Genomic DNA, 142,990 nt, shown 5'->3' on the forward strand with positions numbered 1-142,990 from the left:
ATTTCTTAAGAAAATGCATGTTTTTAAGTCTCCAAAGCCTTAGAATGTTCTTAGAATGTTTTTAAATTTTTGGGCCTCGAAGCCTTATGTTCTTATATAGTTTGTTCTTATAAAAAAAAACGTGTAGCCTGTCACAGACCCAATGAGACCCCTTCCCACTGGAAAATACACACAAAATGCGCACAAAATGGTGAAAATAAGATCATTTTTTCTTTATTAGCAAGGTTGCTAAGGCTCGAGCTCGGGCTCGAACGTTTTCTCACTATCTTGTGAAGTAATAGCTTATTATATAATCTAAGCAAGGCAAACGAGCCCTTGACCCAATAAGCATAATATGGTATAATGTCAGGGGTGGTCAAAGCAGATTTTCCAGAAAATGAGCTAGAATGCTAAGCGACCCCAGCTGACTCGAAAATTAGAGCTGCTTATAAAAACAATGTGTATTCGGCCTCAGTTGATGACTAAATTCGATTTTAAGAAGAGACTAAACTTATGCATCCCTTTCGACGCCACCACGAAGGATTTTTTACTCTCCTGACAATCAAAATTTGCCAAAATTGGTTCATCAAGCAAAAATATTAAAAAATAGCTAAAATCATACATCACGCCTCAAAATTGTTGTCAAAATAAAAATGGCTGAGAACTATACATTTATACCATTCGTCAGTTTGCTTCAATGGCCAAATTATCAAGAACAAAGTAAGAACATTTTAAGGCTTTGCAGACCCTAAAACACCAAATTTCTTAGAAAAATAACCATATAGAGCCAATACAACTCGAGAAAATCACAGTTTAGTATGGGGCCGTCCACATAGTACGTACGCACTAAAATGTGGAAAATCGAGTACCCCCTCCCCCTTGTACGCAAGCGTACGCAAATGGCTCTATACCCCCCTCTAGTAAGTACGTACTTTTTCATTCAGCTCCCCCCTCCCGTGGGTTGAAGAAAATCTCGAATTCAAATCATTTTGTTCGGACCTTTATTTCATACATGAAACTCAATGTTTGTCAAGAAACCTTTTCTTTTCTTTGATGCGTATAACAAGCGTAAAAGTCGAAAAAAAAACAAGCGAAAAAGGACTATAAAAAATTTCTCTGCGTACGTACATTTTCCTTTGACCCCTTCCCTCCCCCTGTACGCAAACATACGCTTTTGAGAAGACTTAGTACGTACGTACTATGTGGACTATTGTAAAATCCTTAAAAAAACTTTGTACCGTTTCTTTTCTGGTACGGTACAGTTCCTGATGTGCAATTATTTTCATTTAAACTCTAAAGCTCTGAAGATCAAGAAACTTACATAATGTGGAAGGTTTAGATAAGGAAAATTTCATCAGACTGCATCACGGATTTTTAAATTTAAATTTAAGTGGTCAGAAAATTATTGTAATAGATTTCATTCAAGAATACCTTCAGTCTGATCTTTGGCCTTCAGTCTTTCATGTACGAAATTCACTGTAAGACGTCACTTTTAATTTTTCAAAAATGAATGTTCAAATAAAAGTGTTATTTCGGAAAAAGAAAATTGAGAAAAAATTACGTGACTTCAAAACAAAAATTTTGAATTCATTTGCAAAATGCAAGAAATGAGAAAAATGTAAACTTGACCAGTACACCCCCTGCGTCACAGACCAGCTGAGACACCAGCCTCACTGGAAAATTTGGCGAAAATTTCGTATTTGGTGGGAAAATACCTTGAAAATTCAGCCCCACTGGTAAATTGACTTTGATTTCATCCCCATTCCACAATTCAATGTTTAAAAATTGCACTCCAAACCCATCCCCACTGGATTTTTTAATCTTGGAACAATAGATTTTATATCCTCATTCGGATTTTACTAGGAGTTTTTATCCCCACTGAGGAAAAAAGCTCCACCGGGGGGGCTGCGAGACAGGGGTGTACCAGTATTCTGGGGGTATTTTTGGGTATTTTCAAAGGCTAAAGAAAATTGCTAAACTCAATACTCTCTTTTCCCTTATCTCTTATCCCTTGAAAAATGGTTTGATTCGACCAGATGATCACTATATTACACAAATGCAATTCAATTAATCGAGAAGGTAATTACTAATTAAACAAGCTCAAAAGAAAACTCACGCAAATTGATAATTACTGAATTGGAAAATTCTTCCGCTTTGTGTCAAGCACATTCAAATGACATCCAAATAACGTCCGATTGGAATGACGGCTTTAATTATGTTTACCATTTATCTGATGCCGGCCTAATCTTTAGAAACCGAATATCAATAATTATCTTCCTCTTTAGTCAAAGGAAGGAACACTTTTTTGAAAATTTCCTACGAAGGAGTGTTGAAAGAGATTGAAACAATCCAAATACGGGCATGAGTGTCCTCTGCTGGATATGAAATTACTGAATCGAGCGTGATAATGAATCAATTAATTACCTCAAATGTTCCAGTATAAATAACCATACCCTACGGATGAAACAAACAAACAAATAAACAAACATCAAAGATGAAGACACTTCAAGTATTTTTGATTCTCAGCATAGCTACGGCCTATATGGGTAAGAATGACAGCTTAATCTTCTACAAATTATAGGAAACAAAATTGAAAAATCTTCTGTATGACCATCAAACCAACAAAAAGCTCTATATCTAAAAAGAAATTCTCGACTACAATTGGAGAAAGAATTTTATGATAACAATAGGTTTGACAATCTTTCAAAATACAAAACAAAACTAAAACATTTCATTATCATTCAACCTCTCACCGTGAAAAATACGAGTAAAATAATACACAACTTAAATTCCCCTCTTTTTGACCTTTTTTGTCACTCTTATTTTTCTAGTCAGCAGTAAAGAGAATTTTCATTCCCACGATGAAGATGGAGGTGGTGATGCCGAACAACCAGTACAAGCACCAGGAGCCGATCAAGAAAGATATGACGAGCTCGTTGATAAAGTAGCATCGCGTGTTCTTGACAGTAAGTGTTTTTTATATTTGTTTTGTTTACAACATGTTTGGAAAAAAGGGTAATATGATTTTGCTGCGAAGGCGCTTTGTTGTTATACAAGTTGCACGACATCTACCTGATGAGGTACTCTCTGATTCTTTGGCAAAGAATAACATAAGGAAAGGTTTAATCATTTAATCCGATTTTTATAGTACAAGGCAAGGCTAGTAAGCATGATTTATCTGTAGTATATGTGATACTAGTAAATTAAGACACGAAGTACGGTTGACGTTCTCTAATTCGATCTTCAAGGGTAATTAGATTTTCATCGGATAAGGGCGGAGCGTTGTTTATGAGAGTTTCTTGTAAACAGTGACTTTAAATATTTTTGAGTAAGGGAGCTTTTCGAATAAAACATCAAATTAGAGAGCGTCAACTGTATGTGTTTATGAACCATGCAAGTAATCATAATATACATGTATCCTAATTCTTACTTTCTTTTGTAAAATAGAGATACGAAGTGAAAGCGATGACGAAAATGAAGATGAAGAGGAACACGATTTTAAGAACATTGAAGAAACAAAAAGCGATCCTATATGGGGAAGTGGAAGAAGAAGAAGAAGACGCATATTTTTCCGAAGGGTAGCCGGAATTTATCCCGGAAAACGCCGCGATGAGCTACCGAAGAAGAATGACGACGAAGAAGCAAATGAAGATGAAGAGGAACACGATTTGAAGAACATTGAAGAAACAAAAAACGATCCCAAAGCATGGAGAAGGAGAAGAAGACGCAGATTTTTGCGCCGATTCCGATTCCGTGGTTAATAAATGAAACTGTTATATGAATACAGTTGGTGCTCTCTAATTCCACGTTCTACTTTTCGATAGGCTCCCTTATTCGATGGAATTTAAAGTCCCCGTCAACAAGAAACTCTCATAAATGACGCTCCCTTTTTCGATAAGCTCTCTTATTCGAAGAAAGTCCAATTCCCCTTGAAGATCGAATTAGAGAGCGCCAACTGTAATTACAATTTTGCACTCTTATTAGTAATATTATATAATATTTTATAATTTTACGGACTTATTTACTTCATTTATAACACACGGGAAAATGGTTAAATTTAGTTACTTGACGCCGATTCTTTACCTGATAGACCGAATCCGATTCCGTGATTCGAAACAAATATCGCCTATATGATTTGTAACGTCCATTATGAATATAATATTAATCTTTAATTAACTAAATCGAAATATGAATCGTTTCATTTTCATTAGATAACGTTATATTTCATTTATAATGTCTACCAGCAATATTACTTTTTTTCTTAGTTTTTTCTTATGGTTGTGAAATACTTTTCACGTTCGAGAGCATTGTAGTCATTTACAGAATCTTTCAGAGCACTGGAATTTTTGGGACTTTTTATTTTATTCTTGAAACAATCCATTTGGTGCCAATTAGAAAATTATCTTGTTGCTTTTAGTTTTAACTCGAAACCAATTTTAAGATTTTGAGCTTTTACAGAGTTCAAGCTTGATTTTATGGCATTCTTGAAAAAAAGTCATAAAATCTAATCTAAGGGGTCTATGATTGTAAAATTTGGTATATGCATGTTAATTATAAGATTATATTCAAAAGTCAAAAAGTTTCGAAGTGTCAACAAAAATTTTCAGCCTTCTACCATTAGTTAAGAACTCCAGAGTGGTGGAAAACATCACCTGATAAAAAATAGAGTGAAATGCCTATTAACGGAACGATACATGATACTAATACGAACATCATTGTTTATTCTTTGGCAAATTTTGGGGCTAGATCTGTTAGAGTTATTATGTTGATAAGTAATACATTTTTCTTCTTTGACAGTAGCGGGGAGGGTAAACGAAAACACCATGGAAGATGAGGACAAATCCTCATTGACAAAGGTAAATTTTATCGAAATTCTTTTACACTCGTCCCCTTTAAAATTTACAAATACACAAAATTAATTAACTAATTAAATAAATACATAACAAGACGACTTGGAAGTCGAAAATTTCGCCTAGAATTTGAACCGCATGGGAAAAAGAAGAAGTAGAGATTAAAGCTAATCTGAAATCTACTTTACATCGAGCCTTGATGAAACAATTAAACAAGAACAAGGAGACTTAAAATCACTAAAAAAATAAGACCAATTTAAGAACAATTGCTGTTTAGTTTTTAAAAACTCTTACAAAGTATATGCTTATAAAAAATAAATATGCTCACATTGTGCGCCGTCCCTTGTTTACTTTGTAAGAACTAATTACCGAAAGGTATCTCACCGTCTATCAACAGTTATTTATTTGATTCTTATAAAGTATATGCTTACAAGAAAAGTAAAAATGCTCATACTTTACGCCATCCTTTGTTTACTTTGTAAGAACTAATTACCGAAAGATATATCACCGTCTATCATGAGTTATTGAGTTGATTCTTATAAAGTATATGCTTATAAGAAAAATAAATATGCTCATATTGTTCGCCATCCCTTGTTTACTTTGTAAGAACTAATTACCGAAAGGTATATCACCGTCTATCAAGAGTTATTGAGTTGATTCTTATAAAGTATATGCTTATAAGAAAAATAAATATGCTCATATTGTTCGCCATCCCTTGTTTACTTTATAAGAACTAATTACCGAAAGATATATCACCGTCTATCATGGGTTATTGAGTTGATTCTTATAAAGTATATGCTTGTAAGAAAAATAAATATGCCCATATTGTTCGCCATCCCTTGTTTACTTTGTAAGAACTAATTACCGAAAAATATATCACCGTCTATCATGAGTTATTGAGTTGATTCTTATAAAGTATATGCTTATAATAAGAAAAATAAATATGCTCATATTGTTTGCTGTCCCTTGTTTACTTTGTAAGAACTAATTACCGAAAGGTATATCACCGTCTATCAAGAGTTATCGAGTTGATTCTTATAAAGTATATGCTTATAAGAAAAATAAATATGCTCATATTGTTCGCCATCCTTTGTTTACTTTGTAAGAACTAATTACCGAAAGGTATATCACCTTCTATCAAGAGTTATTGATTTGATTCTTATAAAGTATATGCTTATAAGAAAATAAATAAAAAAACAAACAGTTATATGCTTAAATTTGTGGAATTAATATTCGAGCAAAAAAAACGCGACTTATGATTATCTCCATAGTATACCGAACCAACTAACCAGAGAACGCCCGGGTCAAACACCAACGCCATAATCTTCGCCCCAAAAAAATTCTCCCCCGCCGCCGCCGCAGAAAGGCTATCGTAATACTTTCGCTAAGCGAAATTAATAAAAAGTTTACTTTACTGCTACATACAATATCCAATTGGCGTTGCTTACGATTTACAGTATTATCGGCTTTCACTGATATAGAAAATTTAAACAATACAGTCGACTCTCTCTAATTCGAGCTTCAAGGGGCAAAGAGAATTCTGCTCGAATTAGGGAAAGGATCGAATTATAGAGAGTATTTTACGAGGCATTGCCCTTGACGAGAATTGAGAATTAGTTCGAATTATAGAATGATTCGAATGATAGAAGTTCGAATTGGAGAGAGTTCACTGTATACCATACTAAGTACTAGTTACAGTTACGGATAATTACACCCCCTTCTCACAGACCCACTCTTCCCACTGGAAAAATTGGCCGGAATATCATCCTTAGTAAAAAATAATATTCTAATTATTGTCCCTGCTAAAAATAATCAGATCAGCAAATACTCACTGCAAAATATTGTACTATTTTTTTCCGTCCCCACAGAAAACAATGGAATTCAAATATTCTGCCATAAAGAAACATTGGAATATCACTCTGGGTCTGTGAGAAGTAAGTGTATAGTTTTAAATTACGTGTAAACTAGTCATAGCTTTCACTAAATGCCCCCACAGAAAGGTCATGTCATGCAGTTATAAAGCTTTTAATAAAAATAATCAGGAATAATTGATTGAAAAAAAACCATATTCCATTAACAAAATACTTGAAGAATTCATGCAGCTTGACAATTTAATGAAATTCAAGGAAAAGCTGGAAAAACTTCTCAAAAACATATTTCGAAAATCATGGTATCATTATCTTACTGACTTTCACATCTCCTTGTTTGTTTGTTTTTTCTTACAACAATATATGTCATGATCATTCACTAAATAGACCTTTTTCGATAATGCTGCAGACATCTTAGATTGTAGGCAAAATATATAGCGGTGCGGTGAATAAATCAACAAGGTAACCAGAATCAGAAATAGCTTGTTTATTTTTCATTGGCTGCTATATATTTCAACAACTCTCTATTGCTACTTTGCCTAATAAACAATAGTAAGATGATGAGATGATACTGCGTATAAAATTTATCAAAAAGTTCTGCGCCATCTGAAATAGACCAATCCTAGTTAAGGCCGGGGTTCCACTTGCGTACGCTGTGATTGCAGTCAAAAGAAAAATAAAGGAATGTCATTGTGGTCCATTCAGGCGTACAGTCGAAAAGTTGAAATGTGCCTAATTTTTTTTCAAGTGCATAGTACTTTTTCATGATGCAATCTTTTCTCCAAGCTGAAAGGATTGAAGCCATTAAGATATGATTGCAGCGCAGACAATGAAGAGACGGGCCTTCAGGAAACTAGACTTTTTGAGTTTTTAGCTATATACTCTCACTTTATGGTGTTCCTGTATGACTGTCTGTGTGCCTACTCTAACCACCGTTAAATGCCTTAACTTGGAAAGCTAGAATTGGAGCCATTTCAACAAACCCCTAGAGCGTAAGTTATTTAGGCTATGGGGCCATCCATACACATACAGTACGTACGCAATGAAGGGGGAGAGGGGGGTTTAGCAAAAGCGTACATCTATTGTTTAAATGACATCATTTCTATTGTTCTCTGCGTACAAGGGGGGAGGGGGTATCAAATTTTTTGGAAAATCTTTGCGTACGTACTATTATATGAATGGACTATATGGACGGCCTCTATCACAACTGCATGAAAAAGTGGAACGTGCGCATGCAAAGTTAAACGAATGTAAACGAACTTTTTTCAGGCTTTTGAAATAGATTTACCACACAAACAGTGAAAACACTCTAAGTGAGGTAAATCTATTTTGAAGACCAAAAAAAAAATATTGATTGACATTCAACCACTTTTGGATTCAACTTTACTCACGTGCACATTCAACTTTTTTGTACTTTGTAATTCGTGTTATGGTGTAATCACTATACTTTTTCTATAATTTGCATTTATAACACTCGCTTCAGCTTTTCAATGCTAAATCGAAACTAATAAAATGCAATACGCAATAATGGTAATAGCATATAACGTAATATGAAAATATGTATAACATTTACCGCTGTATAATTTACCGCCATATTTTTGCGGAACACTTAATTGGCCGGAAAGCCGATTACGACGCAAACACAAAAACAAAAACAATTCGCAAAAAATCGAGATTCCAGTCCAATATATTGCGTGAAGCTATGAGTGCCTCCTCAGTCGCTGCGCTCCTTGCGGGGGCAATTACGGTATTTTCTGTATAAAGATTACCGAAGGTCCCACTCTTTCGAAAAATATTTGCCCCCCCCCCCTCCCCCCTTCTAATAGGCACCTCCCGTTTATATCTATTTTCGAAAATACCTTTAGCTATCAAAAGCTTAATCGCTATAAAAAGTTTGGTTTTAGTACATAATTACCTATTATTTTGGGGTTTTAGAGGTACATTTCGAACTTCCCGGGAATAAGGTCCCTTTCCCTTTTATTTGGACCTCCCCCTTTCAGAACCTTTGAGTACAATAAGAACAAACTATATAAGAACATAAGGCTTCGATGGCCAAAATATTAAGAACAAGTTAAGAACATTTTAAGGCTTTGCAGACTCTAAAACACCCAATTTTATAGGAAAATGGACAAAAATACTCAAGAAATGGAGAAAACAAGAACATAATAAGAACATTTTTAGGCTTAAAACTCAAAAAGTTAAGAATAACCGAAGGCTTCAAAATTTTTGGATGTTCTTATAAAAAAAACGTGGTCCTTTCCTTTGACTTAATTACAAGAAATTAAAGATTTTAACTTGTTTAATAAATGCTGGACTGCCATTAAGATGTGGGTGTCCTGCATATACTTTAACATTGTACAATTGTCTCGCATCGCTTAAAATCGATGACGTCACAATGACATCATCGACTTTTACAGTATAACTGTAGTTGCCGTTCGATACGTATATTTGTTCGAGCTGCACGTGCACGTATTGATTCAAAGGAACTGTATACACTATAGGTGAGTCTACACCATTAATTCTATGGTATACATGAATCTGGTGTGTGCCTGCATAGCCATTGATGATTGGTCGGATGTATTGATCATCATCCTTCAGAAACAGTGTAGATGTACCGCAACAGTTAGGGTTTGATCCAATGTATTTTATGTCCAAAGTGATTTTCCATTCGCTTGATAAGATTGGGATTGTAGTGAGGTAGTTGTTTGTTGACGGTTGTATTTCTGAAGGAAAAATTATAAATGTTTTTTTTTTATCAGGCTCGCATTGTGCTTAGCCATTGGGCCTTGTTTAGGTACCAAAAACTAAGCCTGCTTGTGCTTATAAACGTTATGCTTACAGAAAAAAACATATACGGGTTTTGAAAAGAATCTGGGACCTGTTAATGGGTCACTTTATTTTTTCACATGATATTACCTAGACTTGCAAGCGACTGGCTTTCCAGAGATACAAGAACACAGTAATAGTGTTTATTAAGAGTTCTGATAAAAAAGATGAATTCCCTTTGAATAATGGTTTGAAAAGCGTATATCCAGCACATGTAGTGAGCCAAATGCAAGGGTAAGCTGCAGTCAAAATACAACGAATAGATTTACTAGTCTAGATAACGAACAATCACAAAATCGCAATCTAATTCCGAAAGAAAGTAATTTTTTTTACCTCCGTCAATGATCAGTAAAGGTTTTACACCATGTCGATTTTCCGGTGTTTTCTTCTACAAAAGGAAGAACAATAAAGAACTTCTATCAAACAAAATGAACATACATCGGGGTACTAGATTTATCAAGGAATTATTATAGACACTAAAAAACAACTAGCTGATTTTTTCCAATTTCTAATGTACAAGAATTGTCCGCAGTAATTACATTATTGTTCACCACATATTCCACCATTAAATGATTTTTTGTAGTATTTTTTTGCAGGTTCCTCATCAAAGAGCACTCATCCATTTCCCAAAAGAGACTTTAAGCTTTCCTCCGAGATTCAAACTCAGCTAGTTAATTGCTAATGATATGTCGTTATGACGTTTTATATTGCGAGAATAATGCAAAAAACATACATGTATAAGAAATTGAATATTGACACCATATAACTTCAACCTTAAAAAAACCATCGTGCCACCAAAAGATTTTCATACCACAGTGGAGTTATTAGACTCACGTCTAACATATGTCAATCTCAGTTCTTCTCGGAGAAATATTGGAAAGATATTCCCGATTCAAAATTTCGTGTCATTATAAGCATTTTGTTTGATTTTACTCCTCTGATGATTTTGTTCTCACACCTAATTTCATAAATGTATTCGTTTGGTATTCTAGCATTTATTTTTAAACTTTTGGCCTACGAATAGAAAAAGTTAGAGAACTTTTTAGAAATAAGAGTATTAATCATTTTCCAAAATCAGAGTCCTTCGAGCCGCCATGACAGTCGTCCTTTGCGGACAAAGCCTGTACATCGATTGTACATCGATTGTTTTCTGAAACAATGGAAATACAATACTTCGCTCTCCACCGTTTCATTTGATGTTTATCCAGAGTCTCTATAATAAATCCATGTCTCCAGAGACCTTGGTAGTGGAGAGAAAATGTTGTATGTATTTTGCTTTCTTTTACGATGTCTTCTTTAAGTGGGCTGATGCTATCGTCCGTTTAAAGGTCAGTAAACGCGGGAAAGAGTTAGGGCGTCAGGGCGGTTTACGGGTGGCGGTAGAATTTTGGAACTGTAAACATCTCCGCCCAGCTTACTCCACCCGAATTGATCACGCCTCTCCTAAACTATTCCTTTTTTTAGTGATCTTGTGTAGACGATAGGATCGTCTACCCCCTATGTTGAGGAGGTGTGACGTCCAGGGTGGTCTGGAAAATTAAAATCCAGCGGAACTGTTTTTTGAGTGTAAAAATCCAGGGTGGTCACGAGAATGAGGTTGGAAATCCAGGGTGCCAGTAAAACGAAATCGGAAATCCGGCTCAAAAAAAGTGAGAAAAAATCCAAGGGAGTTCTAAAATTATTTTTTTTGAAAATCCAGGGGGTTTACCTTTCCATAAAAGACCTTCCTAACTTAAGGAGTGCGCAGGAATAGCCCATTGTCTCCATTGTATACGATTTAAAAGGAACAAAAACTTCCACTCACCTGACATTTTGAAGCTTCAATGGATATTAGCGACTTAATGTAACACAATAGTAATGCCCAAAACCAATAATCTCTCTTCATATTTCTGTTTCCCAGCCTAAAAAGGAATGCTAAAAATTTCAAATAGTTGACCAACTTGTAATGTAAAATACATCTTTTTGACCATTTTATTATTTAATTTACCACCCTAAATTCGATCCAATCCTTTTTTTACACTTTTCTCTATTGTCTTTAGGCGCGAAAAAAAGACTGGGATGGTTTTAGGGTGGTAAAACGAACAAAAAAATGCCCATGCAGCAATTGGCGACTATGGTCGAAAAGGTGCATTCAATAATATAAACTTTCCAGGTCTATTTCATTTTATACCCTTTTTTATACAAATTTAAGCAAAAAATAGGTACAAAACAAATTCACTTCACTGGAGTATTTTTAAACCGAATTTTAGACATTATTGTTGTGTGAATGCAAAAATCTTGAAATTCGTTTCTAATTTTTACTTTTTTTTCAATGTGTATTTATAATTTATAATCTCCCAAAATTTGAATTTATATTATTGATTTGACAAATCAGAACAATTATATTGGATTTGTTTTCGCCATAATGTGACATTTTTTATTAAAATTTGAATTTTCAATATTGAAATGATTAGATGAAAATAAAAAAATGTAGTGTTTCCGGAATACGGGTGAAAGAAAAAAGCTCTCATGCGGCCGGCCGGAAATTTATTTTGTTGCTATTTTTGATAATTAAAATCATTGAAGTAGAAACTTTATAAAGATAACTTTTATGTACAAACAAAGTATAAAAGTGAGCCCTAAATACTCGTATAGATGAACCCATAGTCTGCGGCCGGGTCAGAAAATTATTTTTTTCACCCGGCTGGTTTCCAGAAACACTACTTATTTTTATTTTCGCCTTTTCGGTGATTTTTTTAAAATGTTTCTTAAACACGAAAATAAAAAAATTATTTTAATCTTTCTCTTCAAACACGACGTGACGTGACGTGTATAAATTATTTAGGAAATTCATTATTAATTTGATAAACCAGTAAGTGTACAGGGGAGAAAATCTTCGAATGAATGTCAACTATGGTCCAGAACAATTATATTGGATTTATTTTCGCTATAATGTGACATTTTTTATTAAAAATCTCCCAAAATTAGAATTTATTTAGGAAATTCATTATTAATTTGATAAATCGATAAGTCTGCAGGGGAGAAATTCTCCAAATGAATGTCAACTATGCTTTGGAACAATCATAGCGGATTTGTTTTTGCCATAATGTGACATTTTTTATTAAAATTTGAATTTTCAATATTGAAATGGTTACCGGTGATTTTTTTAAATTTTTCTTAAATAAACACGGAAATAAATCTTCAAATACTAGTGACGTGTATAAACGTTCAAAATTTCCTAAAGACCATAAAAATACTTTTCTAATGTTACTCAAACCATTTTCCAACTAGCAAGCTGTTATACCAAGGATTTATTATACACTGGATAAACGACTCATAAAACGATGGAGAGCGATCATTGTATTTTCATTGTTTCAGAAAACAATTGATGTTCTAGCTTTGTCCGCAAAGGACAACTGTCATGGCGGCTCGAAGATGTCTAATTTTTTTAAATGTTTATCAGTCTTATTTTTAAAAAGTTCTCTAGCTCTTTCTTTTTGTACATTTGCAGAAAAAAAGTTTGAAAGTAAGGCTAGCATTCCGAGCTGGATACATTTGTGAAATGTAATGTAAGAAAAACATCATTAGACAAGAAATTCACGCAAAATGCTTATAGTGACACGAAATTTTCAATTGCAAATATCTTTCCAAGACTGTCCCCAGAAGAGACTAAATTAACATACATAAGACTTGAATGTCTTGGATCCACTGTGGTATGAAAATCCTTTGGAGTCACGTGGTGGCAAAGTGGTTTTTTTGAGGTTGAAGTTTAAAAATTTCCGGTGTCAACATTAAATTTCTTATACACAACACGTCTTTTGCATCTCTCTCACAGCTTGAAACGTCATAACGACTTATAATTAGCAATTAAGTGGAAGAATCTGACTCTCACAGGAAAGTTTTAAGTCTCTTTTGGGAATTGGATGAGTGATTTTCGATAAGAAATGCAATAAAAATGCTTCGAAAAATCATTTAATGAGGGAAGGAGAGTGAACAATAATATCATTACTGCGGACATAGCTAGTACACGAGAAATCGGCAAAAATCTGTTACTTGTATATCCAGTGTATAATAAATCTTTGGTTATACCAATTTTGGATTTCATAAAAATGTTGAAAATTTTCGCTGGTAAGTTTAAAAGTACTAACTTTAAATCAAATTAGATCCTCAATCGGAATTACGACAAAATATAAAACTTGCCTGTGTGATATGGAAAGAGTACAAAAGGGTAAAAAAGTGGAAATGTATCAAAATAGCTGTATAATGTAAAAAATGTATGCATAGCGGAAAATTCAAACATTCCCAATTCTTTGGGTTTTATTCATATATCATCATCTACCAATTGAAAAAATATATATCCGGAAATGCACCTTATTTTCACAATTTAGAACACTCCCTTAGGATTTTTCAGCCAGTGGGGGTAAAAATAACGGACTGAAATTCGAACGGGGTCGATATTCCCTAGTCTGAATCGCAGACCTCTACAAAACCGCAATTAGTAGTATAAGGAGCACGAATTCGTTAGTGGGTGCAAGCAGCCTAGATATTTCCATGTTTATTATGGCTTGGGATTTGAATTCCATTGCTTTCCAAATCAGAAGATCCATTGGAATAAAGAGAAAGTACAATTTTTTTACAGTGAGGATTTGGTTTTTTTTTATTATTTTCAGCGGGGATAAAAATTGAGTATGATTTTCAACTGGGACGATTTTTTGACTAATTTTTCCAGTGGGAGGGGGTAACAACGGGTCTGTGAGAAGGGCGTGTACTAGAGATTGCTCAAATTTAATCTGATAGCAGATCATCCATTCAGCGCGCACAACACTCTGCTCTAAAGGGAGACGATCTGACCTGGTTGTTTAGTCAACAATGGACATCAAGCTTGATTCCTGTACAGGCGACCAAGGTTCGATTCCCACTAACAACGGTTCACTTGGCAAGTGAATGAACCTTCACCCGGGTCAACCCATGCCATGTGAGGGGAATTTGGTAGTCAGTTCAAAGTGCTGCCCTGGTAAAAATTCTTGATAAGATCTGAAAAGATCGTTGAAGATCTTTCAAGATCTTTAACAAGTAAGAATCTTAAAAAATCTTTGTAAGATCTTACAACGATTCTAAGGCAATCTTGAAAATTTCTTCCAACAAAAAGATCTTTAAAGATCTTATAAAGAAATTGTTAGGAATTGTCAAGATTCTTCCCGCATATTTATAGTAAGAAAATTATTATTTCTTATTAAGTTCTTAAGCAGAATCTTACGAAATCTTGAGCCATAAAATATTTTAGGATTCTTTGCGTAACTTATAAAGATTTTATAAAGAGACTTTCCAAATCTTAACTAACTATTATGTGCAAAGAAACTTTAAGATTCTTAGTGGTTCTTACCAAGTTCGGGTTAAGAATATTAAAAACAAGTAAATTTCTTGTTATGATTGTTTTTCATAAGAAGGAGTCTTTAAGACTCAAGGAGAGCAATCTCTTAGGATAGTATTTAAGAATCAGTTTTTGGTTAGCTTCGAAATACGGTGAGTGGTTTTTCTTTTGTGTGTTTGTTATCATTGACTGTATTAATGAAATAGTTGATTAATGGGAAGTATTCACGAGGTCATCAGTTAAATGCTGTCACTCGATCGAAGCTTTCGGCCCTTATTCAATAAGTGAAGGGGAATAGTAGTAAGATTTCGTCAGCGACTGCAGTGTAGTGGTAGAGCATCCGCCTACGGTGCGAATGATTGTGGGTTCAACCCCCAGTCGGGTCATATCAAAAATATCCAAAATGGTACTTGATACCTCTCTGCTTGATGCTCAGCAATTAAGAGAAGGATCAAGGGTAAGTGGAGCAATCCAGGGAGAAAGAGTGAAGCCCTACCCTACCTTTGGGTAGAACTACGGTCGTAGACTTACTTTTACTTAAGATTCTGTCAAGATCTTGAATCACTTTAAGGGACAAGAATCTTATTCAAAACTTATAAAAATGTCTTATCAGATCGTTAAAGATCTTGTAAGATCTTGGCACGTTCGTAGTAAGAAACTGAAAAAGAATAAGTAAAGTTTCTTGATAAGATCTTTTCAAGAACTTTTCAAGAATTTTTACCAGGTTTCAAGAACTTTTCAAGAATTTTTACCAGGGTGACGAGATGCTTACTCGAAGCAGCTATAGTTACGAGAATTGGCTCCAGAGCCTCCTGCAACAATCAAACAATAAAAACCACGTTACGAATGTGAAAGTGGCTGGGTTTGGGCAGGTTGATGGGTTAAGATTGACGTAATGCTTTGACGTGATTGTTTTACTTCAGCCAATCAGCGCGCTCAAAAGCCCTTCAATGTTCTTCCAAGATCTTGATGAAAATCTTCAAAGTGGGCTTTTAATTGTGGAAAATCTTCCAACGGACATATTGCCTTTAGTGAATACGTGCCATTCGCGGAGTGGTCATTATCTACTTAGAAATTTGATTCAGTGACAGAGTTTTTCTTGAGGTTTGGCTGCTCTTTTTTTAGCACTTTGAGACCATAATATGGACTGAATGTGTTCTTATTTGAGCCTTTGACTCTTATGAAATATTAGTTTTTAGAAAAATGGAGTGTAAGAAACCGAAATTACTTGATTCTTTTTTATGAACAGGCAAAGAAGATCCCGTTAGGAGTTACCAGTCGTCCCTGCGTTCCCACACCCTATCCCACAGTTTGTACTGGAGGAAATTGAAGGTATATTCTAATTTATTTTCTTCGACTACCACTTTTTGATGGCCTACATTATTTTGTGAGCATCTTTGTCCATTTTTTAACCCTATTCGGACTAAATTGCTAATAGCTCCTGAAATAATAGAGATTTTGCCGTGAAATTTTCTGTAAATTCCTAACTTTTATTTAGCTTCAAAATAAAAAAAAATTTGACACATAGATATTTTCACACCTTGAGCATGATGACACTTCTGACAGTAAGGTGTCACAAAAATTGACACTTTTCCAATACAAATTTATTTTCATTGTCAAATATATCGTTTAAACCGTAATTTATTGAATATTTAGGTTAAAATAAGCATTTTAAACTCAAGCAACTTTTTTCTAAAGCCTTTCTTAGAATACAATAGCTATTTATAAGAACAAAGGAAATTTTCGGTTTTTGCTCACTTTGGGCATGATGAGTGACGTCATCAAAAAACTTTTTTGTCAAAAGTTACCTTACGTCACAAGGATCTTGTGTGCCAAATTTCATCCAAAAAGACCCACTAGATCAAAAGTTAAGGGGTGGTACAGGAAAAGCCCCCCCCCCTAGTTCTGAACCGCCCCTAAAAGCCTAGGTTGAATAGGGTTAAAGAAATTGGGAAATTGGCCATTTTAGAGTTTGTAAAGCCTTATAATGTTCTTAACTTTTTGGCCATCGAAGCCTTATGTTCTTATATAGTTTTTTTTTATGAAGATAACGTGTATGGATTTTCAGAAGAAAAATTCGTCAATAACATTTTTGACAACACTAACAAAGATTATTTTGCAGAACGGTAATCATCCGGTATTTAAAATGTGAATTTCACATGATACTTTAAGATTCTCAATCGGTAAATTAACAATTTTATTAAATTCGGTCTGAAAGTATGAATTTGTCAAGGTAAAGCTTGGACTAACCGTAATAAATTTAAACTCACCGAATGAAAATATGACTTACCTTAATAAATTTTCTTTATCAATGATGTCTCTTAAGACTCTCCATCTTGTCAACTTGATTCGCTTTTCTTCCAACGATTTCATTGAAGAGTCGGTCGAGATGGTATGATATACCTAAGAAAATATAGATTCGTGGTATCTTTCTTTTATCCGGATGAGATACAATGGAATCTCCGTAGTTCGAACCTCTACAACTCGAATGTCTTATTAACAGGAACGATTTTTCTAGTCTCCAGTGAAGAATAACTCGGGTAAGTTATGGCATGTCTCAAAAACTGAAAATTACCATAATTTTTAGATCGCATTAGTCGACAGAAAATGACCAAACAAATGACTGAAAATGAAAGGTACTATGATGTAGTTTCTAACCTGATGTGTAACCTAATTGTTTTTTCCCTGATTTTCGCGAAAAACCGCAAAAACTGATAATGACGTCATAATCGATGACGTCATAAAAACTAAACATTGAATATCTCAAGAATGGTTAATCCAATCGTCTTCAAACTTTCATCAAAGATGTATCTCACTAAAGTCGATCATTTTAAAAACTAATTTTTTCGAAATTTTGATGACGTCAGCGGAAATTCGTAAAGAACGAAAAATGCTATTTTTTGCTGACGTAATTAAAATTTTGAAAAAATTATTTTTTCAAATGATCGACTTTAGTGACATACATTTTTGGTTAAAGTTTGAAGACAATTGGATAAACCATTCTTGAGAAATTCAATTTTTAGTTTTTATGACGTCATCGAATTTTCTTTAAAAAAAATAGAAAAAAATAACCGTGTCACTTAAAGGGAAATAACAGTACTTGCAAAATTTGTAAACGAACTGTATGCAGCGGATTCAAAATCAAAACAAATGTCACATGTCAAAATAAAAAATCAAACCAAATATGGCTAATTTTGATTGTTCAATTGTTTTACAACTTTGTTTTGGACACGTGATTTTAATTGTTCTCTTTAGTGACACGTGGTTCGCGCAGTGTTTACATTTTACTACTTTTATGTCCCTTTTTAAGAGTTAATGTGTAATACAGAAGTTTTGTTGTATAATCGTAGTCGTCTAGCATACGTTAAAATTAATAGCACACCGTTATGCAAACGTCATAATTATTACTTTTAACACTTGACCGAAAATCAATCCCACAATCCTTTTCGTCTTAATTAAAAAGTCGTGAAAGTCATTACTTTTTCTTTGTAGTTGAGTGTAATTTGCATGCAGGCGTAGTTAACGCGAAGGGTGATGGGATTGAATTTCGGTCAAACAGAAAAATCAATGTCTATTTTTAGATTCACTGCGGTATGCTATTGGATTGATTTTTGCGGGGATTGAATTCCGTGGTTATGGTATGTACACCTTTTTTCCAATTTTTTGTCAAAAAATTTTTTTTCAGTCAAAGTGGAAGAAAAGTTACTGGATTTCATTTTGGTAAAATCGCGATCTTAAAATCTTTTTTTGATCCAGAGTTATAACCATTTAAATATCAAAACGAAGTTCGTCTTATGATGGATTATTTACTCAAATAATTGTCTCTTTCGGAAACAACTAAGACAAAAGAGAGAATTCAGCTGATGTTTATTCTCACCTCTATTGAATAGTAATATTTTTGACACATTTCACTGATTACTCAAATAAACAGCAATCATCTCGTTAAAAATTTGAAATTGATGTAGAAAAAAAACGAAATTTTACCACACCATACTACTTTTAACGAAGTTAAAGTCACCCATAGCATTTAGATATCGACTTCATTCTTTTTTTATGAGATTCCCAAAAGATCAAACTTAAAAAGTGTCTTAGGATTTTATTTCTAACCGAGTTGTTTTTCCTCAATTTACAGATAGCTGAAAAAATCACATTTAAATTTACTTTTTTATCGATATTTTTACAGAATTTAGGATTTAAAGAGTTAGAGTCAATCCCAAAAAAAAATCCCAAGACACTTTTTTAGTTCAATCTATTGGGAACATAGTATAGAAATTCAAAAGCTATGGGTGACTTTAACTTCTTTGAAGTAGGTAAGGTTAAAATTCTTAAGATTTTAATTATATCCTGCCCAGTTTTTTTAAATTCAGCTGAAACTTTTACCATTAGAAAGATAATATTATTGGCTTTCAAAAAATATAGACTTTTGATATATAAAAATTTGTTGTTCTAAAGATATGATCAATTAAAGAGCATGTGTCAAAAAAGGTGAAACATACCTTAAGCTCATCCCCAAAATGATAAGATTTCGTGGGGACTTAATTTCGCAGATGGCACTATTGGGTGACAATATTTTCACGATTTTGTCCCTTTTAACTGTCAAATTATACATGTTCGTTGTTAAAATACACATGGAAATATCTTATTTTCACGTTCACGCGGATATCTCAATTCACGTATTCACGCGTTGAAAAAGTCCAATTCACGTATTCACGACAGAAAAAAGGGTCATTCACGCGTCACGCCAGCCCCTGGGGGAGCCCCTGTAATTGAAGTAAGTTTCTTTTGAAAGAAATCTTTTACATGATCCCCAAATGTATAACAGTTATTACTAAGCTATTAATTATGGAAATGCCACTTTTAATTGAATCGAAGTAATAGACAGACTTTATGTTACGATTCTCTATCACTGAGTCTTTTTAAGAAGCATGGAAGACTTTTTTAGTTGTGTTTTCAACGATGGGAATAAAAATATCAACTTTGAACTTCATCCAAGATTTTGGATGGTCGTCATGGCTACTTTTATCTTCGTTGATTGCGCTCTGAATAGAATCTCGATTCGTCGGCACAGCGTCGTGTCGATATATGATTTTCACGGCACAGATCAATAATTTCCAGGTAGACAACTTTTCCGTTTTTCTTAGAACAGATCGCTAGTTTCAGCTGGAACATGCCTTTAGAGCAGATATTTTGAAGAAATCCCTCGATGGCTGCTTTCAGGGGGGGGGGCACTCGATTTCGAAACAACGGTACTACTTATCTGCAGTCAACTCAAGCAAGTGTTATCATTTAATATTGGCTGAAAACTGGTTAACAATATTGTAAAATTCGATCCTTACAGTGCAATACCACAGAACACCCTTACAGTGCATTTTGGGATGCTAAAAAAAAACTATTCTTAAGCGCGGCACATGACGTAGGCATCGCCCCCGGCACCCACTTTGCCTAAGTACTCTCCCCCTGGGCTCGCACTTGCACAGCCTCGCTCTCCTCCTCGTCCATGCTTACACTTACTACACGTTACAGTACTTTTGCGATATTGCAAAATCACGCACTAGGGGCATGTCTCCCTTAACGGAAATTTCGAATGATCAAGATCTGCCATCTTTCTTTCTCGTCACGATTTGATCACGAACTGAAATCGTGATTGACCAAAGCAGTTGGCAGTGCACTCGTCAAACCTCTCCTTGTGTCCTTGGCTTGGCTACAAGTCCTGCAAAGAGGCACCACACAACAATGGCATTTTCCTCGTTTATATAATTTGAAGAAGTGATAATTAATTTTACTTTATGTTAAGACGTGGGATGGCCTGAAAAGATTTAAAAAAGAAGGTCCTAAACAACAGCCTAACAGTTAGGAGTTTTCACTTTCAGTTTTAGTTCACAAGAAAGTCAAAACTGTGAAGGACGTTGCAAACTGTTTTATTTTATTGAGCGAGACAAAATAAATAATCTTATATCTTTCACATCATCAAAGAGACATACAATCAAACCATCAAAAAGGGGGCTAGAGAAAGATCTAAAACTTTTGGTTTTGTTTTCTTGATGATGGAAGAAGAGTAAATATGAAAAAAGTGCTGTAATTAATATTGCTGGATTTGTTTTTTTTTTCTATTTGGTTGAGTTGCAGGAGGCTTTGAGGCCTATTTTCGCAACTATAGACGCTTTCAATGAGCGCCCCGTCAGCACCTTGGACTGACTACCCAATTCCCCTCACATCGCATGGGTTGACCCGGGCGAAGGTTCATTCACTTGCCAAGTGAACCGATGCGAGTGGGAATCGAACCTCAGTCGCCTGTGCAGTAACCAAGGTCAATGATCACTATACCACAGCGCCTTTCCTGTTGTTACTGGAACATTAAATACCGAAAGCTGGTCTAATATCGACATCCCTTGTCCAATTCCGACACCCTTCTTTACGACTTTAGAGACAGAAAATATAAGAAATAATATGAAAGTTTGAATCACCGATTGAAAAAGGATTATTGCTCTCTGACCACTAAACAAAGAAAAATAGTTTTGACCTTTCTATCAATTTCAGCTGATAAAAAGGGTGTCGGAATTAGATGAGGGATGTCAATATTAGACCAACTTTTGGTATATAGGTTTTGTTCTTTTATTTTTTTTCTAAAAGAGTTGGGTATTTCACTGTTTTTCCTGAAATTCTACCTCACGTACGGTAAGTTTCTGCTTGCGAAAGTTTGTACGCCTAAACTAGAATCTCAATCGGTCGCTTGCTTGGATTAAGTTTGACTGGTTCGATTGTTATTTTTGTTCAATTGAGAATTGAGATGGTCATTGGAAACAAATCATCTGCTTTCAATTGTCATCATTTAACTGTTTAAAGACTGTACCATGAGTGGTCCTAAATCCGACAGCCCTGCCGATGGGGTCTTTCAAAGATACAAACTAAAATAAAAACAAACCTTTCACTGTGACGGAATAAAGATACCAAAGTGTATACCATCTTGATATTTTAGTCATCTTGTTAGATGTTTTGTTTCGAGAGTTCTTGCAATACATGTTTTTTTTATAAGCATTATGTTTTTTGGAAACAAGTTCAGTTATGCTTAGAGATATTTTAGACTCAGGCTCGAAGTATGTTTATCATATGCTTATTTTTCCAACAAATTTGGGTCTCCAATTTTTCCAAAATCTGTCGTTGCTATACATGAGGATAGCGAAATAAGTAAAGACACAGGGGTTTTTCAGGAAAGTTTTGAACGATTGCCGCGTTTACGCTTGTATTTTTTTAAATTAAAATGCTGTTTGAAGAAACTTTTTGTTAATTTAATGCAGGCTTTTTGCAGGTAATTTTCACTTACACATCTCAGAAGCAAGCTCAGTAATATGCTTGTAATATGCTTATTTTTTTTAAACAAATTCAGGTCTCGGTATGCTTATAAACGTTATGCTTATGAGCATGAATCTGGTAATGTGGCCCACTTTTCGATTTGTTAATTTTCCTACTTTGAGGCTTTGGTGAAGTCTCTATAGGTATATAGTCATATCAAATCTTACTGTTTCTGGTCAATCTTGATATGGGCAAGCTTAATCAGTCATTTTTTCTGATATAACAGGTACTCAAATTTTCCTAGAGGGGGCTTTCTTTCAAAATGTGAACGGAAAATAAGGTTTTAAAAAAAATGATCAACATCATTGTATGATAATTCATCAACAACATGTTTTTTCCAGCTTGGTTTTTGTTGTTCTCACAGCCAGAGGATATGAAAAATGAAAAACACAGTAAGAAACGCCAAAAAAAGTTTTTTTGGCATATAAAATCAAAAATGTTGCGGACATAAATTTTACCGTTCACAAAGTTATGTCCGCACAGATTTGACACAGAAAAATTTGAAAAGCCTTTAGCTCACTGGTTTTTACATTTTAAATCCTTCCCAGATAATGGGAGACTGGAGCAAGTTGCAAAAAAACGCCAGTTATCTTGGTCAACGCGAAAAATTATTAAATTAAAAAAAAATTATTAATTATTAAATTGAAGTACAGCGTCTTGTTTCCGTTCACATTTTTGAGTTATGTCCGCACACTATTTAATCCTTTAAATTTTTCGAGGAGTTATCCTCACTCAGCTGAATCATTTTTCTATGTCAAGGGTCACATTTGGGGTCATTTTATACAAATTTGAAGTCTCAAAAGGCTATTTCTTGGGAGACGGTGAAACAAAACAGTTTCACCAAAAATCAGTTATGTCTGCAACAAAAAGTTATGTCCGCAACAAATCATGAAGTTTTCTCAACCTCCAAACACCAATTTTAGGTTTCTTTGACAAATTATTGCATCTAACGTCATTTTAAGTTGGTTACGACTAGAAAAAAGTTTATTTACTTCTTTCATATGTATTTTGTGTTGCGGACATAACTATTTCGTCTAAAATGTTGCTGATAAAGTGTATTTGCAAGATGGCATGATGTTTTATTATATGGAATTAATGCTTAGGCTATTAGAAATAGAAAACAAATACTCTGATGCCAAGTTAAGGTCCAAAATGAAAATTTTAACAGAAAAATAAACTTTTTGTTTCTTTGAAATTGATGGTTCTGAACCTGTGAGCTTGAATAAAGGATAAATCATGCATTAATTTGCATATGAAATTCATTGTGTAGTGTTCACACAACATAATCTACTACACATTCACTTACAGACTAGTTAGAATTGCTCCAATAGTTCAAAACAGAGTCAAACTCTGTAGCAAATTGTATGTTGCGGACATAACTATTTAAAGTATTTATCAGATTTCTAACCCTCTTAAGCAGTTATGCTAACACCTTGACAATACTAAAGAGTTACAATTATACGTACCATGTATTTTTTGCTTTGTTCAATTCTTTGTGTCCTCTAGGGTCGTTCTTCTATTAGAAATATTAGAAAGTTTTAATATCATCGTTGAGTCTTCTTTTGTTCTTTTCAAAGAAAAACATGTAATAACTGAAATCAAACCAAACCAAATCTTTTGGTTTTATATTGATTTAGTCTCAAATATTCCTTACATTTTGGCAACAGAAAAAGGCACTCCAAAATTTTAAATGATGTAAAATGTTCTGTGGTTCTACCCTGGAAGAAAAAAAGTTATGTATGCAACATAGCATTATTACCCATTTAACCCTTTCTATTGAAAAGGTTGAGTGGCTTTTCAAGGAAAAATCATATTTACTGATTATGAAGATGTACAACCAGTTAATGTCAAGCTCAAAATTTAACTTTTAAAATTAGATTATGACAAAAAATTATATATGATTGGATTCTCTTTTACAGATAAATCTTCAATTTTCAGGAAATCATAGTTACAAAGACCTTTCAAGACAACAAATTTCAATGATTTTGTAAGTTTTGGTTTAAGTACAGCAAAGTATTAAAGCCAAATAATTACTCAGTTTAATGTTTATTGCTGATTTTCAAGTAAATTTGACAAATAGTTATGTCTGCAACCAACAAGGTTTCACTTTCTAATTTTTTTTGATCAACTGAAATATAGCAATAACTTTTGTTTTTTTAAAAGCTTATAATGAGTCCTTCAAATCTAGAATGAAGTTACCTGATCATAGCCAGCAGTTTTCTTTTCATGAAGTCAAACTTTATGGGAATATTTTTTAGTATTTTAGATTTTCTTCTGGAAAAAGTGTCAGAATTTGAAAAATATGTCATACTGGACGGTAAAAATTGCTTTTCAATGCAGCTTAATATATTAGCCATGGACTGAAATCTAAGACAAGTATTAGATTATGCATATTTTATCTCAATTGAAGTGTAAACTACAAAGAGTTTTTTTGCCAAATTTGTCTGATTATAACTATTCTAGGTCAAATTTCTGGACCAAGCCAGTTTGATTAAGTCCTGATATTTATGTTTTCTGAAAATTGAAGTCATTAATAAAAAGATTATCCAGGAATAAAAGTGAAATTCAAAACTTTATTTTTTCCAAATTTTTTCACCTATTTGGGTGACATTACCAGATTCATGCTCTTATAAAAAAAAAAACATGTAAAGTTTTTTGTTCAACTTGGAGAGGGAATGTTTGTAAACAAGCAGATTTAGGCAGAGCTGTCGGATTTAGGACCACTCACGGTACTCACTTAATCAATATCCAATTGCATTTGACTAAGTGCTAGCCACAGAATCCAGCTCAAATTTTTATTTGAATTCCTTGAAATTGTTCAGGCAGAAAATAGTGATATATAGTATTATAAATTAAACCCCTGATAAAACAGAGGTTTAATAGAGCGTACTAAATTTTTAGACAAACCAAGGTATGACCAAAACATACCCAAAACATATTCAGGTCATGTTGAGGTTAAAATACCAAAACTTCTTTTCAGGCCCAAACATTGATGTTTGGGCCAGGTCATGATTAGGCCAAAATAGCAAAACATCTTTGGCCTTAACTGGTGTTCAATCCTGAATCAAGTTCAGGCCACAAAAATTTTGGATTTTTGCCTTCATAAACCTGACCCGAACATGGGCAGGCCAGTTTCAGGTCATGTTTTGGACTTTATCAAGTTGAAAATCATTATGTGACCTGAAAAGATTCAGACCATACCTTGCTTGGATCATCCAAGCTCAGACCACAAAATTTTGTACTTTTGCCCCTGAAAACCTGGCTGCCTGGTCCAAACACGTGTGGGTCATCTCAGGTTCGAGACTTTTTCAAGTTCAGAATCGTCAAGTGGCTGGCAAAAGTTTGGACCATACCATGGGTTGTATATTTGGAAGGACTTGAAAAAAGTTTTATAAAAATATTTTTCTCTATATGAAACACATGAAAATTGGATTTTTCAAAAACAAACGGGGAAGAGCAACAAGCTCTATGCGCATGCAACTGCTAGCTACGTAAATAGACCTTTTGATGGCTGCTTCATTTCGGCCCAACAATAAATTAGCAATAAAAACATTACAGAAGACTAAAAAAATAACAGTATGATAACCTCATAGTAGATCAATTCCCACCTGTTTGATTTTTATCTTACTTGTACTGTGTTACTAAAAAAAGAGTGCGAGCCTCAAAAATACACATGCAATCATTAGGCTGCAAAGTCTGAGAATGCCAAATTGCCTAATGACTGTCCATAGCTCGTCCCCCTCCTTTCTTAAGAGGGGATGACAATTTCCGAAAAATTGAAGAAGGGGGGAGGGGTCAAAGCTGTTATGTTGAAGCAGTTTCAAGTGCCCTAAATGAAAAAGTTTTGGTGAATTTGGCAGATTTTTTATTGAAAAACTATTTCAGCCATCTCAGTGAGGTACAAAAAGTTATTTTTCAGTATTAAAATTCAATAGAATTCTAAGACCAGACTTTTTCTCTTCATCTGCTTCAATCTGTCTAACAAGGGTCAGTATGCAGTGTTGATGAGTCCCAAGGAAAAGATGCATATACGTGCTCTGCCACCAAATCTCCTAAAAGAAGAACGTTGAACAGAAATTCTTTGGATTTTTTCACATTTATAAGACGTCTTTTTCAATTAGAATCAATTTGTTTCCAATATCAGCAAACTTGAATTTATTTCACATCAATTCTATAATTGTGAAGTTAAAAATAACAAAGCTGCATGTCATTTCTATTGTAGATATTTGTAAGTAATAATTTGCATATTATGATATTATACAAGTATGAATTAAGTCATTTAGATTTGCTTACATGGTCTGCTGTTTGTGCATCAATAATATGTTACTGTGCCAGCAGGTAAATATTTTTAAAATCTTTCTTCAATGTGATAATTCTAAGAAGTTTTTTGTTTATTGATCAATTATTAATGTAATATAGATTTTGATTTTTTAAATCATGATAAATCCTCACAGTTCTTCATTCTTTCTAGCCGCACATGCCTAAATATCATAAGAAACAAATCAACTGGTGATGTGCCACTGTTCCCATTCATTGCATCACTTTATTCGTAAGAAATGTTTCACTTAGGTTATCTTTTAAAGTACAAAAATTGTTTATATTATTATACTTTTTTTAAAAAATTGAGGAATTAACCTTGATTTGGAGACATAATTATTCGATAAGAACTCAATTTTTTAAGTGCAATCATTAAAGACATCCAACAACGCAATCCTCCCATCTTGAAATGTGAAAGAATGGACAGTGACCAAAGGAGAGTCTATAAAAAATACATTTTTTACCAAAAATTATAGAAATATTGATTGAAATTTTGAAATATTTTCTTAGATATTTTTCATTAAATTTCTAGGCAGCCATTTTTTATACATTAAATTTTTCCTTAAACTAAATGTTTTTAGGGGTGTCATCTGGCTGAAGTATAGTTTAATGGTAAATTCTGTACAGTATGCAGTTGCCAATTTTATCAACACTGTATTGCAAGCATCGTATATAGTCATTTATCATGGTTATTGCAAAGATAAGGTAAGCCTTTTTTTGTTTGGTTTTTACCTTCCAAAAAACTTGAAAGATTAACTTTCATATTCTTTAATTTAAAGGACATTCAACCTACGCTTTTTTAAAAATAAGAACCAGTAGAATATTGCTGAGCCTTGGCTGTTTTTATTTTTCAGCACTTTAAGCCTCAAATTGTTCTTACCCTGTTCTTATTTACTTATTTATAGGTTGTAGTTGAGGTTTTTAAGGGTTATACCCAATTTTTACTACTTTGACCCGTTCAGGCTCAGCATTTGTTTTTAAAATGTTCTTATTTTTGGCGATTTTGAGCCTCATTGTTCTTATAAGATTGTTCTTATAAATAAAAAAGTGTATCTCCTAATACCATCCACTTACAAAGCATTTCTTAGACAGACTCCATTATTTTTCTTTCCTTAGCGAAAGTGCCACAAACAGTTACTGGTATTCATAACAGTTCTTTATGCATTATTATTCTATGCTAAATATTACCCTTTCAATGAAGTTGTTAAAACTCTTGGTTTCTTTGGCTGCTTTGTTACCATTTTGATGACAGGAGCACCTTTAGTTTCACTGGTAAGACAAAGTCAAATTTTTATGAAAGATGTTTTTTTCTACCGGGTGCACCAAAAAAAAGTATACAGGTTTGTCGAGATATTGTGAGCTTCAGGATTTATATTTTTTGTTCATTCTTTTTTTATTGTATAGAGGACGCTCTAACTTGAGCTATTATACATTAAATTTGAAAAGGTAGTTCGAAAGTTATTTCCAAAAAACTGACTTTTTTTCCATGTCGAAATTTCAAAAAATCATTAAAAACAGCAATCACGCTATAAATAAGACAAAATGACAAAAACACAATTTCATGTCTTTTTGATTCTTTTTTCTCCTGTCTTATATTTTGCCAACGGTTTGTCCATCTTATTTACACGTCTTGAATATTTCCAAAATCAGCTCGATGTAGACCCAAGTTCTTTGAGCAACTAGTTGAGGAATGGTGATTTATTTTTTCAAAAATTTTCTCACATAGCACACCACACCTCTCTTGGAGATTTCCAAAAAAATTTTTTCAGCTTTACCAAAAATATTTTTCCACATGGGAATAGCTTGTTTTACCATATTCTTAAATTCCGTAAGGAGTTTTGATGAACACAGTTGCATTTTTTGGTATTTTTATGTGTAAAGAAGGTCAGTGCCAAGAGAAAAGTTTGCTCGCTGTTTTTGATGATTTTTTGAAATTTCGACATTAAAAAAAATTCAGTTTTTTTGACATAATTTTCGAATTACTTTTTCAAACCTAATGTATGATAGCTCAAAATTCAAGCTAGAGCATCCTCTATGCTGCGATAAAAAAAGAATGAACAAAAAATTTAAATCCTGACGCTCACAATATCTCGACAAAGTTGTATACTTTTTTTTGGTGCACCCGGTATAAGCATAAATGTTACAGGCTCAGTATTTGGTACCTTAACAATGGCTCTATTGTTTAAGAACAATAGAATGCTACCAGTACAATGTGAGCCTATATAGGGGTAGACACTTGCTTATTAAAAAAACATTTAACAATTCAACAATCAATGTTTTGTGTACATATTATATAATGCTAAGTGTGATTCTTATCTTGAGAAAGACATGTAAAGTGGTCGAAATATCGTTAAAGAAAAGAAAAATGTGTTATGTTTTATTTTCATCTTGAGATTGTATGTCTGAAGAAATTTCATTTGGCAACGTACTGAATTCTATGAAAAATGATGAAACAGGGTTCAGTCTAGGCTTTAAAAGTTGAGGTGTCTTTTCAACCAATTTTTAATGAGTCCTTTGTGAAGATCATTGTTACTTAAACTGTGTTCAAAACATTTTTAATCTCTATTGTCTTTTGACACTAATAAGATATAAATTGATAAAATAGTAAATGTTATCATTTTGTATTTTATAGAAAGTGATAATTGAAACAAGAAGCACACGAATTCTAGACTTTGGTTTTATCATTGCAAGCTTTTTTTCTAATCTGCTTTGGACATTGGCTGGTTATTATATGTCTGATATAAATATCTCTGTGAGCATAACTTACTTTCTATCCTCGTTTTATTTTTATACGGACCTTTTATTCAAAGGCTTAGTGAATAAGGAAATGATTTCGATATTGAAGTCTGTTTGCTTAATGACAGGGTTTGCATCATACAAAAATATGCTCAAATTTAAGTATTGGTCAAATAATGGGAAGCTAATTTTAAAAAAATTAACACTTAGAGTGATAGTTGACTTTTAATTTTTGCAATGCCTGTTTCAGGAGATATTTCCAAAACATTTTTTGTTTGGTTTTGTTTTTATACACAGTCTTTTGCTCAAAGTCGCAACCTCTTAAATTGAGTAAAATACCATAATCAAATTCTTTTTCCATACAATGCTAAACCTCATTTTTTGCAGATTCTGAAACAGCTTGCTCTGTCATTAAAAATATTATTTTGATCCTATTCTAATTGCCAGATAATAGATTGCTTAAATTACTTATCAAAACACTAAACCTCTGCGTAGACCTTTCAATTATAATTAGATCACAATAATTAACACAAAGACTCACGTCCAACATGACATTTCATTTAATCAAGAAAATTCTCTTTTCTGTTTTAGTTACCAAATGGTGTTGCCTTCTTTTTGGCAGTATTTCAGCTTTCTTTATTTGTTGTATATCCTTCGAACAATAGTAGGATAAATACAAGTGAACCAATGGTATAGTGTGGTGTAAGGCCTTTCAGAGAAATTATATTCACAAAAATTATATTTATGACTTTTTTAATAGATTTCTTTTCAAAGCTTTTTAATTAGATTTTTAATACAACTATTTATATCAAAAATATTGAATTTAAAGTTGTGTCTACATAATTGTGCTAGTTTTGTACCTCTTGCACCAAGAAGAAGCTGGCAAGATAATCTGCATAAACTTGTAGGTTATTTGTTTTTTATTTGGGTGGGGTTTGATTTTAAATACCAAATTTATTTATTATGTATTATTATGAATGAACATTAAAAAATTTTATGTTGATTAAAAAAATAAATTTTTGTGAAAAGCCGATATATAATGTTGTTGAAGAGGCAGCGGTAAAGATTATTTTTGATTTTCCTCATCCCTCTTGGCTGTAAAAGTGCATTGCTTTATTATAGAGTTTACCATAAGATATCGATGTGCTACATATATTGTAGCTTTTAGCTCTGGTAAATGAACCATTCATTATGCAGTTTTATTAGGGTCAGTTGTGAATATGTTATAGATTTTTCAAAGACCTTCCAAGGTGGGTTATGCCCTTAAAAACTTCATCACACATTTGTTGTATGTCATAAATTTTTCAATAATTTGATTTTTCTTTAAATTTGCTAACGTATTTTTTTATTTTTGTAGATTTAAGAATCAAAATGAAATGCAAAAATTAGAATAACACATTATTAATGACAAATAGAAGATCGACCTTGTAATTTTTTTGTTGAAATGGATTGGTGGCAGAGCTTATTTTCCCGTGCTAGATGCGCTAAAGCACCTTTATATGATGTAAGTTTGGACTGGACTGAGATGCATGGAAAATCCTTAATCTTTTATATTTATTTTTAAAGAGATAATCAGATAATTCGAGATATTTTATTGTTTGACCAAAACCTTCAACTAATTTTGCCTAAATATTTTCCAAAGTCAAGATATTTAAATTTTTCAGATTTTTAGTAAAAGAAAACAATAGAATTTCAATGTAAAAACGGTGTAAGAACCCATTTTTAGAAATTTCAAACTGTTTTTTTTTTCGACTTTGGAAAATAGTTAAGACAAAAATACTTCGAGTTTTTACCCAGGACCACAGAAGGTTTTTGCAGACCAAACATCTCAAACCATTTGGTTATACCTTCAGTAACAGCAACAAGGAAGATAAGCTCTTCAGTATATTCAATGAAAATTAAACTAAAATTTTCAAAGAAGAAAACACTAATAGTGGATTCTCAAAATTTCTTTTGGTGTTCTTCAGTAATGCATTGAAAGATTTATGTATTTCTTTGTATTCTCCTTTTTTTACCATCTTAAAAAAAAATCTTTTCCATTATAGTATGCTGTTAAAAGGGCCAATCCTCAGGACTTGCGAGTCATTTTTTACAAGGTTAGTGTGTTTTTGAATTTTCAAATTTTTGTGTACCCTTATGGAATTCCACCAACTCTATTCTACCAACATCTAAATTCTACCCCTTAAAACAGAATTAGGTCTCTTCAACATGGGTTTTCCATTTTTTATCTACTTGAAAAAGTAAAATCTGAACAAATAATAATAATAATAATGAATTCTAAATAGAATTTGACCATACTCATATTTTGGCTATTCTTCAGTATGCTAGTGTTGAAAAGAACGGAGAGAGATACCTGCGACCAACAGATCTCATTCGAGACTTGCTGAATATGGATGCTGCTACACACAATGCAGATACTCTTTCATTGTTATCTGGTGTCGTTGACCAGACTAAGGATGGGTAAGTATTCCTGGATTAATTTTTTTTGTTTAAAACTTTGGATTCTATAGGAACCATTTGAATAATTAGTTTTGATATCGGAATATAATTTTTACTATTATTCAAAGTCCCCTTATTTTCAAAGTTTATTGTACCGTGTGTGCCACAAATAAGTTACCCTCTTTGATTTGATATTGTAGGCAGTAGAAAAGAGATTTTTCAAAGATTGTTTCAGAATCATTCAGAGGAAAGCCTCATTTAAAATTTGATGTATTACTTTTTAATTTTACTTTATTGGTTCAAAAGTTATGTTCAAAAACCTAAAATATCATTTTTTTTTAATGACAGAAAAAGGCAAAAAACGAGAGTATTAAATTGATTGTAATAAATAGAGGCACAAAACGATTTTATGCATCAGGAAATGTATTTCCATTATGTAAAAAGCATTTATTTACAAGATTAGGCATCCCTGTAAATACATTCCATCATCTGTGATTGGAGATGAGCTGCAACAGTTCAAACGAAGCATTTTTCTCAAAACTTTCACCTTCTACACCTTTCTCAACGATGATACACACAGAAAAACTTTTGGAAACTCTTGGGAAGATGTTGAAAATTTTGTAGGGTTTGAAGCATTCCCCAAGGGGAAAACAAAAGTAAAAAAACAATAGAGATAAAGAAAACATGAAGTGTTACATAAAGCAAGACTTTGCACTTTAATGTTTTGGTAAAAGAGAAGTCGTTGCTCTCATAAATTGATACCCTTGTTTTTAGCCTTTTTTGACATTTTTTAAAATTGACATTTTAGGTTTTTGAACATAACTTTTGAACCAATGAAGTAAAATTAAAAAGTAATACACAAAATTTCAAGTTAAGCTTTCCTCTGAATGATTCCGAAACAATCTTTCAAAAATCTTTCTGCTACTGTCTGCAATATGATGTCAAAGAGGGTAACTTATTTGTGGCACACCCGGCATGTATAGAAATAAGGAACTAAGAGTTGCTATACCAGCAGTATAAAAGGAATATACTAAAATTTAAATAACATAATGTTAGGATTTCTCGTACACCCGTCTCACAGCCCCGCCTAAGGAAGTTTTTTCCTCAGTGGGGAACAGAATTCTTTTTGAAAGCCCGATTGGGATAAGAATTCTATTGTTCCAAGGTTAAAAAATCCAGGAGGGGTGGTTTTAGAGTGTAATTTTTAATCGTTGAAGTTTGAATGGGGATAAAATCAAAGTCAATTTCCCAGTGGGCTGAAATTCCAGGGTATTTTCCCACCGGAGGCGAAATTTATGCCAAATTTTCCAGTGGAGCTGGGGTCCCAGTTGGTCTGTGGGGTGTTCTCATTGTACTTTCATTATTCGTATCGTTTTGAATTTTTTCTAGGTTAATCTCCTTCGAAGAATTTCAAGCATTTGAAGCTTTACTTTGCAATGTCGATGCGAAATATCGCCTTTGCTTTCAAATGTTTGATCTGGACGGGAAAGGAACTATAACTTTTGGTATGAAATTTGTTGTCTTTGTTTTCTATAAATAATTTTACTCGTTTTATTAAATTTGCCCATATCTATATCCAATTTAATGTTATAAACCCTACATTTGTATTCTTGAAACTTTTCTGTTGTTGCAGTCACAACAATTATTTTTGATTGAGTCAAAATGATATGCTAAGATTCTGCAAAGGGAAATGGACCTAATAAGGTTCTTCACATTGAAAGTGTAACTAAATATTTCATCACTTTTTAACTTCAGATGAATTCAAGAAAATGTTGTCGTGTCAAACGACGTACGCAAAATATCCGTTCAATTTCGATTGTGATTTTGTACGCTTTTACTTTGGAAAGGATTTGAAGTATAAAGTCAATTATCAGGAGTTCACACATCTGTTACAGGTACTATGTTCAGCCGGCATTTCTTTTGCCATGAAGATGCTAGTTTTTATTCTGTTCTGTAACCACAATCAGTGCCATAACATATTGGTAATTTTGGCTATTTTATCATTTTTCGAAAATTGAAGTTCGAGCGAGAATGTCAATTTCGGCCTTCTACTTGGTTTCATCGAATATTTCGATCTGGGAGGGATTTATTGGTTTCTAGGCTATATTTCAAGCCCTACCGGACCATTTTTGAACTTTTGAATCCTCGGATCCTAAGTTAAAACTCTGCCCTTCCAGCCTAATTTAGAGCGCTTCCAAATTGTTTGTGGTTATAAAATTTCCCTTTTGTGCCAAGTATTTTGGCCCTGATTGCATATATAAGTGCTGATTAGCAATCGAGAAGACCGTTTTAGTCGACTCTATCTTTCACACACTACCTGCCAACTACGAATTTACTCGTATAGTAGAGGTGCCAAAATACAGGTAGTACGTCGAAGGTCCATTACTTATGATACAGAGGAAACGTTCGCTTGCTTTTCATGCATTTTTGGAATCGATTGGTATACCATTTTTATGAATTTCAAAAGTAAAATGGAGGCAACAGGAGCCTCTGTATGGTTGGTTTTTGGTGTCAATATTCATCAACAAAATTTTATTCATCAAATCAAATTTTTCATTGATCAATTCTAAAAGTTTATTCATCAAATGAAAAATTATATTCGTCAAGTAAAAAATTTTATTCATCAGAAAAAAAACTTATTCATCAGAATTTTTTTCATTTATCAAAGAAAACAATTCATTAACATGTATGAAAGTTAGGTTCATGCTATTAGGTAGCCTGGTCTTCATGTAATATAACAAATTGATGACATTATTTTGCATATTACATAAAAAGTATAACATGATGTTATAGCAGTATTACATAATAAGAATATCAATAATAGCATCTTGCCTGTTATCTTCACCCCCCCATCATAGAGGCTCCCCAAGCGGTAACTCTGATCACGATATCAAGCAATTTTTGGTCTTCAATTTGGACTTGGATGATCAGGCATCCCTTTGAAAAAAGTCCAAATCACGTCACGTATCACGTTTAAAGATCTTTCAAATCACGTAAATCACGCTAGAAAAAAGTACCAAGAAACCATTCAAAAGCAAAGCAATTGAGTCCAGGGTCATAAATTCTTGAAATCTGGAATAAAATTTGTAATTTTTGGCTAAAATTTTGGGGGTGGAAAAAACAATTTCGAAATTCAAATTCTCTAAGGGTCGATTTTCGAACTTTCGTCCGGACATACCCTTCACCTCGCAAACCTAGTACCCCCGGGGAGGGGGGGGGGCACTGACCTTGACGGCCGACGGGGACGTGCCGTTGGAGTTTGAAAAGGGAAACCCTGTCAGATATGATTGTTTGGTAAATTTGGGACCCTGCCGGTAGGAAAATGGAAAAAATTTCCCATTTTCACCCTGAAAAGTGGCAAAAATGACAAATGTAGACAAAAGATTGAAAGTTTTTCTAATGTCAAAAAATAACCAAAAGACGACCCTATCATCAGGTACTAATGTTGACATTAGTAAATTTGGTACCCTGTCAGATATCTTCAGAGCCTAAAAAGGGACCCTGACCAGCGGCATGTCCCCGTTCCCAATTTCGCCTGAGTGCCTCCATCGGGCTAGTACCCCCCTCGGGTCATGGTGTGGGAACTTTGTAATATCGTTGTATAATAATACTTGTATATAACATTTTATGTAATAACCACGTAACACTAGATTATAAGATAAATGTCGTTTATATGTGAATTTACATACAGAATAGGCTGCTTAAAACATAGGCGATTTCTCTGATCAATGAAAAATATTTAATGAATAAAAAACTCTGATTAATGAAAAATTTTGCTTGATGAATGAAAAATAATTTTTGAATAAAATTTTCTTTTTGATGAATGAAAAATAATTTTTGATGAATAAAAATTCTTTTTGATGAATGAAAAATAATTTTTGATGAATGAAAAATAATTTTTGATGAATAAAAATACTTTTTGATGAATGAAAAATAATTTTTGACGAATGAAAAATAATTTTTGATGAATGAAAAATAATTTTTAATGAATGAAAATTCTTTTTGAGGAATGAAAGTTTTGTTGATGAATATTGACACCAAAAACCAACCATACCTCTGAAAGACAAACTTTCGATGAAATTCCAAGAGGTCAAATTTTCCATTTCAAAAAAAGGGCTCGGCAGTGAACGTGTTAAGTGTATCAATACAGATTGAGATTAATAATGTTTTAAAATGAGATAAAGTTTAGTTGATCTCATCTTTATAAATCCATTGCCATCACTCTGTAACTTCAAATTTTCGAACATTTTAATTTCAAATGCGTGTACACGCCTGAACTAAGAAAATGCCAATTCCGAACTTTATTCGGACGGGGTTAAAAAATACAGCAGAATTAGGGCAAAAGAGGGAGCTTTCAAAAACATTTTCTGAAAATCAATAACCTGGGGGGATGGAAAAAGAATGTTCTGGGTGGAAAATTCGAAAGGTTAATTAGCACTCCCTCGCTTATTAGGTACCCAAGAGTAATTAACCTATGATTTCTTTCCACAATGTATAGATATTAAGATTTCAACACTCTTTCTATTGAGTGAGTGAGTTTCATATCCACCTTTGATTGGTACTAACTATATTTTCTCTATTTACATCATAGCATCTTAACAAGGAGTACATCAAACAGCTGTTCCGTCAGAAGGCTGGCAAGAACCAATTGATCAGTACCCTGCAATTTGCTGAAATAATGAAAGTGGGATGCCCGCATAAATTGACTCCATACATTGTTGATAATATGATGGCTGCTGTAAGTACTACATTGATTATCCCCAGTTGTCTTGAATTCAAGCGAAAAAAACATAGCACTATTCTTGAGAAGCAAAAAATTATAACTTGGCTTTTTTCAATGTCACGAAACTTCCATCACTATACTAGACAAAGCGTCAGCCCCCACCCTGGAAAGTGGGTTAGGTTACACCCCGATATAAGCCAAAAAAGGTGGAGGCTGGAGCGGTTTCAAAATTTTTTAGGGAGATCTCCAATTTTAGGGGCGAAGGGAATATTGTAGGGAAGACTGGGCCAGAGATACCTAGATATTATATTTCCTATAGTTTATACAAGCGTGTGAGTAGCCAGAGTAGTTACTTTGTTTAGATGAAATTAATTTCTTGAGTTATTGGGACTGGGGGCTGCCCTTCAATCCCTCAGATATTTGCGGCCTTAAATCTCAAAGGGTTTGCTACTTTTGACCTGGGACAAACCTTTGCTGACGCTACGCATAACCAGCGTTTTTAACCTTAGAAAAAATGAGATTGGTCTTTTGGAAATATTTAAAATTGATAGATATCGGCTGAAGTCGTTATTCTTTCTGAAAATGTACACGATGAAAGTTATATCATTATTCATTTCGATATAATGTATTTCTATTTACATCTTGTTATTTTGTAATGTTGTGGCTTAACCTTGTTTTAAATCGCTTTATGTATTTTAAGAAATATTGTAAAATTGGTGGTGTCGAATTTTAACTACCTTTATACACAATCCAAATTTGGATTTATTACTTAATACCTTGAAACCCTAATGTGCATTTTGGTTCCATACATACTTAGGTGACAGCTCAATCGGGAAGTCGAACGGTCAGTTACATATACTGTATGGCTTTTTACGACATGTTACAAAACTTGAGTGTCATTCAATTGTTGTTTAAAGACGCGGCCGACAATAATAAATTCACTGGCTTGACTAGAGGTAAGTTTCAAGATATTTCATTTTACACGCTTTAATACACCTCTCAACGAGCAAATTTACGTCTCAGTTCTACCAGGCAAAAAGAACATACCTTATCGGCCAACTTAGTCGGTCCTAAGTGACTAAATTTTGGCTTTGTGACTAAAATTTGGGCCGACTAAAAATTTGGGCCAAATTAAAAGTTTATATAATTAAGCTTTCCTTAACCCACTTCTCATACACGTTTTTTTTTTATATAAGGAACACGTTTATAAGGAACTCGAGGCTCGAAAATGGTAAAAAAAATTGTTAATGAACTGCTCAGGCTGAGAATAGGAAAACAAGTTTTAAAGAACAGTAAGAGATAGTTATCCAAACTTAGCAGCTACGTAAATAAGGAAGTCGATAAGGAACTTTGAGGCTGAAATTCTCTGTAAAAATAAGGAACTCCAGGCTCAGAGCAAAGTTAAGGTTCCTTATAAAAAAAAACGTATATCGGTATTACTTTAACAAAGAATTTACGAATGTATAATTTTTAGTCGATCTTAATTATTAGTTGTCCCTTAGTGACTTTCTGACGAGGTGACTAAAATTAGGGCCGACCAATGATTAAGGCCGACTAAGTTTTGGTCGATAAGGTACGATGTTAATTTTTTTAGCACGCCAATACAAGGCTTGAAACATTTGCTCTATACTTTATTTTACTTCTTTTTTGCCTTTTTATGGTGCATCTTTTTGCAAACGTCCCGCCATCTCCTTTGAAAATTTTACTACAAAAAAAACCCCTGCTATCCTTATATGCTGATAACTATCGGTGCAGCTTATAAATCCTATTTCGGAGCATTCAATTCTGCCTTTTGTTCTAAGCTATGCGATTAATTTTTCTTTAATTGCAAAAGGTTCTAAGAAATATCTCTCTTGGGAACCCGACACTATGACCTCATTGTTAGTGGAAACGTAAAGCTAAAAATACATATTCGTGCAGCAAGACATCCTTTTATTTCATTACGTTAATGACTAATTGTATCTCGTGGATTGGAATGATGATTATAACGAAATTGTTTGATAAACAACCACCTCTCCATTCGTGACATACTGCAGCTATTTATTGAAATCTTTTTGGGACCAGCACGTAATTAAAATACACGTTTTTTTTTATAAGAACGTCAAAGATTTTTGAAACCTTCGGATGTTCTTAGTTTTTTGGATTTGAAGCCTAAAAATATTCTTAAAATGTTCTTATTTTCAGCATTTTTTGAGCATTTTGATGCAATTTCTTTTAAGAAAATACATGTTTTTAAGTCTCCAAAGCCTTAGAATATTCTTAGAATGTTCTTAAATTTTTGGGCCTCGAAGCCTTATGCTCTTATATAGTTTGTTCTTATAAAAAAAAAACGTGTATTCCAATGTATTTAAAACAAACTATTAAATCTAGTTGCAGAGTTCATTCGTTCATACTACAACACTCCTTTGTATCACAAACAGACGAAAGCAGCTAAAGGATTAAATTTACTGTTTTGTTTTAATTAAATGGAATTTCTTATTGTCGTTCGTTATTTCTTTAGAGGAACTTCTACAAGCATCCGTTCGATATCCAGCGGTAAGCAAATTTTTAGAATTTTAAATACAGTCGACGCTCTCCAATTCAATTAATATATAATCTTTTTGTTAAGCTGCAAGTATATCAAAGATTCCTTTTATCAGGAAATTTGTTAGCGAATTCCCGAAAAGATTAGTCTGTTAACATTGGTCAAATTTTGCATAATAACCAAAAAATCCTCAACCTTGATATTCATTCACTTATGGAATAAAAACTTGATTAACATTGGCCAATTCTGTTTGGAAGCTTGCGTCACTCTCAACCAATAAGAAGGCTTAATAATTTTATTATAGGGTGCTAACTTGGTCTTAATGGAGACACTCTCTCTTTTCCCATAGGTGTCACCGTTACAACTGGAGATCCTTTTTGATATTTGCACTGTGGCTAACACTGGAAAAGGGTAAGATTATTGGACCTACCTTTAAATTGAGCGACCATAGCATGAAGGTAGAGCATCCAGCTACGGTCAGTAGCGTGGTGGGCGATCAAAATTCGGGCAAACTGGGGAGGCAATTTTAGAAGATTTAGATTTTGGCGCCCCCTATTAAAAGTAAACATGTTTGAAAAAATGACGCGAGTGAAGCGAGCACGAAATTATTTGGGTAATTTCTCTCTTTTTTGTCGAAAACTGCCCATTCTAAGCTGTAAAAAAACAAAGGGGCGCCAAAATCAGAGGCGTATATGTATGTTTTTTTCTTCTTTAGGAAAATTTCGACGATTGATCTACAACCTTTGCAACCGCAACGTGATCCGATGACTGTTTTCTCCAAAATTCATGAGTTCAAAGTAACTTCATGTTTTGCAATTTCTTTTCTCATTTTCCCGTTCCGCTTGTTAATGACCGATTATTAACCAGTTCTTTGAAAAATATTGGATCAACATCAGGCAGCTATGAAATACGACCCGTGTAAATGAATGATAAATAAGGGCTCTTATTTAGACTCTTCTCTCTAATTGCTATTGCTTTTTTAGCATTACGAAAGAATGCCAGGAGAAACAGGGACAGAAAAAGTCGAACAGCAATGGTATATGAAAGTTGCCCAGTCAGGATATAAATTCTTCCTTGGGTCCCTCGCTGGAGGTAAATCTTCGTTTACCAATTTTCATTTAAATCTGGCTGGTCCCCTCTCATTCCATGTTTTTATAGGGACCCAATAATTTTCTTCAAATTTGAATTAGACTTACCGTATTAGTTCGATCTTAAGTCTGAGAATGATTTTTCGTTTGTTGATTTGTTTTAGCCTTGGTTGATGGTCCTCGTGCTTTCATAAAAGCTCTAAATGGGACCTCATCATCATATAGCTTAGCCTGTACCACTCCGTCGAAAAAATATTGCCGTCGTGAAGAAGAGTTTGGTTCAGGCTACATATAAATAAACTTTTACCTCGTTTAATTTGTTAGCAACTGGCGCTGCTTTTGTTTATCCCATTGATTTGGTCAAAACGCGTATGCAGAACCAGCGAAGCGTTCTACCTGGTGAACGTCTGTATCAGAACAGTTTTGATTGTTTTCGAAAAGTTATCAAGAATGAAGGCCCGACGGGATTGTATCGGGGTTTAGTCCCCCAACTGATCGGCGTGTCACCAGAGAAAGCCATTAAATTGACAGTATGTACTTATCTGTATTTTGTGAAGGGAAGCTTTAAAATCTCAGACATTGGTATGAAGAGGGAAAGTTAGGAAATTTTTAAGTGAATTTGGTGTCAAAATTATTGATTGTTTTTATTTTTATCTTTTGAAGATTTTTCTCGAAAAAATTTAGAGATTTTCCCTTTTGAAGAAAATGTTCTTTTTTTTCAACGTTGAATTTAACATTATAAACATTAGATGGACGTTGTTATGACGTTTTATCACTATCTACTTGAATAATTTGATTTTTCTCCGTTTTTCTTCAGTTTGCCAGCGATGTGTTTTATACAATATTTTTATTTTCGGATTGTGCATATTACTTTGTACATATAAAAAAATCAATGTTACTTATACATAATTTTCTTTTTTTGCAAATTCATTATTTTAATCGTAAAAGATTTTTTTTTCAGACGAATGATTTGGTGAGATACAAGTTTACAGATAAAGATGGAGAAATTCGTTTGATCGGTGAAATTATTGCCGGTGGTTGTGTGAGTCTCATTGAGCTTTTCCAGAAATATTCCGTGCCCCCCCCCATGTTGAGGATATCGGATATCCAGGGGGTTAACAATTTTTTCTTTCAAAAATCCAGGGGGTTAAATATTTACACGGGAGCGGATATCCAGGGGGTAAAGTGTCTATTCAAGTTAAAAATACGATATCCAGGGGTAAACATCTTTATAAAAGAAGATATCCAGGGGTTGAGCATATTTCTAAGAGTGGATATCCAGGGGTTTCGATACTTCGAAAAATATCCTCAACAGTGGGGGGTAAAAAGATTTTCTGGAAAAGCCCATTGTTTTGTTATGATATTTTTTGTGTGTGTGACTCTGGCTATCATATTATACCTTTTTCTTTTACATATTCTTTAGAAATGAGTAAAAAAAATCAAAGTTAGCCTTATAGAGTTAAGGGTCTAGATTTCTGGAATAGCTGGTGTAATTAAAAATTGGGCTGGTTACTATATTGGAATGAGAGATGGATGTGACATTCTTTAAACATTGACAAGTAACGAGTAGTAACATGGGATGCTTTTTGGACTCTCGGTATCTGTTGATAAGATTAGCCAATATGCTAAGAAATTTATATTGGCAAATTCACGTATTATGCAAAATGTTCTTTTATCGACAGGGAGGTGGAGCGCAAGTCATGTTCACCAACCCGATTGAGATTGTAAAGATTCGTATGCAAGTCGCTGGTGAATCTGGCACTCAAACCTCTGCACTCAAATTAGTCAAAGAACTCGGATTTTCTGGTCTTTATAAGGTGTTTTTTCTTTTCTTTTATTGAAAAGTATTTAAACAATATGGAAGAGGATTGGTAGAGGAAAAGACTTTCGGAGGCTTCGACAACTAAACATTACGAATTTTTCGCATCCTGATTACGTATACATAACCTAACTTATAAATGTAGACGAACGTAACACTGTCCCTTAATAGCGGCCAAGTAAAAAATCGGCTTAACTGGACACAAACCAAAAGACTGAACGATGCGAAAAACTCGAAAACTGAACTTTTTAAACATTTTATAAAGATTTTTAACATTCGGTTATTATCGTTAACTTTTAGGGTGCAAGAGCGTGTTTTTTGCGTGACATCCCCTTCTCGTCCATCTACTTTCCTTGTTACGCCCATTTCAAATCTGGATTAGCTGACAAGAATGGATACAACAGTCCAATTTCACTTTTGCTTGCTGCAGCCGCTGCAGGTAGGCTTGCTTCATATTAGGTTTTTTAAACTTAATATTTATTCTAAGTACTCTTAGGTGCCAAATAAACGCCCCCCCCGCTTGTTAATTTTTCGAAAATTTCCAACCCCCAGGTCCTTATTAGGACCCCCCGTTTCTTAATTTTTACAAGAATATTTTCAGTTGGCAAAAAGAAGTCCCCTTAATTTGCTCCAAAAAGCCTGATTTTAGCCTATATTTACCTTATTATCTGGAAAGGCGTATACGAATTGATCGAAAGTAAAAAATGCCGTAGTAGCACAACAATATCTCTAAATATTGACGGACAAGTAACATCTGATCCTAAAGTAACAAGCGAGGAATTGAATAAATATTTTACTTCAATAGCCGATAAAATACGTCAAATTATAAATGTTAATAATGAAGAAGCGAACTTTCATCAAACTCTTGTAAATTCACCAATAAATTCTCTGTTTTTCGAGGAGATACAAGCTGAGGAAATCGTAAAAATTATCAATGCTCTTAAACCTAAGGCAAATGGACCATTCAGCATTCCACCAAAAATCTTAAAATCGGTTCTTGGTGAGGTAGCTCAACTCCTTGCTAAAATTTTCAATTTATCAATACAGACAGGCAAGTTCATAACAACTCTTAAAGTAGCAAAAGTAATACCCGTGTATAAAAATAAAGGTTCCCCATGCGATCCTAACAACTTTAGACCAATTTCGCTCCTCTCTAATATTGATAAAATTTTTGAAAAATTAATTAAATTCAGAGTTGTAAATTTTCTTAACATTAACAACAGCATCTTCAAAAACCAATTTGGATTCCGTAATAAACACTCTACTTCTCACGCATTAATAAATCTAACAGAAAAAATTCGGTCAAACATTGACAAAGGGTTGTATTCTTGCGGGGTATTTATTGATCTTCAAAAAGCTTTCGATACAGTAGATCATGAAATTCTTCTATCAAAACTTCATCACTATGGCATACGTGGCGTTGCGAACCTCTGGTTTCGATCTTACCTGACTGAGAGGAAACAATATGTTTCAATTTCTGGGCATGATTCCTCAAAACGATCTATCAGACACGGAGTCCCACAGGGCTCTGTCCTAGGGCCTCTACTTTTTCTAATATATATAAATGACATTCCTGAAGCCATTCTGAATAGCGAAACAAACCTCTTTGCTGACGACACCTGTCTTCTCTCTTCCGATTCGAATCTAAATTCACTTGAGACGAAAGTGAATTCTGACTTAATTAGACTCTCCTCTTGGCTTCGTGCCAACAAAATCTCTCTTAATACTCGAAGCTTCTCATTCCTCTCAATTCGGCTTTACGAGCCAATCATCTACAATCCATGCCGAGCTTTTAATGCAAGACACCATCAGATTCTACAACAGAAACAATTCACCATTATACATTTGCAGCTTGGATGTGTCTAAAGCATTTGACAGTTGTAACTGGAGTCTTCTGTTTGAGAAACTAATATCCAAAGAATCAGTACCCACACCGATTGTGAGATACCTCATTGCTACGTATTTAAGCAGTGAATCCAGTGTGGTTTACGGTGGTATCCAATCTGACAGTTTTAAACTTTCTCAGGGGGTCAAACAAGGATCTATCATCTCTCCCTACTTATTCAATCTTTATACCGAAGATTTATTGTCGAAACTTACCAATCAGAAATGTGGAGCCTCTCTCCCGAACGGCACCGACACGTCAGTCATCGCTTTCGCAGACGATTTGATCTTGATAAGCTCAACTCTCTCTGGTTTGCAATCCTTAATGGACATTTGTATTCGTTATGGTCACAAACACAACCTCAAATTTAACCACGCCAAAACTCAGTATCTTATATCAGGAAAAAGTCTCCTCGCAGATCTTACAATCCAACTCGATGGCAAAATTATTCATCCTCAGAACAAACTGAAACACCTTGGTTTTCTATGGGGAAAGTCATCAAGCATCCTTCAGCTGAACCACCATATCGACTACCGAGTTTCAGAGATGTGGTCCGTCGTCTCATCGTTGATTACAGGTGGAGTTCGCTACCTGCATCCTAATCAAGTTGTAAACGTTTTTAAGACTCTTGTGATACCTAAACTCCTTTATGGTCTAGAGCTGGTAAAACTTAGTAACCACCACCGTGACTTAATCGACAGACAAGCAAGATGTGCATTGAAATCTCTACTTGGCGTATCGAAGTTTTCCAAGAATCACATTCACACCATCTACAAAATCCCAAACGCTAGTTCTCACCTATGTAATCGGAAGTTAAATCTCATTAATCAGACTCTTATGAATCATAATACTCGAGACTACATATTGTCTATGTTATCGCTTGAGAAGCATGATCGCTCGTTTTCGATCGTTGACGAAATCTATGAAATTTGTTTGGTTAACAATGTGAACATCTACGACTGCATATTTAATAAAAAGTCAAAACGGACTAGTGTAAGCTTCCCTCCACTTTCGGAGGAGCAATTGGAGTTGAGAGATTGTACTCTGAAATGGTATGATGTTTTGTGTAGACGACGATTTGTGGAGATTTTAGAATCTGCCATACAAAGATAGTGTTTTACGCGGTATATTTTATTTGAACTTTACTTAATATTTTTATTTTTTCTGTTTTCTTTTTTTTCTTTTCTCTCTTGAAACTTCTGAGATACTATATTACTTATTCCATGCACATAGGGGTATAGCCATCCTTGTAGTTTTTTTCGATTCACAGTTTATATCCATTATGGGCATCTGATCCATTCTTAGTCTATAGAGTTTCATATCTTTATGGGGTTCACTTTAGGTCGTTTGGAGGCAAGGCCGCTTCTTTATCTCTGGTAGGCCCTGATGATATCGCGGTCTCTCCTCCATAACGAAGTGACCCAGGGTATTTTTAACATCGGGTGTCGTTATTTATGCATCTCTTTTCAAATAAAAACGAGAACATGTACATTTTATTTTAAACATAGTTTTTATTTAGTTGTAAATTTTTTTTTGGATGTAAGTATTATACCAAATCTAATGGTGATAAAAGAGATTTAAATAAAAAAAACTACAAAAACTGAGGTTATCCTGTTTAGAAGTAAAAATAAACCTGTACCATATACAATGAATCTCAATCTTCATGGGCATGTCTTGAAATTTTCGAAATGTGTCAAATATCTTGGTCTTTTTCTCGATGAATGTCTAGCGTGGAATTTCCATTTTGATCATTTATCCGCAAAACTTAGAATGTCAAATGGCATTTTATCCAAACTGCGTCACTTTGTTCCACAGACCATTCTTAAAACTTTATACTATGCTATTTTTCACTCTCATTTGTCATACGCAATAATCGTATGGGGGCAAAGTCTCACTCAAAACTCTAGAATAGGCAAACTTCAAAAAAGATGCGTGCGCATCTTGACTTTTTCAGATTTTAATGCAGAATCTGCTCCTCTTTTCATTAACCTGGATATTCCAACTTTGCCACATTCTGTAACAAAGTTCAATATCCCACTCGTACATCAAACTCTCACTCATCTTTCTCCTGAAGCTGTTACGAACATTTTAAACTTCGAAACTCTGTTTCATAATTATCTTACTAGAAATAACGAACTGAAACTTTTGGAGCGCCCAAAAGCCAAAACATTAAACTATGGATTGAAATCGATTAAGTACCAATCTCTTTTAAATTGGAACTAGCTAATATTACATACTAAAATCGATCTACAACCATTATCTGGATATATGATCAAAAAAAAGATAAGCGAGTTCCTTCAAAATTGACCTCTTGCATACCAGAAAAATGAAAGTCCATATAGATATAAAAATACTCTAATTTGATTTATTAAAACAAAAGATTACTTATATAACTATATTTTTTTTTGTCGATAGTTACGTTGAGTTTTTTTTTTACTTTGTTATTTGGAATATTGAAATATTGTTACTCTAATAGTTATATCAACCCCACAGAAAAAAAATCTGCGTCCAGGTAGCCATTCCATATGATTAGACGGAAACGTCTATTGGATGGACTCCTGGCCTGCATCCCCTCCCCTAATTTAAACAAACTTAAATATGTAAATTTTTAATGATATGCAGGCGAATAAATAAGTTTTGAATTGAATTGAATTGAATTGAATTGAATTGAATTGAATTGAATTGAATTGAATTGAATTGAATTGAATTGAATTGAATTGAATTGAATTGAATTGAATTGAATTATTCTTGGGTTTTCAGAGGTACAATTTCTAACCTCCCAATTCCAAATAGGTCCCCCCCCCCGTTTATTAAAATTTCGAAAATTTTCCAACCCCCCGTTTATTTGGCACCTAAGAGTACAAACTCGATTATCTAAATCAGACATTTCAAAGAAAAACAATGTTCAACTGTTGTTCAAAGTCTCGCCGGCTAATTTTAAAAGGACCAACAATTTTTCATAAGTTTTCATAATCAATAATTTTTCATAGTTTTCATATTCATTCACTTGTTTTAGGTGTACCTGCCGCGTACCTTGTCACTCCTGCTGACGTCATCAAAACTAGATTGCAAGTAGGTGTTGCGTGGCGAAATGTTTTTCTATTTGGTATTTTTGATTTTGCTTTCTGCTCAACTAACCGCTCAATAATCGAAAAGGTTGATGGGAAAAAAACTTGAATACCTGAAATATAAGTACAAGCAACAATCAAGGTCATAATATTTGAGAAAAAAGGGAAATTCACCGGGAAATTTTGAAACCACAATCGATTTGTAAGTGCTCTAAAGTAGGTTTGAAGAGTAGAGTTTTAACTCTGAGTTTTAACTCTGAGTTTTAACTCTGAGTTTTAACTCTGAGTTTTAACTCTGAGTTTTAACTCTGAGTTTTAACTCTGAGTTTTAACTCTGAGTTTTAACTCTGAGTTTAACTCTGAGTTTTAACTCTGAGTTTTAACTCTGAGTTTTAACTCTGAGTTTTAACTCTGAGTTTTAACTCTGAGTTTTAACTCTGAGTTTTAAAAATAGTTCAATAAGGCTCAGAATGTAGCCTGGAAGTCTGCCAACCCCTTCCAAATTGAAATAGTTGATTAAATTAAGGAGATAGCCCAAAATCGCGCCGGAACTTTAAATCTTGAAAAACGTTAAGATAACCGGAATTCTCAATCTGTAATTCAACTATAATTGTAGTCCAATTAACTATTACAGTGGAGTTTTTTTTTAGCTCGAACCTCTTAAACTCGAATGTCTCTTTAATTCGAACAAGTTTTGTGGTCCCTTCAGTTAACAATGCCTTATAGACTTTACTCTTTCCACTGTATATCAATGTTTTCAAGTAGTTTCTTGATATTACAACCTATCCCACATAACTGTACTTTTCTTTGCCGTGTAATTTTTCTATCGCTATTACGTATCATTATTTTCCAAGGTCAAAGCACGACGTGGACAACAAACTTATCGGGGTGTGATTGATTGTGCTCGTAAAATCCTTCAAGAGGAAGGAGCGACCGCCTTCTTTAAAGGAGGACCAGGTATGGTTTATGGTTTTATGTTCTGTTGCATTAAGCATTAACATGGTTTCAGCCCACTTTTCAGGTGCCCCCATTGAGCATGGTGCCCCCAGCAATTTAGGTCCCCTTGAGAAATCGCTTTGAGTTAGGTACCCCCATTCAGCCAAAAAAAAAAAATTTAAATTTACACTTTTTGTTCTTTTGTCATTCGTAAAATCTTAATGATTTTTGGGGTGGTTTAGTAAAAAAAATCAATAATTTGAAATATTTTGAAATAATCGATTTGGAAAATATAACCAGCCCCCAAAGCCTCCATCAAGACAGCTAGGTACCCTTAATGAATAGGTAACCCCAAAGAATTGCAAGGCATTAGCCCCCTCTACTACCCTGGCCTAGGTGCCCTTCAGATTTCTGGGGGGGGGGGGGCTGACACCATGATTAACATTATGAAAGATCGTAGTTTAATTCTAAATCATTAAGTTTCCATTTCCACTCTATGAAAGATGAGTTACATGTTACTGAAAAAGACTTATAGAGTATTATAGATTATAAATTTTGCTATTATATACCTCAAAGTTGGGATTAGCCCATATCGACATCCCTCATCTAATTCCGAAACCCTTCTTTAAGGATAAGAATAACAGAAAGGTCGGAATGACTGGTTGAGCTCTCTGACCGTAATGCAAAGAAATATAGTTTCAATCAGCGATTCCAACTTTCCTATTTTTCCAAACTCGAAAGTTAAGGGTGTCAGATTTCGATGAACAATGTCGATATTAGATCAACTTACGGTAGTATAGAGTCACGCATCCTAGAATATGTTTAAGAAATTTTTTAAAAGTTTAAGCACGCCCATGCGTACTATTAAAATCATTCATCATTTGTTTTACCATTTAGCTCGTGTCTTCCGTTCGTCACCACAATTCGGTGTGACGTTGATGACTTACGAACTTTTACAACGTGTTCTTTACGTTGATTTCGGTGGAGGGTAAGAAGTCAATTTAAACTTTTCGTTACTCTTTCTTATTCTCTGGTCACAACCCCCCCCCCAGCTTGTAAATTTTCGATTTGTTCCAACCACACAGACCTTATTAGGAATCCCCCCCTGTTTATTAATTTTTGAAAATATTTTGAGCTGCTAAAAGAAAAGTCCCTTCTTTTACTCTAAATAGGCAGACTTTCGTCTGTAATTGGTTTGAGACCCCGGTAATTAAGTCCCCCTACCCCGTTTATTAAAATTTGAAGATTTTTCCAACGCATATAAAAACGATTTTGTTTTTGATGGTCAATTTTATTCTCTCAGTTACACAAGGACCGAGTTGACACCACGAAATCCTGAAGTTTCTTTACATCCTGACCATATCGGAGGTCTGCGGTTGGCCGTTGCTTCATTCTCTGGCATTGAAACCAAGTTTGGACTGATGTTACCCAAATTCAGTCCTCCACCGCCGTCCAGTGAAAACCCTGTAATCACTTCTGGAAAATAATGTTGGAAGGTTCGTTTGATAAGGTCTTATGTCCAATACTATAATGGAAATTGCGGAGTGATCGGAATGAAATTTTCCACGCAAGACATGCAATTTTAGAGACTTGTACAGTGTTAGAATTAGGAGGAGATGGTTATTGCATGGAGCTTGACTTTATCAAGTGCTTACACCATACTCCCCATGGTTGCCAAAAAGAATGTAATTGTTATATACCGTTTTCTGGTTATTTGAAGGGATAATAAGATCGGTTTAGATTTATCTTGCAAGAATTCTTCAATGGTCTAGACTAAGACGAAACCTTAATATCAAATAATTAAACTAGGAACAGGTTCCTAAACCATTCTTAAAATATCAAAGATTCCAGCTTGGGGTTCGTCCACATAGAACGTAAACAAAAAAACTGCAAATATTTGACACCCTGTCTCCCTGTACGCCTATAATAATTGACATGAAGTCGTTCAAACAATAGACGTATGCTACAACCTCTCCCCCCCCTTAACTGCGTACGTACTATATGGATTGTCCCTTGGAAATCTGGGCTTTCTGAAATAGTCGTAAACAAACAGATTTTAGAGCTTATGCTCAAAGATTTGCAGACCATAGCTTGTGAAGATCTCAAACCCTCTGATTATCCCTTTACCAATGGATGAACTGGATTGATTGCTTGTATTTTTTGCTACGTGAGAACAGAGGACATAAATGAAGACCCATACAAACTTTTAAATTAACAGAAGAAGAATGAAATATGTAGTTGAAACAAAAGCATGTCACTTTTTTCTGTTCAAAAAAAGCAAACGTATTATTGCAAGATACTCAGATGTCATTGATTTTTACTGATTGACAATTTTTTTTTATTTATTCACCACGTTTTGTTTTATTAGAGTCTTAAAGCTGTATTATAATATACCTACATTGATATTTATACGCGGTCTTTGTATTTTTTCATAGCTTAGATACAAACCTCGTTCCCAGCGTATTGTCGGCTTTTCAATTCTTACTGATAGCGCTAGATAATAGATTTATGTTCTTTGGCGCCCATATCAGAATTGTAAATAAAGTCTGGGATACACGGGGACTGGGAGGACTAGGAAGTATTCCAAAAATTAACTTTTGCATCCCGTACTAACTCGTTAAGATTTTTTAAGTATAAAATGTGATCCATATTTTCTGGATAAATTGTATATATAGCGTCTATGTGGTCTTTTGAGCCATGCCTTTCACTTTGACGGACCCAAAATATTTTAAGCGCTCTCGGGCTTTCAAATTTTCTTTTGAACAAACAGGCTATACCAATTATTCGAGGCCTAAATACTTTTTTAGAGTACAGTATATATAGATATCACATAAAGATTTATTTCTTGTCGTTTTTTATTTATCTCTGTCACAAATTTGAAATTCCAACTCTTATAATAATTTTTCTCTAATTTTGTAAGTAGTAGGTATTTTAATAAAACAAATATTGGATTAATCCAATCAAGAAATTTATATTACTACATTGAAACAAAGAATAGATTTTACACAAAGAATAACTTACTTGAAAATTTATTTTTAAGGTCACTTTTGATGTCTTTGAAATACTTTACGGGTCATCCACATAAGTATGTACACAAAAAATTCCCAGATATTTGCCACCTCTTCAACTTGTACGTGTACCCAATTAGATGACGGCATTCAAAAATTAGACGTACACTTTTTCCAACCCCTCTCTCCCCCACAGACTCTAAGACCCGGTAGGATTTTTTCAGCAGTGGCAATAAACGGACTGCAACTCGATGGGTTGATATTCCCATATTTGATGGCTGGGGATTTAAATTCTTTTGTTTTCAAGTCAGAAAATCCAGAGGGGATGGGGAAAAATAGCACAATATTTTGCAGTGAGGATTGGTTTATTTGATTGTGACCAAAATTGGAGTATAATTTTCCACCGGGGACGATATTTTGGTCAATTTTTCCAGTGGGACTGCGAGAAGGAATGATACGTATGTACTATATGGATGGCCCCTTAGCTCTCGACAATCAATAAGATATAGTAATGATAGGCGCTTTTTACCTGCAAGTTGACTCGCTGCCATTCTAAGGTTCCAAGTGCAAGTATTCTTGGTATTCCTGGTATGCCCAGTTACCCCAAAATTTTCAGATGAGAATTTTATATCATTCCTATTTTATTTATATTATACACGATTAGCATCCCCTATTTCAAAACATATCAGAGAAGGGATGAGTACAGCCTACATTTTATGATTTTTGGTACTACTCACTATTTAAATTGCAAAATATGGTGCACACGACTCTAGGTTCTAAATATCAAATTGGATGTACGTTTGTATGACTTGAGACCTTGAGTCATGATTTCGTTATTTTTCCTCCCGGAACACCAAGAATTTGCCAAAATTATATTTTGCGATTTTTGCCAAATTGGTTCCCCTAAGGCATGGCAAGCAGGGCAAACAGAGCAGTAATTCAAAAGTTCCAGAAACTTGATTCTCTTTTTTCTTTCGGTCCTGCCGGCCATCCATTTTTCGTTTCCTTCTTATCTTACCTAGACAAAAATTTTCATGATCACTCTAGGCTCTTGTCGCGCGGGCAGTTTTTTGAAAGAAATCCGTTCTAGGCGGCAAAACTCACATGTATCAAAAGTAGCAGGTAAAACCACGTCGCCACAAAGATTCTTAGACAGTCGGCCTCGACCTAAATATATTTCGATTTTCTGTAAAGTCTGTTACTTTATGTAAGGTTGAAAAGAAGCTAACAACAAGTTGAGCTCGACTGTTGGGTAGGCAAAGTTGGGAATTTTTTGGAGGGAGATCTGGTTGATTTATATGTGCTTCTTCTGACAGGTCTAAAATTTAATAATGGCTGAAGGTAAAGAAGAAAAGGAACAGGTTGACTCCAGAAATGCCAAATTTTCCTCCTCAAGTATTTATGGTGCCCAATATTTGCTGACATTTTTCATTCTTGGTGGTGCTTGGGTTGTTGCATTTTTCAGCAGATTATTTGCTGTTGTACGATTTGAAAGCATAATCCATGAGTTTGATCCTTGGTTAGTATTTATAATTTTAATAGTTTACATGATACTTTGCTTCCCTTTGCTTTAAACCAAATCAGTGTGGTTTGAATCCTTCAGATTCTTGGTAAGAAAAAGCCAGACGATCTCAATCGAACGGAATCAACGATCGAACCAATCGAACCAATGGAACCACATTAAACGCAATCGACCGATTGAAATTCGATTGTCGAACGAAATCGAAACTCAATCAAATATTACCGCAATTTTCAGATTCGATTGGTTCGATTGAAGACATCGAATGTAATGGGCCATTCCAGATTCCAGTTTTTATTCGTTACCCCCCAATGGTAGGGTGGTCAGGCCAAAATTTTCCCCTCAAATTTTGAAAACCAAACTAATTTTATTTGAAAGTCCTTACCTTTGTGAGAAAAATGAGGGGTCATTTGTTAAAATTGGTTAAGTAGTTCCAAAGTTATTCCATTTTCAAACCACAAAAAAACCACCTTTTCAAGGAATCGTCTCCCTACCACGCGCAACTAAGAAATGAACTTTGGACAGCACCGAAAAACATTAAAGATGGCGGGTGAATTCTAGCCTTCCGCGTGGCGGGGCGTGAGGAGTTTTGCTGGCGCGGTCTGAAAATCAGCCCGATGACTGTTAAACTTTAGCTTATCGCTAATGAGCTGGAAATGATAGCTAAAAACAAATTTCACCACTAGAAAGCTGAAATCCTCAGCTTTCAGATGGTGTATGGTGCTTAAATGAAAAAATCCGCAATCTTGTTAAAAAATCGCAATTTCTTCTTGTTTTTCAAAATTCCAGACGGCCTGTATATTTTCAAATAAAGCACTTTGTGATAGATTGTAGCCTAATCTTACCCTGGGTTTACTAAAAAAACCGCGATTGAAAAGATGAACCAGCTCAATAGCGACAGCCATTTGTTTCAATCTGGGTCGAGAATTTTCCGGTGCCGTGGTCAGCGCTAAATCGCGTTTTCACCTTGACGTCGAAAAACATGAATATCTTTGGAAAGAAAATAGATACCTGGATGCAGTTTTTTTTACTTGTTTCCCTGATAATTCCTGATTGATTTAAAAAAAGAATGAACAGATTTGGATGATTTAAAGGTAAGTACTAATGCATTGAAGTTCATTTTTGTAAATTCTTCCTCGTTCCGCGCAAAAAATCCCGACGAGTGCGCACCCTACCAATGGACGACATGGAATTTCCGTAGCAAATTGCTTTCAAGAAAGTCCGGAATTTCCGTAACAAATTTACAAAATACCTATCAAAACAGTGGAATTCCGTTACCGTAACCTAAAAAAATCACGGAATTCCAATACTTTAAATGCAAAATTAAGTAAAATTCATGGAATTCCGATACTTTCTCTTTAAAGTTTGCCTGGAATTCCGTGCCAAAATTTATTTCAAAAATTGATGTCATCCATTAGGGGGTAATTTTTTTTTTCTGGAATGGCCCAATCGAACAAGATCGAACGTAATCGAAGGACATCGAACAGTCAGGAACAATCGCCCTATTAGGAGACGTCTCTTGATTAGGAGACCCGTCTCCTAATCAGGAGGTTCACGTCTCCTAATTAGGAGACGGGTGTAGTTATCTTGTGATAGGGTGGACAGGCCAAAATTTTCCCCTCAATTTTTAGAAACCAAACTAATTTTATTTGAAAGTCCTTACCTTTGTGAGAAAAATGAGGGGTCATTTATTAAAATTGGTTAAGTAGTTCCAAAGTTATTCCATTTTCAAACCACAAAAAAACCACCTTTTCAAAGAATCGCCTCCTTACACCACGCCAGCAAGAAATAATTTTCGGAAGCACCAAAATCGCGCCAAAAATGGCGGATGAAATCTAGTCTTCCGCGTGGCGGGGCGTGAGAAGTTTTGCTGGCGCGGTCTGAAAATCGGCCCGATGACTGTTAAACTTTAGCTTATCGCTAATGAGCTGGAAATGATAGCTAAAACAAATTTCATTTTCACCACTAGAAAGCTGAAATCCTCAGCTTTCAGATGGTGTAAGCTGCTTAAATGAAAAAATCCGCAATCTTGTTAAAAAATCGCAATTTCTTCTTATTTTTCGAAATTCCAGACGGCCTGTAGATTTTCAAATAAAGCAGGTTGTGATAGATTGTAGCCTAATCTTACCCTGGGTTTACTAAAAAAACCGCGATTGAAAAGATGCACCAGCTCAATATCGACAGCCATTTGTTTCAATGTGGGTCGAGAATTTTCCGGTGCCGTGGTCAGCGCTAAATCGCGTTTTCAACTTGACGTCGAAAAACATGAATATCTTTGGAAAGAAAATAGATACCTTGATGCAGTTTTTTTTACTTGTTTCCCTGATAATTCCTGATTGATTTGAAAAAAAGAATGAACACATTTGGATGATTTAAAGGTAAGTACTAATGCCTTGAAGTTCATTTTTGTAAATTCTTCCTCGTTCCGCGCAAAAAATCCCGACGAGTGCGCACCCTACTTGTGAACAAAGAAACTGCGCATAATTTGGTTGCTCCCATTGTGGAAAGAGCACAAAAAATTGATTCCATATGGTGATTTTCAGAAAAATCCACCGGTGGAATCAATCACAATTCTAATAATCCATAAGACAGTGTAGACCTAACTTTTCACACAGAAATTACGGGAAACGCATGTTTGGACTTTGTACCCTATGCTGCACTCAAGCACTTAAGCCAAAGTCCCGCAAAGGCGGGACAAAAATCAGTTTTTTGAAGTTTGCAAAAAAATGCAACATAGAAGATCTTTCAAATTTAGTATGTGAATAGAGCAGTAGAAAATACAACTTTTCTATTTTTCCTTTATTTTGCAAAAGTTCTAGGAATGAAAATAAAGGGATAATGATAATTGAATACTATCCATTGATGACCCGGGGCACTATCGTAAAGCTAAAATTGCTTCGCGTACTCTTCGCTTGAGAAAATGATTGACAGATTGAAGTTTTTCACCCGCACAGGAGTTCGCCGAACGTTCTCGGCTCAATCCTCGGACCCCGCTAAAAATGGTAGACTGAGCTGTGATAGATCATTTCGATGGAAGTTGTTGGAATGTTTACAAGGCTCTTGACAGAAAATCGTTTGTTTTATTGTCAATGATGACAGTGCGGAAGGTTATTAATTTTGTTAGATCTGACAAATTGATGTTTGTAAGTGCACTTTATAGTTTTGATTTCCATTGAAGAATCATATTCTGGTTTTCATGTTATTAGATGCTGGTTTAGAGCTTTAGGTCTACACTGTAAGAACCAATCAGAAGTAAGAATCTGTCTTCTGAACAAAAGCGTCTCAAAAAGAAAAATGGCGGACATGAAAAAAATCAAGAGCCGGGCCTTCCTTGTAGTGCTTTATATTAGGATTGTGATCGATTGCACCGAGAAATTTTGATAATTTTTTTAAAACTTTACCAATTCGAGGCTGCTCTTTCCATTAAAACTAGTTTCAAAATGCGCGGAAAAGCCTAAAGCCCTTAAAATTTAGATCAAAGTTTTATGTCTCCTTATTAGGAGACAGGTCTCCTAATCAAGCGACCCCAAGCGACCTACATGTCTCCTAATCAGGAGGCGTCTCCTAATAAGGCGATTGTTCCTGACTGTCGAACAACATAGAACGCTAGAATGGCAATCGAACCAATCAAATATTACCTAGAATCTCGCCTTGCGATTGAGATTCAATTGCGTTCGACAATCGAATTTCAATTGGTCGATTGCGTTAGGTAGGGGCCGTCGACAAACGGCTTTCCTTTTTTTTACGGCCTGAGGCCGTTAAGGTTCAGACCCCCTCCCCCCCTACGTCTTAGCAGCCAAAAAAATTCTTCAAAAGTAAATACTTTCACTGGTCCATGGCCGCCATGTTCTTACGATTCGTAATCCTCAAAGTTCTTCTTTTCGCACAGAATAAACATGTGGTTTTGAGCCGTGAACTTTCAATTTTGAAACTCCAAGCCCCGCAGCAAGTCAGGGCAGGATGGGTGGAGCAAGGAGTCAACTGAGGCGGAGGGAAAAATTGCTGACTTTTGTCACGTGACCAGTCATTTTTCTTGTCGAAGCATTAATTGGTGACCGGGAATAAGGTGAATGTCGTGTGGTTGCTTTGGTCTTAGCCTTTCTTCACATGTTTCTACTTTTTGGACTGATGAAATTTGTAAGTGAGACTTTCCCTTTTTTTTAACTTTTTTAACGGCATTGCAGTGACCCCCTCCCACCCCTTACGGCCAGAAGCCGTTACAAAAAAAGGAAAATCGTTTGTCGACGGCCCCTTATATACATTTTTTGTCAGTTTCAACATTAAACAAGCCATCAACCAACAAAATAACACTGACATCAAAAAATTTCATACAAATCTTTCCGCAGCGAACACTTTTACTAAATTATTTGCCATAATGAAGATGTTGAGAAACCAGGAGAAACTACCTTATTGGAACTAATTTTCGCGGGAACTAATTTTTGCGATAAAAAAAAAATATCCAAAAAATGGCATTTCGCTGGTTTTAATTTTTGCGGTTTTGCCCTTTTTTGATCAAATCTCTTTCATTTTCCTAGGGATTTTCCAATTTTTTTGATAAAATTGGAAAAAATTGTGTTTCGCGGGAATTTATTTTTGCGGTTTTTAACTCTCAAAATTTTTTGCAGGTTTAAATTAATTCCCGCAAAAATTAGTTCCAATAAGGTAACCAATCTGCAATCAGGTTTACAATCAAAATAGGACCCTCTCGATGCTCCGCAGCTAAAATAACACTATTTTTCTCTCCGGAAAGTTCCGGAACTCTTCCGTGCTTCCAGAGCAAGTGATTTTTAACACGGTAAAACCGTTTTGAACATCCCATCCATGTGATGGACTTTGATCAAAAACAAGAAATTATCATGCGGGTCACTTGAGTTGAAAACATTGTTGATTAGTTGATTACACTACATTGATCACATTATATTCGAAAGCATCACTGGTCAAAATATGGAAAAAAACTAAAAAACGCGAGTCGGCTGATTTTAAAAAAATACGCGCATGTGCAGTTAGTTTTCACATGGTTATCACAGCGAGCGCTGTCGTAATTATATCGCGGCTATCTTGCTCTGGAAGTGCTCCTGAATCTTCCGGTGTTCCGGAGCACGAAAAAAAAGCACTTTTTACTCCGGACTTTTCCGGAGCGCCTGGAGGGTCCTATCGAAAAGCCTCTGCTATGAGAATTAGCAAGTCGGGAAATGTAAAGTTGTTAAGTAGTAATACTTTTCCTCCCATGGGCAGGCTGAACATATAAAAGAAAACTGAAGCAATTTGTTTGTTTTTTTCAAATATATATTTAAGTTTTTGCTGTTATCCCAGTGTGGAAACGATGCAAAGCACACACTGAATTGTTAAATTTATTTATCTGAGGTCTGCGCCTAAAAAGTTCCATTTGCCAAACAGTGTAGAGTGTAGAGAAATTCCAGGGGAGGAGTTTGTGGGACGCGGTAAGCCCACTCCCAAACGGGTCCATATATATTATTTGATCTTCTCACGCCTAAAAGTTGCTCAAAATAAGCTTTATTTTCTATTTACACTCTACATTGTTATATGGAGGTCAAGGGAGAGGGCCAGACTGGCTGTTATCAAAATGTCATAAATGTAAATGAAAATTTTCTTTATTTTGCAAAATGAACACTTACAAAAATATATTATTTACTGTTTTTACCTCCTGCTTTAAGATTGTGTCTTCTCACTTCTGTGAGCCTGATACCAGGGTGAGACTCAGCGCCCTCATTGTAAGATTCTCGCTCGGTTGTCCTATTGTTTGTTTTTTGTCAAGTCTGTCGGTCCTATAGTTGTTTTGGAGAGCGTGATGGCCTATCGAATAACAAATTACTCCACAAACATTACTTTCCCTCAGCCAATAAAAACGTGATAAATTATCTCCAAATCAACTATTTTTCGCATGATAAATCCTATACACGATGGAATTTGGTGGCATACATGAAAATAAAAACAAAAAGATTATTATAACAAAAAGATTATTATCATTTTTGCATAAATTACGCTACCTTATAAAATCTATACAAACTAAAAGGGAGTCTAGGCTGCTACCCTAGAGAGCGTGAGCCTTGATATTTTTCTTTCAAAGACTTTAGAGGAAAATGAAAGGCATAGATATTCTTAGAAGGAAGAATTAGTCAAAAAAAAAACCATCGACAAAAAGATGTCTTTTGAGGTTGGGAATGGGTCATGCGAAGATGAAAAAATTTTGATGCTTGTTGTTTTTTGGCAAACCCATAAACTCTAATTTGTTCTTCCCTTAAACTAAAAAGGATACATGTTTGGGCAATCCAGGCAAAAGCAGCAAAAAGCTTGTGTTTTTTGTAAATCTGAGAATCGCAATAAGATCTTCATTGCAGATAGTTGTTTGGGAGAATGCAAGGTCTATTGAATAACAAATTACTCCAGCCAGTAAAACCGGATAAATTATCTTGTACCTAGATAACAGCTGTGTTGTAAAAGACAAATTAATTATAATATGATGTTTTATCATTTAAAAAAATTCTGCTGGAGTAATTAGGCCACTTGGATGATGCAATGAATATGATACATTTTTCAAAAACTTTTCTGACAAATTTATAATCAAACAAAGCAACCAAAAGTGCCAAATCGTCTGATTTTACTAATGGACAGGGGGGGCAGTGCTGCAAATAACGGCCGGTGATCGGTAATTACCGGACACTTTCAGGTTTCCACCGGTTATTTTGAAGTACGAATTTTACTTTTGTCTGGTGAAAACTTGACATTCTAGCCAAAAAAAATGTAACAAAACACTATTTGTCCCTGTTCTGTTTTATCTATTATTTGTTTTATCTTCTTATAACCATTAGGAGCGCCCCCAGACCCCAAGTTATTTTTCTTTCGCTACGGTCGAAAAATCACCGACCATCTCGCAATTCCTTATTTGCAGCACTGGGGGGTCAAGCAGTTAATCCAGAACATCATCCCTAGTAACTGATTTTGGATGATATTTAGGACCACCCACCCATTCTGACACTTAATCCACACTGGATTTACTGTTTTCAGTCACAATCTTTGTATACCACCCCCTAAAACAGTCCACCGGGGCATTTTGGCATGCATTAAGTTATTTTAATTGATGTTGGTCGAATTTGTTTGGTTGATTCCAACATGGTTGAAAGTTTTTTTACAGTTGCTGCATTTGAAACTTTCCATTCTCCTGCATTCTCTGATATTTAATGTATTTAATTAATGTATTGTTTTACAATCTAGATGAGAAAAATTTATTTATGTCATAATACCGTTTTCAACTGCTTTCAAAATTAAGTGAAAAAAAGTGAAAGAGAAGCAGTAAAAAAATGTATGCGTGTGTGTTTGCACAAGTACATAGAAAGAATAGATAAATAGGATGTATAGAATTCTGTGAGAAATATTTCTATTGACAGGTAGTAAAACATATGTTCTATTAATAGTCCAGTAGAAATTCGTCCATAATAGGGTCAACCTAGAAAAAATTATTATAAAAGGTTTCTATATACCGTTGGAAAGATAATTTTATCAGCTTTCAAATGAGGGGTAGAGTCAATTTTTTTGTCATGGGGAAAAAAAGTTATGGACCAAAGAGTGAAAGGGGGTTTTCTAAGCAAAAATCAGTGACCCATTAAAAATGTCAATTTTAAAAGTTTTTAAACAGCTAATTTTGATGGTTCCATCTGATAGAGCTTGAAGAGTAGATGTCCAAAATGGGGTCATTTGTAAAATTTGGTCAACCAGACCCTGAGAAAATAGCCATAATGGCTGAAAAATCGTCATTTTTAATGCTGACGTCAACACTTTAAAAATTAATTTCAGCACTCAAAACCACTTTCAACAGATGCGTCTCGAAGAGTACTATCGAATACAGGTATAGTTTGTTGAGGTACCATTGCTAGATCTTGAGATATTTGCATTTCAAATTTTGCTGATTCAGCATATTCGAGCGATTTTGATGTTTTTTTGCTGAGTCATCAAAATTTGAAATGCAAATATCTCAAGATCTAGCCATGGTACCTAAACAAACTATACCTGTATTCGATAGTACTCTTCGAGACGCATCCGTTGAAAGTGGTTTTGAGTGCTGAAATTAATTTTTAAAGTGTTGACGTCAGCATTAAAAATGACGATTTTTCAGCCATTATGGCTATTTTCTCAGGGTCTTGTTGACCAAATTTTACAAATGACCCCATTTTGGACATCTACTCTTCCAGCTCTATTATCAGATGGAACCATCAAAATTAGCTGTTTGAAAAATTTTAAAATTGACATTTTTAATGGGTCACTGCTTTTTGCTTAGAAAACCCCCTTTCACTCTTTGGTCCATAACTTTTTTTCCCCATGACAAAAAAATTGACTCTACCCCTCATTTGAAAGCTGATAAAATTATCTTTCCAACGGTATATAGAAACCTTTTATAATAATTTTTTCTAGGTTGACCCTAAATTCTACTGGACTATAAGTATATATTAAGTAAAAGCTGGTTTAAAACAAACCATTTTGATAAAAAGGTTATACAAGTTCGCAAGCAGGCTGTTCCACCTGAAATATATTTCGCAAATTGTCTACCATTTTTAATCTGTTTTAATCAGATTTTTGTTTACAAAAAAGGGGGCGAATCACCCGATTTTATAACAGCTTGAAAATTAGTGAAAACGGAACTTGTAAACAAAGCAGGAGAAAGTTAAAGCAAGACTTTGACACTTAGGCACAGATAGTCCAATATTTCCCGCAGAGCCCTGCGGATTGACTTAAAATATGCTATAGCAACTTTTCGAATCTTTAGTTATCGAAACCTTGAATCCCGCCGCTGCCTGCGGGTTTCCAAATCTCACTGCGGGTTCCCTGCGGGTAATTTATAAATCTTTATATCGAAACCTCAAATCCTGCCGCCGCCTGCGGGTTTCCAAATTTCACTGTTCAAATTTGACTATTCAAAGTCTCTAATGCATAATCAAACTTCCAGAACAAAAATATAATACTTCCGAAAATATAAATGAAATTAAAGTACTGTAACAGTTGTTTAATTTTTTCATGAAATTCCTTAAAATATAAATAAAATAACATTCTGTGATAATATCTACAATCACGTATTAACAATAACCGGCTTTCAGTAAACTATCTTCATATTTATATAACTTCTATATGTAATTATAATGAACTTTATAACCTGAAATACCTCTAATTATTACGAAATTCAATATGATTAATGTTGGCAAACGAGGGAACCCGCAGGAAAACCTAATAAACCCGCAGGCGGCGGCGGGAGATCTCTGACAAGAGAAACTTAAATCCGAGGGGAAACGAGGGAACCTGCAGGAAAACCTAATAAACCCACAGGCGGCGACGGGAGATCTCTGACAAGAGAAACTTAAATCCGAGGGGAATCGAGGGAACCCGCAGGAAAACCTAATAAACCCGCAGGCGGCGGTTGGAGATCTCTGACAAGAGAAACTTAAATTCGAGGGGAAACGAGGGAACCCGCAGGAAAACCTAATAAACCCGCAGGCAGCAGGAGATCTCTGACAAGAGAAACATAAATCCGAGGGGAATCAAGGGAACCCGCAGGAAACAGCGGGGAATAAGCGAAAATCTGTGGTATACTCGACTTTGATGCAGTTTGACGTTTTAAAGACAGAAGAAGAGACAAAAATGAGCATGAATCAGAATAAATGAATTTTACAGAATGACAGAAAATGCAGCTAGTCCACTTTTTTTTCCCAGAATTCTTTCAGAGACCACCCCTTTGGCAGTTAATCCACTCTTGGATTTTTCAAAATTTGAAAATGGACCACCACGGTCAAAACAGGCATAGTGTTTTGGATTAACTGCTTGAACCCCCCTGTAATGGATTGATTCCCCCAAGACCATTTCTACCTAAGAAATGGTAGAAAAAAAATGTACAGGATAATTTAGTAACACCTTTTGGTAACTCAAAATCTTCAAATATTTCATGTTTGGTCCTTTGTTTTTTTTTTTTTTTTTTTGTTTTTTTTTTGAGGTTGAAGTTTATGTCAGTTGAAAACAGGCAGCTTGCTCTAGGTTTGCTTGAAGATAGTGCTTTCACTGGATTTTGCTGAACAGGTCTATAGACCTTTTCTCATGTCGGTGACTAAATTTTCATGTTGCTGCACCAGCAGCGCAAGTAGCCAGCACAGGCAAAATCTTGTGTCAAAATGTCTCAGCTACAAAATTAAATTCTGCAAAATTAGTTTTTTTTCTCCATGTCTATTTTTGTGATACTATGATGAATCTTGAAGTGTCATAGAAACTTTTTTAGTGTTGATATTTTGTTGCAGTAAAATTTTTCTTTTTGTGAATTTTAGGTTGTTCAGTTAAGTTTTCTAAAAACAAAATAAATGAGCTGTAAATTTTTTTTCTTGAAACCAGTCAACTGGGAAATTAATAATTTCTGCAAAACTTTCAATTTTAGCCAAACTGCAAAATTAGATCCCTCAATATTTGCTGCTTTTTGAGGTCTGAACCGCGAAATTAAATTCTGTAAAATCTTTTCCCTTTAAAGTATTTAAATCTGAATACAAAGACATCTGGAGACCTAGATGTTAAAGAATCTAACCTTTTATATCATTTTTCTTTCCTTAGGTTTAATTATCGTGCCACACATCATTTAGTCAATAATGGATTTTACAATTTCTTGAATTGGTTTGACGAAAGAGCATGGTTTCCACTTGGAAGAATTGTTGGTGGTACAGTAAGTCAACTAGACTTTTTATCTTTTTGAATCAACTAAATGTGTATATTAGTTTGCTGCTTCTAAAACATTAAAATTTGTGAAATTTAGGCTTGTCAAGTGTTGTTCAGTTAGTGAGAATTGAAATCTAATTTTGATTGGTTTTCTTTACCATCCAACCCTTCAGAGTTTTTAAATTCAATTTTAGGTTTACCCAGGATTGATGGTTACAGCTGGTGCATTGCATTGGATTCTAAACACCTTACATTTTACCGTTCATATCCGCGATGTTTGTGTTTTCTTAGCGCCAATATTCAGGTAGAGATTGACCTGATTTTTAACTTGAAAGGGAAATTATTTTTGCTATATAACTGATTTTGTGATTGACACCCAGAACCGCAAAAATCAGTTTCAGCAGGAATGAGTTGACAGAAATTGATTACTAATTATGTCTCTATAAAATAGTGTGAACTTTTACAAAATTTAGCTCCATTCTTAACTGTTAGAGATATTTAGGTAAACTAAAAATTTATAACTTTTAGAATTTGATTTAGTACTTTATTATAAAGTAATATATGGTCAGACAAGAAACAATTTAGGTTTGACAATGTCTAATGTCTGACCGTATTTTACAAGCTCTGTACATTATATTTGAAACCTTATAAAGTTTAAATTTCTTTTCTGGAAATAAGGAAATAAGCATCTGCTAGGTGGAGTACTGGTGTTATTAATCCACAGGCTGTTTGCTATGAATAAGGTTACCAAGCCGAGTTTCGTCTGAAATCTGAACTTTATTACTTTACAGCGGTTTGACATCAATCTCAACGTACTTCCTAACAAAAGAAATGTGGAATGACCGAGCTGGTCTCTTTGCAGCTTGTTTCATCGCTATTGGTAAGAAAACACCTAACGTCCCTTTAATGAAACATAAAATTGAAATTATATTTAGTCAATGGTAAACAAAAAACTGTGATACATCTTCATGTGGAACTTTATGTCTTTGTAGAATCAACTTTGGAATGACATGACTTTAACACAATGGGCTCTTCCAGAAAGATTTTTGTACATGGGGGGGGGTGGAGGATATATTTGATATTTTGTCCGGGGTTGTGAAAAACCGCAAAATTTGCCTTGTTTTCCAGCCGGGACAAATTCACAATAATATCCGGGGGGGGGGGGTGAATTTCCAAAAGTGTTATATCCTCCACCCCCCCCCCATATTCAAATATTTTTCTGGAAGATTCCAATCTTGCGTTATTATTGTATTTTAATCTTCTGAATAATCAATCAATCTCAACTCTTTATAATCTTAATTTTGATCTCGATCCATCCATTTTTTTATAGCACCAGGATACATTTCTCGTTCAGTAGCTGGTTCCTTTGATAACGAAGGAATTGCCATCTTTGCTTTGCAATTCACATATTTCCTCTGGGTATGATATCATTTTTTTAAACCATCTCATTGCCCTGTTTAGTATTAAAATTGTCTTTGACTAGAAATCTGAAACACATTCTTGTATACACTAGCTATCAATAGGGAGGTTAAGTATCAAAGATAAATCTATGCGACGAACGGACCTTTTCTCTGCAAGATGGTAAGGGTAGCAAAGTAGATGTTATATCTTCTTTGTTCAACAATGAAGATTTTCACGGCTTTTCGTTCTTGAGCTGTTTTAGCCTGGATTCTAGAAAATGCAGGTCCACATGTTTACTGCATGTTGCGGGTCAAAACCCGTCCGTTCGTCGCGTTGATTTATCTTTGATACTTAACCTCCTTAATACGCTGTATACGAAGACTTGACTTTACGAGGTTTGACTTTACGAGGTTTTACTTTACGAGGTTTGACTTTATGAGGTTTGACTTTTTAAATAAGGGTTTAAATGAGGTAAAATGTCTGAAACTTTACATTGACACATTCGGAGACGTTAGCGAGTTTATGTATTTGCACTTTTGAGGACGGTAAAAGTGCTGATTTACCGTCATCCTCAGTTGGTCATGATCTAGCCAAATTAGAACCTTACCGTCTCCGTCGCTGAAAAACACACATACAAAAACTCGCTATTATGAGGTCGCTCGACTCTAGTAAACTCGAGAAGCACAACTCTTAATAAGGCTATTATGTTTACTGTATTCAATTCTATTTGTATGCTGGGGAGGTGATGATATTTTACTCCATGATGTTTTCATAAGTGAAGTGCATACTATTAAATAATGCTATCGTTAGTATCATTTGCAGGATTGTTTGAAAAGGCAGATTTACCCCCTAATGATAACAAAATGAGTAAAATGTTGTTACAAACGAATTTTGTCTTTTACTTTTTTAGATCAGGTCTGTGAAGAATGGTTCAGTCTTTTGGTCGTTGTGTGCTGCCTTATCGTACTTTTACATGGTTTCTGCATGGGGAGGTTACGTCTTCATCATTAACTTGATCCCTCTTCACGTTTTCGCTTTGTTGTTGATGGGACGGTTCAACAGTAAAGTCTACACATGTGAGTAATAAATCCTTTTACTTTTGTATGTTTTTAAAATGTTATTATTTAAAACGTTTTTTCTGCCACCAGAGTTTTTAGAAAATTTATGCCGGTTCGAGATACCGGTTTAGAAAACTCTAATCAAGATTGTTATCGTTAACTGTCGGTATTATTGGCATAGCATCAGGCCTTTTCATTAGCATGTCGCTGTCCGTGGTTCTGTATGTCCGTTTTTGAAGAACGTTCACCTTGGAAGAAATGGCACCTTGTAACATTCGACTATTGCTATGTCGCTGGACCTTCACGCTGCTTTGGCTTTTTGTAAACTTTATGTTTCTTTTGTTTTTTAAGCTTACTCTGTGTTCTACATCACTGGTCTTGTGCTGTCCATGCAGATCCCATTTGTTGGTTTCCAACCCATCCGAACTAGTGAACACATGGCTGCTGCAGGTATTGACTGATATTCTCTCCTTGTCCTTCTTACTGCCAGAGCTTCTTACTATTTTAAGGCTTTGAAGATATCCGACAGGATCCCACATTTACTAATCTTCCAGGAGTGTATCTGACAGGGTGGACTTTTGGCTATCATAACTAATTTTCAGGTTGAAAATTTGAAAATATTAGAAAATTTTTCAATTTTTCAATTTTTCGTCTACTTTTAGTCCTTTTTGCCATTTTTCAGGGTGAAAATGGGAAGAATTTTCCCAAATTTACCAAACATTTATATCTGACGACAGTTTCCACTTTTCGATCTCCTGTGGCATGTCTCCGTCGGGCCGGGATCATTTCCTTTTTTGACAGTGAAACACCGATTTTGACTCGCTTAATATAAAATATCATATTTTTTATTGACAACTAAAGGCCCTTTGACAAATGCTTGAAGTAACATTAAACTTTTCAATTCGCATACATTCTCTTTGACTGGTTTGTTTTTCTTTTCTTGTAGGAGTATTTGCTCTACTTCAAGGGTATGGTTTCTTGAAATACCTTCGTGACAGAATGTCTCGTTCAGAATTCATGCATCTCTTTAACGTGGCGATCATCGGCATTGCTGGCCTCGTTTTCTTAGCCGTTGTGGGATTGACATATGCAGGTAATTTCAATTTCCGATTCTCAATTTGATGTTAAACCTAATCCTGTAAAGTGTGTCCGAAAAAGGGCAAATTTCTTTATTTAAGTTCTTTTCATATTTCATATTTTACTTAGTAAACATTAATTTGACATGTATCTTGATAGCAAACTCGACTTGGATTTCATCTTTTAGCTGAGGTTTAGAGTCAAGTCAATAGGACATCTTAGATAAGTTGTGAGGTTCAAACTACTGTAAACGACTTGTTGAATTTTCTTTTTCTTCTCTTTGTTTAGGATATGTTGCTCCTTGGAGTGGGCGTTTTTATTCCCTTTATGATACTGGGTAAGTAATTTGGTTAATTTTTCTATACGTTAAACTTCACTTGAGAGTGGTAGATTTTTCCTTTACAAAGCTAAGAGAAGTGAGTGAAGTAAATAGCTTTAGTAGGCTTGCTCAGACAAGGGTTCGAAACAAATTCATGAAGACTCTTTACGACGAGATGTATGGGTTGGAATTGGAAGTAGTACAAACTTTAATGACATTCCAAAATAGTTTTAACACAAGAGCTCTACACACCAACATCCTAACGAAAAAATGGCAAACCCCAAATTTTGAAAAATAACTCGAGGAAATTAACTTCAAAGACAACAAAGAATGTCTTTTTTTTTCACTCTTTGGTGATGTGAGAAATCATAGCAAAGCTCTTTTGATGACGTCTTTGATGTTTATTGTCTTGAAGGAGTTTATAGACATCACGTCAGATACTGAGCCTATTATACCTCAAGGAAAGAAATTTTCGCGGAATTTAATTTCGCGGTTCACAGCTCAAAATTCGGAAGTTTCACGGAATTTAATTTCGCGGATTTGTCGAAAAACCACGAAATTAAATTCCGCGAAAATTTCTTCCCTTAAGGTACAAGCATGTGCAAAAAAATCGTTATGATTATCGTGGCATTTCTTTCTTCTCTTTGTACAGGTACGCAAAGATCCACATTCCAATCATCGCATCAGTATCTGAACATCAGCCGACCACGTGGGTCTCTTTCTTCTTCGACCTCCACATTCTGGTCTGTGTTTTTCCATTCGGCTTGTGGACTGTCATCAAGAACATTAACAATGAGCGTGTTTTCAGTAAGTTGGATGATTTTGTTTTTCCTATCTATATTTTCTCATAGGAAAGGCCAGGCCTAATAAGGTTTTTTTTTTATCAGCCGTTCATTTTGAATTTTTTTCAAATGTTCCACAACCCTAAATCCGGCAACTTCTTTTGATAGGTGATTTCTTTGTTTTAACCCTCTAACATTAAAAAACAGGGATTTGAAACTAACAAGAATTCTTTTCGACACGTTCAAATACTTATCCCGTTCTCCAGTACATTTTTCGATGTACGATACTCTAACGTTTTATTCTACCTAAAATTATCAGACGGTCATGGCTTACACTACTCTAACTAAATTTATTTTCTTAAGATATTCATAAAAGATATTTTCGAAACTTTTTTCCCTTAAAAGACTACCATTGAAAATCACTTGTCCTGAATATTTATATCTGTGACCAATTATATTTTTCCCTTTTCTTCTCCAGTCATATTATATGCTGTGTCAGCAGTTTACTTTGCTGGTGTCATGGTACGTTTGATGTTGACCTTGACACCAGTGGTGTGTATGTTGGCTGCTATCGGTTTCTCGACAACATTGGATAACTATTTGAACGACAACGAGACTTTCCCTGAAGAAACTTCAACGACAACGACGGGTGAACCGAAAAAGAAGAAGAAAGAACACCCTGCCAACAAGAAAGAGGTAATTTTATAATTTTTGAATGTTTTTATTTCCTCAGGTTTCCTAATCATATAATTGGTTACATGGTTTCTGCCCCTTCCCCCTTAAAATTAGGGGGGGGGTAAAAAAATGCCTTTAAAAATTAGGGGGATTTTTTGAAAATTTTCAAAATAAAGGGGGAGTTTCATAAAGGGTACTTTGATCTTTCTAAACCCTCAAGAGGATTTGTTTATAATTTTTTCAACATGGATTACAAATAGCAAAACAGTGCAAATAGATCGCCTCAAATACTTTTAAAACTCCTTGATAGCAAGTTTCACATGTTGGAAAGAATTATTTATTAGTTATCTCGGCGACAATTCAGTCTAAGGGGGCACAAATTTTAATTTACAATTTTAAGGGGTGATAAACTGATAAGGGGAAAATTGCATTTTAAGGGGAGACTAAAATGGTAGGCAGAAACAATGCCGGTTAGTCAAATTTGAGATTTATGCTGACTAGGACTAGTTATTTTTGTGGTTTACTAGAACTTTAAATAGGCGCTCCAGGGAACTATCCGAATTTCACCAGCTACGGACAGTAACGCTATTTTGAGCAAGAGTTGATTTTATAATATCTGATGGTTTTTTATTAACAGTTGTTATGCGCAGATATGTAATTTTTGCGCAGATATGTAATTTCTGCGCATATATGTAATTATTTTGCGCAGATATGTAATTTCTGCGCAAATATGTAATTATTTTGCGCAACTATGTAATTTTGAGCTGCGCAGATATGTAATTAAATTTCTGCGCAGATATGTAAAACACGACCTTTTGGACTTAGTTTTTTTTGAAAAACTGACTCGATTTTAACATTAATTTTTCAAAGTATTTAATCGCATTGTTCTTGGACTATGACAGACATTTGGCGATTGTTGTTTTTCTTATAAGCATCATCTTTATAAGAAACAAGTCAATATCTTTTTATCAAAGTGATATTGGCTTTCGGCGATTGGTTCTATCAAAGCAACTAGGGGACAGTGCTAAATGACTTATAAGCATCAACTTTATAAGAACACAATTCATAACTCTTAAACCAATAGATATTAGCTTTTGGCGTTTGGTTCTTTCAAAGCAAATATAGGATTGTGCTTAAGCTAGAAAAATGTATTTTTCTTATAAGCATCAAATTTATAAGAACACAATTCATAACTCTTAAACCAACAGATATTAGCCTTTGGCGTTTGGTTCTTTCAAAGCAAATATAGGATTGTGCTTAAGCTAGAAAAATGTATTTTCTTATAAGCATCAAATTTATAAGAACACAATTCATAACTCTTAAACCAACAGATATTAGCCTTTGGCGATTGGTTCTTTCAAAGCAAATATAGGATTGTGCTTAAGCTAGAAAAATGTATTTTTCTTATAAGCATCAAATTTATAAGAACACAATTCATAACTCTTAAACCAACAGATATTAGCCTTTGGCGATTGGTTCTTTCAAAGCAATATAGGATTGTGCTTAAGCTAGAAAAAATGTATTTTTCTTATAAGCATCAAATTTATAAGAACACAATTCATAACCTCTTAAACCAATAGATATTAGCCTTTGGCGATTGGTTCTTTCAAAGCAAATATAGGATTGTGCTTAAGCTAGAAAAAATGTATTTTTCTTATAAGCATCAAATTTATAAGAACACAATTCATAACTCTTAAACCAATAGATATTAGCCTTTGGCGATTGGTTCTTTCAAAGCAAATATAGGTTTGTGCTTAAGCTAGAAAAATGTATTTTTCTTATAAGCATCAACTTTATAAGAACACAATTCATAACTCTTAAACCAATAGATATTAGCCTTTGGCGATTGGTTCTTTCAAAGCAAATATAGGATTGTGCTTAAGCTAGAAAAATGTATTTTCTTATAAGCATCAAATTTATAAGAACACAATTCATAACTCTTAAACCAACAGATATTAGCCTTTGGCGATTGGTTTTTCAAAGCAAATATAGGATTGTGCTTAAGCTAGAAAAATGTATTTTTCTATAAGCATCAACTTTATAAGAACACAATTCATAACTCTTAAACCAATAGATATTAGCCTTTGGCGATTGGTTCTTTCAAAGCAAATATAGGATTGTGCTTAAGCTAGAAAAATGTATTTTTCTTATAAGCATCAACTTTATAAGAACACAATTCATAACTCTTAAACCAATAGATATTAGCCTTTGGCGATTGGTTCTTTCAAAGCAAATATAGGATTGTGCTTAAGCTAGAAAAATGTATTTTTCTTATAAGCATCAACTTTATAAGAACACAATTCATAACTCTTAAACCAATATATTAGCCTTTGGCGATTGGTTCTTTCAAAGCAAATATAGGATTGTGCTTAAGCTAGAAAAATGTATTTTTCTTATAAGCATCAACTTTATAAGAACACAATTCATAACTCTTAAACCAATAGATATTAGCCTTTGGCGATTGGTTCTTTCAAAGCAAATATATAGGATTGTGCTTAAGCTAGAAAAATGTATTTTTCTTATAAGCATCAACTTTATAAGAACACAATTCATAACTCTTAAACCAATAGATATTAGCTTTTGGCGTTTGGTTCTTTCAAAGCAAATATAGGATTGTGCTTAAGCTAGAAAAATGTATTTTTCTTATAAGCATCAACTTTATAAGAACACAATTCATAACTCTTAAACCAATAGATATTAGCTTTCGGCGATTGGTTGTATAAGCAACGAGGGGACTGTGCTAAATCAGGAAATTTTTGTTTTTCTTATAAGCATCAACTTGATAAGAACACAATTCATAATTCTCCAAACAATAGATATTAGCTTTCGGCGATTGGTTCTCTCAAAGCAAACATATGATTGTGCCTAAAAAAGAAACATTAATTTTTCTTATAAGCATCAACTTGATAAGAACACAATTCATAACAAACCAATGATTATTAGCTTTCCTTGATCGGTCTTTCAAAGCAAATATAGGATTATGCCTAAAAGAGAAACATTTATTTTTCTTATAAGCAACATTTTATAAGAACACAATTCATAACTTTTAAACAATATTTGTTAGCTATTGTTTGATAAATCAAATCTCTGAAACTTAGAAAATTCTTATAAACTAATGTTAGATTTAGGAAAATTCTCTATTTCTTTCGATAGAGCCGTTGCAGAATGCTGATTCCACATAGAAAAAAAAATAATTTCTCTCCTTTTAGATGGCTTAAAGTTGAATATTTTGCCTTGGTTTAATTTATAGGGGGAAAATAAAAAAGGCATGTAATTTTTTTAGATATCTTTAACAATCAGTGTCAAAATATTCCTGAAATGTATAACATTCTTCAGAATTTAAGTTCGAGCGAGAATCACACCTTCAATAACCCCACTCTATTTCATTGGATAATTCAATCAAATATAATGACTTTGCTCGTAGAACCATGAAAAGGAAAAGGAAGTTTTTTTATCATAAATTAGTCCATGTTTTGGTAGAGACAACCAATAGAATTTTACTTTATCTCACTGTAATGTAAAGAAATGCAATCCATATCTACAAAATCAATAAAGTTTATATAGATGCGAGATCTCGAGTCGAGGTTTTATCGAAGATCTCATTATGTTGTACTTTTTTATTAGGTTGTACTGAATCTTTTGCTTACCTTGCTAGATGGGTTCGCATCTTTTAAAAGAATTTGGATACTCTTGTTTTTTTTAGGTTTCAGCCTAAAGATATTCTTAACATGTTCTCCCTTGTTAACTTTGTAATAACTACCGTATTTTTTCAAATAAACGCCCTGGACGTCTTTTTAATTTTAAGACTTTCAGGAGGGATGTTTATTCGAGGGTATATACCATTCTACCAAGAGTTATTGCTTTGATTCTTATAAAGTAGTTGCTTATAAGAAAAATAAATATGCTTATCTTATGCGCCGTTCCTTGTTTACTTTGTAAGAACTAATTACCGAAGGGGATATCACCGTCTATCAAGAATTATTGATTTGATTCTCATAAAGTATACGCTTATAAGAAAAATGATAATGCTCATATTATGCGCCATCCCTTATTTACTTTGTAAGAACTAATTACCGAAGGGTAAATGACCGTCTATCAAGAGTTATTGCTTTGATTCTTATAAAGTAGTTGCTTATAAGAAAAATAAATATGCACATATTATGCGCCGTTCCTTATTTGCTTTGTAAAACCTAATAACCGAAGGGTAAATGACCGTCTATCAAGAGTTATTGCTTTGATTCTTATAAAGTAGTTGCTTATAAGAAAAATAAATATACACATATTATGCGCCATCCCTTATTTACTCTGTACAAACGAAGGGTATATCACAGTCTATCAGGAATTATTAATTTGATTCTTATAAAGTATATGCTTATAAGAAAAATAAACATGGTCATATTATGTGCCGTCCCTTGTTTACTTTGTAAGAACTAATTACCGAAAGGTATATGGCCGTCTATCAAGAGTTATTGCTTTGATTCTTATAAAGTAGTTTCTTATAAGAAAAATAAATATGCACATATTATGCGCCATCCCTTATTTACTTTGTAAAAACTAACAACCGAAGGGTATATCACAGTCTATCAAGAGTTATTGATTTGATTCTTATAAAGTACATGCTTAAAAGAAAAATTAATATGCTTATATTATGTGCCGTTCCTTGTTTACTTTGTAAAAACTAATTTCCGAAAGGTATATGGCCGTCTATCAAGAGTTATTGCTTTGATTCTTATAAAGATGATGCTTACAAGAAAAATAGTCATATCCATTTTAGGCGCTATTCCATGTTTGCTTTGAAAGAACCAATCACCGAAAGTTAAAACTTACTGGTTGAATAGTTATAGATCATGAGGGTATTTGATAACATATTTGCGCAGAAATTACATATCTGCGCAAAATAATTACATATATGCGCAGAAATTACATATCTGCGCCAAAATTATATATCTGCGCACAACAACAGTTTAACCTCAGGTTTCCTAATAATAGATCAAAGATCATCGGTTAGTCAAATTTGAAATTGCTTTTTGACTAGGGGACTAAGATAGGTGTTTCAGGGAATTTTTAAGTGTTTTCTTGTCAGTTACAGAAAGGCCACCTCTAAGCTGTTTGAATTTCACCAGCCATTGACAATAACACTAATTTGAATTTAATCTTAATCTTTACTTAACCAGGCACCAACAGAAACGGCTGCGCCCAGCACAGGCAGTAGCCAATCAAACCAGCCGGCCGGTATGGATGCTCTTGCTTCACATTTGAAAATGTTGGTAGTGATGCTCATGTTGATGATGTTGATGTTGTTCGCTGTCCATTGTACATGGGTCACCAGTAATGCGTATTCAAGTCCTTCCATTGTATTGGCTACTACTAATTATGACGGGTAAGACTTTGTCAAAGTTAATCGATTTTTTTCATTCTTTTAGAGGAGTATACAAGTCATTATTTTTTAGTTACATCTTTACTTGAAAGGTCTTTATCTTCTCATAGAGTGCTAGATAATTTAATATTATTATAATGAAAGTTGACTAAATTCTGATTTCAGACTCTCGTTACGTCCTTCTTTTCCTTTATATAGGAGCCGTAACATTTTGGATGATTTCCGTGAAGCATATTACTGGTTACGACAAAATACACCCGACGATGCAAGGTATGAAAATAAGCTATGGACTGGTGGGTTTAAAGGGATAATGATCTGCTTTGTTTGTCTGGCTTTCCGCTCAGCACTCCTATCTGGAAGAAAAGGGCGGAAAAGTTTGTAACTATCCGGTTTTAGACTTACTTATCGGTCCTTTTTTCGGTCGGCCTTATTGGCGTTATTTATTTCAACGCTGGCGGAATAGAGACCGGTGTAAGGGATCGATTTTAAATTAGGGCCGAGCTAAAAATGGAAAATGAAGAGCCGTCGTAAAAGTAAGCTTCTGCTCATCCTCTAGCGAAAAGAGTTTTTTATATATAGGAAGTTTATCTATAGAGGTGTGCAATTCAGACTAGCGTGAAAGGGCCTGGCGTAAAAGGGCTGATGTCAAAAGGACCGATAGGGTATACTAGGAACTTGTTATTTATCATGAATATTGCCCTTATGTATTACAATGAAGTGAATACAGTCGCTCTCGTGTTGTCTTCTGACCAGCCACCAGAACCGTTGGAGTACCAACGGATCCGGCGAGACTCGAACTCACAACCATGCCAGGCATTTGCTCTAACAATGGGCTACGGGTCCATGTGGAACTTGTTTTTTACTTTCCAGAGTGATGTCATGGTGGGATTATGGTTATCAAATCGCTGGTATGGCCAATCGGACGACTCTGGTGGACAACAATACGTGGAATAATTCACATATCGCTCTCGTTGGTAAAGCAATGTCCTCAAACGAGACAGCTGCTTACGACATCATGCGTAGTTTGAATGTGGATTACGTTCTCGTCATCTTTGGTGGAGTCATTGGTTACTCTGGCGACGATATCAATAAGTTTTTGTGGATGGTGAGAATCGCTGAAGGCGAACATCCTAAAGACATCAAAGAGTCAGATTACTTTACACCACAAGGAGAATTCCGTGTTGATAGGAGTGGATCACCGATCTTACTGAATTGTCTGATGTATAAATTATGCTATTACCGTTTCGGCGAATTAAAGGTTTGGCCTTTACTTTTTTCTAAGCAATAAATATGTAAAAGTGACATAACCTTTTATGTTAGTGATTCCAAACGATTTTGGTGAATAGGCAAGTAGGTTTTTAAAATGAAGTGATCAGCTTGTATTCTTTTTATATTGTTCTAATTAAATCTGCATGCATCATTTGAATTTATATGAGCCGTGGAATCTTTCCGAGATAAACTAGAAATGGCTTAGAATTAATGTGCATGATATGCATGACGTAATGTTTTCTACGGAAATACCCCCGGTTTTATCCAGTAGTGGCAAATTTAAACTAGACAAAAGTTATATAAAATTTGCCACTGCTGGCAAAAACCGGGGTCCTTTCGTAGAAATTATTACGTTATGAATATAATGAATACTATCTTTCAATATAATGCTAGCAATGAAAGCTGGTAGAAGATCTCAAAAACTTCAATGAAAATTCTATTTTTTGTTTTTATCTATTTAGCTGGATCACCGCGCGCCATCTGGATACGATCGTACTAGAAATGCAGAGATTGGCAACAAAGATATTAAGTTGACGCATTTAGAAGAAGCTTACACGACTGAACACTGGCTTGTTCGTATTTATAGGTAAGTTTGTTGCTTTCTGTCTTAATTCATCTCTTAGTCTACACAGGAAACAGAAGCGTATTATTTCTTGGCCTCTCCCCTACCATCAACAGTGTTGCAACCATTGAGTTTCAAGCCCGAAGGGCTAGAGGTCAATCTCTTTTTGGTAGGATTTGAAGCCAACAAATCCTACCAAAGTTGCGCGGTCTTGAGCGACCCGCCTGGTTTTTACACAAATGACAGATTGAAACTAAAATTTACCGCTTAATTTCGAAAAAAATATCACTCGAAAACGAAGGAATTGCTAGATTCAATCCGTCATCAAAAATACGGCACATATTTTAAGGCTTCAATTTTTCTTGCCTGAGAAAGGTTAGAGATTGACCTCTAGCCCTTCGGGCTTGAAACTCAATGGTTGCAACTTCTCCGTCTATACTAGACGCAATTCTGTCCAATAGCGCTCCGCAACGCTAACGTCATAATTATTACTTTTCACTTTTTTTGATATTTGTACGAGTTGCAATCCCACAATTCAATGCGGCTCAATTAAAGATACGTGCAAGTTGTTATATATCTTTTGTCAAATGATGCAATTAACGTGCAAAAGAGATTAACTCGTACAAACACATCGAGAGTAATGATTATGTCAAAAATAAAATCTATTTTTAGATTCAGCGTGGTGCGCTATTGAATTTCCTAACATGTATTTTCGTCCAAATAACAAGTAGTTTTGAAATGAGAAATTTCGTAAAATCATGTCTATTATCAGACATTCCGTCTAGATTAACCAGAGCTGGTTGATACATTGCGTCAAGCGTCTGACATTATTCCATGTGTGCGATAAGAAATTGGAATACCGAATAATCGTTACTTGAATTGCAGGATATCAAGGCAGCCTGTGATTTTAACCAAATATTCTCATTATGAAGTTCCTACTTTTTGCTTCTCGTTTTTGCGAATCCCGAAATGATTGGCTATAAACCAAGCTTTAAATTTTACAGGGTTAAACCATTGAAAAGTCGTGAATCAAGCTCAATGAAACAAAGACTGACTAGCATCAAGAAGACTTCAAAATATACTTCTAAAAAGGTATTTTTTATTTATATTTAAGCAGGGGTTTTCCTTTGTGTTTAGTAGGCTGGCCGTTCGCCGGGCCTAAATAAGACCCCTGTTAAGTGCAAACGAGGATCGGCAATGGAATTTTTGTTCTGTTCTATAAAACTTAATACACAAAAGTTTTCATCAGCATGTTGTTCCCACTGAGCTTCATATATATAGACCCTGGAGACCTGTTTCTTAATCCCGGTCAAGCAAAATATTTTGATCGGATTTTTCTTAAAGTGGTACCCGCACCGAGAGCGCTAGATCTACTTTCCTTTGTACACTAGTGATGTTGCGCCGTTTGTTGTTAGGCAAATTTCTATCACCATACAATGACTTCTTTGAGGGTACCACTTTAAAAAAAAACTCTGTTCAAAGATGGCGGATATAGATTGGTCCAGGGTTTATAAAGGTTATTGGTTGTTCCAAATTGTTCCCTCTATTTTTCCTAGAATCGTATTTCCTTAGATCAAGCGCCTCTTTTCACTATCACAGCATCTAAAGGTAAAAAATTTTTAAAGATAGTCGCACTCGTAGAAACTACTATGTTATTATTTAGTTTTCGCCCATATAATAATACCTGTTAATTTTTTAGACTCGCTCCAATAAATCTGGACACGTTAAAAACAAGATGAACATCAAGAAAGGTGCAAAACCAAAAACTAACTCAACCAAGAAAACAAAGAAATCGAAAAAAAGCAAGAAAAATTAATTGATGCAATCAACAAACAATGAGACGTTTAGAACCTTTTTTTAAATTACGAACTTCTATGATAACTTTCGTCGTTCATCATTTTAACCGTCAAACAAGCCGGCTTTGGAGACATATTATATCGGCTGACCGTTATTTAGAGACATGATACATGCAGACAAAGAAAGAAAGAGATAGCTCTCTCTCTACGCTCGATAGGTTTTTTTCTCATTTTAAGAAAATTTTATGTTTCATAATTTGTTTTGAATTTAGTAGATTTTTTAGGGTTTCAAGCGATCTTTCGATCACAATATTTTATAGATTTTGGTCTTTCAAGACATCTTCTATTCTTTCTTGGTCATAAATATTATAATATGAGAATTTTTGAAGGTTGTTATATTCAACGATTCAACAGTGTTTTTCCATGGAGGTATAAAGAAACAGGAGAAGTATGCTCGCCCTACGATTAAAAAAATTACGAGGTATGCATACTCATAATATCATATATCGTGCATTTTTAATGAGCTCTTTTGTTGATAGGTGAAATTTTATTGGCTAACTTAAGTGTTGGAAATAAGATGAGACGAGATTCATTGTTTCTGACATTGGTGTAAGAAAATATTTGGATTAAAAAAAGGCCTGTAAACTTTGCAATCCTTCATCAAATGACAAGATTTTTCGATCAACATTTTCTTCAAGGTGAACTCTATTGCTTAATACTTTCTTCCAAAATTCTCCAGCGACTTTTTGTCTACAAATTGGGTCTGAAATTGTGTGTGCTTATACATAACTTTTTATTTTCTGGCTGGAGAAAATATCTTTTCAAAACAAAATTTAATGGATGACAAAATTGAACGCAAACTTATTTCGTGGAGCTAAATTTTATTTTATTTTCGTATATTAGAAGGCTAGAAATCTTCGATGCTGATAGTAAGAATGTTCAGAGCAAACTTGAGTTCTACTAAAAAGTCGTATTTCTTCGGGCGAGCCTAGAATTTCTTTTGATTTATTACATAAAAGAAATCAAAAGACTTTAACGGCCAATTACCGACAAATTCATCTCCTGTCTTTCTTTATACCTCTATGGTTTTTCAGGGTTTTCCAATCCTTTCGAAATGAACTGTGGGATTGGAACTCGTACAAAGTTACTAGTTGAAATAATTATGACGTGTGCGACGTGGAGCAGCGCTATTAGGGGAGATCACTTAGTGTCTGAAGTACATTAGAAATTGTACTAAAGGGGTTTTTATATGGATTTTTGCTGGCTCCACAGCGTTGGTTTAATCACCTCGTGAGGACGTTACATCGGTTTTATTGACCAATCAAATAGCTGAACATAGATCACGTGCGCCATTCAAAAACGCATTCCTTCTCAACACAGAGTCAGCTTGCCTCCATATGATAACATCTTAAGATGACATATGTGTAATAATAAATTATGATGAAGAACTTGAAAAGATAAAACCTTTCTAAAAAATACAAAAGTCTGTTTAATTTTCTGTATTGTGATTCTTTTGTGTAAACTTTGCTTCAGGATTTGAAAAGGCAATTTAGATTGAATCTGATCGAAGTTTTTGGATACTTTACTAGGGAGCGGTCATTAAATATGGCATATACCAGGGTGGAAGGAATTGGACAGGGCCCGGGGTGGGATGCGCTCAAGGTAAATGATCTACCATACGTGTGGCCATTAAGGGTATATTTTTCAAGCTTCCCAAAGTGTACCGTAGTTGTCGAAATCAGCAAAGATGAGAAAAATTGCACATAAGTGTAAACTTTTGAAAATCTGACCAAATTTTGCCTGAAAATGATTTAAAACTTTCAAGAAAATTCATCGTAAGGGTCGATTTTTCGCTCAGATTTGCTCAAATTTCGCAAAATTTCCTCTACACTGGGTTAAAAGCCTACTCTCGGGTACCTAATAGCCGTCCCCTCCCCCGCTAATTAATTTTTGGGAAAATGTTTTTGAAAGTTCCCTTTTTTGTCTTAATTCTGCTGTATTACCTCCTTTTCAAACATTTTCCACCCAGGACATTTTTATTCCACCCCCCCCCCCCCCTTCCCCCCCCCCCCCCCCCCGCCCCCCCCCGCTTATTAAATTTGAAATTTTTTCCAACCCCCCCCCCCCCCCCAGAGTAATAATCTATTTAAATAAAACCTAGTTTTGGGTCGCACGTTACCTTGAGTAACACAGCTCGAATAAATGCAGCGCCTTCCGATTGAAAAACCCCATCTCGTCCTCAGAGGATAATATTTTCTCTTTGAAAACTTGGCCGCTGATACTCAGGGTAGCGCTGCACGTATGGTCGTTTTGGAATCGAGTGCCCCCCGGGCATTAAGTATGGTATATACCAGGGTGGAAGGAATTGGACAGGGATATTTAATTTATAGTGGATCCGGTGTGTGACAATGTTTGCTTTGCAAAACAAAACCTGTAAAATCCACAGATATCTAAGCCCGAAGGGCTAGATAGGCAACTTTAAGCTTTCTCCAGCAAAAAAAAGTGAAGCAAAAATTTGACTTTTTAAATTTCGTGCCGATGGATAGGATCTAGCATTTTAATTGTTTTCGGAGCGCGAGATCAAAAAACGTAGGCGGCAAACGCTATTTCACATCTCTCAAACCGGTGAAATTGCATATTTTAGTCACGTGACTTTGGTAGGAAATCCTTCCAAACCTAGGCTTCACTTTTCGATAAAAGCCGCAAATCTAGCCCTTCGGGCTTTACAGATATCTGTGGTAAAACCCCGTCCTCTATGATTCGCTCGCTATTAGTTGAGTGTAGATAGGTCCATAGCGCTGGATATCGAATTTTAATACCCGTGATACACGGTGTAATTTTCCCGCGAAACGTTCGACCAGCGTGGTCAGTCAAAACAAACATAAACCTCGCAAGCCATCACAGCACTGCCAGTCAAACACCTCTGAAATAAATCCAAATCATAGAGTTTCAAGCTAAGTAGCTGAAAGAAGATTGGAAGATAGCTGCCCCCAATAGTAAGTTAAATTTTTTAATCTGCGAACCTAGATGGGGGTTCAGTGTTCGTTTTTTTGAGGTTGCTCGATTGTCTTGGTCAAAACAATTTTGGAAAGCTAACTATCTCGAGTTAGGTACTGAAATCACCTATACTCGCACAGTTATAGACCTAACTCTTCGTACAAAAATTACAGGAAACGCATATTTGGACTTTTTACCCTATGCTGCACGCAAGCAGTTAAGCTAAAGTCTCGCAAAAGCGGGACAAAAATCAGTTTTTTGCAGTTTGCAAAAAAGAAGTTTTAACATGATGATGACATCCTAACTAATGTGACGACCTACCGTGAGATCAGGTAACTTGCATCAGTGAGGGCAAACATGCATAGCCCTCAAATGAATGACCTGTCTGGTCATTAAAATCAACTACGCAGCTTCGTTCGTAGCTCTACTCTACCATTTTTGTTTTGATTTAACTTTTGACTTGAAACTAGCGAAAAAAGTGACCCTGAATGGGACTAAAATTCCAAAATGTTCTCAAATTTTCTACTTTTTCCCCAAATTTTCCAAAAATAAGCACCCTACGAGGGACTGATTTTTCTATTTTGGTGTTTTTTGCGATCCTACCTGGGACTCGTGGAGGTTAAAAAAGGTACCCTGACCAGCGGAGCATCCCCGTAACCCACGGTTAGTGTAAAATGCAGGTCACAGGTCACAGGTCAGTAATGACATTGCAGAGGAAAATGTTTGGAAAACACAAAGAATTATCAAAAACATAATTCTCAAGCAATTTCATCCATATAAAACCATTTCAAACATCAAAATTTAACAAACCATGTGCTTTTATCGATCTTTCGCAGTTTGCGCCGTGTATAACGCAGACCAGAAAATATTTGAAACCATATTATACGTATAACAGGTATATTACATATTGTAATGTTTGTAATGTTATATGATGGTTACATATAATAAAACACATCGCTCTAAAACTACTCTCAGAGAACTCACGAGCTTCTGATTGGTGGTTTTTTTATATCCAGCCATATTGTTATCATCAAATTCGGTATGCTAAATATTTTTGGTGTTTTTCTCTTGTAAGACATGATATTTTGTGATTCTGTCAATATTTTTGTCAAAAATTGTCATTAAGTCATTAAAATAACAATTGAATGATGGAATCATCCTCCTAAAACCACTCTCTTAGGACCTCACAAGCTTCTGATTGGTGCCGTTTTATATCCATTCACACTATCAACATCACATTCTGTATTATAAATATTTTTCGTGTTTTTTGAAAGAATTGATACGGATCGAGTGATTGATAGTGTAAAACCCACCAAAGTGTAAATGTACTACTCTATAAAATATAAACGTGAGATAATGTAGAAACAACAGGAATGTTGACATTCCCACTCTTTCTTTTGTCCTAGAGAAATATATCAAAAGAATATACTAATATTAACTAAAGAATGCAGCTCCAGAGCTGTCCTTATAAGCAAACCAATGACAACAAAAACAAAGCCAGACAAACCAACTTCTATCAAAAACATATGGCGACATGCCTACTTTTACATGCCCCTATGGCAGCATTTTTATAAATGCTCCGAAAACACTTTAGTCTAGTGTTTGTAGCGTCCAGTTCTTACTAGCCACGATGGAAAGAATTAAGCGATTGCTTTCTTTGCTACCAGTTGGCGAGTCAGCAGGGATTGAAGATTCCTCTTGAAAACCTTTCACAACAAACCTTGCTTTAGGGAATGTTTCACCATTAACAGTTTTACGAGTGCAAACCCATCTGCCTGACAATGTTTCTTGGCCGACATCATCAACTTCAGTGTATGCTCCATACTTTTTCCACTTTTCAAGTTCTTGTAATTTAGCGTCTCTGAATTCATCAGGAACGGAAAAGGCTACGGAAACACAAATCTCATCTTTGGAAGGATCGATATTGCTAGATAGTTTCCACTCGTCCACCAAACTCCAATCGATCGAATAAGTTGATTCGTCACTTCTGACATTCAACCAGTTTTGATGGACTCCTCCTTTCTTTCCAGCCGGTCCTAGAACTTTAACGGTTTTCCATTGACTGGTTTCTGGACATTTGTATGACACGGTCTGGTTTCGTTTTGGCAACATAATTTGGTCAATGATAACTGGAGCAGTTTTGTGTCCGTCAGCATCTTGAACCACGTCCTCAGTTGGCTTTTCGGCAGTATTTTCAATACTTTCATCAGGGATTGGAGCTTCGGGATCAGTTTGGGTCTCAATGTTTTTTATTTCAGTTTTTTCATGTTTCTCAGAAGTCTTTGGTTCTGTTGTATACTGCAGTCTACATGGATGTACTCGACGAACAACACTTCCATGTCTTAGCATAACAACCTTTCCGTCTACTCCAATTACTGTGGCGGGTCCTTGCCATCTACGGTCATCGGGCAATTTATAAAAAACATGATCACCATATTGATACACACGATCACAATATTCACGAATGGGATGTTGTAATGCTTTCCTGAGTTTCAAGCTTGTCTGGGCATGAATGAAAGCTTTCCGAGCAGAAGCAATAGCATTTAGATGGGTAGCAATGGTTGGACTAGTTGTGACTCCTTCCAGAGCAGGCAAATCGTCATGGAGTGCTGATGGTAATCTTGGGTTTTGTCCAATGGCGAGCTGTGCTGGGGTAAAACCATGTACAAACATGCACGTGTTACGGATGGATGTGGCATATTGCAGGGCAAGAGATTCCGAGAGCTTTGGATTGTCCTCTAGCATTTTCTCCATCATAATGTCTATGGTGCAATGATTTCTCTCGTTAAGACCGTTAGCCCACGGGCTGTATGCTGCGGTATGTTTGATCGATATGCCAAATTGATTTCCAAGTTCTCTCATTTCATCATTTGCAAATTCTCCCCCGTTATCCATATGAAATGTATTTGCAGCTCCAAAAATTGGTAACCATAGTTCAATAATTTTTGAAATAACAACATGCTTTTCCTTTGATTTGACGAAATCTGCTCGAGTGTAACGCGTTACCATATCAATGAGGTATAGTATATGTTTACCGTTTCTTTCTTTGAGATCAATGCTGACAACTTCATTAAATTTCATTTTATCGGGAGTAAACAAATTACCGACAGCTGGTTTTGGAATCGATGGTTTGTAGCGTTTACACACTTCACAGTTCTTGGTGTAATTTTCAAGGATGTTCAAAAATTCCTTGTCAGGATCATTCAAGCCACTCAAGACTTTTTTCATAAATTCGAAAGTTGGATGGCAAAACTGTCGATGAATTTGTTTGGCTGCATGCGTTTTTTGCTCTCTGGACATTTCTTTGACGGAAAACATAACATCAACTACTTCAACGGGAAATCCAGGTTGAATATTAATACACCAGTGACCAGACGGAGCATTAAACAGCTCTACATTGTTCTTAACCGAATTTATTGTAATTTCTGCAGTGTCATCACCTGTATTTATCAAAACGTAACCCCTAAGAGCTCTTCAAACTGAGCAAAAAAATGTTTTATCAAATTCTCAACTTTTCTAGATCAAAAGTTATAGACGATTTTGTGGTAAAAGAGTGCTATAATTTTGCATAAATTATGCAGATTGTGGGGAAATTCAAGAAGTTTATTTCGCGTTGGTGCAATGCAACATGCTCCATCCCACCAACACAAGAATCTTGAATTTGAAATGTATGCAAAAATACAGGAACCAAAAAGCCGTGGTTGGATTTTGTTGAAAAATATGCAAAACATATGCAAGTTTACACAAAGATTAAAAAGACAACAAAGCATCTTATAAAGAAATTTTATAATCATTAGAACAATAAAAGATGGAATTTTTTAATCCAAAAAGAAATATTTACAGAACAAAAAAAGCCTTTTAGAAATTTGTTCTTAAAGACAGAGCATATTCTGTTTTCGTGCAATTATAAAATTCCACAAAGACGGAGTACACACATCAAACTTTCAAAACACGCAAACTGAAAGCAGTAATTATGACGTCACACATTCTTTCCTGTGTAAGAAAATATTAAATCCCCTATTTTGATGTATACAAGGTCAAGCCGGTTCAGATCAATATTTTGATTTGATCATTTGACGGTTCTACTCCCAGGAGAATAATTTACCGTCAGCCGATTAAGGATTATATTTGTATCTTCCCTGGTGATTTTTCAGCTTGAATTTATTTCTAATGTTATGGTTTTTGAACTGCTTGTTCTAAGAAATGAGAGAATATGATTATTTTTAATTTTCAAGAGAAGCAAATTTAATCTTTCTTCTACAAGATTACACTTTAATATAATGCCAAATTGTGCATGTAAGTTTTAAATTAATACTTTCTCTTTGCATAGGTTTTGCATATTTTCAATGCAATCTCACCACGGCAATTCGGCCACCATAATTTTTGCATACGATTCAATATTGGGGATGGAAAGGCGAAAAGGTCTATTGAATCTACACAAAAAAATTTGAAATAAATTTTTGGCAGAATGATCCTAACCCCTTCAGAACCCTTTAAAAAAATTTCCCAGCTTTGTCAGCCTGGCAAAATCTGGTTTTGAAGTCCCAAGGAACCACATAATGAGAGAATAATGGTTGAATTGTAAAAGCAAGCTCATTTTAGCTCCCAAAATTTTACAGGCAAAACTCTGAACCGATAAATAGGTAAAAATTCACCATTAAGATGAAATCAATGGAAAGGAGGTGTAAAATTCTGAGCATAAAAGTGTGCTACAAAAAGCCTTATACTCACTCAAACACACCAAGATATAAAGATCTATATGCTTTAGTGTTTAGTCAAAATTTGAAATGAATCATATACTCTATTTGAACTCCAAGTGGGTGCAATGCGATCTTGATTTTGAATATATCTGAGTTAGTGCAGAAATTGTATTTATTATGTTAGAGGTAAGTATATGGCGCATTTTTTCTTATAGATGACATATTGGAAGAGATATTACAGACAGATAGCTGAAATTAATATTTTCCCCAATCATCAAAACAAGAGATTCCATTCTTCTACCTCATCTGAAGACGAAAGCATATTAGCAATTTGTACTGAAAGAAAACTAAGGTATATTTTTTATCTGCGCTAATTATTGAATTTGAATTATTTTATTGTTTTCACCCTGTTTTCACCAGGCAAAACTTCCTTTTAAACCTACTTTACATCAATTCTATGTTCTAAAACTATTTTAACGACAAGGGGACATTCAAAAAGTATGTTCGTCCATTTTCATTTATTTTTAGACCCCCTCTCCACATCTGTTCGTTGTCTACGTGTCAATGCTACTTGTCCTATATTATATCAAAAACTGTCCTATTGTCATTTTTGGACCTACCTCCGGGTGCCCCGGTGGAGGTCCTATAAATTAACCCATGTCCGTTCGTTCGTTCGTTCGTTCGTTCGTTCGTCCGTCCGTCTGTTACCAGCTTTTCTCAGGATTGGCTCATTAGTTTTTTCTGATTTTTTGCACAATGATGCAAAATGGCAATGCCCAGAACGTGACGGAGCCCGATTTTTGAGAAAAAAATTATTTGGGCAAATTTGGGCCAAAAACTACCTAAAAATAGGGTTTTTTGGACTTTGTGCAAAATCCTGTCATTACTTTTTCCTGATTTTTTGTACAAAGATGGAGGGCAAGATTCTCTAAAGAATGGCTGTAGTGGTTTTTCCCGGAAAATTCTTATTCGCCTTAAAAAAAGGATTTTCGTATTTTGGGGGAAATTCCCTTTAACCAAATAAGAAAATATAGCTTTTAACAATGTTGACTCATTATTTTTTTCTAATATTTTGCACAATGATGCAAAATGGCAATGCCTAAAATGTGTCGGAGCCCGATTTTCGAAAAAATATATATTTGGGCGAATTTGGGCCAAAAACTGCTTAAAAATAGGGTTTTTTGGACTTTGTGCAAAATCCTGTTATTCCTTTTTTCTGATTTTTTGTACAAAGATGGAGGGCAAGATTCTCTAAAGAATGACTGAAGTGGTTTTTCCCGGGAAATTCTTATTCGCCTTAAAAGATGGATTTTCGTATTTTGGGGAAATTCCCTTTAACCAAGTAAGAAAATATAGCTTTTCTCAATGTTGACTCATAATTTTTTTCTGATTTTTTGCACAATGATGCAAAATGGCAATGCCCAAAATGTGACGAAGCCAGATTTTTAAGGAAAATTATTTTGGGCAAATTTGGGCAAAAAACAGCTTAAAAGGTTTTTTGGGCCTGAATGGTTCAAGTGATTTTCGTATTTGGGGAAATTCCTTTTTACCATTTTACATTATTCAACACACAAGCTTTATTTTTCCATTCTGAATTTTTGTACAATTATTGTCACTTTTTTCTTATTTTCATCTGATGTTAATCATTAGGTAGGTCCATTCAGCATGTTGCTTGTTTTTATAGAAGTGTGAAAGTTGTATGTATAACTTAGGTAAGAAAGTATTGTTTTGGTCATGTCTACTGAGGACTTAGTATTACTTTGTTTTCTTAGAGATAAGAACATAGCTGCAGATCCAAACTTATTTTTTGACATCGAAAGCTACGACGAAGAATTCTATATTGTCAAAACTGTTGACTCAAGCCATCACGAGGTAAGATAGATATTCAAGATCATCAGTTATTCAGTTTATTTCTTAAATTTTACAGCCTAATAATGAATTCAAAACTATTGCTGAAACAATGATTGTGAAGAAGATTTATAAATTTAGTTTAAAAAGCAACATATGTATTTCAATCCTATTGGCGGGACTCCTCAGTAGGTATACTACCTATTCTCAGGTGTATCTTTCACACTGTTTTACAAATGTATTTCATTCTTTGGTGTTAACTGGTCTAACTAAAAAAACAACCTGAGAGATTTTATGAGCGTGTTCGAAATGTCAATGATCTGTTGACTACATTTTTAGATCATTCCACCTGACCAGTGTATCTGTAAAGAAAAGAAGTCATTTGAATCAAAACCAAAACCCACTCCGACTAACGAAGAAGAGGGCGAAGAAATTCGAGAAGAAGGAGAAGTTGCAATGAACAAAACAATGAAGAAGATAAACGCATTCCAATCACACTTACACGAAAGTTGTATAGAAGAGTTGGAAGAGATGAAAAAGTTTGGGTTACCAACTTACTTTTTGAATTCACCTTGGGACAATGAACCACAAGAGGAGGAAAGAAAAACCCCTAAGGTAAAAAACTCTCATGGAAAGAATATATGTGTCATCACAAGCGACCTTAAGTACAAATATAATGGAATGTTCCAGTAAAATGAACGATACGGAACGCTAGAGAACGTTCTAAAAACGCTCTCCTGGACATTCTTGTCTTGTTGAATATTAACATTTGACACAAATGATCTTTTGCGAGCTTTCATGAACGAGCGTTCTTGGACGTTAATTTGTATCTCAAATCGCTTGTGATGACACATATTTTGTTGATTTGGTTGATGGTATTTTGTGCAGGCTCTTTGATGCAAAATACATATATTTTCATAGTTGTTTTATTTACTTATTCTCAAATTCTTACCTTTCTTAGTATCAAGAGCAGCAGACTCGAAACCCGAAGAAGAAGCGAAAAAAGAAGAAGAAATCCAACAATTCTAATGAACCTGAGAATACAAATCATCTTCATTTCAACGAAGATGAATTTAAAAATCCCCTCATTCACGAAACAGAAAATGATAATCAAGACCATACTCAACATGTTGGATTTGTTGTTGAAAATCAAGACCAGATTGTTGAAGATGAATGTCAATTTGTTGAACAGCAAGAAAGAGAAGTGGTTACAACAACTTCTGAACAGTACACAGACGAATGGTCGGATTATTTGTCAAACACACCAACGGGCTGGGATGAATATTGGACTCAATACTCTAATCAACTGGTTTGGCATGATTGGTGTCAGAAATTTAATGAAATGAAAATACAGTTTATTCAAAAGAAACAGATCGGAGGTTTTAAAGATTTTTTATTAAAAAGACGGTCACTGTTTCTGTTTTTATGCGATCGTCCAAAATACCGCTCCAGAGATAATTTTTCTTCTCCAAAAGTCGATCTTTCTCTCCCGCAAGACCGAGAGTGTAGCATATTTTGCGGTTCTTTGCAATGCGCAAGCACATGAATATTTTTCGAAAGTTGAGGGTGTTTAAATTCATTCTGCGAGGGGGGTCCGACAAAAAGCTTTGATAGGTCAAAAGTTTGACGTCACAAGAAACTGCTTGGGCAAAAATAAAAAATAAATTAAAAACCCAGGATTAAAACTTATCATTTCAGGCGACTCTTTGAAGAATTTAACGGTTGACGATGTTGATTGGAACGATGAAGCTTGGAATGAAATTTATCAATCCCATTACTGGCAATCTTTCTGCTTCTACCTGGAGGAATATAAAAAAGACAACTTGAAAGAAGGTAACAAATACATAACGAGGACCTTGATTTCGTGTTTAACTTTTAAGCTAAGAAAAGAGAAACCCCTTCAGTATTCAGCTCAAACTTCTCCTATGTTGGATCGTAGTTGGGTTAATATTATTTTAAATCGGAGCCTATTTTTCTATCCTAAATCTTTCAAGAACTTATTGGAAATTTTTCGCTTACGTCTGCTTACACACCTTTTTTATAAGAACAACTTTTTAAAAACATGAGACTCGATTCGACCAAATCCTAAGAACATAAAAAGAACAATCCCAGCCTCAGATTTAAACAGTAACAAAAAAAGCTGATTAGAGAACCCTTTAAGATCATTTAATTTTATTCAACATAATAAGCGTATTAATAACATTAAAGTCTAATAAAATCACTTAAATTAGGAGAGCTGAGCCTTAAAAATTTATTGGATCTTATAAAAAAAGCCCGTATTTTACGTTGCAGAAAAACCCCTTGTGGAAACTGGGCCAAACATCGATAATTGCGAACAATCTCCGAAATCAAACAAAGGAATGGAAGAACCAAATACTTTGATATTGACGACTGAGAATCAAGAGATCAGTGGTGACAAAACCTGCATGACAATGACTGATCATACTGAATATCAAGACGAAGCCAGGTCCGAAGACAATGTAGAATTGATCGTATCAAATTTGTTAGAAGAAATGGTGACGAAAGTGGTCAAAATCACAAAGAAATCTTCATCCTCAAAAAGTAAGAAGAAAACTCGGAAATATGAAGGCGTCGGTGCATTCTTGGAGAGGCTAAATACTTCATCAACTGTTGATGATAATGATGGTGATGAAACTAAAGATGTTGTTGGCGATTCAACGCCGCTGGATCAGTTGATGGAACAAGAAGGAGGAAACTGCTCGCCTGTTTCTGAGCAAAGTGAACATCAACCAAAAGTAACCGATGCTGAGGTAAACCCAGGGGACATTGAGGTAAACCCAGGGGACATCGAGGTAGGTTGTTTATTTTCTTCGTATACTAATCAAGATTTTTAAGATTGCCAAGGCTTACAACAGAATATTGACCCCTGCAGCGAGAAATGCATGGAGGGGGATAGTATGCGTCATATTAAAGTCCTCCTTTTCTTCCAATGTTGTTCTTACAATACATAGTTTATCGACATTTCACTTAACTAAACTCGAACACAGTCCCCTTTTTCGATATGGTTGACAAAATGTGTGTTTAAAAACAAAACTTAAACATAGTGTCCTCCCCCCCCCCCCTTTATAAAGGCGGGGGAAAACCAATTTTCCAATTTTGGATGGGTGAGGGGGGGATGAAAATTTGAATAGTAAAGGGGGGGAAGAGGGGGGAAAACATTTGGTGGGGGGGAGCGTGAAATCACTTCAACTTTATCTCAGCAACCAAGGTCAGTCCACATGATATCATGTGATTAGATCATGATTGAAAAATTCACTAGGCATAAAAACTGTACAAAAACTGAGCAGAAAAGTGAAAGTTCAGTGTTTTAAAAATCGAAGTTCAATTCTCATTCCCAAAGTGATTACTTTTTTAGCCAGAGAGAAGTACATTTTTTTGGACCTACCCCGGTGGGGTAGAGGTCCTATAAATTAACCGATGTCCGTTCGTTCGTTCGTCCGTTCGTCCGTCTGTTACCAGCTTTTCTCAGGATTGGCTCATTAGTTTTTTCTGATTTTTGGCACAATGATGTAAAATGGCAATGCCCAAAATGTGACGGAGCCCGATTTTGGAAAAAAAATTTTCTCCGGTCGAAAATGCCGGAAATATGCCGGAAAAACTGGTTTTTTGGCATTTTCTCGAGATTTTATCATTAGGTTTTTCTGATTTTTTGCTCAAAGATGCGTATTAACAATGCCCAAAACATGGCCGAGTCCGATTTTTGAGAAAAAATTTTTTCCGGCTTAAAATGCCGGAAATATGCCGGAAATCGCCGTTTTTGCAGATTTTCATTGGCTTTTTTCCTTATAATTGATTGTTTTTTCATTCAAAAACATTATTAATAGCAATGCCCACCATCAAGCATGTTTTAATTTTCAATAAAATTGATTTTTGAAGCCGGCGGAACTATTTAAAAAAATTGCCGGAACAGCCTATTTTCGCCGGAAATACAGTATTTTTTGAATTTCTCGAGCTGTACTTTATATTTTTTAATGAAATTTTGCACATTGATGCAAAATGACAATACCTAAAATGTGACGGAGCCCGATTTTCGAAAAACATTTTTTTCCGGCCGAAAATGCCGGAAATATGCCGGAAAAACCGTTTTTTTGGCAATTTCTCGAGATTTCATCATTAGTTTTTTCTGATTTTTTGCACATAGATGCGTAATAGCAATGCCCAAAACATGGCTGAGTTCGATTTTTGAGAAAAATTCTATTCTTGCCGAAAATGCCAGAAATATACCGGAAATCGCCGTTTTTGCAGATTTTCATTGGACTTTTTCCTATTATTTCTTTGTTTTTGCACGCAAAATTATTATTGATAACAATGCCAACCATCAAGCATGGTTCAATTGTCAATAAAACTGATTTTTGATGCCGGACTTTCTAAAAATCGCCGGAACAGCCGAATATCGCCGGAAAAACGATTTTTCTTGAATTTCTCGAGCTGTATTTTTTCATGAAATTTTACAGACTGATAAAAAATGGCAATACCTAAAATGTGACGGAGCCTGATTTTTGAAGGAAAAAAATTTCGGCCAAAAATGCCGATAATATGCCGTCAAAACCGGTTTGTTGCCATTTTCTCGAGATTTCATTAATCGTTTTTCCTGATTTTTGCATGAAGATGTGTCCTAAGTGTGGCCGATTCGGATTTTTGAGAATCATGTTTTTCCGGCTGAAAATGCCGGAAGTGTGCCGGAAATCGCCGTTTTTGCAGATTTGAATTGGGCTTTTTCCATATATTTCTTTGTTTTTTCACTTAAAAAAATTATTGATAACAATGACACCATCAAGCATGATTCAATTGTCAACAAAACTTTTGCAAATTTGCAACCGGAACTTTCTATTTCTTTTTTCCCTAAACCCCTCCCCCCCATCAAATATCAATGATGAAATTTAATGCATTTTCGCTAACTGCTATATTTTCTTAATGATTGTTTTTCTCCTTATTGCTATCTAAGTTTCATCATCAGGTAGGTCCATTCAGCATATTGCTTGTTTCATTTGTATTTCAGAAAGAGGAAAGAAGAGAAAGTTTGATTGAGTTTTGTTTTGAGTGATATTTGAAAATGACTGATTTTTTTAAAAAAAGAAAGAAGAGAAAAAAGTAGTTTTGATTTTATTTAGGATTTTAATTTTTCATTTCATTGTTGTTTTAAGTCTGCTTTTCTAAGCATGTTTGTTTACAATAACCCATTTTTGTTCTATTTTGTCTAGTATTCCTTTTGCAGCAAGATTTTACGTTTGTGTCAGGTTGAAATTTGAGAAATTTATATGGTATATGGGGGGAACTGATATTTTCAGAATTTTCTGGGCGGAAAGCAAAAGAGAGGGGGAAAACTAAAAAACTGAAAAGTCATAGGGGGGAAAAAGAGGGAGAAGATTTAAGAAAATCAAGAATTTGGTGGGGGGAACAAACCCTGGAGGACACAATGTTAAAAATGGTTCTTCAATTTTTGAGACAGAACATTTGTTTTAGTACAAAAACTTAATATTTTCAATTCAAAAACTTCTTTCAGATGGCGGATAGTATAGAAACAACGGACCATCACGCTTCGGATTTAACAGAACAAATACCTTTCGATTATTCATTATTTGGACTTTCAAGTAACCGTAACAAAAGAAAACATTCACCGTTATTCAAAAGAGCTGAAACCTGGTATTTACCGCCTTATTCGGGGAAACGAAAACGGGTTACTTTTACGGACGAAAACACCGACACGGAAAGTTTATCTATGAACTTGGATTCGACAAAAGATATAGGATCTTCTTTGGAATCAGACAAGAGTCGTTCCTTAGAATCGAAACCGTTCTTCAAAAACGTTTCGAAATTTTTGAGGACTATTAAAGATAAAATTACGAAAACTTTCAAGATAAGTAATAACAACCAGGCCAAGTCTGATTCTCTATCGAACCATACCGAGACTAACGAACTCAAAGAAGAAACACCTGAAACAGACCTCCCTCCTCCTAAGCGTAAATCTAGGCGGACCTTCTATCACGAACACATTCCTGATGAAATAGTGGACCAGTTCGGTAAGGAAATCGGGAAATACTGGGCTCAACGTTACCGATATTTTTCCCGATATGACGAAGGTATACAGCTTGACCGCGAGGGTTGGTTTTCAGTGACACCGGAAAAGATAGCGGAACACATTGCGGAAAGATGTCAATCTGATGTCGTTGTGGATGCATTCTGCGGCGTCGGTGGCAACGCTATACAGTTTGCGTTTACGTGTCATCACGTTATTGCGATTGATATTGATCCCGTACGTCTAGAATGCGCCCGTCACAATGCACGCGTTTACGGCGTCGAGGATCGTATATCGTTTATATTAGGCGATTTCTTTCAATTAGCACCTTACCTAAAAGCAGATGTTGTTTTCCTATCACCTCCATGGGGCGGTCCAGATTATATCTCAGCGGACGTTTTCGATATTGAAACAATGATGTTACCGGTGGGAGGTACGGAACTATTCCGGTATGCATCAATGATAACCGGGAATGTGGCAATGTTCTTACCAAGGAATGTTGATGTAGAGCAAGTCATCGCATTAACTGAACCGGGTCGTAAAGTTGAAATCGAGAAAAACTTGTTGAACAACAAAGTGAAAACTATCATGGTTTACTATGGTGATTTAGTATCTAATATGACTTGACTCGATAGTGTGTCTTTCTAGTTATTGCTCGACTCGATAAATCTCATTCAAATTCTTTCTTGTTACTCTCGTGTACCCAATAGTAATAATCGGAAGTTAAAAAATATCTTGTTGTAAATAATCTTAACCTTTCCAGCACGCTGTTTTTTATATTTTCACGCTGTCTACGCGCAACTTTTTTTGAGAAAACGCGGGGTTTGGGAAATTTGCCATAATTCAAGAACTAGAAATCTTTTGGCAAAAAGTAAACTATCCCTGAAAAGCTAATTAAGTTTTGCAGCTTTTAGGTTGGGTACAAGTTCAATTAAAGTATTCTAACTTAAATGGTAGCTTTACATACACCAATGCTTTTTTCCTCATTTTTCGACAATGTCACTTTTTTGGCATTTTTCACTTTCTATGCAAAAAATAGTGGGGGAAAGTTAATTATTAAATCTATTTTATCAATATATACTTACTCATGAAGCCATATACCAAAAATTAGCATCCAAAAACAATTCTACTGGTCACAAGGGCTTTTCAAACATTGTTCACTTTTCTCCAAAATCAGTGTTTTTCCGTCTGCCATCTTGAATCAGTGTTTTTATTTGAAAAGTGCTGACTCACACCGTGATCATAACATTACATCATTATATATCAACGGAAAGCTTAGACTCTCTACTTTCTTTTTCTTTATTTTTCAACGATCAGAAAGCAAGCCAATTAAAGATATTGCGCGAGAAAGACATGCCTATCAAATTGCGTATATGTACGGCATTCGGAACGTCTCAAGGACGTATATGTACGGCATTCGGGTTCAAAAGGTTAAGTTAACAAAATGAATCGGTAGGTAAAGATTAAATTAAAAAGTCTTGTTATCCCGTGAAATGTTTAAGGGACTTAATGCTTGAGGTTTTTTTTATTTTCTCTAAAAATTTGCTTAGTCTCATAATCCTAAATTCAGGCAGATTCAGGCTAAAATCAGGAGAAAATTGTTTTTGAAGGATACTATTTTTGAAAGTCCATATACGTGAGAGACGTTCCTAAAGAGGTCCCAGTGGTTAACAAGAAATTTGGCAAGCTCAGGGGTGTTTATGAGGTATCGCTGATGTAGTAGAGGGCATTTTGTAAAATCGCTCGACTGTTTTGTTAGAAGCACTTGTTATACATTTTTGGAAAGCTAAGGGGTAGCGGAATCGAAATTACTATGTTTCCAATTTTTTTTCGGACACTTTGGTGTGATTTTCGGACAAATATGACGGTCTCAGGCAAAAATCATAGTGTTAAAAATTAATGAAAATTTTAGCTCGAGAAAACGGAGACCTGTTGTATATTTTTGGAAAGCTCTCAAAAAATAAGATTAGAGATATATTGCAAGTGTAGGTGATTTCTGTACCTAACTCGAGATATTAACCCTTGAAAACCGTGTTTTTCAGCCAGAAACAGCTATTTTGTCCATTTTTGCGCTTTTTGAAGCTCAATATTTCGAGTTAGGTACTGAAATCACCTATACTTGCAATATATCTCTAATCCTAATTTTTTGAGAGCTTTCCAAAAATATACAACAGGTCTCCGTTTTCTCGAGCTAAAATTTTCATTAATTTTTAACCCTATGATTTTTGCCTGAGACCGTCATATTTGTTCGAAAATCACACCAAAGTGTCCGAAAAAAAATTGGAAACATATTAATTTCGATTCCCCTACCCCTTAGCTTTCCAAAAATGTATAACAAGTGCTTCTAACAAAACAGTCAAGCGATTCCAAAAAATCGAACAAAATTCCCCCTACTAATGGTATAAAGACCTCTTTGTACCCCTGTGTCACAGACCCGGTGGACCCCCGCCCCGGTGGAAAAATAGGCCAAAAAATCGTCCCCGGTGAAAAATTCCCTACATTTTCAACCCCACTGGGAAATTGCCCTTTGATTCTATCCCCATTGAAAATTGAATGGAAAAAAATTGGACTCCAAAACCATCCCCACTGAAATTTTTGAGCTGGAAACAATATGTAGATTTTCTATCCCCATTGGAATTTCGATAGAAATTTTCATCCCCACTGAGAAAAAAGATTCCACTGGGGCACTGAAACAGGGGTGTCTCTTTGTATCTCAATTATTCTTAATAATGAACTTCCGTACAATTAACTTCACGGTTTATACTTTCCACTTTTTAGACAATTTTTAAAACATGCTAACGCAACATTTAATTCTATTTTTGAGCCATTTGTTTGTATTATTTTAGGTATCGGATATATAATATTTATTTTTATGATGTGTGCTTTTTTTTGTAGAATTTTTTATTGGTATAGAGCTTTTTATTATACATTTTGACCTTGCTTCTTATTACATATTATAGATTTTATCATATTTACTGAAGACTTAAAAGAGACAGAATAGATACTCCAGGGGATTAAGGCGGGGTCAAAATGCTTGCAACGTTACAAATCATTTTCATAAGCTTATTTTGGGCTCAAACGAAGCGTATGACTAAGTAGAATAAGATTCAGTCTAGGCAGATGTTTTTTTATGTAGAAATTTTGAAATTCCAATAACTTTTGATAGAATCGTCAAAATAATTTCAAATTTTGACCAAAGATACATTTTAATAATGTTTCAAGATTAAAAAAAAATTTTATTGAAATTTGATGACGTCATCACTTTACGGCCAAAAAACTGAAATCCTTAAAATATGCTGACGTCATCAAGGTTTTAAAAATCTTTTGAAATATTTTGAAAATTTGCATTGAAATGCATGAAATTATTTTGATGATTCTATCAAAAGTTATTACAATTTCAATTTTTATGACGTCATCAAATTATCGCAAAATTGAGGATTTTTGTGAATTACGCAAAATTTCAAAATAAAAAAATATCTGCCTAGACTGAATCTTATTCTACTTAGTTATACGCTTCGTTTGAGCCCAAAATGAGCTTATGAAAATGATTTGTAACATTGCAAGAATTTTTACCTCCACGAACCCGCCTTATTCCCCTGGAGTACTAATTAATGGACCAGTTACTCGAGAAAAACACACAATTTTATTAAAGGTTTTATTTTTACATAAGTGTTCCCATTTCATATCAGACACATATTTCATATCAGGACAGTGTCTGGCTATTGTTATATTATGCTAATATAAGCAAAAATATGATGAGTAAGCAAACTATATTACTGTTATTTAAAAACAAAACGTTTAAGGCAGGGTTTTTCACAAATGTTCATAGGCACCTCTCGACTTTTCAGGCTGTTTTGAGGGTGGTCCTGACGAGGATGGATAGGGGTAAAGATTTTTAGCCTAATTCCTCATCTCAAAAACATCCTGCCAATTTTTCTCACGAATTCTACGCAGTGTCAATTTCCGCAAATATCGTCAAATATAAACTTGTATAAAACAACCTTGGGATGAAATATTTTTTGATATGATTTTCATTCTTTTTACAGAAATACTTTAAGAAAAATAATAAATAGTTTTGAAATATCATCTATCGATTATTAACAAAGATGCATTTGTTGGCTTTCAAACACAATCCATTGGTTTTGTGAACTTGGAATCAAACTAATCCAGTCAAAATCTGAGGTATATATTTTTTCTTTTGTCAACTGATTTTCATTTTTGCCTTAAATAATTTTCGCGGAAAGAGTTTTCGTGGTTTTTAGTTGTGTTCCGTGAAATGCGATTCTCATTAAAATCTATAAAATTCCTTTATCTCGCACTATGGAAATTAATCTCTTACATCAGAAGATCTAGATCAAGTGATTTAGATTTTCTTAGAGGCGACCAATCTTGTAAAATAAGAGTTGAATAGAGTGTACTATGCAAGCATGTGCTAAATTTCTTCTACAATCTCTTCTTTCGATTTACAAATGATAAATGAAATGACTAATTGCTTATAAAATGTGAAATTGCAAAACATTACATATAGTGTTTTATCATAGTGCTTTTTTTCTATATTTGTGGCGGTCAATTTTCACTCGGCGGTACACTGACTTGTGCTTGGTTTTGCTAATCCGCTTTCATCATTGCCACCAAATTTTCCGTAAGCAAATTCCGCTTTGTACGGCACTTCGCTTTGTTTTAGCATCTCGAATGTAGGTGAGCAAGTTGAATCACAACCAGAAAGATCTTTGAAGGTATCTTTCTCAATACAAGCTTCAAACGAGTTTACACGGTTTTCAGCTTTCGACACATCTTTGCCATTGACGCATGTCTTGAAAGAGGTTTCACATTCTGAGGAACATTTCTCGGTCATTCCCCAACATCCCATTTGCCAGTAAACTGTATTTCGTGGATTCTTGTGACCACCAGCGATGGTGCCATCATCTGATGGTTTGAATCTCAACATTCGAGCATCGTGTCCTTCATCTTTGGCAACGTTGTACATATTCAATGTGGTCGATTCTGTTTCAGAGTTGGATCTCGATGATGCAATGTAATCGTTGTTATAGTCAGCAATGCAGTCAATCATTGGCTTCTTTGGTTGATAGCATGGATAGATAGGCCAGTATTTGCAGTCGGTGCATTCGATACAGTTTCTGCCATCCTCAGCATACGAGATAGCAGAGCATTTGGCTTGCTTTCCAGGGAGATTGATTCCGTCGTCCGATTTAAACGCAAGTCCACTGCCACCTTGCCAGATACCAGTGACCCTGTCAGAATGGCAGAATCCAATATAAGCTGAGAACATGGAGTTTTGAGAGAATCCTTCAGTGTAGATTCGGTTGACATCAAATTTATCAGGATGACTGTCGATATATTCGAAAACCTTATTGACATAAGCAATGTCTTTGCTGTCATCTTCGGAGCAAGGCATTCGTACAGTATCATTGACAATCCCATTATTACCAAAGGTCCAACCACCATCTGGAGTTGATAATCCGATCCGAGCAAATCCATACCGAGCAGCTGCAACGTTATCACCAGTCCCTGTATTCGTCATTCCAATACTCATCAATCTATCTTTGCCATAACACTGACTTGTAATAACAACTGGTACTGGTTTACCTTCAAAACCCTCTGGCCGATACACAGTAAAACATCTTGTTTGAGTATCAATTTTGAAGACGTATGTTTCGAATGGTGCCTCACCACATTCGCAATGTTCTTTGTTATCACTTGTACATTCTTCAATCAAGCTATCAATACCACTACCAGATCCAGCAGGTTCTTCCGTCTTTTCGGTAGGGATTTCGGTAGTTTTGACAGGGGCTTCGGTAGTTTTGACAGGGGCTTCGGTTGTTTTGACAGGGGCTACGGTTGTTTTGACAGGGGCTTCGGTGGGTTTAACAGGGGCTTCGGTGGTTTTAACAGGTGCTTCAGAAGTTTGGCCAGACCCACCTGAGCCTCCATCACCTAAAATATTCATTATAGAAGATTATAGATTACAACATTTATTATAAAACCAGCAAAAGTCATCTACTCTTTTATTATCATGTAAAATAAACGGTTAATTTTTATTCAGAACTTCACTCGTTATAAAAAAACAAGACTAACTCGAACAAATCAGATATGGAATATAGTGAAGTTGTATGCACTGAAGAAAATACAAACTATGACAATCTATAACAAAAACCCAATATACATTAAGGTAGAAAGAAGCAAGAATAACTCTGACGACAAAACCAGAAATGGAAAGAAATGGAGTATTTCACATACAGTGTCCGCATGTCTTCTTGCAATTGTCCAATAGAAATTTTCCTTTATTACATCTTCTTTCCCATTTGACAGGATTTGTTTCTTTCTCTTTGGCTTCTGCGCATGCTTGCGGCTTGACATCGGCACATTCGGGTGTTTCTGTGGGTGGCGGTGCTTCGGTCTTTGGTGGTGCTACGGTGACTGGCGGCTCTTCAGTTACTCCACCGGATCCGCTGTCACCTTAAAATTGTGTAATTATTAAGTGATTTTCAATACATAAGTTAACCTAAAACTACAGGTCGAAAAAGCGAAAGAATAAGCACTTCTTCATGACTTCAGATTGTCTGATGATCAGTTTTTTAGCCTGATCGGTTCTTGTTTTTCTATAATACCTTATCGGAGAAAACTTCGTCGGGGAAAAAATATTCGTCACTTGGCCAAAATTTTGTCACTTTTCCCCGTCGAAGGTATTTCCTTTTTCCTGTAATTGAAGGAAAGCTATGAATAATAATATTATTTCTTTTCAAACGTAAGTTCCTTAATCGAAAGATAACTTTTTCCAACAAAATTCTCCTTCACTTAACTTTAACTCCAAGGAAAAGGAAGAATTTCGAAAAAGTTGGTTTGTTCTGAAATTATTAACTGTTCGTGGAAAGAAAAATAAATGTCTTCGACCCAACTTCCAATACTATTTTATATAAGAGCCAGTAAATTCGGCTGTTCTTAATTTTTCTAATAAGCGGGGGATGGAATAAGAGGGGGGGGTAATTTTAAGACAGAATTTTTTTTAACTGATATCGATTTCAACAACAAAAAAGAAAGTTTAACAAAAAAAGAGCACGTAAAATATGAACCGGCAATACTAACAAAAAGGAAAATTTTAACAAGTTTAAGGTCTATCTACACTATAATAAAATATTGAATTATTCGAATTTTATTTGCCGGAGGGGGTCTTAATAAGAGCGGGGGGATGGATTTTTTTCTCTTAACAATTAGCGGGGGGACGTCTATTCGGGAGACAAGAGTAGCAACGCATCATGTTATTTGTGTATTTGATTAAAATCCACATTTTAAACAGGGGGGCACGCAGCTACTACAAGACATGATGTGTAGTGAGTGCTTTTTCAACACTTTTTTTCAGGACCACCACCCTTTGCAGTTACTACACCTTGGTAGTAACTGTTTTCAGAAAAGATTTCCAGGTACCACCCCTGTTTTTGAGTGATATCATCAAAAACATGCTCGAAATTACCCTAAATTGCGATTATTTTTAGACCTAAAGCCATTTTTGTGCTAGATTTTCTTTTAATTTACTTGGTTAACAGCTGTTGAGAACATTTTAATGATAATTAGGGAAAGCATTATTTCAAAGTTGGGTCTGAGAAAAAAAAATTTTTGTCCATTTATAACAAAAATATTTTTTTAACAAAGAATTTTTTCACAAAAAAATTCATTTTTTGTGAAAAATTTTGGAAGTTCTTTAAAAAGAATTAAAATATAAGCACTTACTACACCAAAAGTGCTAGTTTTAGTGTTTGGCACCACCCCCAAACAGCAGTTACTACACTATGTAGTAACTGTTTTCAAAACTTCTGAATACAGTACCACCACGGTAGTAAGTGTCATACTGTCTTGTAGTAACTGCGTCCCCCCTGTTTTAAAGAAGTATTTCTAGGACTTATTTTGTTGTTATTTGGCCTGACTTCATCAAGAAGGTTTTGAATGAATCGACAGAAGAAACAGACCAGTCAGATCATCACATTCGTTGCAACCCTTTAGAATAGAGTGTAGTGCTGGTAGAATAGTTGTTCTATTACTCATATCTAAGGACTCTTCTGAGTTCTACTCATAGAGGTCACAAGGCGATAAAACTTGAATTACCCATTGAAAGAGAGTTTCTCTACCCACATTAGCTTTCATTTTCTACATTACATTTTTACTTGAGACAGGATTTTAACTTACAGAAGTTACAAGACTTTTTGCAATGTGACTGAAGGTATGGCTTGGTTGCACAATTCTCTTCCCACTCATCTCCATCTCTCTCTTTCCAGTCTCCACATTTCGACTGTTTATCCTCACAAGATTCTTCGTCACTGCTAATGACAACTAAAAAGTTAAAAATGCATAAGTGATTTTAAAGGTGAAAAGCATGGAACTTTTGAGCACTAAACCATAGAGATTTAATTAATTTTATAGTTGGACATGGATCATTCAGGCTCATTACTGCAACTCAATCACCGGTGTACTACAGTCTGTGATCTGAAGCATTGCACTTTGGTTGGGAAGTGAAAACAACTTAAAAACATGAAACACCCATACCTTCTCTGTTCAAATCGTCAAGAATACGATTCGTTCTTTTCAAAACATTTTCAATTCGTTCCAACTTCGTGATTCTTCTGTTTTCAACGACTACAGCAATGACCAAACAGAACGTCAAACAGACCTTCAACAAACCCATGCTTATGCAACCGGGGCTGTTAAGAAGTCTACAATTCTCAGCTAAACTGAACAAGAGCTAGATTCCTTTTGCAAGTTCTAGCAGTCAACCAGAGTCGAATGTTTAGCTGTTTCACCAGCTTATATCAAGATCGTTTGTGTGAGCTGTTGTTATTTTTCTAAACTTTTATACAAGATCTCCATATGATTATCTTGGTATTACTTCACCCTGCTTCACCACAATTGTATAGGATCTATTTTAATTCCCGGAGGAGGTGTCTTGTACTCCTACACTACTAAAGTCTCTACGAGGAAGAATGTGTAGATTCATTTTTGTATTTGATTGAATTTGTTATTCTCTCTCCCACAGAGCTTTATTTTTTCCTAATCTGTAATCTTACGATACCACCTATCCTGTTCAGTAAAAAGAGTTTAATATCGTCTTTTATACTCTCTCATAGGATTAAGACGTTAATGTTCTTATGTGGGTTGTATTAAAATGATGAAATAAATAGACATTAATGACCATCAATAACTATGCAAAAATAATCAATAATACTAGAATTAATATAAGTTAAATATCTTGCCTTCATAAATGCAGCTGTGTCAAACCATGGAGGTATAAAGAAAGACAGGAGAAGTATGCTATTGTAACCAAGCTCGCCCTACGATTAAAAAAGTTACGATGTATGCATGCTCATAATCTCATATATCGTGCATTTTTAATGAGCTCTTTTATCCATAGGTTAAATCTTATTGGCTCATTTAAGCTTTAGAAATTAGATGAGACGAGATTCATTGTTTCTGACATCAGTGTAAGAAAATATTTGGACTAAAAAAAGGCCTGTAAACTTGGCAATCCTTCATCAAATGATAAGATTTTTCGATCAATGTTTTCTTTCAGGTGAACTCTATTGCTTGATACTTTCCTCCAAAATTCTCCAGCGACTTTATGTCTACAAATTGAGTCTGAAATCGTGTGTGCTTATAAAGAACTTTTCATTTTCTGGCTTGAGAAAATATCTTTTCAAAACAAAATTGAACGGATAGCGAAATGGAACATAAATTTGTTTCGTGGACGAAGTTTTATCTAATTTTCGTATATTAAAAGGCTAGAATCTTCAATACTGATTATTAGAATGTTCAGAGCAAACTTGAGTTCTACTAAAAAGTCTTATTTCATCGGGCGAGCTTAGAATTTCTTTTGATACATTTTATAAAAGAAATCAAAAGACTTTAACGACCAATTACCGACACATTCAACTCCTGTTTTCTTTATACCTCTATGGTCAAACCTTTACTTTCCCTAAGCACTTAAAAGAGGCCCCCCCAGCGGTTGGCGTGATGGCGTGATGGAGGGTTTTTCGTGGCGTGATGGCGTGAAATTTTGAAAAAAACGGCGTGATGGCGTGAAAATGAAGTGCTGGCGTGATCGTGAAATCGAGTTTTTTTAGGCGTGATGGCGTGAAATTCGCAGTTCAGCGTGATCGTGAAAATCATATTTATTATTTAAATCGTAATTCTATGTCCATTTTAGCCAATTTAGAGGGTTTAAATTTCAAAATTTTCTTGGTCGGCCCCAACTGTTAGTTGCGGCCTCCTATAGATCTCATTTTAAAATATAAAAGAAACGGTGCAAACAGTTTTATTCAATTGCCATTTTCCAATTGTCTTTAGCAGTTGCTAGCTAGTCTTCAAAATAAAGTTGAATGCTATGAGAGGGTTGAAAATTGAAAATCTCTCTCGTCGGCGCAAACCATGGTTGCGCCTCCTCGTTCCCCTTTTGAAAACTATTCATGCTCATTCACAATTGATGCTCATGGGGCCCGTCAACGGGGGACCAGAGGGGGCATGGCCCCTCATGTTTTTACCAAAACAGCTGCTTGTACTTTTAAAAGATTTCCATTATTTTTACATGAATTATTTTTCAAATTGAATTGAAATGGGTCCTAAAATAGCACTTTGAACCCTTCAAAATTCAAAAATTTTCTCCGTTGCCGATCCATGGTGGGCTTTGTCAATTTACTCCAATATACCTCAGCCCTCAAGCCGGGGCCCTTTGATGTGACCCACCAGTTGTCAAACAATTTTTGATATCCATAAGTCAAGATTACGTCATGCATTTTTCCTATCCGAAACACCTGGAAAAACTGGAATTTGACCCCTGTGTATTACTAAAAATAGAAAAACAGAGGTCAAATTCCTTCCAGATTTTTCGGGTGCTTCCGATAGGAAAAATGATATAATCTTGACTTCGTACGAGAATGCCAAAAAACTGATTGACGACCAAACACACACCTATTTGTGGGCAAAAGTTAAGTTTATATAAAGGCATTTTATCCATACCAATGGGTCTAAACGTGGTCAAAAACTGAATTTATCCAGAGAATATGAGTGTGAAAACTAAATTTTCTAGGCGTAATGGCGTGAAATCGAGAAAAATTGGCGTGATCGTGAAAATCAAATTTTTCAGGCGTGATGGCGTGAAATTGGAAAAAAATTGGCGTGATGGCGTGAATTTTGGGTCCGCTGGGGGGGCCTCTTAAAACTATCTTAATATTTGACATAAGTTGGCGATTTTTTCATTGTTCCTCTAGGTTCTGATGTTGTGTTGTAGAAGTTTACCGCTTTTTTCCACATTATTTTGTCATCAAAAGGGTTACACATCAATGGTAGTTACAAAATAGGAAGAGGTGTTTTATTTTGTTCTTATTAAGATTTAAAACAGTGTATAGAAAGGCAGGACATGTTTTTTGATCTCATAATACCTCTAGGCTATAAAAATCTCATTATCAGGTGTATTATAGATGAATTCTCATACCTATGTAAAAGGAGAAGCATCTTATTTTGATTTCTTGTCAGCATTTTTTACAAGAACAAACTATAGAAGAACATAAGACTTCGATGGCCGAAATGTTAAGAGCAAGTTAAGAACATGCAGAAGCAGCCACCGACGAAAAATTTGTAAATACCTGTTCTTATTTGCCAGCTGGAAGGATTTTTTTATTTTTAGAACAGATACCCCAATTTCCAGAGTACCAATTTTCTACTCAGAACAGATCGTGTTTATCCGGCCAAGCAAAGCTAAAGCCAATAGAACATATACTATTTTCTGAGAAAGGAATAGAACAGATCATAAAATCGGATTTCCTGTAAAATATCTGTTCTTATTTGCCAGCTGGAAATATTTTCAATGTTAGAACAGATCCCTAATTTCCAGCTGGAAACCTTTAGAACAGATCAGAAAGGAGCGAGTGCTTACGATGCGGAACTTATTAGAACAGATAACAAATTTCCAGCTGGAAAACTTATAGAACAGATCAAATCGATGACCAAAGCCGGCAGCGGTCAAGGTTTAGAACAGATAATATTTTCCCTACTGGACCAAAATTGGGAAGCATATATTTTAGGGAAAAGATTGGCCATAATTTTTGCTTAGAACTGATCGAAAATTTCCAGGTGGCAGATTTTTATGTAAGAACAGATCAATAATTTCTAGGTAGACAAATTTCCTGTTTTTCTTAGAACAGATCGCTATTTTCAGCTGGAACATGCCTTTAGAAAAGATATTTTGAAGAAACCCCTTAGAAAAATGGACAAAAATGATCAAAGAATGGTGAAAATAAGAAAATGTTAAGAACATTTTTAGGCTTAAAAATGAAAAAGTTAAGAACATCCGAAGTATTGAAAAATTTTGGATGTTCTTATAAAAAGAACGTGTAGGAAATTCAACAATTTAAAAGAGACTTATTTTGTAGTCACACTTTTTGTTCTTATTAAACCTTGGTTGTCTCGCATTTCTTTGTCAAAGTAACAATTAGCGGACATAATTAGGATAAGCCAAGATTGCCCACTAATTAAACGGGTTTTTCGTTGTTTTAAAATGTATTTATTGGGGGACAATATTGGTATCCAATTTTAAAGATATTAGATAGCCCTGCTGCTTTGGTGTTCAGGCTAGACTGGCACGCCAGTCGGGCTGGAACGGTATCACGCGGGAAAAGTGAGCGTAGGAGTTAGGTAAGCGTAGGAAGAAATTTTGTCGGCGGCGAGGGCTGAAAGCCCGACTGGAGCGAAACCCCAGGAAGGAAAAAACGGCTAAGCTGAAGCCCCAATCTTACAACGCCAGATTTCGGCGTTGTAGAAATGAATGAACTTTGATAAATTCGTGAAATGAGAAATGAAAACTTCCGTCAAAGTCGCAGATCGTGTTGTTTTGATTTTTGAGGAGGGAGTGATTGGAAAAAATAATGGCTGACTTCTAGTGGAAATTTTTATTTGAAAAGATTTTGTTTTGTTTCTTGTTTCTTATTGATGAGTCTCTTCTTTGTGTATATGTGGCTTTTCTTCATGGTTCTCTGCATGCAAAATTCTTTGGCTCATTTTTGATTGTTTTTTGTTTCGATTTGAGAGGCAAGAGAAGATGGAAAACCTTGTAACATCAGTTATCAGAACTTGTTGACTTGTTATCTTTTCCTATTCATAACTCATTCAATTTTAGGAATGGAGTATTCAGATTGCAAACACTATGGACTGTGAGTTTTGTTTTCGTTTCAGCTTTCTTTTTCCTAGGTTTGCAGGTGGTAATCAAAGGGATAACCCAGGTACAGTAGCTAACAATTATTTACTGACATTCAAACACATAAGACGTTTTAATTTTCCAGGACTTACAAGTCAAAGGTTCTTTATCAAAAATATATGGTTGTTGGACTACCAGAGACTACTACACGACACTGACACAATGTCGTGTGTATTGGAAGTGCTACAAACTTGTGAATATCTACCTGGTTATCCCTTTGTTTTGAGTTTAATACGTACTGTACTGTATCTATCCCTATGATAAAATTACACAGTTTTGAGTAGAAATAAAGTTATGGTAAAGCGGCACTGACAAATTTCTCCAAAAAATATTTTCTTTCAAATTATGAAATATTAAAAGTCTTCTTACATCTAAAAATGATTAAATTTTTTCGCCATGCTTATGTTTTACTCAATTCTAGTATTTTTTCCAAAACTTATATATACTTACGTAGAGGGAAATTTAGCAGAATTTATGGAGAAAATTAAGAATTCTCAGTTTGGCAACAAAAATTTCTCAAACGTACTGTACACATACCTACTATAACTTTAAACATTTAGGTACATATTTTTAAATTGCCAGATTAGTGTGGCAAGAAAACTCATTTTTTTCATTCAGCCATAAATCTTTAAGTGTGAAGTTAATTTTATAGTACACATACTTACAATTTACAGAAAAATGGGTGATAAGTATATGTCACATGTTCAACAACCCATTTTTTCCACAGCTTACTTGTTCAACAAATTCTTGTCAAATTGAATGTCGAACAAGTGGGTTGTGGAACAAATGGGTGCCAAAATGATCGACAACCCAGTTGATTGACAATCCACTTGTTCGACAATCTATATAGTTGTTCAACAGACCAGTTGTTTGAGAGAAGAGTGTCGAACAAGTGGTCGTCGAACAACCATGCAGTCGAGCAAATGGGTGTCGAACTAATAACTGTCAAACAACCGGTCGAACAAATGTACCGTCGGACAAGTATACTGTCGAACAAGTGGGATTTCCCCAAAATTATAGTTGTACGTAGATGAAAATTTGTCAGAATTTATATTACGTTGAAAATTCAGAATTCTCAGTTTGACAACAAAAATTTCTCAAATAGGTAACTTTAATTTAAATAATTATATTAAATTGTAAAATTAGTGTGGCAAGAAAACTCCAAAAAAAATTTAGCCATAAATCTTAAAGTGTAAGGTTAATTTTTCAGCATTTTTGGTGTGACAAGAAAATTCTTCAGCACATAGCCACAGTCTATAGAAAAAGGTCAGAATTTACAATAATTCTCTTCTCATGACAAAAATACTGCATTTTTCTAAAATCATGAATACGTGTACCCAAAAACTTTTCTGTCACCATATAAACTCTGGATTTTCTATCAGAGCTATCTTATCACAGCACTAAATTCTGCAAATTTCAATTTTTCACAAATTAAATTTGTACATGACAGATGTTACATTTTTCATTCGACAGACTGAAATACTTAATTATAATAATACACTTATAATAATAATTATGCACCAATGTGTCATTGTTTTGAGGTTGGAGTTTTAGTTATTCAACATATGACATCTTAACTATTAAAAGTAAGTACTTTTCTGTAAGTTTTCCATTTAATTTTCTATGTGTACGTGTAATTTTCCTGTGCTTGGCTGGTACGTTACATGCTGACAGTCAGGACAGGTTGTTTTTTGTAGCAGTGAGTCTGTTGAAGAGGGTCGGACTGTCAGACAGCAGCCTGGCAGTAATGACATTGAGAGTGATGAGAGGGATAATCTTTGGAGTTTCTTTAAACTAACCAGGAAACGCTGTTTATTCTCACGATAACCTAAAAATAGTTTTCAAACCGTACCAAAAAAATTTTTGGTACGGCTTGAAAACCTGTGTTAGGTTATCGTGAGATATTAAAAGTGTCAGAATTATTGATTATTATGATATGTTATTATTCTTAAAATAGTGTCAAATTTTTTTCAAAAAGGTTATTTTGTTGGGTACTTTTGAGCAGAGTTCCTGCCTGGTTGGTTAGTGTTACTGTTGTATTCATAGAAAAGAGTGCTGGAGGGGTTCACTTAGCCACAATGAGACTAGAGTAATCAAGTTCCTTAACAAGTAGTCTGTAAGTACTAAAATAAAAAGCAAAAAGTATTTAGGTGGAACCAAATTAGACTGTTAGAAAAAATATTTCTTACCTTGAATGAAAGAGGCTAGCAAAAAGCCCCAAAAGCACGTAACATATACCACCAACCTGCATAAGGAAAACTGAATAATCCTTGTACACTTTTGATGATTGTAGAAAACTGAAGCTAAATTGCAAATACTTACCTTTCTAAGAATGTATGAATAACAAAAACAACTAAAGATGTTAAAGTTTCAAAACTTGAAAGGTGGCTCCTCCACCACCCGAAATTCAAAACAAAGTGGTCTGTCGGCTTTTCTCCCTCCAAAATTTAGGAAAGCACTCCTCCGTTCTCACAACCTCCAAAATGAAGCCGTGGCAGAATGTTCTAGTCTGTATATCAGCAGCCTCTCACCAACTTTTGCTCGCTCTCCTACGCAGCTCCTATTCTAGCAAACGCCCGCCGCCATTATGTTCCCGCCCTCTGACATGATTAATTTACAGACTAGTTTGCTAGTCTATGTTCAGGCTTAACCAACGATATTAAAAAGAATGTTTGCCAAACGAATTTTTTATAGAATGTCTTAAATGATCTCATCAGTACTACACATCATTGTCTGTGTACACAGGCCCAGTATCTATGGCTAATTTTAAAATTCATTGCCGTAGAGATACGAAGAGATAAACGTGAAATACTCTGGTACAGAGTATACACATCGTGGAGGCCGCAAAATTCTATGCTATTAACAATATATTTTTGTGACAATTTTACTCGTAAATTAAATCTGTTAAGATTTTGTCAGGGCCAGCTTCTTGATGATTCTAATATAATAACACGTTTTTTATAAGAATGTCCAAAGTTTTTGAAGTCTTCGGATTTACTTAACTTTTTGAGCTCTAAGCCTAAAAATGTTCCTAACATTTTTCTTATTGGGTATTTTAAGGTCCATAAGCCTCCAATATTCTTAATATTGTTCTTGATATTTATGCCATTTTAAGCCCTATGTTCTTATATCAAAAACATGTTTTTTGGACCTACCCCGCCGGAGGTCCTATAAATTAACCTTTGTCCGTTCGTCCGTTCGTTAGTTACCAGCTTTTCTCGAGATTGGCTCATTAGCCGATTTTTTGCACAAAGATGTGTAACTATATACCCTCGAATGTGACGGAGCCCGATTTTCGAAAAAATTAGGGGCAAATTTGGACCAAAAAACGGCTAAAAAACGGGTTTTTGGACTTAATTTTTTGGGATTAATCTTTTCTGATTTTTTGCATGAAAGTAGGGTACCATCACATAGGTAAAAGATTGCTCAAGCAGATTTTCGCAAAAACATTTTGTTGGCTCAAAAAACGCATGTTTATCTATAAGAATCACTATTAATAAGCATACATCAATGTTCTTAGTCAAATTACTCTTTTTTTTATGAGATAAATGTTTTTTTTTTGCTCATGAGGGTTTACTTTTGAAGAAATGTGTATTTAGAAATTAAATTTTGGTTGCTTGGCGTGTTTTTATAGAAAAACTGGCCAAATTCGATATTTTTTTATAAGCACATTATCAATTACTTAGGTATTAGCTTTTCTTGAGATTGGCTCTTTCATTTTTTATGATTTTTTGCACAAAGATGCATAACTATAAATCCTCGAATGTGACAGAGCTCGATTTTTGGAGAAAAAAAATTTTGGGGTAAATTTCAGTTAAAAGAACGGCCAAAAAAGGGTTTTTTGCATGAAAGTAGGTAAAAGATGGCTCAAGCAGATTTTTGTAAAAAATAAATTTTTAGCTCAAAAAACGCATCTTTATCTATAAGAATCACTATTAATAAATATACATAAATGTTCTTAGCCAAATTACTCAATTTTTTGATGAGATAGATGTTTTTTTTTGCTCCGAAGTCTTGAATATGAAAGAATATTTCAAGAGAATGAAATTTTGGTTTCTAAACGTTTTTTTTTATAAGAAACAAACGACTAATTTTAATAGTTCGTCACTATTTGTGTTCTGAATGATTGTTTAATGGTCACGTCACGTAGATATCAATTATAAATGTGTTAAATGCATAACCAGGTAGGTCCATAAAAGTATCACTTGTTAGTTCAGTTATGACTTTGGAATAGATTAACAACCCTTCTCTTGTGACATTCTTGGAAAGTTGATTTAATATTCTTGTATTCTTATGTGGTTTCAACAACAACAACAAATTTGACAAGTTCATAACCAGAAAGCCCAAAGCTGCGAATATAGCACTGTTGTGAAGGAAGAATATATGACATGAGCGTTTCCTTGAAATGTGATGGAAGGTGACGAGCATGCACTGCTTGTATACCATTGGCTAAGACGAGAATCAAAACAAGACATCTGGATGAGAATATGGTTATTATTAGTGCAAGTTATCTCTTGAATGAGTTCTAAGTCACTACGATTAGTTTTAGGGATAATTTCACTGTTTTGGAAATCTAAGAGTCATACAACAACATCGACGAGTAATGTTACTCCAACGATGAGCCATTCTAAAATACCAATGGCTTGCTTTTGTGCTTTCCCTAGACGTGTGTTTTTCCGAAATATCATATGCAAATTCTGTGTTTCTGCTAAATTGACTGCAACGGCTGTTGTAAAACACAAACCAACAAGGGCATGTTTGGTTGTGCATTTCATTGATGTAGGCTCCTGTGGAAATACTATTGGTAGTACTGCTGCTAGCCAGAAATGAACGAAAAGTTGAAGAGTTGTCAGTTGTCATGGACCGGTTGGCTGCTTCGATTATTCATTGAATATGGTTAAGAGAGCAATAATGGCGGATATAACTGTGATTGAAATCATAACCGGATCATCAATATGTAGATACTCTTTTTTATAAGGCTCGTAACAATCTGCTCTTAATTAGTTCTGAGAGGACTTTTGCCATATTTGAGCCTAGATATGCTTATAATTGCAATGCTTATAAAGAAAAAAACATGTATTGAATTTGTTATGGTTTTCGATCCGATAATTCTCGTGGCTGTAAATATTGAGCAACTAGTTTGAAAATTGTTTTTGCATTCTGATTTCGGCAAGATTCGCTTAACTTTCGATAGTTAGGACCCTACAAGTCCCTTGAATTGGCGACATCAACGATATATGTTTTATAATTGTTTAATTTTTCATCTTGAGATAAACTGTCATAGTTCGGACCCCCCCCCCTTTCTTAAGGGGGGATGACACCTTCCGATAAAATGAAGAAGGGAATCAGGAATTTTCATGAAAAAGAGGAGGGGGCTTACATATTTATTGTAGATTTTTTTGAAGCACTGTTATGAAATTTGGTCTTCATCAAAGGAAGTTTTCTGTTAGAGTAGTCTGAGTCAAGTTTAGTATTTCACTTTCTCTCCCTAAAGATATTTCCATATATTTGTTAGCTATTTTTGTCCGAAATCCGTGGGGGGGGGGTAGGCCTTTTTAAAGGTTAGGGGATGCTAAGAAGGGGGGATCAGACCGCTTTCCGCACTTAGACTGTCACCATTCCGTCTTGCATCATCGCAAAGATATTGTTCTCATTCTGCACAATTACTCTCAGTAAATAAACAAAGAAATGTATCCATTGAGTTTCAAAGCCCCGAAAGGGCTAGAGTTGAATCTTTAACTTTAAGTGGAGCCTTGAGATTTGCACCGTATTTAGAATGATGGATTGAATCTGGCTCTCTTTGTTTTTAAGCGGCATATTTTCCGAAATCTGGCGATAGGTTTTAATTTCAATCTGGCATTTGTGTGAAAAACACGTGGGTCACGCATTTTGGATGGGAAATAAGTGGCTTCATTTCCCATCCAGGAGTTTCGTGCCTTGCCCATTCGGGGCTTTGAAGTCAATAATGTATCGTATCTAGCCTCGATACAACTCAGCAAGAAAAAAGTGATATTATATTTAATGAAATCTTCATTTTAGTTTCAAGTATAAGAACCTCTAAAGAGTGATTTGTTGGACTAACGTTAGTTTTGCATAAAGACTTAATATCTTAGGAGGTGCATACTATGCCTTCGAAAGGATATGTTAACTTTTTGTTTCTCTTATACAAGGACAGCAACGTTAGAAAATTAAAACTCCAGATTTTTGAAAATAATGTGAATTTTTCGTAATCTCCATACCAGTTCCTCAAACGATTTGCATCGGAATATAACATGGAACATTGAATACACAGGTTGCAAATTCAAAGTTTGAAAAACACGCTTTTACTCGCAATTTTTATGTGCTCATTACATGACATTTATTTCTGATTGGTTCGAATTTATTGACACTAATAAAGTTATAAGCTGCCTTAAGTTGTAAAGCTAGTAACATGGGAATAAAATCACAACTTTTTCGAGTAATCAAATGCAATCACATGTTTTGATATAATTTTGCAACAAGAGTATTTTTGGAGAAGCTAAAGCATTAACAATGCTTTAGAAATGGCATTGGCCAAGGGATTTTGGTTAGGAATGCCAAACGGGGTCATGTTCCGACTTTTTCAGGTGTTTCTGATAAAAAAAATGGCTTGACTTATGCATCAAGAACTTTTCAGTTGATAATAGTGTTTTTAAAAGACCTTTAAGACGTTGGAATTGCAATCAAGTAGACCTGATTTGATCGAAAGAGTATCACTACTTACAAGTTCATTGCAAAACTGATACTGACTGGGAAAACTTTAATTTTCTTGTTTTAATACTTTTTTCTCCCCTACAAAAATCTACCCAAAGAATAATATTTCTGTTTCCACAACAATATTGAATTAATAAATGTGATCGTCTATTCTACAAAATTTCAAGAAATAAGGTATAAATTTCTCGTAAAATACAAAATCAGGCATATGAGAAAAACTTTTAAACCACAGTATAAAGGTGTAATATAACTGTGTTGTTAATGTTCTTTATATCTGATTTATTTGGTGGTGCAAACGTCGTTTGGCCAGCTGTCACTGCATCCTTTGGAGCTTTTGCGCACTCCAAGATTTCCATTCTTGTCACTGCAGACAGGGTCTGGGATTCCATCTCCATCACAATCCTTGAAGACAAATGTTGATCCTGCGTGACTGCACCATCCTTTTGGTCGAGCACAGACTTTGCCTTTCTTGGTTGTACAGGAAGCTTTAGGCCAGACTGAAGGGCATCCTTTGGAACTTTGGATGACACCGAGATTTCCATTGGTATCTGAGCAAACTGGATCAGGAGTACCGTCACCGTCACAATCCATCAACGTGTAAACAGATTTAGCATGACTGCACCAACCTTTGTGTCTTCTGCAAGAAAGGCATGTTGCTCCTTTAGCTCTGCATACTGCATGTGGCCATTCAGATTTACATTTTTGAGAGCTTTTGATGATTCCCAAGTTACCATTGGTGTCAGAACAAATTGGATCCAAGATACCGTCGCCATCACAATCTTGGTAGAAATAAGTTGCTCCTGCATGACCACACCATCCTTTTGATCGAGAACAAATGTTTCCTTTGGGGTTTTTGCATGTTTCTTTGGGCCATTTTCCTCTGCATCCATTTGTCAATCCGATGACACCAAAGTTTCCATTTTTGTCTGAACATACAGGATCAAGTTTTCCGTCATTGTCGCAATCCATGAATGTAAAGGTAGCACCAGCGTGGCCACACCAATTAGGCTGTCTGGCACATGAATTTTTACATGTTGATACACCAGTTGCTGTATAGAACAAAAGCAAACTGAAGCAGACTTTGATCCACATCTTGTTGTTTGTAGTGTTTCTGATGACTTGCTATTCACTCGCTTTCTTGCAAACTGAATGATTTTTTTTGCAAGTTCCAACACCTATAAATAGGGCACCATTGAAGTCACAATGAACTTGATTTGCATGATAAACGTTGAGTCCAAATAAGGTCATTGAAATACACAGAACAATAGAATTAGACGCCCTAATTTCAGATATTTCGTAACAGACGTTAAGCGTTGAAAAAGAGGAAGTTAAAGATGCTGGTTATTTACCGAGTGAATATCACCCATTTATTTGCCAGTTTTTCTTGCTATGAACAAACATTTGTAGTTCCCAAGGCGCATACTTGCGTCAGAACTCTAGCCCGTAAGTCCAATTACTGTAAATTTTCCTAAATTCCATGTCAGTATGATGGTCGTACGAGGAAGAGATAGCATGTTCCTTGCATGCAGCCGCCCTGGAATCATTGAGTGAACCAGCAGGAAAGGCCCTATTCTAGTGATGTATGGTGGTCCAACCAAGATGAAGATGTATGGAGAGATTCCTCTCTACGATTTGAATGGGCCAGAAATGCTAAGTAGCTGGACGATACGGATTAGGGCTACTTTCACAGGCGGACTTAGGACAATAGAGCAAGTACGTCGGGAACATGCGAAGGAGTGCTACGCGCGTTAAAGGACAATAAAAATCACATAAAAATACAGTTAGAAATCTCTTCCTCTGATAAGTTTGACGTGGTCTAAAACCGCTTACGACTTTGTTATTAACAATCTCAGGATTTGTGTCTATGGAACATGCTACTCACCTGTACCTTTCGTACAGTTATCCTACATTTTTTACATTATGGTGAAATTTCCGTTTTTAGTGTACCAAGGTTCATGATGTACATATAAACATATTCAATTTTTTCTATAATCTAGGACACCCCTGTCTCAGTGACCCAGCTTTCCTTCTGGGGGGAATTAAATCGTCTTTAAACGTCTCATAGCCCTGGTGGAACTTCTTTTCACAGTTGGGATGAAAATTTTTATCGAAATCCCAATGGGTATAGAAATTCTATCATATTACATTACATGATATTTTTTATTTATCTTAGAGGAGGTGACGTTGAAAAAATTGATTTTCTGTCATCATTGATAGACTTGTTGGAATTCAGGAACTCTTTTCTTTTGCGTTATGCGGGGGGGGTTTCATGGTTGGCGGAGGAGTGGAATCGGCCCTTTTTTCGGACGGAGTGGCGGAATTTGGCGAAAATTTAGACGGAATTACGGAAATTGGGTTCTCTGACGGAGACGGAAAATTAGATAATTTTAGTGCGGAAAAACGGAATTTAGCAAAAAAATTTGCGGAATTTCGGAATTGGTAAAATATATTCAAAATTTGCGGAATTTTCGACAAAAATATTGAATTTCAAAGGAATTTTCGGTGACGGAATTTTGGTTCAATTTAAGACGGTTTGACGGAAATTGGCGAAAAAATTGACGGAATTGCGGAATCGGGTACCCCCTGAAACCCCCCCCCCTTATGCTTTTGTACGACTTAGAATCCCACTTTGCAAAAGAGTCCTTAACCGTTAAAAATTGATTATACTGCAATTACGTAGATATATATGTATTAATGTAATATCATGTACTAAAACCCCGAATCCTATGAAATAGGCTAATTGTTTCGAGGTCGGAAAATCCAGTTTGGATGGTTTTGGATTGTAATTTATCCATTGAATTTCAAATAGGGATGAATTTCAATTTTCCAAAGGGGTTGAAATTGTAGGGTGTTATTTCCGCTGGGACGAAATTTTCGCCAAATTGTCCCGTGAGTAGGGGGTCCCATATGAGGTTGTTTTCTAAAAGACAGTGAAAGTTTTTGAACCCCGACTAGATTTCTGAGCTATAAAAACAATAGATTTCAAAATCATTATTGAAGAAATTTTCTACCCCCCCCCCTTCCACATTTCCACATATTGTTATATTATGACTCCTTAATTTCATCCTGACTCGATAAAGAATTCTTGCACCAGGTCATTGAGATTGGGGTGTATTTTAACAAGAACTTTTTGAAAATTCTGAGTTTCATAGAATCGTCAAAGCTGGTCACTGAAGGGAAACATTTACAAAATCGTACCCAGACTCTTAGTTCGCTTTTAAATTTTTCTCGTAATGTATGAGTTTTGAAAAAGATATTTTTTGAAACGAGATTTAATTATTTAACCGATTATCTACATAACCTTACCAACAAGCCAGCTCACTCATGAATTTAAGTTGAGGACTTCCAGCCCCATTGGCACACCCCTGTCTCAGTTACACAAAGAGAAAGTCTAAATGCAGTATAGTTTTCTTAAAGATAGCATTGCAGGTCATTTTCCTCACTGAAAAACATTTTTGACCTATCTTTCCAGTGAGTTCTCCCACTGGGCCCGTGTGTTTCCTTCGTCCAGAGATGTTTCCTTTAGAGCTTCTACAGCTATCTGTAAAAACCTCATCTCCATACAAATTTGCAAAAGCTCCTCCTTTCATTAATATCTTCCTGCTTGAACCAGGTAAAGTTTCTGTTAGCAGAAAAATATTGACATTGCTGCGAAATTATTGCACAAGCCTCAGAAAAAAACACGTCAGATTTTATCAAGTAGAAGAAAAAGAATGCGGAAGAAAATTTTTATTTTGCGGAAGAAAATTTTTACTTCTTTTATTATTTCTTGCTATTATCTGTACATTCATTCAGACCCGGTGGAACAACCGTAAAAGTAGGGAGGCTGAAGGCTCAAAATGAGATAAAATTCGGTAGAAATTTGAGAAAAATTTCATTTGCTAAAAAGCAGAGAGCCTGAAGTCTCCCCAGTCTCCCCGCTCGTACCCGGCAAACCTAATATCCCTCCAGAATTAACCCCACTAGCTAGAAAAATCCCCCCTTCCCCAAGGGAGTGACCTACCATAGATGCGGCACTGTAAGGGTGTTGGCAAAATTTAAGAAAGCTTGGCCATTTTTTGCTTTTGACAAAGACTACAAAGATTTTTAAGAAAATGCTTTACTCCAATTTAGCTAATTTGACTCTGCACTTTATAGGTCCAATTTCGAGATGCTAATTTTTTTCCACAAATTCGGTAGTTTCCAGATCGAATGCCTTGGGGGATTTTCACCAGGTTACTGACACAGGGGTGTCCTTAAAACCTAAAAATGCAAAAAAAGATTATTGGAATCAGTACGATTTTTAGAAATATCCATATGTGACTGACTACTTCCACAAGTTTAACAATTTCTAGGAATGTTATATTTCCTAGAAATTGTTAACATGTCAAATTCAAGTTTGTATATTTCTAAAGACGTGGAAAATATCTGATGTCTTCTATATTTCCAATTTTGAATTCTATGAATTTTACTTTCAAGAATTGTTATGAAGGAAAATATTTTTACTGGCAAAAACTTGGAGAGTAGGTTGTCATCAAAGCAGACAAAACCTAGAACTTTGAATTATTAAAAACGGCAATTTCACCATGATTCATCAAAAGTTGTTAAGGTATCACCAAAATGATATTTGAAATTCAATGGAAAAAAATTGCACTCTAAAACCATCCCCATTCGATTTTTTGACCTTGGAACAATAAAATTTCTATCTCCACTCTCCATCAAAAGCATCCGATGAAGTAACCCAGTGAATACCAAATCTTCAATCACTGTTGCCCAATTCCCTCATTTTTTCGCGAAAAATGGAGTATAAAATACAATGGTTCAGACTTTCAGCGCCTTTTTCCTGTACAAAGTAAGTCTTGAGCTGGCCAATTTTGTTGCCTACCAGAGGTATAATTTGCCTTCCTACTTACTACACTTGTCCATTAACCTTTGGAAACGAAAGTCCGGTCCTACAGTAGGATCCCTGTCTCACAGCTCCGGATTGAACTTTTTCCACAGTGGAGATGAAACTTTCTATGCAGCCGAATAGAGATAGAAATTATATTGTGCCAAGGTCAAAAAATCGAATGGGGATGGTTTTGGTGTTTAATTTTTTTCCATTGATTTTCAAATGGGGATTATAACAAAGTCAATTTTCCACTTGGGCTGAAATTAAGAGTATATTTTCTAGCGGGGACGAAATTTCTCCCGGATCTGTTATACAGGTGTGTTTCTATTATTTCCTTTCACACCTAATGGTTCATAGGGCGTTCACCTAATGGTTCATAGGGCGTTCACCTAATGGTTCATAGGGTGTTCACTTAATGGTTCTGGTGTGACTGCAAGTGTCCTTACCATCATCTAGTCTAAAGTCCTAATCGGGCAACCACATTATTCATAATTGGCAAAGGGGGTGCACAGGAGGAAGAAGATGTTTTACACCAGTCGTTCAAGCCTCTATTTTGCCGTAAGTATGCGCCTTGGGAACTACAAATGTTTGTTCATAGCAAGAAAAACTGGCAAATAAATGGGTGATATTCACTCGGTAAATAACCAGCATCTTTAACTTCCTCTTTTTCAACGCTTAACGTCTATTACGAAATATCTAAAATTAATGATTCTAATTCTATTGTTCTGTGTATTTCAATGACTTTATTTGGACTCAACGTTTATCATGCAAATCAAGTTCATTGTGACTTCATTGGTGCCCTATTTATAGGTGTCAGAATTTGCAAAAAAATCATTCAGTTTTCAAGAAAGCGAGTGAATAGCAAGTCATCAGAAACACTACAAACAACAAGATGTGGATCAAAGTCTGCTTCAGTTTGCTTTTGTTCTATACAGCAACTGGTGTATCGACATGTAAAAATTCATGTGCCAGACAGCCTAATTGGTGTGGCCACGCTGGTGCTACCTTTACATTCATGGATTGCGACAATGACGGAAAACTTGATCCTGTATGTTCAGACAAAAATGGAAACTTTGGTGTCATCGGATTGACAAATGGATGCAGAGGAAAATGGCCCAAAGAAACATGCAAAAACCCCAAAGGAAACATTTGTTCTCGATCAAAAGGATGGTGTGGTCATGCAGGAGCAACTTATTTCTACCAAGATTGTGATGGCGACGGTATCTTGGATCCAATTTGTTCTGACACCAATGGTAACTTGGGAATCATCAAAAGCTCTCAAAAATGTAAATCCGAATGGCCACATGCAGTATGCAGAGCTAAAGGAGCAACATGCCTTTCTTGCAGAAGACACAAAGGTTGGTGCAGTCATGCTAAATCTGTTTACACCTTGATGGATTGTGACGGTGACGGTACTCCTGATCCAGTTTGCTCAGATACCAATGGAAATCTCGGTGTCATCCAAAGTTCCAAAGGATGCCCTTCAGTTTGGCCCAAAGCTTCCTGTACAACCAAGAAAGGCAAAGTGTGTGCTCGACCAAAAGGATGGTGCGGTCATGATGGATCAACATTTGTCTTCAAGGATTGTGATGGAGATGGAATCCCAGACCCTGTCTGCAGTGACAAGAATGGAAATCTTGGAGTACGCAAAAGCTCCAAAGGATGCAGCGACAGCTGGCCAAACGACGTTTGCACCACTAAATAAATTAGATAAAAAAACATTAACAACACAGTTATATTACACCTTTATACTGTGGTTTAAAAGTTTTTCTCATATGCCTGATTTTGTATTTTACGAGAAAGTTATACCTTATTTCTTGAAATTTTGTAGAATAGACGATTATAAGACAAAGTTAACATTCAACATTGTTGTGGAAACAGAAAAATATTTTTTTTGGTAGATTATTACAGGGGAGAAAAAATAAAAAAACGTAAATATAAAATTTCTTTTTTCCCACCGAACCTTGTTCTACCGTGAATTGGTAAAATAAATAAGAGACTATTTGAATTATATGACAACAGCCCTTTGCGATTGTGAAACTTATTCACTAAAACAGGTTAAAAAGGGAAAAAGTTCGGCATAAATCACAAAAGTTTAAAAAATTTGTACTATTTTGTTGAGTAAAATTCATTTTCCGTCTCGGAAGAAAAACCTTCCTTTGACAACTGTTTAAAAGTCAATGGAATTGGCCCCTGGAATTGGCTGCGAGGTCTTTTTTAGAATTCCCTTTTTTCATGCTTTTGCAAGCAAATTAGGCTAGGTTGAAATTTAAAGCTATTGACGATGTTGTTAATCTCGGTTTAGCCTTGCAATTGTGTTATTTAGAAATATTTCTTTGGGCTATTACACGCTTTTTTTATGAGAATGGGCTCTTCCAGAAAAAATCCGTTCATGGGGGGTGGAGGATGAATTGTCCAGGGGTATTGAAAAAATACCAAAAAATTGCAATGTCCAGGGGGTAAATTCCAATGTCCAGGGGTAATTTTTTGTGCCCATGGGGTTGATTTGATGTTTGTCCAGGGGTATAACCCGTGTCCAGGGGGTTAAAACTCAAAATGTCCAGGGGTAATTCATGAAAAAAATAATATATCCTCCACCCCCATGAACGGATTTTTTCTGGAAGAGCCCAATAGTGTACTTTGGATGAGGGTCAAGTATTCTTAGGAAAGTGCCAAAATTGAGGGCAAAATATTCTTAACGTATTCCTACTTTTATAGACTGGACTTTTTTACAAACATGAGAAATAATCAATTTGAGAGTTTTTGATTTTTGAATGAACATTTGGAGCTAAAATTACATTTCTGCCTCAAAGTTTAAATTCAAGTCTAACAAAGGAAGCAGTTCTCTTCTGTTAACCAAATACAAAATGACTGTATTCTTATCAAATTCTGTGAAACACACCCTAGAGGGTATTCTAAGGGTATTCTTACGATTTGGCCAATTTTCACCCTGATATTCTTCCTTAGAATACCCTCTAGGGTGTGTTTCACAGAATTTGATAATAATACAGTCATTTTGTATTTGGTTAACAGAAGAGAACTTATATAGAAGATATTCTTATAAAAAAAAAGCGTGTATGGTCAATTAATGCAGTGTCTGAAAACCAAACCGCTACATCAATAACGGTATGATTTTTTTTGTGAACATTTTGTAAAGTACAGGATAAAATGCAGTCCTTAAAAACGATATGTATTTTTAGAATTCAAAAGCAAGAATAACAGAGACAATTCTATTTCAGGAAAATTTTGATTTGTTTATTTTACCATCTTCATCATCAAATGATAGCTTACACATTGCATTTAGTCATAGAAAATATGAATTAAAACCATTTAACTCTAGTTTAGACGGCCCCTTTTCTTCCTGTCTATTCTAATTGTGAATTAAAGTGGGCAGAAGGTTGACTGTCTAAAGTCAATGCATTGCCCTTTTTTGACGTCACTGGAATGTCTTCTTTCAATCTTTTTCAAGCAAAGATTTTAGCTGTCAACTTAATCCCTACTTCTTTGCCTACTCTAACAATTAGAATAGGTAGGGCAGAAAGTCGGCCGTCTAAACTGCCTTAAGAGAAGAAATTTTGGCGAATTGCCTCAAAATTGCCTTTTTTCATCCTTTTTAAGCTTAAATATTCAACAAAAATTGGCTCATTCGCCAATATTACTTCTCGCCAAATTTATAAATTTTATTAAATCGCCAAAATTATGCACCAAAATTGGTGAATGGGCTCATTCGCCAAAATGTCTTTCCGTCAAAATTTCTTCTCTTAAGGTAGCGTTTACTGAAAGTCTGGTGCAGAACATCTACTTCCTGTAGGACGTGGTTGATTACCAATCATTTTTGAGTCAAAATCACCGTAAGCAAATGCTGTCTTATACGGCATTTCGCTTTGTTGCAACATTTTGAATGTAGGTGAGCAAGTTGAATCACAACCTGGGAGCTTCGCGAAATCTTCTCCTTTGATGCAACCAGCGAAGGCCTTGGTACGATCCATAGCTGTTGGAGGTTCCTTCTTGTCAATACAATCGATGAACGATTTCTCACATTGTAATGAGCATTTAGGGGTCATTCCCCAGCATCCAACTTGCCAATAAATCAGATTCCTTGGTGCTTTATGTTTTCCAGGGATGCTTTTATCATCAGATGCCTTAAATCTAATAAAGTTGGAAATATTCAATATTTACTTTAATTTACTAAATTTTAAATGCATAAAACTTTTTAATTAACCAGCTTTCTGGTTAACTAATCTGAAAAAGAGGCTTAAAATCAGCCTCGGTTTTCGTTCGGAAGTTTGTGATTTTACCCGAAATTTTAAATTTCATTGCCGTAGAGGGTCTGTTGTCATTGTCTTTTCTCGTTTGAGATTTTTCCAACCGACCGCTACGATGGAGTGTTTGTTAGAGAGGGGAGACGATGAGAGAAGTGTTGCGGCTTTTTATAAATTATACTTCATCGCAGAGGTCTCCGTACGGGAATATTTTTATCAAACAGACAACTCGCACAAAATGTACTACGAAGCAGAGCATAGACCACACGGCCAACAAACACTAAAAGTTATATTAAATATCGAACCTCAACATTCTGACGTTATGACCTTCTCTCTTAGCAGCATAATACATGTTCAATACATTGGCTTCAGTTTCTGGATCACCTGGTGGATCTGCACTTGCCAGGCGGTCATTATTGTAATCGGCGACGCAATGGATCATTGGCTTCTTTGGTTGATAGCAGGGATAAATGGGCCAGAATTCGCAATCGGTGCATGGATCTTCAGTGACACAATCTCTACCATGCAGTTTATAAGCAGATTTGGAACATTTACTTTGCATTGCTGGCAATCGGATATGTTTATCCTCCTTCATTGCCATTCCACTACCACCTTGCCAGATACCAGTAACTCTATCTGAATGACAATGACCAATGTAAGCTGAAAAAGCTGCATTCTGAGAGAATCCCTCTGTATAAACTCGATCGGTTCTGAAAATATGATCATTTGCATCAATGAATTCAAAGACTCTGTCAATGTAGACGATATCTGGTGTATCTTTAGCGGAGCAAGGCATTGGATTGTTTTTGTTAACAATATGGTTGTTACCGAATCTCCAGTTACCAAGAGGTGATGAGATTCCCATTCTGGCAAAACCATATCGTGCAGCAGCTTGGTTAACATCTACATTTGCAGTTTTCATTGCTAAGGTGCTCAGCTTATCTTTCCCATAGCAGTGACTACGAATAACAATTGGTAACTTCTGTGTTAATCTAACAGGGTGGTACACACTGAGACATCGCTTTTCATTTTCCACTGTGAAGACATATGTTTTGAATCCACAAGCTGTGGCACATTCACAATGTCCTTTTGTTTTTTGGTTGCACTCTTGAAATCCCTTTGGAAGGTTTACTTTCGCTCCTTCTTTGCAGCCGTTGTTATTGCCAGAATTACCCTCTCCAGTCCCATCACCTAAAAATATTCAGATTTGTTGAACTTCATTTTGTTAGAAAATTGTTGGAAATTCCTATATAGGAAATACCCGAAAAAAACAAGCGTTAAAATTGTAGAAAACCTAATGTTTTAGTTTAAAACACTATGTCATAATCTAAGTTTGAGTTTATCGACCCAGTGCTATTCATATCGGAAGTTTATCGTGGCTTGGAGCACGAGATTTACCTTGAGTGCCCCCGGATTGGTGAAAGCTCTACAAAAGTACAATGGAAGTTTTTATTTATACATTAAACTCTCCCCAAGTCTAACCTCTATAACTCGAATATCTATCAATTCGATCTAGTCCCCTCTACTTTAGAGTCTCTTTGTTACACGCTTTTGGACCTACCCCGGTGGGGTGGAGGTCCTATAAATTCACCTCTGTCCGTTACCAGCTTTTCTCGAGATTGAATCATAGGAATCATTTGATTTTTGGTACAAAGGTGCAAAACGATGGTGGCCAAAATGTGACGGAGCCTGATTTTCGAAAACAAATTTTTTTGGGCAAATTTGGGCCAAAAAACGGCTAAAAAACGGGTTTTTTAGACTTTGTGAAAAATTGGATCATTAATTTTTTCTGATTTTTTGCATGAAAGTAGGGTACTATCATAGGTAAAAGATGGGTCGAGCAGATTTTTGCAAACAAATTTATTTGGCTTAAAAAACGCATGTTTATCTATAAGAATCACTATTAATAAGCATACATCAATGTTCTTAGTCAAATTACTCAATTTCAACTTTCAAAAAAAAAAAATGTTTTTGGGCAAATTTGGGCCAAATAACGGCTAAAAAGCGGGCTTTTTGGACATTGTGAAATATTGGATCGTTGTTTTTTTCTGATTTTTTGCATGAAAGTAGGTAAAAGATGGGTCAAGCAGATTTTTGTAAAAAAACTTTTCAGCTCAAAAAACGCATCTTTATCTATAAGAATTAATAAGCATACATCAATGCTCTTAGCCAAATTACTCAATTTTTTGATGAGATAGATGCCTTTTTATGCTCACGAAGTCTTGAATATAAAAGAATATTTCAAGAGCATGAAATTTTGGTTTCTAAACGTTTTTTTTATAAGAAACAAACGACTAATTTTAATAAATCGTCACTATTTGTGTTCTGAATGATTGTTTAACGTTCATGCTCACGTAGATATCAATTATATATGTGTTAAATGCATAACCAGGTAGGTCCATAAAAGTATCACTTGTTTCTTTTATAAGAATAGTGTACTTTGGCTGAGGGTGAGCATTATTATTATTTTTCTATTGTTCTAAACAATAGGCCTATTGTTTTAAACCCGAAATCTCACCCTGATATTCCTATAGAAGTTATTCTTATAAAAGAAAAAGTGTGTATTTGAAGCATTCTCTAGTTCGAAGAAAATTCTTGCTCCCTTGACGATGGACTTAAAGAGATTCAAATGGATATATTTGTTTTACTTACATGAGTCACAGGTCTTTTTACAGTTCTTTTTTACAAAAGCATTACTTTGACATTTTATCGTAAATCTGTCCTCTCCAACCCTCTTTTTGATGGATTGACAGCGTGTTTCCGATCTGTCCTTGCATGTGTCTCGAAGAATGGTTTCTGTTGTAAAAGTGGTGAAAAGAGTTTGTCAATATTCGTAGACTAGCAAACTAGTCTATCACTTAATCATGTCAGAGGGTGGCAACATAAAGGTGGCGGGCGTTTGGAGCTGTGCAGGAGAACGAGTTAAAGTTGATGAGAAGCTGCTGATTAACTTTCAGCATTTGCCGCCGACAAAATATTTTCCTACGCTTACCTAACTTTTACGCTTACTTTTCCCGCGTAATACCGTTCCAGCCCGACTGACGTGCCAATCTATATTCGGAGTCAATTTCCTCTCAAGCAAAAAATAGCTGATAAAAAACTATGACCATGCCATGATAAAAGGTCGAGGTCCCTTCGCTCCAAACGATTATGCAAAAGAGAGTAGAGAGTACCATACATACTCAGGGGACCAAAAGAAAAAATGTGTATATTTAGGATTCACTTGTTTCACTTAACCATAATTACTTACCCTCATTCTCCAAATCTTTCAATGTAGAAATCTTTTTGCTTTCTACAATAATTATCCCCACCAGTATAAAAACTGTGAAAACCTTCAAAAGCTTCATCATTTAGAGCAATCGATACCACCACAATTTTTAGAGTATCACTAGCTGGTGTTTGGTAGGAAATGTGAGCAAATCATTTTTATAGCTTCTAATGACTTTATGTGTTAGTTAGATAACAATTTTGGTTCTTCGATGTGATTTTTCCCAGCTGACAAGCTGATTCAATTTTATAAACACATTCTATCAGTCTAAATTTCAGTGTTTTTGAAATGCAGGTCTATCAAACAATTTCTCATCTAGGCCTAAATTGGAAACTACTGTTTTTAAACGCCCTAGGTCATAGATTCGTCTGCTCACCGCCCGTCCGTTATTTTTGCCTGGCAGCAACCATGGTCTGATTTTCTATTCTATTCATATAAAGACTTAAAAAGACATGTAAAGACCTCTTTTTTAATCTACCTTCCTATGTACTGTGCGACGAAATGATAAATTATCTTCTTACAGGCAATCTAATTGGATAATGGAGGAACTTATATCAAACAACTTGTCAGAAATTGCACTAGAAAGATTATGGGACGATATAATACCTAGTTGCGACTGAATTGCCAGAAAGGTGTTTAAATGGAGCGACAACTTATCCCAGGCAAAAAATATAAGGTTAGTGGAAGATTTTACATACTTTTCTTTTCTCTTCTCTAGAAAGTTCATTTTAGTAGATATTTTTCTGGTCCCAATCAATTAGCAGAATCATTGAGTATAAAGGTATGGTCTTCAAGATGTTGATTTTAATATTCTTTTTAATAAGTAATATGAGTGAAGATAAATCTCTTTTAAAGCCCTCCCTATACACGTTTTTTTATAAGATTATCCAAAATTTTTGAAGCCTTCGGCTGTCTTAACTTTTTGAGTTTTAAGCCTAAAAATGTTCTTAATTGTACGATTTTGTGAGTACTTATGAACAATTTCGTATGAAAGAGGGTGTTTTAGAGTCCACAAGGCCACAAAATGTTGTTAACTTGTTCTTAATATTTTTTCCATGGAAGCTTTATGTTCTTTTATACTTTGCTCTTATAAAAAATAATGTGTAGGTAATGTCTCTCTATGATTTCCAGTGCCGTAGAGACAAAATTAGCTTTTTAGGAGGGGGCACATGTATAGTACAAAAGGAGGGTCCACCATTGAAAATGTTTTGGATTTTGTACCCTCTAGATTGGCTAAAACAACTTCTCTAAACGTCAATTTTAAACAATAGAAAATCTGAAATGATGTGGAATATAACGAATATTTTCAAGTTATGGACTTTTTTGACACTCTAAATAGTGTACTATGAGTACTAGCAAAACGTTCTTCAGTTAAAAGGGGGCCTTAAAAGTGTCCAAAAATGTTTTTTGTAGTGTCGCAACACCATAATCTGGAAAAACTCCGACCCCAAGTGGCTATGGCCATTTCAGTGTTTTTCGGTTGAGTGCTAGTGAAAGAGCCGTTTCCTTTTACAATGACATGGTCATTTCAAAATCTATTTTGCAAAGCGTCGTTTTTCGTTTTTTTACTAGATGGAGATCATGTCCAATCATGCTATGTTATCATGCCAAACGTTTTGTGTTTCCATTATCATTTCCCTGTCCAACACTGATGAAAATTTCTTTGCTAGTGTAAATAAAATCTTCTGGAACTACATTTCCATTTGGACAAAATATGGATGAAAACCAGGTGCAGCATGGATGTATTTATTAGATAAACGCCCTTCTGCAAGGGTATGTGGTCGATATCACTGTGTGAAAATTTTCGAAAATCTGTGAAAAATGTTTTTAATAACTAATTGTAACTGTTTATTACTTTTACCGCGTGAATATTGATACAGATTTTCCATCTGAAAAAATATTTTCTTGTAAACAAATGAGAAAACAAACAATCGGCAAAAATGAATAAATTTGATTCTTAATTATGTCAGTGTATTCAGTCAGATCACTAGGTTACTGAAGAATCTGGTATCTGAAGTGAACTGCAAAGCGATTTTCAAATATGGCTTTTTTGAAACTTTCTTTCGTACTGATTTTGATGTTTGCTGCAATCGAGTGTTGCAAGGACTGGAATCGAAATTGCGCTACTTGGAAACAAAGAGAAGGTAGTAATTGGTCCAATGTTTGTAAGAATGTCAAATTTGTGAAAGACAATTGCCCGAAGACATGCGGTGATTGTAAGTAAAAGTTATTTTTAATTTTTTAATTTTTGCTCAATAAATAAATAAAGTCGATATTTTAGGTAGTTAATCCGGTCATATAGGTCTTTTAAACATCCTTTGACTGTTTCCACTGGATCCACATCCAGCCGACTCAGCCATCTTTGCACCAAAAAGAACAATGAAAATATTAGAATTTTTACTGGGAAGCTCTTTTAGTGCAGCTAACACCTTAGACTAATTGGCGATTATGGCATCACTTAATAATATCGTGTACAGTATAGATTTTGGACGAGCACTGCCCTTTATTGTCTTTCAAAATTGATCAAAAAGGCTCTCGAATGAGATCAATAGAATTTACAAATCGATATTACGACACTGAATTTCACATAAAGGCTGACCGTTTTTTGTGATTTTGATCTTAGGTGATGGAGGCACAGGAGGATCTGGTGGCACAGGGGGATCTGGCAACTGTAAAGATGAAAATGCAAGATGTGGAGATTTCAAGAAAAACGAAGGTGATCAAAAGTGGGCTAAATCATGTAAAGAAAGAAAATTCCTACAAAAGATTTGCAAGAAAACCTGCGGGATGTGTAAGTGAATTGGTTTCTGTAATTTTCTATATATTGATAATTGGCAGACGATTCCCACAATACCAACCTTTGGGGTCGTCCACATAGTGCGTATGCACTAAAATGTCGAAAATTGAGTACTCCCTTCCCCCTGTACGCAAGCGTAAATGGCTATATCCCCTGGTAAGTACGTAAGTACGTCACCCCCTCCCCCTCGGTTGAAGAGAATTTCGAATTCAAATCGTCTGGTTCAGACCTTTATTTCATACATGAAACTCAATGTTTATTAAGAAACTTTTTCTTAGGTTTCTGCTCATCCTCTAGCGAAAAAGTTTCGTATAGAGAGTATATCTATAGAGGTCTGCGATTCAGACTACTTTTTCTTTTCCTTGATGCGTATAAGAAGCATAAAAGTCGACAAAAAACAAACAAAAAAAGGCTATGTAAAAAATTTTCTCTGCGTACGTACATTTTCTTTTAACCCCTCCCTTCCCCCTGTACGCAAGCATGCGCTTTTGAGAAGAGACGTGTCAACGTTGCGTGTCAGCTGGAAAGGGGTTGTTGTAATCGATTTATTTCAGGTTTTTCTATCTACTGGTGGAAAAAGGTTTATCTTGGGATTAACCATTACATTTCATTTCGCCTTTAATGTCTATTGCAAACCAAAAATTATTTCTTTCTTCATATTCATTAATTAGGTGGATCCGGTGGCTCAGGTGGCACTGGTGGCTCTGGTGGCTCTGGTGGCTCTGGAAACTGCAAACCTGGTGCCGAACCAAAGCTTCCTTCAGGGATCCAAGCATGTACTGATGGAAATAAAGGACATTGTGAATGTGCCAAAGCTTGTGGATTCAAAACGTATGTCTTCACTGTTCAGAATCAAAAACGATGTTTCAGTATCTATCGACCATCTGAATTGACCAAGAAATTGCCAGTTGTCATGACCAGTCAATGTTATGGTAAGGACAGATTGGGAAGTCTTCAAATGAATAATGCTAATTCACCATCGAATGTAGCAGCAGCTCGCTATGGGTTTGCCAGATTTGGATTATCCACTCCAGATGGTGGTTGGACCTTTGGTAATAATGGAATCATCAATGACAAAACTCCAATGCCTTGCTCAAATAAAGATAGCAAGGATATGGAGTATGTTGGAAAGATTTTTGAATTTATTGACAAAAATCCAGAAATCTTCAACACTGACAAAGTCTACACTGAAGGATTCTCTCAAAACTCCATGTTCTCTGCTTATATCGGATTCTGCCATTCTGACAGAGTCACTGGTATCTGGCAAGGTGGTAGTGGTCTTGCATTTAAAACTGACAAGGATATCACTCTCCCTGGAATGCAAACCAAATGCTCGAGAAGTGCTTTCGACAAGTATCAACGACGCTGTCAACAATACCAGCCATGCACCGATTGCAAATACTGGCCTATCTATCCATGCTATCAACCTAAGAAGCCTATGATTGCATGTGTGTCAGACTATAACAACGATTTCATTGCGTCCTCGAGATCCAAACCTGAAACAGAATCGACCACACTGAATATGTACAATGTTGCCAAAGCTGAAGGACACGATGCTCGATTGTTGAGATTCAAACCATCCGGCAATATCCGTGGTGGACACTCCAATCCACAGAATGCAGCATACTGGCAAGCTGGTTGTTGGGGAATTACACCACAATGCTCCAAGCAGTGCGAAACATCTTTCATCCAATGTGTCCAAAATAGGAAATCATCTTCTGGATCAAGCAGAGCTTTCTTAGATTGCATCAAAGGAGATGGTTTCGCTAAGCTGTCTGGCTGTGATTCAACCTGTTCACCTACATTCAAAATGCTTGAACAAAGTGAACAACCGTACAAGTCAGAATTTGTTTACGGCAAATTTGGTGCGAATAACCAAAGTTTAGGACAAAAACCTAGCACAAGCAAATGTACTGCTGCATAAGATGGACTTGATTTATCATTGAAAATAATTCATTTTATTTTGTAATCTTTAGGTTATGATATAGTGAACTATTTTTGTATGGGTTAATCAAAAGTATTTTTTTTCTCAGCTGGCCCCTATTCCCGAGCCCAACCACCAATACCGCATCAAGTATGATAGCAGTGAAACTTAAGAGATTTTTTTGTGAAAAATACCCTGAAATTCCACCCGCTCTCAATACACAATGGATTTCTGCGCTTAAAGGATATGATTTAAAGTGACTCATTAAAATGTGGGGGTTTTATACTCCATAGGTATTATTTTGAGGTGGGGGGGGGGGTTGCAATGCTTCTTGGATCTTTAATTTTGACGCCATTTTTCGTTTTTTAACACACAAAAGCTATCTTTAGGTACAGGAAATGTTTGAAAAATACATACAATCAGGTATTTTTAGCCAAATTTTAAATTACTCCGTTTCTAAGTAAACACAAATTTTTGGTTTTAAGTGCTTTATTGACATATGAAAAATATGTGTACTCATTAGAAAAACATTAAACATAAATATTGCTTTGATTTTCGCTTGTTGTTTTGATGGATTGGTTGTGAGGAAGTTGCAAAAAGTCTGTTAGTGCAGATTTCTATGCTTTATAATGATTGGCTCAGAAATGTCGAAAAAACAGTTACTTATTAAGGTAAGAGAAATTTAATTTATTGTTCTACGGGAAGACCTTTAGAAAAATATAGGTTGGTCTGTTGGTATGAGAAAAATAAGTTAAAGTTAACCCTTTAAGTGCCACGGTCATTTTTTTCTAAGTTTTTAAAAGAAAATCGCCCGCTGTGCGGACCTGCCTGAATGATAGAAAGGTGCCTAATTGTAAAACTTCAAACTTATTATTATTAACTTATTATTTGCTGGAAGACAGAATAGAGTAAAGCAGGGCCAAATTGGGAGGTTCTTGGATCACTCGTTGACCAAAAATGGTCAAAAACGGTCAAAATCGTATAAAAGTGAATTTTTGTCAATTTTTTTTTGCATTTTTTTGCTTGACCATGAAACCCAATCCAATTCCCACGAGTTAGACCAAGTATGAGGATTTCTAACTCAAACTGGGCATTACAGGAGGGCTTCGCCCTCCTACATAGCCCATATCTGATATATACGACATTGGCACTTAAAGGGTTGGAACCACTTAATCTAGGTTAGGAAAGTCAAAATCTAAAAGAATTGTTTGGAAGCAGTAGACTTTTTCCTCTTTTTATCAATGAGCGACTTTCTTGCCATTTCCATCATGCTATTTTAAAATCACAATGGATGAACTTGCACATTTTAGACTTGTGAAAATGTCTATAATATAACGTCTTGTTTTGCAAGATGTTTATATATTGATTATTATTTTATAGATTATCTTTTCGATTTCGCGAAAAACCCGTAGAACAATAAAATAATTTGGTCTTGCCTTACTCGCAAAATTACCGAATTGCCCGTGAATCATCCGGGTATTAAGAAAAAGGATATTTAATCTCCTCGCGTAGTCTCTAATACAGTCAGTTATTTTCAGCCGCAAGAATCAATTTCAAATGTTATTGGTTTTAAGTGGTTTGTTGACATAATTTCCAAAGCTATTTTCAAGGTATTTTGAGAGGTATTTGTTTTGACGATAGATTTAGGGAAATGTATTGAACCAGATCTAAGGTAGCGAAGATTTCTGGCGCTCATAAAATGATAGACCTTTTCATAAATTACGTCATGAACATCACTCGCATCGTTTTGAAATTATTGTCAAGGCGATTAACTCCCAGCGGATTTTATTAAAACTGCTTTCTATTCATAAAAGAATCATTCAGTGTCTCAAGGGACATGATCAACATGGAAATTGTTTGAATACGAGGCAAGTGATATTCATAACGTAATTTATGAAAAGGTCTATTGGCTCAGAAATCTCGAGAAAGTAATTTTTCATTACGCCAAAAGACAAAAGATTTTGCTAGTAGAGTTTATAATCGACATTTTAATATGAATTACATGATTAAAAAAGGGCGTGTAGGCATGTCCTCACTTTATCGGATTAGATAAAAAGGAGTCACAGCTAGATTGGGCTCTCTTCTATATTGGATATTTTGTTCGGGTGGGGGTGGGGGGTTGGGTAGTGAGAAATCTGCAAAATTTGCCTTGTTTAAGGGGCAAACTTGCTCTGATTAGGGGTGATTTTGAATGTACGGGGGGGGGGTCAAGGGGTCAACTGATGCTTGTCCGGGGGGTGAGATAAGATTACCCTATTTTGAGAAGTTTCATACTTTGGTATTTTTTTAGTAAATGCTTCGTTAAATAAAGAAAGTGTAATGGAAAGTACCAAGGTGAAAGAACGTGACAACTTCATAAAAACATTGGACAAATTAAAAGAGCTGAAATTGCCGTTAGCAAAATATTTGGTTGATTTAGATGAGAAAAATGCGATTTTGAGTGATGTCGACAAGAACAAAACTTTTGCCACTACAGCTGAAAATTATTGCAAGGATCTTTTAAGACATGTTGCTGAAAATGATCCAAGGTTTAAAAACACCTTTTTGTTGTCAGGTAGTTTTTACGACGATTGCAAAGTTGGGAAGCTAGATGAATTTGATTACATGGTGAGAATTGATAACTTGTCGAAACCAGGGCTATTTGAAGCCGTGCCCAGTGATTATTTCGGATTTATGAAATTAAAAGTTCTTGATGAGTCAATATGTCAAAAGTGGGATGAATTTATACAGGAAGAAGACTGGGATGAAGAAGACGAAGAAGAGTCTGGAGACGAGGAAGACGAAGAACACTCTGGGGACGAGGCTACGAAAAATGATGATGATGGAAACTCAGAAGCAAAGAAAATCAAAATATTTTCTGTAGAAGCTTTCAAAAATAAATTTTTCGATTTATTGTATAAAGCAACAGAAGCAATCATAATGCCATCAAACTGGTTACGTCATCCCTTCCCCGTTAGCCACGGCCCGTGTACAATGCTGGAATTTCTGGTTAATGATATTGAAAAAGAACCACACTATGTTTCGATAGATATTGCTCCTTCGATTGCATTTCCAAACTCTGACAGTTTTGAATTTCCATATGAACAGTATATCAATAATGAAGACCATTCAGTCAAATTTCTATCAAAGTTTGCAATAGGTGATATGGCACAGAGAGAACTACTCTTAGTTCCGTTCTACTTTGACGAGCACTCTAAAACGGATTACGGGACATGGGCGTGGCATTATAGTGATAAATTCAGAGTCTCATTTTCATTGGTAGAGAAACATATTTTTTCTACTTTTTCCGCAAAAAGCGTTGAGAAACGTTTGTATAGGACATTGAAGATACTGAAAGATGAATACATGCAAGATTCGCCAGGAAGATTTCCAGAATTGTTTGGAATCGATAATGATAAACCGCCTTCAACAAAACTCACTGTAAGTAGCCTTTATTTCGGACGCAACTTTTGAGCAAAATAGACTTTTTTCTCTGACGAATTCTATCTCATTTTGAGCCTTTAGCCCCTCCACTTTTACGGTTGTTCCGCCGGGCCTTAGACGTACTATTGTTTTTCGTTTGAGAAACAACTTAACTGGGTGCCCTTTAATAGCAATCAAAAATAAGACATTGGGATCGGAGAAAGAGCTCGCATTCCTCAATGGATGTAGCATGTTGCATTGCACAAACGCGAAAAAAACTTCTCGTGTCCCCAAGCCTTAACTTGCACACTTTAAATCGCTTTGTATTGGTGTATGGTTAGCTTTCTGATTTGATACCAAAAGGCATTACAAAGATACCCTGTTTGTGGCACATCCTTTTTCTCCTTAAGCAAACACCATACCACGCCCTTCTCAGTATTTATTATGATGCTTATTCGTTTCCTTCTTATCTTTGTTATTAAAAAAAATAGAAAAAACATCCTTGAAGAAATATGCTGTATAATTTGATTTGGAAATTTTCTTTTAAAGATGCCATCATCGTTGGATGTGAGAACCGGTCAAATTGCCAACGCGAATTCTGATGGTGATATAAGCGATATTGCACTGCCAAAGAATACATCGTTTCATGTCAAACCCGAAGTTTCGGAAGATATAAACTTTCTATCGGTATGTACTATTTTGAAAGATTTCTTCTACTATGGTACGTTATTTTTGTGAAATGTCACCATTGACTGACCCTTGACTCTGTTTTCGCCAGATTTATATAATTTTTTCACCAGAAGCACAAAGAAATTTGGATATTTATTCATGAAATTCATAGACCAATATTTCAGGTCCTAGGTTTCTTGAAATATACTTCGGCAGAAATGGGTGATGAGTATGTGCGGAAGGTAAGGGAAGGTTTTTTCACCTTCCAAAGTCTCTCTAAGGGTTGCAAATTCAAAAAGTCTTAATAGTATCTTCAAGGGTCGGTTTTTTTCGCTACCTCGAGTCGAAGAAGAGTAAAAAGTCAAGAAATTGAGATGTTCTGGAGTTTTTATAAGATACTTCACTAATTGGTCATTTAAAGTAATAGAGATGACGCGTTCTTTAGAAAAAGTAACAAAATTGTTTTATTACAGGCTAACGACCAACCATATCAAGAAAGAGCTTGTAAAAACTCCAGCTTGTCCCAAGAAATTAAGCAAACTTTTCGAAAATAGAGAATTCTTTTAAAAATCGAGAAATTTTTGTCCAATTTTGTCTAATAAGAATATGGGTCACTTTTTTAGCAATTTTGGCCTTTTAAGGGTCACCATTTCAGCAAAAATCAGTTTCTCTAACGGTTAGTTTTCCGAGGTCCTGTCCGCTAAGTTTGAACACAAATCTTTTGTGATTTGGCAACCGCAACCCTATAAACCATTCCATTTTCAGTTAGTACCTTCAAACTCCTGTTTGCAGGGATTTGTTCTGAAAATTGACTTCATCATCATGAAATGTTCCAAAAAGGGTTCCGCTTTTCAATTTGCTGCAAGTTTTTATTCTAGTGGCTCTAGGATCCATAAGGAACATATGTGCCAAGTTTCAGTCACATGTCTAATTTGTCTGTCATCTGAACTCTTGGTAGAAAACCAACTAAAAGCGGGAAAAAAGGGAAAAAATTCTTTCAAGACACTGGATCCTGGGTATTTTTTTTGGGTAGTCCCTAGAAATATTTGTCCACTCCCAGCATAAAATATTAAACATAGGTTTTTTCATACGACGTCAGATTCTTCATTACTTAATGAAATCTTCAGAAGTTGAATTTTACAGATTCAAGATTTGGAGAGCTGTTTGAGTGGGAACATATTTTAAACTATATAACGAATATGATAATACTAGCCGGTACCCGGCGTCGAACGCCGGTTAAGCTGTAGCTGAACGCACTAAAAGTCCTTTGGATGTTGAAGCTGGCTTAAAAAAGCGATCAAATAAAAAAAAGAAATTTCTACAACGTTTAACTCTAACCTGCCACGGGTGTCTTATCTTTTAACCATATTTGGATCGTGTACTGCCCCCCCCCCCCCCCGTGACATAATTTTTTGTTTAAGTCAAAAGTTATCAGCATCGTTTACTGTGTACCAGTGTCGTTTGAAACGACTCTGCAGGTAGTTATTTTTATAACTATTTTTTTTATGTTTTTATTTTTTTAAATGACAATTTTTCAGAAAAAAGTGGGAAGGTCACAAAGAATAGTGCAACTCTTTGTTTTTATCAGATTGAAATAAAATAAGACAATTCTAAGTTGCTTTTTTAAACCCTTGTCGTAACTTAAACGAATTTAAACATAAAAAATGACGTACATACTTTTTAACAGTAACGACGACTTGAATATTTTTATAAGAAGAAAGAACCAGTGAACTAATTTTTTCTTATGCTTTATATCGCCCTTTGAATGCTGTTGTTGTCCACAAACTTTTTTTTTGATTTTTACTCTTGTCTCCCGAATAGACGCCCCCCCCCCCCCCCGCTTATTGTTGAGAGAACAAAAATCCACCCCCCCCCCCCGCCAATTAAACTCGAATAATTCAATATTTTATTACAGTATATAGATAAACCTTAAACTTGTTAAAATTTTCCTTTTTGTTAGTATTGGTTCTTATTTTACGTGTTTATTATTTGTTAAAGTTTCTTTTTTGTTGTTAAAATTGATATCAGTTTTAAAAAATTCTGCCTTCAAATTACCCCCTCTTATTCCATCCCCCGCTTATTAGAATTTAGAAAATTTTTCTACCCCCTGCTTATTCGGACCCCCCCCCCCCCCGTCTATTCGGGAGACAAGAGTATGTTTTGATTTACTTTTGAAATATTCCTTTCTATAAAATGAAATTGTTTTGTTTTGAAAAAAATTCGAATGTCATTAATAAATACGATCGTCAAATACATTCGAAAACATTTAAAACAAAAGAAGAGAGAAAAAGGCATGTCTGGGCAGAAATTAAAATTACTAAATGTAGATGGGCCTTAAATTTCAAAACAAAGTCTAAACCAAGCTCTATCCGATCTTTTACAAATGGCGCGAATCCAATAGAACAAATTTGTGGAGCAAGAGACTAAAAGTCATAATTTTAAAACACAAACAAAGCGAAAACGAAAGTGGTGACACACAGACACACAAAGCACCGCTATTAATATGATGATAATTCATGACGTAATGTTTTATACGGAATCAATTAAAGTAGCCCGGGCGTTTTCAACTAGTTTTATTGCTAAATTCAAAACTAGTGGCAAATACCCAGTATTTTTTGCTGGTTGTTTCCATATAAAACATTACATCATGAATATAACAAATAGTCCTTTTTTCTGTTTTTCAGACATACGTTATGAAATCGACATGGTTATACTTTATGATGTATCAAACGAAAGACGATGAAGAATGGACAGAAGAGGAGTTGGGTGGAATGGTCATCGAATGTTTAGATTTCTTATTCGTCATTTATCAAGAAGATAAGAATGACGTCAACAACTTCTTTTTGGACGATGTCACCAAAAAACCACCGGGAAAGTTGAAACAACAAAAGATTTTATTGTCTTTAACTGAAATGGTGGAATCGTTATACCAAAAAGTTAATTCATAACCAGATATAATATACTCTTATGAGCCTAAACGGGCATGTTGGAATAGCCAGAGGAGTAGTAAAATTTTTAAATTCGAACTACCACTTAACAATTAACGCTATTTTCCAAGAACCATCAAATTTTGGATGGGGCTTCGATGTTCTTATTTTTTTTTTCGTTTATTTCATGCATAAATGTCCTGGGGCACTCATATGGTCCAACCAACGGCATGTGTCGCCCTTAAGGGTAGGTTTTCGAGACCCTTGAAATGCACTGTAAGGGTGTACTTTTGATATAACGCATTAAGGGCCTTCTTTTAGCTGGGTACACTGTAAGGGTGTGTTTGGGGACTGCTGAATCTGACAGTAAAAATCTGATGTTTTGAGAGTCGCACTCATTTTGATTTCTTTTGCACATTGTGTCGACCTCTCAGGCTCATTTTCAGGTGGCTTCAGAAAAATAAAATATACAATTAAACTACACTGTAAGGTCAGAAAAGTTAGGTAAGATACACTGTATGGAGGGTACCTTTTCAATGCTCAAGGGCTGCACTGTAAGGGGCCGATTTTGCAAGTCAATTTTTGACGACGCATGCCGTCGTTTAGAAATCCAGTGCCCCCAGCATAAATGTTCTTTAAATATTTTGTGTAGTATGTGTAATTTACTCACTTAGTAACTTAAAGTGGTTAATATCAGTCTTTTTTTTCTGAAATTTAAATGGTTGAGATTGTTCTTAGTTTGTTCTTAGGTTTAGTCAAAAATTTAGCCTCACGTTTTTATGAGCTTTCTTATAAATAAACAAAACGTCTCAAAATATGTGAACAATAGAAATGAGATTTTCTTTTGTGGGCTTAAGATATTTAAAACGGAAAAACGGAGAGGGTCAAAATAATTAAAATACGAGAAGGTGAAAAAGCTAGAATCGGCCCAATTCTTTGATCTTAGTCTGTCATACAGGGGAGTCTCTTTTACTCAAACCTCTATAAATCGACTGTCTCCTTAACTAAAACAAGTTTTATGGTCCCCTCACCATAACTCTTATTTTCCTTAACTCGAACAAATTTGTGTTCCTCGTGCGTGTTCGAGTTATGGAGACTCCACTGTAATACTAAAGATTTAGCCTTTTGAACGAGAGGATTGATAACTTTGATATATTGAATAATTCAGCTTTGTTCTTACTGGAATTTCTAAATTTCTTTATTACTACTTTTTTTCTTAGTCATACTTTTGAAGAGTCTTATAGATACCTCAATACGAGACATTTAGCGAGTATTTGCACGTGTGAGGACGGCAGAGTAACTACAGCAATCTGGAATAACCCGCAGTTTTGACCCGCAAAATCGAGGACGGTGAAAGTGCTGATTTACCATCGTCATCAATCAATCATTATCTAGACAAAATCAGAAGCTAACCGTTTTCCGTTGCTGAAAAACACAGATACATAAACTCGCTATTGGGAAATGTATCATGGGTTTATAAGGTTATTAGAAATGAATATCAGATATGGTATAATCAGATTAGTCGGGGGTCATTACCTCTACCCCTCCCCTTCACTGTGTAGTGCTAAAAAACCTTCTACTCATTATTTTAATTAAGGACTCATTCATATGATATGTTTAGACCTTCAGTTTTCGTCTAGATAATCTTTAAGAATTTCAAATGAAAATCTTTGCTTTCCGCTGTCAAAGCCAATGAAAATCAAATACTTGGAAAGGCATTATACAGATGATACGAGGGCGGGTTATTAATTAGCTTGGTCATCCGTCATATCAAAATTCAGTATAGAGATGCACATAATAGTAGTTTTATCGGGAATAAAAATTTTTACTATCTAACTTTTCCCATTCTCCAGCGATAAAGCAGTCCGAAACCTAATATAACGGATTCTTTTCCACGAGAAAGATAAATCGATAACAGTAAATCAACCTACACACTGTACTATTTTTCTGATTTTTCTCTCTTACAGGTAGATTGCGAAATCTTTTGTCTTCTGTTTAGTTTTGTTAGATACTGTAGTTGATTGTAATAGCTGAATGGAGATTATTGAGGATTACCTTTTGATGATCCATTATATTTAAAATTTGATAAAATCATATGATAAATGCCAGCGTATTTAATAGCGTTAATAGATGAATGTCAGAATAGGAATTAACCCATTTGGCAAGTTGTTTACGATTTTTGAAAGAATGTCCTGTTTATTCTCACACCAGGGTATCAACTCCTATTACCCCTATTTATTTGATCCTCATTTGTTCCTTTGATCTTTACTTTGATTTATATATAAGGTAAGCGTAGGTGCTTATTTAGTTTTAGAATATTTTTCCGCTCTTTACGAGTTGGAGTTGGTACCTTTAACCTACCTTTATTTATGTAAAATCACCCTGCCTCAGTGACCATTGAGTTTAAATCCCGAAGGGCTAGAGTATAGTCTCTAACCTTTCCTAGGCAAGAAAAGTGAAGCCACTTTATTTCGCATCCAAAATGCGCCTAGAACGCGCCGTTATCACGACGACAGATTGTATCTAGCGGTTCCTTTGTTTTTGAGGGCTGCAACTTTTGAAGTCTAGCGATAGATTCTAGTTTCAATCCGCTGTTTGTATGAAAACAACGCGCATGTTCTGGATGGGAAATAAGTGGCTTCATTTCCCATCCAGGAGTCTGTCTAGCTCTTCGGGCTTGGAAGTCAATGTCAGTGACCCTGTGACCACATTTAGGCTTAAATTCTAATGGGGATAGAAAATCACAATTTTTAATGGGTGGGGATTTCAAATTATTGTAATGACGTTTACATACCCTGGCAAAAATATAACTAAAGCAACGGCTCTCGGCAATGACAATGATTTTATGCAGCAGTTCGGGAAGAAGATATAGCATGAACATAGGAATGAAGTTCATGATATATTTCTCACTGCGACGATTGTTAGCTGATTTTTCTTGTGAGTAGGGGCTAGGTTTGTGACACAGATGTTTCTCTTCGCCCCTCAGCTTAAAGGGCTATAAAAGATTTTCTAGAAAATTTTATTATTATTCGATCAAACGATTCAATCCCCAATGGCATCTAGCACCTTTATCTTCTTGTAATTGGTTAATATGCTCACAGAATCACTGAGACAGGGATTTTTCAAGAAAAACTTTTTCGGGTCATAGTATCATGCTTTCGAAAAAAGATCTGCGTAAGTGAATTGCCTACGTCTTTATTCACGCCCCTTTATCACCCAGTCAAAGATAAAATCGTATGTCAAAGTTGCAACCATCTGTAGTATAATATAAAGGGATAGGCTTAAACGACAAAAACAATATCTCCATTTTCTATGGCACCATTTCATAAAACTTAACAGATAAAATAAGTTTGTTAGACACCTCGTATGAATAAAGCTAATAAATGAATCTTGCAAGGTATAGAACACTACCGTACTGTGCACAAGAAGTATTAAAAACTATTATATTGGATTGATGTCTTATTAAAAGTATAGATTATATTAGAATCAATGGCGTGTAGGTGTAGGTGTATATGTTAAATGCGATGCGATTAAGCAGTTGATAAAATCGAGTATATGAGCAGGATATAATTCATTCTCGGCTTGATGCTGATTAAGTTCATAACTCTCAATTGATGAAGTAGTTCAGTCAAAGGGAGTCTCGAATAAGCTAAAAAGACAATTTTTTTGTAAGGGAATTTGTGAATCTGGCTTGACATTGTATATATTGATAACAAGTAAGATTTCAAAGGATATCTCAACTCTGGTGCAATTCAGCTGAGATTTGTAGACCAAAGTGACATATAGGTTAATATCAACCCTGGTTTCATCAAGATGGGTCTGTTGAAGATCTGCTTGACATTCTGTTTGATCATTGCTGTGGTCGTGGAAAACAGAAGAATCACGAAGTTGGAACGAGTTGAAAATGTTTTGAAAAGAACGAATCGTATTCTTGACGATTTGAAAAGAGAAGGTATGTTATATCTAAAAGTGTTATGCTCACTTGTGATCTTTCAGTCGGTACCACTACATGAAAAAGGCAACTATTGCCTTAACGGGAAGTATTTCCCGAACGGGAAGGTGAAAATAACCCGAAAAGGAAACTGTTTCCAGATTGAAAATTCCTGAGTTCTCAGAGGCCACTTTCCCGATCGGGAAACTGGTGAACTTCCCGATTTGGAAAGTCTAGCCATTTTGGGAAGTTTTCCACCTTCCCGTTCGGGAAATATTTCCCGTTGAGGCAATAGTTGCCTTTTCCATATAGTGTTCCCGACTGTCTGTAGTGAGAATTATTCAGATCATCATGGTGATTCCGTTTTGCGATTTGATTTCTGTCAAAAAAAAAACAAAAAAAAAAACGTGAAAACTCAAATGTTTTTATTCCGATTTGATTTTTACGTTACTCGATTCTCAAAAAAGATTGATTGAAATCGACCTATCAACCCTTAAAGGCGTGGTCGACTTTTAAGGGGCTTGGTATTGAATTTACAAGAAAACGATGTCAAAATTCTTTTTCTGTAAGAATGTTAATGCAACGACTTCAAGTATTCTGACGTCATCCCTCCCTTGTAAAGTCGAACCCAGTCTACTTGTGCTTTAAAGGTTGACAGGTGTCCTCTTGCGCGTGCTGCGACCGCACCGTTTGGCTTCAATCCTTTTTGCTTGGAAAAAAGATTACGTCATAAAATGTAGCGCGCGCTCGAAAACTTTTTTTCAATCATTACGTCAGATTGTGCCAATGGAGTTTCATTTTTCTTTTGACCAATAGCGTGGAAGCTTAGTGATCACAGCGCGCGCAAGTGGCGACCGGCTTGAAAGGTTAATGGGTATAACACGATTTTTAATTTCCATACTGCCATTTACAAAGCTGAATGAATTTTTAACTTTTTAGTTGCCATTAGCAGTGACGAAGAATCTTGTGAGGATAAACAGACGAAATGTGGAGACTGGAAAGAGAAAGATGGAGATGAGTGGGAAGAGAATTGTGCAACCAAGTCATACCTTCAGTCACATTGCAAAAAGTCTTGTAATCTCTGTAAGTAGAAATAATTGTATCTGCAACACCCCTGTCTCGATTTAGAAAAATGCAATGATTTCTTTGGTAAATTCACGTTGAATGGCTGTAATCTTTTGCTAAATGTTTCTATCATGAATTATTGAAAGATTGAAGGTTTTTCCAAATTTTTTGAGGTAGAAATAAAAAGGTATTGTGTCTGTTTCTTTATGGGTATAAGGGTTTTAAATTCTCTGATTTTAGCTAAAAATATATGGATTATCCATTTAGCTTAAATCAGTTTAGTGTTCCTAGATTCCCAATTTGAGCTTTTCAAGAACCCTTTCTAATGCACTTCTTGCTCTTGATAAATTTGCATTAATTTTTCTGACTCTTCCGTCCAAAATATTTCTTCGTTGGCAAGTTTAGTATATATCCAACAGTTTCAGTGTATTTCCCATTGACTAGTCTAGGTCAAGATTGTTCGCTCACCTCTTTATTTAAATTCAAATAAAATTATGGAGGTTTTTGCAACATCTTCTTTTTTACTTTAGGTGATGGATCCGGTGGCTCAGGAGGTTCCGGTGGTTCAGGAGGATCCGGTGGCTCAGGAGGTTCCGGTGGCTCAGGAGGTTCCGGTGGTTCAGAAGGATCCGGTGGTTCAGAAGGATCCGGTGGTTCAGGAGGATCCAGTGGCTCAGAAGGATCCGGTGGCTCAAGCGAGTGTACGGATACGAAATCTGATTGTGAAGCTAAGATGGAAGAAATAGATGACATGTGCTCAAAACCATTTTGGCAAAGTGTTTGTAACATGACTTGTGGATGTGGTAAGTTGTCTTTCTAGTGTTTTACCGTAAGAAAATGGGCAGAAAATTTGTCGTTTTGAGGCATCTGTAAAATGAGCATACAAACAAAATGAACCAATCGTATGTGTGATTGTTAATAAGATTTTTCATCGTCAAAATATTTTTAAGGGTTGAAAGATTTCTCTTAGTGGATAGGAAAAAATTCCTCTGGAACTAAGAAAACCTAAG

At 35.2% G+C, this 142,990-nt stretch overlaps 12 protein-coding genes across 13 annotated transcripts in view; 8 read left to right on the forward strand and 4 right to left on the reverse strand.

Annotated features, from left to right (window-relative positions):
• Positions 1-2,414: 2,414 nt before the first annotated feature.
• LOC136800230 (uncharacterized) lies at positions 2,415-4,322 on the forward strand. The gene is made up of 3 exons (XM_067056850.1): positions 2,415-2,525; positions 2,811-2,945; positions 3,427-4,322. The coding sequence occupies exons 1-3, from the start codon at positions 2,474-2,476 to the stop codon at positions 3,738-3,740; spliced, it is 501 nt and encodes a 166-aa protein (XP_066912951.1). The 5' UTR covers positions 2,415-2,473; the 3' UTR covers positions 3,741-4,322.
• Positions 4,323-8,125: 3,803 nt separating this feature from the next.
• LOC136800231 (uncharacterized) lies at positions 8,126-11,454 on the reverse strand. The gene is made up of 3 exons (XM_067056851.1): positions 11,328-11,454; positions 9,857-9,911; positions 8,126-9,420 (listed from the first exon to the last, which is right to left on the reverse strand). Exons 1-3 carry the CDS (start codon positions 11,406-11,408, stop codon positions 8,969-8,971), a joined length of 588 nt encoding a protein of 195 aa, XP_066912952.1. The 5' UTR covers positions 11,409-11,454; the 3' UTR covers positions 8,126-8,968.
• A 14,984-nt stretch (positions 11,455-26,438) lies between these two features.
• Positions 26,439-30,180, forward strand: LOC136800232 (sugar transporter SWEET1-like). Its single transcript, XM_067056852.1, has 6 exons — positions 26,439-26,561; positions 26,695-26,772; positions 27,122-27,245; positions 27,657-27,812; positions 29,173-29,292; positions 29,868-30,180. The coding sequence occupies exons 1-6, from the start codon at positions 26,473-26,475 to the stop codon at positions 29,970-29,972; spliced, it is 672 nt and encodes a 223-aa protein (XP_066912953.1). The 5' UTR covers positions 26,439-26,472; the 3' UTR covers positions 29,973-30,180.
• Positions 30,181-30,631: 451 nt separating this feature from the next.
• LOC136800233 (electrogenic aspartate/glutamate antiporter SLC25A13, mitochondrial-like) lies at positions 30,632-49,434 on the forward strand. The gene is made up of 19 exons (XM_067056853.1): positions 30,632-30,780; positions 31,322-31,372; positions 31,597-31,736; positions 33,105-33,220; positions 33,471-33,610; positions 36,307-36,453; positions 37,256-37,394; positions 38,939-38,973; positions 39,312-39,373; positions 39,678-39,759; positions 39,946-40,054; positions 40,375-40,580; positions 41,012-41,092; positions 41,733-41,867; positions 42,170-42,308; positions 46,771-46,826; positions 47,677-47,779; positions 48,656-48,746; positions 49,062-49,434. The coding sequence occupies exons 1-19, from the start codon at positions 30,721-30,723 to the stop codon at positions 49,243-49,245; spliced, it is 2,076 nt and encodes a 691-aa protein (XP_066912954.1). The 5' UTR covers positions 30,632-30,720; the 3' UTR covers positions 49,246-49,434.
• A 2,541-nt stretch (positions 49,435-51,975) lies between these two features.
• LOC136800234 (dolichyl-diphosphooligosaccharide--protein glycosyltransferase subunit STT3B-like) lies at positions 51,976-77,679 on the forward strand. Its single transcript, XM_067056854.1, has 17 exons — positions 51,976-52,285; positions 62,882-62,990; positions 63,178-63,287; positions 63,775-63,863; positions 64,314-64,402; positions 65,295-65,460; positions 65,794-65,892; positions 66,389-66,535; positions 66,808-66,856; positions 67,491-67,645; positions 68,099-68,316; positions 73,470-73,675; positions 73,871-73,942; positions 74,543-74,930; positions 75,403-75,527; positions 76,508-76,595; positions 77,203-77,679. The coding sequence occupies exons 1-17, from the start codon at positions 52,098-52,100 to the stop codon at positions 77,317-77,319; spliced, it is 2,415 nt and encodes an 804-aa protein (XP_066912955.1). The 5' UTR covers positions 51,976-52,097; the 3' UTR covers positions 77,320-77,679.
• A 2,469-nt stretch (positions 77,680-80,148) lies between these two features.
• LOC136800242 (trimethylguanosine synthase-like) lies at positions 80,149-93,629 on the forward strand. 2 transcript variants are annotated; one of them, XM_067056863.1, is made up of 8 exons: positions 80,149-80,295; positions 85,212-85,348; positions 86,769-86,868; positions 87,184-87,459; positions 87,806-88,223; positions 88,543-88,677; positions 89,137-89,657; positions 92,369-93,629. In XM_067056863.1, exons 2-8 carry the CDS (start codon positions 85,212-85,214, stop codon positions 93,506-93,508), a joined length of 2,727 nt encoding a protein of 908 aa, XP_066912964.1. In that variant the 5' UTR covers positions 80,149-80,295; the 3' UTR covers positions 93,509-93,629. The 2 variants fall into 2 exon arrangements, with proteins under 2 accessions (XP_066912964.1, XP_066912965.1); XM_067056864.1 differs by having other exon boundaries at positions 80,150-80,295; positions 89,137-89,615.
• LOC136800101 (uncharacterized) lies at positions 81,887-83,596 on the reverse strand. The gene has a single exon (XM_067056711.1). It carries the CDS (start codon positions 83,594-83,596, stop codon positions 81,887-81,889), a length of 1,710 nt encoding a protein of 569 aa, XP_066912812.1.
• A 3,667-nt stretch (positions 93,630-97,296) lies between the features above and the next one.
• Positions 97,297-101,727, reverse strand: LOC136800236 (uncharacterized). The gene is made up of 4 exons (XM_067056856.1): positions 101,438-101,727; positions 101,081-101,224; positions 99,140-99,358; positions 97,297-98,836 (listed from the first exon to the last, which is right to left on the reverse strand). Exons 1-4 carry the CDS (start codon positions 101,574-101,576, stop codon positions 97,455-97,457), a joined length of 1,884 nt encoding a protein of 627 aa, XP_066912957.1. The 5' UTR covers positions 101,577-101,727; the 3' UTR covers positions 97,297-97,454.
• Positions 101,728-121,004: 19,277 nt separating this feature from the next.
• Positions 121,005-125,463, reverse strand: LOC136800237 (uncharacterized). Its single transcript, XM_067056857.1, has 4 exons — positions 125,248-125,463; positions 124,650-124,793; positions 122,303-123,188; positions 121,005-121,884 (listed from the first exon to the last, which is right to left on the reverse strand). The coding sequence occupies exons 1-4, from the start codon at positions 125,345-125,347 to the stop codon at positions 121,509-121,511; spliced, it is 1,506 nt and encodes a 501-aa protein (XP_066912958.1). The 5' UTR covers positions 125,348-125,463; the 3' UTR covers positions 121,005-121,508.
• A 1,766-nt stretch (positions 125,464-127,229) lies between these two features.
• LOC136800238 (uncharacterized) lies at positions 127,230-130,031 on the forward strand. Its single transcript, XM_067056858.1, has 3 exons — positions 127,230-127,481; positions 127,889-128,056; positions 128,734-130,031. Exons 1-3 carry the CDS (start codon positions 127,307-127,309, stop codon positions 129,984-129,986), a joined length of 1,596 nt encoding a protein of 531 aa, XP_066912959.1. The 5' UTR covers positions 127,230-127,306; the 3' UTR covers positions 129,987-130,031.
• A 483-nt stretch (positions 130,032-130,514) lies between these two features.
• LOC136800102 (uncharacterized) lies at positions 130,515-137,005 on the forward strand. The gene is made up of 5 exons (XM_067056713.1): positions 130,515-130,657; positions 132,277-133,406; positions 133,938-134,075; positions 134,243-134,299; positions 136,742-137,005. The coding sequence occupies exons 2-5, from the start codon at positions 132,306-132,308 to the stop codon at positions 137,003-137,005; spliced, it is 1,560 nt and encodes a 519-aa protein (XP_066912814.1). The 5' UTR covers positions 130,515-130,657; positions 132,277-132,305.
• Positions 137,006-140,534: 3,529 nt separating this feature from the next.
• The window catches only part of LOC136800239 (uncharacterized), a 4,030-nt gene continuing 1,574 nt past the window's right edge, over positions 140,535-142,990 (forward strand). The window contains exons 1-3 of the mRNA XM_067056860.1: positions 140,535-140,936; positions 141,855-141,998; positions 142,511-142,783. Of these exons, the coding sequence (XP_066912961.1) occupies positions 140,798-140,936; positions 141,855-141,998; positions 142,511-142,783 (556 nt within the window). The 5' untranslated portion in view covers positions 140,535-140,797. The remainder of the gene's footprint in view (positions 140,937-141,854; positions 141,999-142,510; positions 142,784-142,990) is intronic.

Source organism: Clytia hemisphaerica, unplaced genomic scaffold, assembly GCF_902728285.1.
Source record: "Clytia hemisphaerica strain Z4C2 unplaced genomic scaffold, Clytia hemisphaerica genome assembly, whole genome shotgun sequence".
Classification (NCBI taxonomy): Eukaryota; Metazoa; Cnidaria; class Hydrozoa; order Leptothecata; family Clytiidae; genus Clytia; species Clytia hemisphaerica.

Bases quoted from the DNA above. Each gene is read 5' to 3' on its own strand.
- LOC136800230 (XM_067056850.1), top strand. From the start codon at position 2,474: ATGAAGACACTTCAAGTATTTTTGATTCTCAGCATAGCTACGGCCTAT. The intron at 2,526-2,810 runs GTAAGAATGACA...TTATTTTTCTAG, and splicing joins CATAGCTACGGCCTATATGG to TCAGCAGTAAAGAGAATTTT. The intron at 2,946-3,426 runs GTAAGTGTTTTT...TTTGTAAAATAG, and splicing joins AGCATCGCGTGTTCTTGACA to AGATACGAAGTGAAAGCGAT.
- LOC136800231 (XM_067056851.1), bottom strand. From the start codon at position 11,408: ATGAAGAGAGATTATTGGTTTTGGGCATTACTATTGTGTTACATTAAG. The intron at 9,912-11,327 runs GTGAGTGGAAGT...TTCCTTTTGTAG, and splicing joins TTGAAGCTTCAAAATGTCAG to AAGAAAACACCGGAAAATCG. The intron at 9,421-9,856 runs GTAAAAAAAATT...TTTTTCCTTCAG, and splicing joins TTTACTGATCATTGACGGAG to AAATACAACCGTCAACAAAC.
- LOC136800232 (XM_067056852.1), top strand. From the start codon at position 26,473: ATGATATTATACAAGTATGAATTAAGTCATTTAGATTTGCTTACATGG. The intron at 26,562-26,694 runs GTAAATATTTTT...CATTCTTTCTAG, and splicing joins ATATGTTACTGTGCCAGCAG to CCGCACATGCCTAAATATCA. The intron at 27,246-27,656 runs GTAAGCCTTTTT...TTCTTTCCTTAG, and splicing joins ATGGTTATTGCAAAGATAAG to CGAAAGTGCCACAAACAGTT.
- LOC136800233 (XM_067056853.1), top strand. From the start codon at position 30,721: ATGGATTGGTGGCAGAGCTTATTTTCCCGTGCTAGATGCGCTAAAGCA. The intron at 31,737-33,104 runs GTAAGTATTCCT...AATTTTTTCTAG, and splicing joins GTTGACCAGACTAAGGATGG to GTTAATCTCCTTCGAAGAAT. The intron at 36,454-37,255 runs GTAAGTACTACA...ATACATACTTAG, and splicing joins TTGATAATATGATGGCTGCT to GTGACAGCTCAATCGGGAAG.
- LOC136800234 (XM_067056854.1), top strand. From the start codon at position 52,098: ATGGCTGAAGGTAAAGAAGAAAAGGAACAGGTTGACTCCAGAAATGCC. The intron at 63,288-63,774 runs GTAGAGATTGAC...ATTACTTTACAG, and splicing joins TTCTTAGCGCCAATATTCAG to CGGTTTGACATCAATCTCAA. The intron at 65,461-65,793 runs GTGAGTAATAAA...TTGTTTTTTAAG, and splicing joins CAACAGTAAAGTCTACACAT to CTTACTCTGTGTTCTACATC.
- LOC136800101 (XM_067056711.1), bottom strand. From the start codon at position 83,596: ATGTCCAGAGAGCAAAAAACGCATGCAGCCAAACAAATTCATCGACAG.
- LOC136800242 (XM_067056863.1), top strand. From the start codon at position 85,212: ATGACATATTGGAAGAGATATTACAGACAGATAGCTGAAATTAATATT. The intron at 85,349-86,768 runs GTATATTTTTTA...TTGTTTTCTTAG, and splicing joins TGTACTGAAAGAAAACTAAG to AGATAAGAACATAGCTGCAG. The intron at 86,869-87,183 runs GTAAGATAGATA...CTACATTTTTAG, and splicing joins TTGACTCAAGCCATCACGAG to ATCATTCCACCTGACCAGTG.
- LOC136800236 (XM_067056856.1), bottom strand. From the start codon at position 101,576: ATGGGTTTGTTGAAGGTCTGTTTGACGTTCTGTTTGGTCATTGCTGTA. The intron at 99,359-101,080 runs GTAAGTTAAAAT...CACAATTTTAAG, and splicing joins CAAAAAGTCTTGTAACTTCT to GTGACAGCGGATCCGGTGGA. The intron at 98,837-99,139 runs GTATGTGAAATA...TGAATATTTTAG, and splicing joins CAAGAAGACATGCGGACACT to GTGATGGAGGCTCAGGTGGG.
- LOC136800237 (XM_067056857.1), bottom strand. From the start codon at position 125,347: ATGATGAAGCTTTTGAAGGTTTTCACAGTTTTTATACTGGTGGGGATA. The intron at 124,794-125,247 runs GTAAGTAATTAT...CTTTTACAACAG, and splicing joins GAAAGATTTGGAGAATGAGG to AAACCATTCTTCGAGACACA. The intron at 121,885-122,302 runs GTTCGATATTTA...CAACTTTATTAG, and splicing joins CATAACGTCAGAATGTTGAG to ATTTAAGGCATCTGATGATA.
- LOC136800238 (XM_067056858.1), top strand. From the start codon at position 127,307: ATGGCTTTTTTGAAACTTTCTTTCGTACTGATTTTGATGTTTGCTGCA. The intron at 127,482-127,888 runs GTAAGTAAAAGT...TTTTGATCTTAG, and splicing joins CCCGAAGACATGCGGTGATT to GTGATGGAGGCACAGGAGGA. The intron at 128,057-128,733 runs GTAAGTGAATTG...TTCATTAATTAG, and splicing joins CAAGAAAACCTGCGGGATGT to GTGGATCCGGTGGCTCAGGT.
- LOC136800102 (XM_067056713.1), top strand. From the start codon at position 132,306: ATGGAAAGTACCAAGGTGAAAGAACGTGACAACTTCATAAAAACATTG. The intron at 133,407-133,937 runs GTAAGTAGCCTT...TTTCTTTTAAAG, and splicing joins CGCCTTCAACAAAACTCACT to ATGCCATCATCGTTGGATGT. The intron at 134,076-134,242 runs GTATGTACTATT...CCAATATTTCAG, and splicing joins AAGATATAAACTTTCTATCG to GTCCTAGGTTTCTTGAAATA.